The sequence below is a fragment of the Crocuta crocuta genome, unplaced genomic scaffold, assembly GCF_008692635.1.
Source record: "Crocuta crocuta isolate KB4526 unplaced genomic scaffold, BGI_CrCroc_1.0 scaffold180, whole genome shotgun sequence".
NCBI lineage: Eukaryota > Metazoa > Chordata > Mammalia > Carnivora > Hyaenidae > Crocuta > Crocuta crocuta.
This window is the reverse complement of record NW_027527549.1, coordinates 5925454-6068252: the sequence shown is the minus strand read 5'-3', so window position 1 is coordinate 6068252 and position 142799 is coordinate 5925454. Positions and strand designations below refer to the sequence as shown.

The window sequence follows — 142799 nt, the reverse complement described above, 5'->3', positions numbered from 1 at the left end:
TGCCGTCCTCATCCGTTCACCAATCTCAACAGGGCTTCTCCGGGGCACGATGCCAGAGCAGCTGTGGACACGTGAAGTGCCGGAGGGGGGAGCAGTGCGTGCACACGGCCTCGGGTCCCCGCTGCTTCTGCCCCCACCCCCAGGACTGCGAGTCAGGCTGTGCCAGTAGCCCCTGCCAGCATGGGGGCAGCTGCTACCCTCAGCGCCAGCCCCCCTATTACTTCTGCCAGTGCCCTCCACCATTCTGGGGCAGCCACTGTGAGCTTCACATGGCCCCCACCAGCACCCCTCCCGCCACCTGTCTGAGCCAGTACTGTGCCGACAAAGCTCGGGATGGCGTCTGCGATGAGGCCTGCAACAGCCACGCCTGCCAGTGGGATGGGGGCGACTGTTCCCTGACCATGGAGGACCCCTGGGCCAACTGCTCTTCCCCACTCCCCTGCTGGGATTACATCAACAACCAGTGTGATGAGCTGTGCAACACGGCCGAGTGCCTTTTTGACAACTTTGAATGCCAGGGGAACAGCAAGACGTGCAAGTAAGGGTCCAGGGGCCCCAGAAGCTAAGGGAGACTGTCACTAACATGCTTCGGTTCCTCGTTCTTGCTCCTAACCACTCCAGGGCTTCAGCCCAAGCTGCCTCTGCTTCTCAGACTGGCGCCCCAAGGCCCTCTTCCGGGTGTCAGCCTTGCCCCGTCGCACGCTGCCCTGTGCTCTCCCTTGCTGACAGAGGTCCAGGAATGCTCGTGCACAGCCACCCCTCTCTGCCTCTCTCTGCCTTCTCACCTGCTGCTCTCACGACCTCCTAGGGGAAATAACTTTTGGAAGTGGTGGTACTCACTCTCAGGCAGCCTCTCACATAACCTGCCTGCAGGATGGATGGAAAGGTCTGTACTTCTGTCTCTTCACCCCATTCCTTGCCCTCTGACAGAGTTTCCCCATCTAGATTTATGAGGAGGCCTAAGCCAGACCAGGCCACATAACCCTCCTGGTCATCACTGCGGTGGTTACAAGGCGCTCTCTAGTTTATAGAGCAGCCGTCACATTTAATCAATCCCAGTGAATGCTCTACAGCCTTGTGAGGTGCAGGTGCTGGTAGCAGGTCTTCCACAGGTGAGGAAACTGAGACCTGGGAGGTTAGAGAACGTGCCAGAGCACAGACAGCTGTTGCTGACTCCCAGGCTCTTTGTTGAGCCAGTGTGGCAGGTGACACCAGTGACATAACTGCTGTCAAGGGGTGAGAGTGGGGAGGAGAGTGGAGATGAAATAGTGTGTGCCTCATTTAGGTTTGGGGACTTGATTTCCTTTTCCCAGTATTTGAAAGAGGCTGTACAGTTTAAATCTGGTATCTTGTCTGGGACACACCTCTCCCCACTTGCCTTCCAGAGCTAGGATTCAGTCTTTTTTGGGAAGGAAATGGGCCATATGGACATGGTCCTCTCTGGAGCCCAGTTGGCTCAGGGCTCTGTACCCAGTTCCTGGGGGCACCTTTCATTTCCAAAAGCTCATTGTTACCTCACCAGGGACAGTGGATAAAAAAAAAAGAGAGAGAGGAAACATTTACCTGGTTAATTTGTGTTTTAGGTATGCAGCTTTGCTTACAAATCTGACTACACAAGATTACCAGCTGCCTGGGCGGCTCTAAGGCCATGCAGCCTAGGGACCACAGTGCTGTTTCTCCTTTGGGGGGCGCTCACTGGTGTTGAATAGGATAGATGATATGTACTCTGTGCTGTTGGGACAGGACATTCAGTGAGGGCACCTGATCTGGACCACAGAAGATAGATGAGAAAAGTCCCAGTAGTTCCAGGCAGAAAACCAAATAGCTCTGCCATCTGTTCTGAGCCCTTCCCTTGTTCTCTCCCTCTTCCACCTCCCCCTGCCTAGGTATGACAAATACTGTGCAGACCACTTCAAGGACAACCACTGTGACCAGGGATGCAACAGCGAGGAGTGTGGCTGGGATGGGTTGGACTGTGCTGCTGACCGGCCAGAGAACCTGGCGGAGGGCACTCTGGTTATAGTGGTGCTCATGCCCCCAGAGCAGCTGCTCCAGGATGCCCGCAGCTTTTTGCGGGCACTGGGCACCCTGCTCCGTACCAACCTGCAGATTAAACGGGATTCCCAGGGGGCACTCATGGTCTACCCCTACTACGGTGAGAAGTCCGCTGCCATGAAGAAGCAGAGGGTGACACGCAGGTCCCTTCCTGGTGATCAAGAACAGGAGGTGGTTGGGTAGGTTTTTGGTCTGAACTTCTTAAAGCTTAATTCTTAACCTTTTAAAGCTTATAAAGCTAAGTACTTTGACACACAGAAGTCATAACCGAACATATAAAAATGCAGAGCTCAGACAAGTAGAACAGCCACCCAGTACAGTAAACCCATTATGGCAGTACGCATGTGTAAGGCAAGGTTTTCCTTGGTCTCGGTACCCTGAAAGGTGGGCTGGAGCAAGCAGAAGGCAGGATGTCAGGAAGGCCTCCTCAAAGGCCAGAATCTGTAACCTTTCACCAGTGTTGCCTCAGATCCCTTTAGTATGACTCTTCTTTTATATTAATCCTTGCCTTCTGTTCAAGGCCATGCATTTGTAACAGAAGGCTCTCTGTAAGAAACATGAATTGTACAGTCACTGCACCCCACTATTTGTTGGTGTTTCCCACAAGTTTCAGCTGTATGGCTACCTCAGATACAGGTGCAGAGACCCCAGAGAATGGGGACCAGCTTTACCCGGGGTCCTCCCTTTGTCTTGCGTTGCCTGAGTCAGAGGCGCAGACTCAGCCAGACCAAGGAAGGAGAGACGTAGTCCAAGTGGGAATTCATGTTTAGCATCCAAAGGGACAGGACCCTAATTTCTGAGGTCTTTTGGATGCACCATCACAGAGATGATGAGCCCAGTGCTGAAGGTGAGGAAGGAAGGCCCATGCAGTCCTTTCTAACTCGACTTCCTTGACTGGCACCCTCTGTGTTGCTCACCATTTCCCCTTTTCCTCTCTTCCCTTGGCGTCCTACAGCTCTAAGGTGTTTCTGGAAATTGACAACCGCCAGTGTGTTCAAGATTCAGACCAGTGTTTCAAGAACACAGATGCAGCAGCAGCTCTTCTGGCTTCTCACGCCATCCAGGGGACCTTGTCCTACCCTCTTGTGTCTGTCGTCAGTGAGTAGCACTGGTGTTGAGGGAAGAGTTTGCGGCAGGGGAGACATCACTTGGGGCAGTGAGAAAAGGGCACACTTTTCAGTGTGCAGCTCTGTTTTTCAGTGCCAGTGAGGTCAGTCAGTCCGTGCCCTCTAAATGAATTTTATGCTAACATTGAAACATTTATTGAGCATTCTGCCTGTCCCTCTGCACTTCCAGGTGAATCTCTGACTCCAAAAGGTACTCAGCTACTCTATCTACTTGCTGTTGCTGTTGTCATTATCCTGTTTATTATCTTACTGGGCGTTATCATGGCAAAACGAAAGCGCAAGCACGGCTCCCTCTGGCTGCCTGAAGGGTTCACACTGCGCCGAGACTCCAGCAATCACAAGCGTCGTGAGCCTGTGGGACAAGATGCCGTGGGGCTGAAGTAAGACAGTTTGCCAGCGAGCTACTGTTCCCAGTAGTAATGGCAGGGGTAGATCTGAAAGGAGATCTCATTGAATTATGAATTTTGAGCTCTGGCCACACCACATTATCACACTTGACCACAATTCAGAGTGGATGCTTCTATTCTGTACATATTAAAACAGTGGTGCTCGGCTTGCATGTTGAGGCACCTTTTGTTGTAAGCTCTTGATCCACGGAAAGGAAAGGTGTTCACTCATGCAATGGGTTGGAAAATACTGCCCATACTCTCGGGGCCAGGGCCCCTGGAAGTCTTTGAGAATAGTCAGGGAAAAAGTATTGAAAACCACTATATCAGTTTATGACATAACCTCTGCTCTTGTTTTTCCCCTTCATAATCTTGTCCTATCAGAAATCTCTCAGTGCAAGTCTCAGAGGCTAACCTGATTGGTTCAGGAACAAGTGAACATTGGGTTGATGATGAAGGGCCCCAGCCAAAGAAAGCCAAGGTAAGCTGCATGGTAGAGCCATCATCTGGTCACATTTCAAATTTCTGTCCTTTGCTATGTAGAGTGTCCTGAATGGGTGAAAAGGGTGATAGTCTTTATATGCTGTCCAGGCAGTGGCTACCCAGGTTGTCATGAAAGGCAGGAATCATGAAAGGCCCTTACCCCATTTGCACTTGCTCGCTCTCCCTCTCTCAAAATAAGTAAGTAAACTGGAAAAAAAAAAAAAAAGAGCTCTTTAAAAATAATAAAACAAACATACCTCCTTCCTTAAGAATCATGCTGATGGTAGCTGAATAAGGACTAATGTGTGTAAATAGGAGTTTCCTTTATGGCTAAATCTCCCCCTGTCTTCTCTGGATACTCCCCCTATAGGAAAGAAGAAAGCCAGTGACCGTTGAGTTTAGAGGTTTTGCATCTTGAACCCAGGATGCTAGAAAAGATACTGATGAGAAAAGGGAGACAGTTGTCCATAGCTATACATGGCTGGGATATGCATATATCCGTGGATATTCTAAAGCAGCTTGAGGGTATGAGGCTTGAGGAATATAGGCATGCAGTACACCATGATGGTTAAGAACATTGCTTAGTTACAGTCAGAACTAGATTCAAGTCCAAAACTCTGGTACTTAACCTCTTTGTACCTAATTATCTTCATATGTAAAATAGGGGGTTGTTTCACAGATTAAGTATGGTAATACGTGTAAAGCATCTTACCCATTTTCTGTCATGTAGTGAATATTTAATAAAAGGTAGCTGCCTTTTAAATTATAATAGTTATTGCCCAACAAATATTTTCTTGGGTGTTCGCTATGCACTGGGCGTTGTATTAAGTACAGGGAGGTGATATTGAACAAAGCTTGTTTCCTGTTCTCATGAACCTTACCATCTAGGGGTAGAGACTATTGTATAGTGCCTTGTGAGCACTTAACACATAGTCAGTTAAGTAGAGGTAAGCAGAGGGTATTTTGGAACCCACAAGAAGAATTAAAGTCCAGTTCAGTTTGAAGGTAGGTAGGAGTTAGACAAAGAATTGGGAAAAGACATGGCAGGCAGAGAGGACAACGAGGCAAAAGTCCAGAAGCAAGGAAATGGTGTTTGGGGATCTGTATCTAGATAGCATATTTGGTAGGTGAACCAGATGGTATGTTAAGACTGAAGCCTGGAGCTTGGAATGGGGAGGTTGGGAGAATTCTTCAGATGGCACAGGAGAAGGTGATAAGAATCCCTTCCGGCAGCAGCAGGAAGGCGGTGTGGATGATGCCCTGGAAGGTAGAGTCAGAAGAGACTACACCTACTTCCTTGTCTGCAACTCCTAATGATAGGCCAGGTCAACACAAAGCATTGTTTTGCCTTGTCAGGCTGAAGACGAGGCTTTGCTCTCAGAAGAAGATGATGCCATTGACCGACGTCCATGGACACAACAGCACCTTGAGGCTGCAGATATCCGCAGGACGCCATCACTGGCGCTCACTCCTCCACAGGCAGAGCAGGAGGTGGACGTGTTGGACGTGAATGTCCGTGGCCCAGGTCAGCACACACAAGCTACCCACTTTCCAAACTTGCCCTGCCTGCCTTTGGTTCTGTGTTGTGCCTGTGTTTACCGCACTTGGTGATCTGCCCCCTGCCAATGGCACAGACTAAATTAGCATGAGGAAATGAATACGTAAGGAATACAGACATGCAGAAAATATAAATTTTTGTAAGAGGGAAGGATTTATTTTGCCTCACCTACAGCATGCTTGGGAACAGAAGGCTGATTACATGGGAAAGATTTTAGTAGGATAGAGAAATAATATCCCAAAGCAGAGGGTTAAAAATTTAGTTTACTTGATACCTTAGTGCATATCATTCTACTAATACTGGGTGTTTATTTTTATAAAGAGTTTATTGTTGCGTTGGTTTCCAACNGTTTTTCGGGTGTGGAGTTTGGTGAGTTCCTTATAGATTTTGGATATTAACCCTTTATCTGATACATCATTTGCAACGATTTTTTCCCATTCCAGTGGTTGCCAGTTAGTTTTATGGCTTGTTTCCTTTGCTGTGCAGAAGGTTTTAATCTTGATGTGGTCCCAGTAGTTCATTTTTGCTCTTGATTCCCTTGCTTTTGGGGATGTGTCAAGTAAGAAGTTGTTGCTGTAGAGGTCAAGGAGGTTGTTTCCTGCTTCCTCCTCTAGGGTTTTGATGGCTTCCTGTCTCACGTCTGGTCCTTTATCCATTTTGAGTTTATTTTTGTGTATGGTGTGAGAAAATGATCTAGTTTCATTCTTCTGCATGTTGCTGTCCAGTTCTCCCAACACCATCTGTTAAAGAGGCTGTCTTTTTTCCATTGGATATTCTTTCCTGCTTTGTCAAAGATCAGTTGGCTGTATACTTTTGGGTCCACTTCTGAGTTCTCAATTCTGTTCCATTGGTCTATGTGTCTGTTTTTGTGCCAATACCATACTGTCTTGATGATGACAGCTTTGTAGTAGAGGCTAAAGTCTGGGATGGTGATACCTCCCGTTTTGGTTTTATTTTTCAGTATTACTTTGGCTATTCGGGGTCTTTTGTGGTTCCATACAAATTTTTGGATAGTTTGTTCTAGTTTTGAGAAGTATGCTGGTGCAATTTTGATTGGAATTGCATTGAATGTGTAGAGTGCTTTAGGTAGTAATGACATCTTAACTATATTTATTCTTCCTATCCATGAGCATGGAATGTTTTTCCATTTCTTTGTGTCTTCTTCAATTTCCTTCATAAGTTTTCTATAGTTTTCATCATACAGATCTCTTGTATCCTTGGTTAGGTTTATTCCGAGGTATTTTATGGTTTTTTGTGCAATTGTGAATGGGATCAGTTTCTTGATTTCTCTTTCTGTTGCTTCATTGTTGGTGTATAAAAATGCAGCCGATTTCTGTACGTTGATTTTGTACCCTGCAAGTTGGCTGAATTCTTGGATCAGTTCTAGCAGGTGTCTGGTGGAGTCTGCCGGGTTTTCATGTAGATTATCATGTCGTCTGCGAAAAGTGAAAGTTTGACTTCTTCTTTGCCACTTCTGATGCCTTTGATTTCCTTTTGTTGTCTGATGGCTGATGCTANTGCTGACAGCCAGCTCAGAGCCTGGAGCCTGTTTCGGATTCTGTATCTCCCTCTCTCTCTGACCCTCCCCTGCTCACGCTCTCTCTCTCTCTCTCTCTCTCTCAGAAATAAATAAAACATTAAAAAAAATTTTAAATCACTTTTTCTCTTTTCTGCCTCTTCAATCCGTGCATTGGACACCTCCAGTTTATTATGTATCTCATTTATCGCATTTTTAAATTCATCATAACTATTTTTAAGCTCTATGGTGTTTGTAGCCATAGTTTTTGATGTCCTCCATGCTTTTTTCAAGCCCAGCGTATAATTTTATGATTATTGTTCTAAATTCTTATTCAGTTATGTTGCTTATGTCTGTTTTGAGCAGTTCTTTAGCTGTCAATTCTTCCTAGAATTTCTTTGGAGGAGAGCTCTTTCGTTTCGTCATTTTGGTTAGCTTTCTATCCCTTGTTAGTTTTAAAAGCTTGTTATGCACTCTGTACCTATGGGCACTGCTGTATCAAAGAAGGCTCTTTGACTGTCCAGGGCCTGTCCGTTCAGAAAGTGTTCTTTGAATGGTTTCTCTTGGTCTCTCTTGTTGAGTCCTTCGTTATTTTATTTTCCTACTCGTAGTGGTATTTGGGACTCTCCACCGTGTGTACTTAAGCTTGTTTCTTGAGGTAGCCCTGGAAAAGAAAACAGACAGACAAGTATAGGGAACAATGGCACACAAACACACTGACAAATCCAACAAACACGCAAACCGAAAGGGAAGACGAAAAAGAAAAGAGGAAGGAGGGATGGCGAATGATAAGAAATAAAAGTACATAAAAAAGAAAAAAAAATAAAAGGAAAAAAGAAGAAACCCAATAGACAAAGAACAGTTTAAAGCATATAACCAGATTTTCCAGCTACCAGTAAATAGCCAGGTGTATGCAGTGCTGGTGGAAGAGCATAGAGAAAGTGAGAAATGACAGGGTGGGAATGAGGCGAAATTGGAAATGAAATGAGCAGGCAGAAGGAAGAAGAGGCTTTTTTCAAAGAGCGAAAGAGTGGAATGTGGTCGGAGAAGAGGCGAAAGAAATGACGATGATGCTAACCAAAGAAACTATATATAGTCTGATTACTCCGGAGAGAAAGAGATGAAAAGGTAGGTAGGTGTGGATTAAATGTGACTATTTAAGCAAGCCAGTGACCAGAATTAATTGGGGCAGTGCTTCGGTTAAAAAAAAAAGGAAGTCGGCAGCTCTCTAGCAGTGATGGGCGTGGTTTGATCCAGTGCGTGAGGCGTGAGGCGGGAGTCCTTGGCGGTTGTGGGGAGAAGAGTGGTGGCGCTCCAGTCCCCTCTTGAACCAAGTGCTGCAACTCACTTTTTTGGGTGTGTAAACTCCTTGTGCCGGGGGCACAGCCAAGGTGGGCAGTGCTCTATATCCCAGGTCAGGCCTCGTTTCCAGATTCCAGTCTGTGCACCCCCACTGAATTTGCCGGAAACACAAACCCGCAGGCGATCCCCTCAGGGCAGTCCCAAGCCTTTAGCCTCCCCCCTGGGGATTGAGCCAGAAGCTGCTGCTCCTGTCTCCTCCAGGTCGGGTTGACGAGCGAGGAGCAGTTTCATCCGGGGGTCGCCTGGGACGAGTGTGTCCTGCCTAGGGTCAGCTGGAAAGCAGGAAACCAGATCCCTCTGTGTCTCCTCACCCGAAACACGAACTCACAGGCAAATCTCCCAGTTTTAAGCCCTTCGTCTCCCCTCTAGGGATCCAGCCAAGCCAGAAGCACAAAGGCGCAGCCACCGCTCCTCCCGTCCAAGTCGAGCTGGCGAACGGGGAGCAGTTTCCCCGGGGTTTGCCTGGGACGAGTGCGTCCTGCATAGGGTCAGCTGGAGAGCAGGAAACCAGGTCCCTCTGTGTCCCGAGCAGAGGTTTTACTCTTTTCCAACGACAGGGACAGTGTCCTGAGCAGTTTCAGCCACTCTCTTTCCCCTCTAACTCCCCGCAGAGGGATATCGCCCCCTTCCTCTGTGTCTCTGGTCCTTGCCCGATTTTATCTTCACCAGTTTGCACTCACTGTAGGTTTTCTCAGCGGACTCTGTCTCCTTTTCCTCCCAAACTCCTGGATTCTGTAAAGGTTCCTGTGGCTTCAGGACTTCTCTGTGCGAGATATGGGGGCGAGTGCAATGTATGGAGTTCCCTGCTTCTCTGCCATCTTGCCCCCTCCAATACTGGGTATTTTAAAATGTTGCTCAATTTAAAATAACAGCACTTAGGAATTCAAACAGAAAGTCTTATTTAACTTAGAGAAGAGCCCCAGCTTACAAAGGCTCTTACTTTCCCATTACTCTTTACAAAAAGACATTATCAGAGGAAAAAGTCTGTCGCAAATGTAAAACAAATTGCCAGTTACCACAGAAACTCAGAGATATTTTTTCCCCATAAGAATAACTTTATTCAAACAGAACTATTCCAATAGCTGGATTAATTGAATAGTAATGTCCTTCTCCTCCTTGAATGTTTTTTGGAAAATTACTTTCTTATAGATGGGTGCACCCCACTGATGCTGGCTTCTCTCCGAGGAGGCAGCTCAGATATGAGTGATGAAGATGAAGATGGAGAGGACTCTTCTGCCAACATCATCACAGACTTGGTCTACCAGGGTGCCAGCCTGCAGGCCCAGACAGACCGGACTGGCGAGATGGCCCTGCACCTTGCAGCACGCTACTCAAGGGCTGATGCCGCTAAGCGTCTCCTGGATGCAGGTGCAGATGCCAACGCCCAGGACAACATGGGCCGCTGCCCTCTCCATGCTGCCGTGGCAGCTGATGCCCAGGGGGTCTTCCAGGTAAAGAACAGGAGCAGAGCTGATTGCCTATCGATCTATAATGGTTTCTCTTTGCTAAGGCACTTACTATCCAATTATACTCATTCAGTAATTCTCTGAGAGAATAGGGCAGATGGAATCATGCTTGCTGGATGGGAAAACAGGAAAAGAGTGGCAGCAGACTGACCTAACCAGAACATCCAGATAGCAGTAGAGCTCACAGCAGATCTCACCAGTTTTCTGATTCTTAATCACTGTTCTTTTTGATGTGCCAAAATGCCTCCCAAATGAATAGATCAGATGGGAGTGATACCTGTTATGAAGTTTTCGACTAGTATCAGCTTCTCCCTGTAGATTTACCTGGCCATATGGGCTTCCAGATGCTTCTTGGTGGGTTTTTTTTGACATGAATTCACAGTGTTCCTTGATGCCCTTTTATTTTACCCTTGTGAAGAAACATGCATTCTAATTAATCCTAAACTATATATATACCATAACTGAGGTTGTGATATTTCCCCATTTCCTCCTTACATCACTTTCCATGAGACATTGTGTCCTGAACACCCTTTGTTCCTTCATTCATTCATGCATCCATTCAGTATTTATTGATTGAGGTTGAGCACCCATTTGTTCATTCATGCATGCATTCATTCAGTATTTATTGATTGAGGGTGATAGAATCATGGACACAAAGCCAACAAGCATTCCCCGCCCTCCAGGAACTTACAGTGTAACTCAATTCTAATGTTCTTGTTTCTTCTCTTAACTTCTTTATTTTCTTTTATCTAGTTGACTGTCTTCTCTGTACTTTCTCATCTTGTAGATTCTGATCCGCAATCGAGTAACTGATCTGGACGCCAGGATGAATGACGGCACTACACCACTGATCCTGGCCGCCCGCCTGGCTGTGGAGGGAATGGTGGCAGAACTGATCAACTGCCAAGCAGATGTGAATGCAGTGGACGACCATGGTAGGGCCGAGAGGCAGGGAGCCAGATTCTCACCTGCAAAGCATGCCTTTAGGGGGGAAAATCATTATGTGATCTTTAAAGAATTGTCTCAGATTTAAATCTAGTGAAGAGTCTGTCATTCATTTATTCTTCCTTTCAACATTTTAAGTTCAGAGAACTAAGCCACTGGGAAGTCCATAGGCGAATATAGGAAGGGATTTTTAGTGAGGGTTTTTGGAACCCAAAGCCAGTCTGTGAAAGGCTTGCCTCTGTAGGTTCCCAAGAACACCACTCTGGATATGAGGACTAGTGAGCTGACTTCACTAAGGGATTGTGAGCAACATCTTAAATCGACATTCTGATGTGTGATAGATAGGTTATCGTCCTTAGTTTGGGATTCTACCATGTAGAAGACGTGGGAATCCTTCCTTTTACCTACCTGTCTTTCCAATGCTAAGCAGCCTGTATTAAAGTATTTCTAGGACAGAGGGAAAGGAAGCTAATACTTTGGTTTCTTTTCTGCAGGCAGTCACTCTCAACCGGCTTGCTTCTCTCTGGGAAGTTCATGGTTTCCTTATATAAGTCATGATGCTTCCTTATACTGGGAGTAGGACATGTTCCTCTACTCTGTCTGCTTATAACAGTGTTTTTCCCTGCAGGAAAATCTGCTCTTCACTGGGCAGCTGCTGTCAATAATGTGGAGGCAACTCTTTTGCTGTTGAAAAACGGGGCCAACCGAGACATGCAGGACAACAAGGTACAGTCTGGGCAGACTTGGCAGTGCGTCAGATATGGACCCTTCCCTAGGGTGCCTGGGTGGCTTAGTCGGTTAAGTGTCCGACTTTCGCTTAGGTCATGATCTCGCGGTTCGTGGGTTCGAGCCCCGCGTCGGGCTCTGTGCTGACTGCCAGCTCAGAGCCTGGAGCCTATTTCGGTTTGTGTCTCCCTCTCTCTCTGACCCTCCCCTGCTCACACTGTCTCTCTCTCTCTCTCCTAGAAATAAATAAAACATTAAAAAAAAAAAAAGATATGGACCCTTCCCTTTTCTCCCCTAGCTCCTCTTGTGAGGGGTATAGACAGAGGAAGGCTCTGCATGGACAGCAGCTGGATCCAGAGTTTGAGGGGAAGGTATTGGGCTCACGCAGGGAAGTGTCCAGAGCCAGTCGTCTGGCTCTGCAGTACTCCATCTGGATCAGGCTGCCCTGTAAACAACTCCATTGTAGCCTTTTCCGCCTTTCTCTTCTTTTACATCGACATGTTCTCTGTTCTCTTCATGCCCACTTGTTTTTCTCTCGTTCTTTTTCATTTTCCTTCCCATGGCTCTTGTTTTCCGTTCTTGGACACCATGGTATTTTCCTGATCACTTTTCTTCCTCTGAGTTTCAGGTCATGCTTCCCTCCTCTTGCTCATCTTCTCTTCTCATGTGTATTTACTCTTTTCTCTCATTTTACTTCTTTCTTAAACATGTTTTGTTTCCTTTTGCTTCTGCTTCCCCTTATTTTCCTCCTTTAGGTTCTTGCCCTCCTACTTCTCTTATTTTTAACTCCTTTTCTTCTTAGAACCCTATTTTGATAAGCTCCGTGCTCTTCCAAGCAAACCTCTGGCTCAGGGGAATGCTTTATTTCACACATTTCCAACAAAGGAGACATCACCCTCAATGGGGCAAAATTGATTGTTGAGAAAGAGTAGAATGATCTTACTCTTTTTACGCATAAAGCTACAGATACACGGGGTACCTGGGTGACTCAGTCAGGTAGGTGTCCAGTTCTTGGTTTCAGCTCAGGTCATGAACTCACTGTTCATGAGTTCGAGCCCCATGTTGGGCTCTGCGCTGACAGCACACAGCCTGCTTGGGATTCTCTGTCTCCCTCTCTCTCTGCCCGTCCCCCTTGCTCTCTCTGTCTCTCTCTCTCTAAATAAATAAACTGTAAAAAAAAAATTTAAGCTACAGATATACATTCAGTGAATAGGTAGATAGATGTTTTATCAGTGTTACTAAAATTTCATATGGGGAGGCAGTTAGGGAAAAAATGTCTGAGGGGTTGATAATAACAAAAAGTTTGAGAAACACTGACCTATTGTCAGGAGTGTTACTGATTTTAATGTGCTGTATGGGCCTTTTCTGTAGGAAGAGACACCTCTGTTTCTTGCTGCCCGGGAGGGAAGTTATGAAGCAGCCAAGATCCTGTTAGACCATTTTGCCAATCGGGACATCACAGACCACATGGATCGTCTTCCCAGGGATGTGGCTCGGGACCGCATGCACCATGACATTGTGCGCCTCCTAGACGAGTACAATGTGACACCAAGCCCTCCAGGCACTGTGCTGACCTCTGCCCTCTCACCAGTCATCTGTGGGCCCAACAGATCTTTCCTCAGCCTAAAGCACACCCCGATGGGCAAGAAGCCTAGACGGCCCAATACCAAGAATGCCATGCCCACTAGCCTCCCTAACCTTGCCAAGGAGGCCAAGGATGCCAAGGGTAGTAGAAGGAAGAAGTCTCTGAGTGACAAGGGTCAGCTGTCTGAGAGTTCAGTGACTTTATCCCCAGTTGATTCCTTAGAGTCTCCTCACACATATGTTTCTGACACCACATCCTCTCCAATGATTACATCCCCTGGGATCCTACAGGCTTCCCCCAACCCTGTGCTGGCCACGGCTGCACCCGCTGCCCCAGTCCATGCACAGCATGCACTGTCTTTCTCTAACCTGCCTGAAATGCAGCCTTTGGCTCATGGGGCCAACCCTGTGCTTCCCTCAGTGAGCCAGCTGCTGTCCCACCACCATATCGTTCCCCCAGGCAGTGGCAGTACGGGAAGCTTGGGTAGACTCCACCCAGTCACTGTTCCAGCAGATTGGATGAACCGCATGGAGATGAATGAGAGCCAGTACAATGAGATGTTCAGTATGGTTCTGGCCCCAGCTGAGGGCACACCCCCTGGCATCCCTCCCCAGAGCAGGCCACCTGAAGGGAAGCATATAGCTACCCCTCGGGAGCCCTTGCCCCCCATTGTGACTTTCCAGCTAATCCCTAAAGGCAGTATTGCCCAGCCAGCAGGGACTCCCCAGCCTCAGTCCAACTGCCCCCCACCTGTTGCAGGCCCTGTGCCCACCATGTACCAGATTCCAGAAATGGCTCGTTTACCTAATATGGCTTTTCCCACTGCCATGATGCCCCAGCAGGATGGGCAGGTTGCTCAGACCATTCTCCCGGCCTATCATCCTTTTCCAGCCTCTGTGGGCAAGTATCCCACACCACCTTCACAGCATAGTTATGCTTCCTCAAATGCTGCTGAGCGAACACCCAGTCATAGTGGTCACCTCCAGGGTGAGCATCCCTACCTGACACCATCCCCAGAGTCTCCCGACCAGTGGTCAAGTTCATCACCCCACTCTGCTTCTGACTGGTCAGATGTGACCACCAGCCCTACCCCTGGAGGTGCTGGAGGAGGTCAGCGGGGACCTGGGACACACATGTCTGAGCCGCCACGCAGCAACATGCAGGTTTATGCCTGAAGGAGTCTGCCTCCAATGTAGGGACAGAACTGCCTATCATACATGCTGCTGAGGAACAAATGAAGGTCATCCAGGAGAGAAATGAAGAAATCTCTGGAAGCAGGAGGAAGAAGATGCTTTTATCTTTTATATAATTCAAGAAGCAGTTTTGTCAGCTTCACTGGGTATCTCCAGGATTTGGGGTGGGAGGAACATGGTTCCTTTTAATCTCTTACCCATCAAGCCAAGTTTGTGGAAATGTAAGACGAATAGAAGACTTGGGGCCGTGTTTACTCTTTTCTGTTTGGAGAAAAGAATGGATGCCTGTTGTAGCCCAGACATTCTTGCAGATTGGACTGCATTTTAAGCCCTGGGGGCTTTGCCTTATCCGTGCGAAGATTTTACTGTACAGTCCTGTTGGGAATTGTACGCTGGAATTCTGCCCAAGTTGACCTGTCTCCTCCTCTCTTCCTTGGAAATTCTTTTGACTTCATTTGGTGCTTTAATTTTTGCACCTCGTTGTGGTTGTACTCCCCCCACACCTCTGGCATGGTATAGGGCAACGTGCTTTTAATCATTCTTGCTCTGGAAAGTAACTTCAGCCTCTTTGCCCTCTTCTCCCAGTGTCCCAAGGAGTATCACAGGGTTTGCTTCGGTTATGGTTCTCAGCATACACCTTTCAAGTATGTTCCTTTAGAAAATGGAGTCATTGCAGTCTCCTACATAATGGCATTCCTAGAAGAGGAAGGGGAGCAAGATAACTTTCCTTTGAACCCATTCTGGGGACAGAAGACCTTTTCAAGAGACGGCACCTTCATTCTCTTGCCTGCATGAAGGGCTTTACATAACCTTACCAGGAAGAAGGATAAGAGTTGGTTGTTTTTCCATTTGTGGGCCTAGTCAGTGTGAAGTTTTATCATTGGCAGTGCAGGTACTATGACCCCCTTCAAACAAACAAAAAACAAAGATGTAGAATGTTGGGATGACCAAGAGATAAGCTAACTCGTGTGAGAAGTGGTTACCCGTGAACAAGTCCCTTTCCTTCCCGCCCAGCATTCCATTGATGGCCTGTGCAAAACACATTTGTTCCCAGATCTCAGAGCCCCCGGCCTCCTTCACTTGCTCATCCTTAGCCGTTGAGCCTTTCCTTCCATCTGTCTCCACGGAAGAAAGTGTCTCAAACGATACTTCCTTGCCACTGAGAACTGAACTCTGCTCGGCTCAAGGGACCCCATGCCGGCCATGTTCCCATTGCAGAGGGATCGCAGTCTCTGCTTCCTGATACTGTTTCTGCCCACAGGCTTGCTCACCAGCCCTTCCTTCACACTGTGCGTGTAGTCCGAGTTATCAGTGCACCCAAGTAGATTCTCACCCAGCGCATGGAGTTTTCTGTGTTCAAGTACAGGAAATAAAAAGCTAACCTAGTTCTCTAGGGTCCAAGCCAGCCCTGTACAAAGGTTGGAACTATGAGGCAGCCTCTGCTATTTTTTGCTACCATACCTTTTCCTTTGAGGCAGCCGTGACATTCCCTTCTAGGCAACTAACATAGACACTTACTGGGGACACTTTCCTTTCCCAGAGTTGCCTTGTAGATAATGATGGACAATTAAAGACTTAACTGTCTTTGTCATTCTCATGCTCAGATTATGATTAGAGTTTACTTGAGTCTGCTGTCTGTATTTGTGGTCTCGGCACCTTCTGTGACACCCTATCAAGGGCAGAAGCATTCTAGTCAACACTAGAAATAGGAGGAATATCGTTTTCTTGCTCTTGTCCCTGAGTCGGCTGATAGTTGGTCCTGTGGCCACACTGTGATCTCTACCCGGTGCTATGATGTCATGACACCTGGGAAATTAGTTATGCTGGGGCATTTTGTAGATAATAACAGGTGAATTGCCCACTCTGTTTTGGTTTGAATGATAGTCTTCCTTCCTGCCTCAGCTAGGAGTGCCCATCAGAGCATTCCACTTAACCTGATTTATCTGGCTGTGGCCCCTTATGGAACCCCTGTGTGTGTGTTAGCATCACAATCTACAAATTGTTTTTTCAGTCCTGCCCAAGTTCCTCAAACCAACAGAAATAACTGGTTCTGCCCCAAGGTAAGCAGACTGTACATTTTATATTTTCTCATGTGGCAACTCTACCAGCCCTTTCATACCACGTAAGATTTTATCTTCTGAACGGTGACTCTCTGTCCTTGGGCCCATTTGTTAATTCACAGATGGGGAGACCCTTTCTGTCATTCTGTTTCTTCTCCGCTTCCTGAAAGTATCAGCCTCTGACCCAACAGCTTGCATCCTCTATTACCTCCTTCCCCAACCACAATATAGGCCTAACTTGCTTATTTCTCCTTCTTGGGATCCTTTGGGTTTCGAGAAAACGGAATGTGAAAGCTGCCATTACAGACCACGGGCCTCAGTGATGAGGAAGACACTGCCTTTCAAGCATTTATCAATCCCTTAGATTCTAAGAACCCTTCAGTTGTATAGTACCTAATAAAAGAGAAGGTGAGACAAAGAATCACTTTCTCATTTGGGTTCTGAATTAGAGACTAAGTTTTATAGGACACGTCTCTTATGCCATGTATAGGTCACCCTCTCCCCAGTTTTGGTTTGTTTTTATAAGTTTTTCCTTTGACTTTTCTTCTGTCTGCCTTTGGGGATAGATTTTTCTGTTCGTTTCTTCTGTTTTGTTTTAAGCATCATTTTCTGACTTACATGATGGTGAGGGCGGGAAAGGTGTAAAAGACTTTGGTGACATGAGCAATAAGCCTTGTTGCTCAAGCCCATTATACCATCTCATTATTACATTTGCTGGGACACAGTTCTAGCAGAGAAAAGAACCAAAGGTATAATGTTTTGTGGGCAGGTGGCTTGGAGAGTTTGGTTTTAACCAACACGTTGAATGTATGATGACTATTTGAGAAGACACAATGATATGACCTGACGCTCCCACTTGTAACTGTTTGGTACTATGGCTCCTTCCTTGTATACATTTCTCTTAAAAGTGATACTATATCTGTTTGTATGAGAAACCCAGTAACCAGAAAAAATGACTGCATGTTCCTAACTATACATAGTAAGGAAAATGCAAATTGTTTTTACTTTTCAAAGTTTCCTTCTAAAGTAGTTAAGATGAAATTTATATGAAAGCATTTTTATCACAAAATAAAAAAGATTACATGTCAACCTCTGTGACATTGCAGTTTTTATTTTCCATTCCTTCATTCCTGGTCTTGCAGTGGTCTGTCTACCTCATGATGTCATGATACCCTGAGAGCGAAATAATTTTCTCTTCATTCTGAATCCCACAAAGCCCAGTACTAGGCTTCTTTTTTTCATTCTCCAATCAGATTGTAAATAAATGCTTTTGAGGAAAAAACTTCTGTCAAATAGGAAACATCACAGGACAGTCACTTTTCTGTACACTAGTTAGTGGCAAACAGACACTTGCTTAGGACAAGGTACCTTCCAGTGGGAATGGAGAGTGTTTGTCAACTCAGAATTGAAAAGTGGGTTATAACTGATAATAATGAAAATGCTGTTATCTAAACTATTTTCAATATTATTCCCCAAATTAAATGTTGTATAGAACTTAATATATACAATTCTAAAATAGTATTTTGCCTATAAATATGTTACCAAGTTTCTTTATACATTTATTTGTGAAGTCAATCAGGGAGACCAAAATTTGAGCACAGATACTTGACATTGGTGATGTTTATGGCATGAGCAGTCTTGTGTCAACTTCATCATTGAGTTTGTTTCCATATTCTGTTAGTTTTGCAGAAACTTCTTTTTTTAAAAGTTTATTTTTGAGAGAGAAGAGTGAGAGGGAGACACAGAACTCGAAGCAGTCTCTAGGCTCTTAGCTGTCAGCACAGAGCCCAAGGTGAGGTCAACCTCCTGAACCGTGAGATCATGACCTGAGCCGACATCAGATGCTTAATGGACAGCTGCCCAGGTGCCCTGCTTTGCAGAAACTTTTGAATCACACATGTAATTCTAAATAGTAGAAATACTTGCTTAAATGACTAGAAATCTTAGAATATGCTTCCATTGAGTAGATGAAGGAGCTTTATTCAAGATCTGCACACATATACTTTAACACAACTGATAGCACATACTGGTTCTCCCGACAGCATTGTAATTTCATATAAAACATACTTGAGTCTTCATGTTAGGTTTTGCAATGGCATAAAAGGAAAATGAATTTGAGAGCTAGAGAATGATTTGCCTAAGCTGGTCATCTGCAGGCTGCCATCTCAGAGCTGGACTGGCCCCTTCAGACTATTTAGGAGCTAAGACTTTCTGGAAACCTGCTTTCTGGATCTGAGCTGCAGGCCACTCACTTGCTCACTGCATCCTACCGCTGCAATCGCAAGCCTAGAAACCTCGCCCTTGATTGTGGTGTAGAGTACCAGGGCTCTCCCAACTATGAACTCCAAAGGTGAGAGTAGGGCTGGAGGCCAAGGGCTGCCACATCGCACAGCTGGGACAGCAGACTTGGACACCAGGCCATAGGCAGGCCAGGGGTGGGGCTGGTGCTTCCCTCAGTCCCACAGCTAAGGAGCCTCCCAGCCCAAGGAGAGGAGGCTGAGTTCCTCTTTAGAGCATGATGAATACAACAGCCATCCTTGATGCCTGCACGCAGCCCAGGATGTAATGGGCAAGGGGGTCCTGAGCTCAGTTACTGCCTCTGCTGCTGCAAGCTCTCCCGGTACACACTGGTCCGGGCCAGCTGTGTGTGTGGCTGGTTTGATCCTCCTAATCTGCCTGGCAGTATTTTGAAAATGAAATGACCCCTTTCATGAAAATGGTGCCAAAGGCAAAGAAGGAAGGCCCTGCCCCTCCCAGAGCCAAAGCCAAAGCCAAAGCAAAGGCTTTGAAAGCCAAGAAAGGCGTCCACAGTCAAATAAAAAGAAAAAAAAAAGAAGAAGATCCACATATCCCTTACATTCCAATGGCCCAAGACACTGAATCTTGAAGGCAGCCCAAATATTTTTGAAAGAGAACCCCCCCAGAGAAACAAGCCTGACCACTGTGCCATCACAGGTTCCCCCAGACTACCGAGTCAGCCAGGAAGAAAACAGAAGATAACAACACCCTTGAGTTCATTGTGGATGTCAAGGCCAACAGGTACGAGATTAAACAGGCTATGAAGAAGCTCTGTGACATTGACGTGGCCAAGGTCAACACTAGGATCAGGCCCGATGGAGAAAGCATATGTTTGATAGGCTCCAGACTATGATGCTTTGGATGTTGCCTTTCCCTGCCACCTATGTTCTCATTAAAGTAATAATAATTTTTAACTAGAAAAAAGAAAAATGTAACCAACAGCCCTATGTGTATGCAGGATTAATACAAATATAAGTTAGAAGATATTTAGAAACTGTACAAAAATACTTATCAAATAGTACCACTACTTTTGAAACACCAGTTAATAAAACTTATAGAAAGGAACTATAAAGCTTTAAATAGAGAAACTTTAGCCTAAATACTTATATGACAGCAGAAAGACTGAATCAGTAATCTAAGCATTTTATTCAAGAAATAAGACAAAGAACTCCATAATCTAAATCTAAAGAAGTAAAAGGTAGGAAATAATCAAGGTAAACAGAAGTTAATAAGCTAACTGGAAAAAAAAAGTAATAGAGGTAATTAAATTAAAAGCTGGTTATTTGAAAGGCATAAGATAGAATACTCTGGCAAGAGTCAATAATAAAATTATAAAGAAGGCACAATTAACAGTACTAGGGACATAAAGGATTTGGGGCAGACACAGGAGATTAAACATCATGAATATAAACAAATTTATTCTAATATATTTGGGGAAAAATAAGCCATAGCTTTTATACTGGGTAATTTCTACTAAACTTTAAAAGATAGTCCTTATCGTAAACCTTCCAGAAAATTAAAAATAAAATATTCCTGAACTCATTTTGTGAACCTATTACTTTGATAGCAAAACCCTACAAAGACAATGTAAGTAAGGAAAATTATAGATCTATCTTACCTATAAGCATAAGTGCAAAAATCAAATCAATTATTACCAAACCAAAACAAGCAATAAATAATATATAAATCCATCATGACTAAGAATTTTTTTCCCTTAGGAAAGAAAGGATGGTAAACATTAGTTAATAGATGTCACCACATCAAAAAGTCAACCCATGCAAACATTTCAATAGACTCAACAAAGTATTCGGAAAATTAAATCTTCATGACAAAAATTACAAAAACATCAAATTAGAAACCAAGAGGAACTTCCTAAAACTAACAAAAGGTATCTACTATAACCTACAGCTATCATACTTAATGATGAACTTACAAATTTGTTTCCTTTGAGGTTAGGTATCCCACAGATGCCAGCTCTCACATGTTTTTTTTATATATGTATATAATTTATTGTCAAGTTGGCTTCCGTACAACACCTAGTGCTCATCCCAACAAGTGCCCTCCTCAATACCCATCACCCATTTCCCCCTCTCCCTCATGCCCATCCACCCTCAGTTTGTTCTCTGTATTTGAGTCTCTTTTTTTAAAAAATATTTTTTTTACAAATNTGGAGTTTGGTGAGTTCCTTATAGATTTTGGATACTAGCCCTTTATCTGATATGTCATTTGCAACTATCTTTTCCCATTCTATCGGTTGCCTATTAGTTTTATGGATTGTTTCCTTTGCCGTGCAGAAGCTTTTGATCTTGAAGAGGTTCCAGTAGTTCATTTTTGCTCCTGATTCCCTTGCTTNCAACCAATTTCTGTACGTTGATTTTGTACACTGCAACTTTGCTGAATTCTCGGATCAGTTCTAGTAGGCTTCTGGTGGAGTCTGCCGAGTTTTCTATGTAGAGTATCATGTCATCTTCAAAAAGTGAAAGTTTGACTTCTTCTTTGCCANAGTTTGAGAAGAATGGGTATTAATTCTGTTTTAAATGTCTGATAGAATTCCCCAGGGAAGCCATCTGGCCCAGGGCTCTTATTTGTTGGGAGATTTTTGATAACTGATTCAATTTCCTCACTCGTTACGGGTCTGTTCAGGTTTTCTATCTCTTCTCGTGTGAATTTTGGTATTGAGTGTGTGTTTAGGAATTTTTCCATTTCCTCTAAGTTGTTCAGCTTGTTTGCATATAGTACATTGCACTCCATGCCTATTTCAAGAAATTAGAAAAAGTGCAAGTGCAAAATCTAACAGCGCACCTAAAACAACTAGAGAGAGAAACAAGAACACCCCAAACCCAGTAGAAGAAGGGAAATAATAAAAATCAGGGCAGAAATAACCAATATAGAAACCAAAGAAACAATTGAACAGATCAATGAAAGCAAGAGCTGGTTTGTTGAAAAAATAAACAAAACTGACAAACCTCTAGCCAGGCTTCTCAAAAAGAAAAGAGAGAGCACTCAAATAGACAAAATCATGAATGAAAATGGACTGATTACAGCCAACCCCTCAGAAATACAAGCAATTATCAGGGAATACTATGAATTTAAGAGTCTCTTTTGGTTTGCCTCCCTCTCTCTCTGTTTTTTCCCCTTTATTATTTCCCCTTCCCTTTCCCCATGGACTTCTATTAACTTTCTCAAGATCCGCATGTGAGTGTAAACCAAAACCAATAATATCTGTCCTTCTCTGACTTATTTTATTCAGCACAATACCTTCCAGTTCCATCCACATTGCTGCAAATGGCATGAGTTCATCCTTTCTTATTGCCAAGTAGTATGCCATTGTGTATATAAAACACATCTTTTTTATCCATTCATCAATTGATGGACATTTAGGCTCTTTCCATGTTTTGGCTCTTGTTGAGAGTGCTGCCNTGCCAAGTAGTATGCCATTGTGTATATAAAACACATCTTTTTTATCCATTCATCAATTGATGGACATTTAGGCTCTTTCCATGTTTTGGCTCTTGTTGAGAGTGCTGCCATAAACATTGGGGTACATGTGCCCTATGCATCAGCACTCCTGTATTTTTTTTTTTTTTTTTTTTTTTTTAGGAATCTCCACACTGTTTTCCAGAGCAGCTGCACAACTCTCACATGTTTTATTCAACTTGATCTGGGAGTCCGTGTTTCTGGCCAGGAAAAATGGAAAGTCATTACTTATAGACCACTTCATAAAAAATCCAGGAAGAAATATAAACTATTAGAACCTGAGCCATTAAACAGGACAAGAGGAAGTTGATTTTTAAAAAAATAAAAAACAGAATCTTTCCTATTAGTGATTATTGGCTCCAACCAAATGGTAAAAGAAATCAGATGCCTCTGGCTGTGGGATATAGGAGCCTAGGAAGCCATGTCAGCTGAAAAAAGCTGAGGTGTTGGGGGCTAGGGATTTAGAGGCCTCTGTATCATCCCAGAAGCATGTAGTCCTCATTCCTTGTCCCAGCCTCAAATATCTGTGTGAAAGCAAAGCGAGCGCTAACTAGAATTCTGTAATCTTGCCTCTCCTGACTGAGATCTAATTCCTAAGAGCAGACTTGTCGATTTTCAATTCATTGCCTCTTAGCTCTGAAGTCATCCTCACTGTCAACTCGATGAAAATGGGTCTTGGTCCTTTAACTATGTTTGCTTTGCTAGCTGGCACTGTTGAGCTTTATCAGTAGAGGGTGCTGGAGAGATCCTGTAAGAGTAAGGCTTTCCTTCCCAGTTCTAGGCTTCATTCCGACATCCCCTCCCCAACCCCCTGCCCCCCTGCAGCCTTAGTGTAAGTAGCTTCCCAACTGCCAGGCTCCTAAAGTGCAGGCAGCTTCTCCAGCATCCAGTGTCTGCAGGGTACAGTAGTCAGCAGCCCGTGGCGATTCCAGGCAGCCCCTTTTCCCAGACGGTTGTAGCAGAGTGTATTAGTGTCCCAGGGAGATGTGTTTTCGTGAACAACCTTCCCCAGTGCCCTAGGCGCCTTGGTGAGACACCTTCCTGATTGTCCTGATGTACAATCAGGACAATACTAGGACCTGTCCTAGTATAACAAGCTTCCCCAGTACATTAGGGGTCGGACTTCTGACAAGATCCACCAGAGTGGATCACTCTGACACCTCACTGACTTCTCTGCCATTCAGTGTCCAAGGCTGTGGCATCTAACAAGATCTGAACTCAGCCCTAGGAGGCTAGCTCTTCCTGGGTGGCCTATTTTACCCCTAGGGTTGCTAGGTATACTACATATATATCATATTTTATTTATATTATATTATACCATATCTTATTATATTATTGCATATCTGCCATATTAAGTATTATAGCCACAATTTCAGTATTCTTTATTCTTTTTTTTTTTTTTTTCTGAGAGCAAGAGACAGCATGAGCAGGGGAGGGTCAGAGAGAGGGGGAGACACAGAATCCGAAACAGGCTCCACGCTCTGAGCTAGCTGTCAGCACAGAGCCCAATGCAGGGCTCAACACACAAACCGTGAGATCACGACCTGAGCCAAAGTCGGCCACCCAACCAACTGAGCCACACAGGCGCCCCACAATTCCAGTATTCTTTAGAATTCTCCTTACAATTTATCAGCAAATCTCTTATTCCTCCTCTTCCCTATTCAGATTAATAATTCTCTATATTACATTTCCCTCTTCAACTCTGATGTGGATTCTTTCTTCTGACTGAACCCAGACTGATACAGAAAGTAACTTTTGTAGAGAAATAAACATCGCTCTGTACTGTGCTTAGTTTTATCTTAATATCAAGTCAGAGGCTTTTTATCTATAAAGTTTTAATAATTCTTGTCCAAAAGGGACATTATGAATGAATGATGGACCTCTCACAAACTTGTAAATATTCTTTAAAAAAAAAAAAGATAGGAAGGGACAAAATACAATGGTGATATAAAGTCTTACAATGTAAGTTTAAAAAATTGCTCATATTTAATCTACTGGCACTATCCTTTCAAGAGTATCTTTATGACAACAAGCTAATCTGTCAGCCTCAAGATTAATGATTCCAAAGCCTATTTGTTTCATCTCCGAAACAAATGTTTACATGATTAAAACATTTTTCCATTGTGAAATATACACAAAAATGAGTATAAATGTTTAGGCACAGTTTAACAAATATGTACAGCAAACCCCAGTGGTCAAGACATACACTACCAACAGGCTAGCACTCTAGAAGCTACCTGAACCATTACCTGCCCCTCCCCCATACACTCCTGATTACAGCCCCTTCTGTTCACTCGAATTAGGATGACAGGTCATCCTCACGGCTCTGGTAATTATTTCCCTGATTTATTTTACCAACAGGGCATGCATCCCTAAAAATAAAGTTTCATTTTTTTCCCCCGATTTTGACCTTGACGTTTATTTGTGTTCTGTTCTTACCTGTAACATTCATTCATGCGGTGCATAACTCTGATCCATCATCTCTGTTGCTGCAGTCACCCCTGATGGAATTTGGGGAATTTTGCTGCTTCCAAATGCCCTGGTGAATTTATGCACACATTACTGTAGGGCATGTCTCTAGGCGTGGAATTGCTGGGTCATATGGTCTGCATCTTCCTGCTAATCGGCTTTCTAACGTGGTTTACCCAGTTAGATGACTTATGTAGAGTTGTCATTCTACACCCGCATCAAAATTTGGTACCGTCAGTCGTTTCGGAATCCTCTTGAACCGCAGCCCTTTGTGGTCTTCCGCCCCCACCCACCATTCATACTACAACATAACCACCCATTTGCCTTTCTNCACACACACACACACACACACACACACACACACACACACACACCAAGGACACACGACAAAAAGAGCCACGTGACCAAATGAGCTGGAAACTTCCTCTTGCCCGCAGCCTGGAGCTCCGTGCCTCGCGTCGGGTCGAGGATTAGACCCCACCTTGGTACTCTCCGGCTCTGCGGCGCAGGCGACCCCAGCGGAAAAACTGGGAATGGTGTGACTGCGAGGCGCGCACGCTGGCCTAGGAAACATCAGATTCCCTCCGATGGAAAATACCAGATGTGTCCTAGGGCGTCTAGAGACAGACGAGATGGCCCAGGACGCAGCGACCCTTTAGCAAGATCTCCTTTGTTCCTGTTTCTCTAGTCCTTCTTTCCCCAGGCTGCTCTCTGCCCAACAGCCCCTCTTCCGTTTTCTTCTCGCTCAACTTTCCCTCAGTCCTCCCTCGTGCGGCCAACGGCACGGCGCGGAAAACGGAAGTAGATACGTTCTCGGAAGGTCAACAGACCAGATGGCACCGCGGAGGCTGGGGTTCCCGCAGCCCCTGCCGTGCGGGCCCTGCGGCCGTGAGCTCCCACGCCCCTAGCGGCCGCCCCTGGAACCTGACTCGCAGGTTGGCTGCGGGGACTGACTCGCCGGGGCTGCTATGAGGTCAGGGAGGACCTTACTCTCTCCAGGCTGCGTGTTCCCGGTGCTATTCCTCGCGGGGCTCCTGGCTGATGCTCTTGGCGAGGATTTAATTTTTCACCCTGAGTGGGGATTTGAGTCCTATGAAATCATCATTCCCAAGCAGCTGAGCTTCCGGGAGGGGCAGCAGGGCTCAGTCAAGCAAATGTCCTACCTCCTGCAGGTTAAAGGCAAGAAGTACGTCCTCCACTTGCGGCCCAGAAGGCTTCTAATGCCCCGAAATCTGAAGGTTTTCTCCTTCACAGAACAGGGGAAACTCCTGGAGGATCACCCTTACGTGCCCAGGGATTGCTACTATATAGGCTTGGTTGAAGGAACTCAGGATTCCGAAGCGACTTTCAGTACATGCACTGGGAGTCTCCGGGGCATACTGAAAATTTATGATGAACATTACCAAATCGAGCCCCTCAAAGCCTCTTCCAGTTTTGAACATGTGATGTATCTCCTGAAGAAAGAGGACAGATTTCAGAATCAGTCCTGTGGCTTAACTAATGACAAACTAGAGAAACAGATGGCCCAAGGTGAGGATGTGGCTAGGCTTAGGGACTTTGCTGAATCCTATTCACATCAGAGGTACGTGGAAACAGTCATGGTCTTTGATCACAGTAGATATATCTTCTTGAAGTCCAATGCTACTAAAATCATACATGATGCCGTTCTTTTGGCTGGGATTTTGGATGCCTTCTTTACGGAAATCAATGTGAGGGTACATCTAAAAGGTATTGAAATATGGACAAGTGGAGACAGGATAAATATTCGCCAAATGAACACAAGCAAAATTCTAGAAGCATTTTTGAAATATCTTAGAACACACCTCTCTCCTCAAATTCCAGCAGATTGGACACATTTGTATGTTACAACTGCCTTTATTCATTGTCTTGGATGGGCCTATGTCGGAGGTGCATGTTCACAGAACTTTAGTGGATCAGTCAGTAGTTTTACAAGTCTAAATATCCTTGAAGCCAGCCGATGGTCTGCTCACGAACTGGGCCATGGTATTGGAATGCAACATGATACGAAAGACTGTTGTTGCAAGGGTAAGAGAACTTGTATCATGGGCACTGGGATTGATGGGTTTAGTAATTGTAGTTATATCAATTATCATAGTTACATACATTCAAATGGAGACTGTCTAAATGATATCCCAGGACTGGGTTATGTGATTAGCAGATGTGGGAACAGAATTGTGGAAGAGGGTGAAGAATGTGATTGTGGTTCAGTAGAGGACTGCAGAAGTGATAGGTGTTGCAAATCGGATTGTAAACTCATGCCTGGTACCAGCTGTAGCACCGGACTTTGCTGTCATAACTGTCAATTTCGTCCACTTGGGCACACGTGTCGGAAGGAAGAAAATGAATGTGACCTTCCAGAACACTGCGTTGGAAACTCCGCTTTCTGCCCAGAAGACACGTATAAACAGGACGGAACCCCTTGCAAGCATGATTCCTATTGTTACAGAAAAGGTTGCCATTCCAGATATAGGCAGTGCCAAAGCATTTTTGGACCTGATGCCAGGGAGGCCCCCAGTCAGTGCTATGAAGCAGTTAACATAATGGGTGACCAATATGGGAACTGTGGGATTGTGGGAGTCCATGCCTATAAAACATGTACCGCGCAAAATGCAGTATGCGGCAGGCTACAGTGTATAAACGTCCACACCATCCCTGATCTGCCAGATCATACTACCATCATCTCTACTTATCTGCGAGATGAAAACCTCATTTGCTGGGGGACAGGCTACCATAAATCCATGATACCCATGGGCATACCTGACATAGGTGTAGTAAATGATGGTACCCCCTGCGGTGTGGACCGGGTGTGTATTAACGGTACTTGTATGCCTAGCTCAGTCCTTGAGTTTGACTGTGAGCCTAAGAAGTGCAACCACCGAGGCATTTGCAACAATAAAAAAAACTGCCACTGCATTTATGGCTGGGCGCCTCCCTACTGTGAGGAGACAGGGTATGGAGGAAGCATGAACAGTGGACCAGCGAGAATCCTGACAGAAGAGGTGCCTGCCTCAGTTCAGATTGTGTCCATTATGTTAATACGCCTTCTCTTCTTAGCCCTCTCCGTGATCATTGTGCTTTTTCAGGAGATTGATAGGAGAACAATTAATCCCCAAACAGGGAGAAATAGCACCAGCTACCGCTAGAGCTCAATAATCCAAGGCAAAAAGTGTCAAGAACTCAAACAAGTAATCGGGCAGTCCACAGTCATTTAACAACACAGAGCCATACGCTGAACAAACATTCCTTTAGCCAAACAGCACTTTGTTCTTCTTCCAGTCCCTTTTATACATAATGTTCCTTCAAGTTTGGATCAGCAAATAAACAATATCCTTGATTGGGAAGCAAAGCAGTGCATTTCACTTTTTTGGTATTCACTTGCCCCTTAATTTGTGATCAAGTCTTGGATAGCCTGAAAAGTATGCCCCAGTGGTTTTTCTGAACACCAGAGCTCTGAATATTGTTTTCACGGGTCACTGTGGTTTTCACAGTGGAGTCTCATCACTCAGAATCACAGTAAACAAAGTGGTCATCTGCCATTCCCTATGCCTCTCTCAACGTGATCAGTGAGAACTCTGTCCTAGCGCCCTGTGCTGACAGATACACGTTGACTACCACATTTTAGAAATAGAAAGTGATACTTTATAAGGGGTGTCCCTCAGGTCATTCTTTTCCCCTGTGATGGTCATCTTATGGGTCACTGCAGCTCTGTAGATGTGTGGTCTCTGACGGGCTTTTGGGGATTAGTGCTGGGTGAAGGGCACTAATCTACCATAACTCTTGCATTTCACCCCAGTCTATAAATGATGAGAAGCCCTGGCACCGTCCCGGGGGCAAGACTTTTAACAGAGTTCTGTGCTTTGGGCTTTTTCTTACAGGAGCAGATCTTTTATGAATGTGTGCTGAGGGACATGTGGCCCTAGGTTGGTCACACTCTTAAGTAGAGCAGAAGAGAGTGAGGAACGCCTTCCACCATGTACCCCCATATCTGCTTCCCTCCAAATATTCTCTCCCCTTTGCCCAGTGCTGAGGGTGGGAGGAGAGGAGGACTCAGTGGCACCTTTGGAAGAGTCAGTGCCCACCTCTCAGCCCCAGGGAGGGTCTCGCGCCTCCCAGACTTGTGTCAGCCTGAGTTCACAGGCTAGGTTGAGCCATCCTGCTATTGCCTCACCTTGCCCCTAGGCTCCCCCCTCCCCTAGAGCCACTGCAGGCTCACTATCCCCACCCCAGTCTCCTCTTTTTGTAGCGACATTGTTTTTCTTTTTCTTTTTCTTTCTTTTTTTCTTTTGCTTTTTTTGGATTTCTTTTTTTGTTGCTTTTTTTTTTAATAGTTTATTGTCAAGTTGGTTTCCATATAACACCCAGTGCTCATCCCCACAAGTGTCTTCCTCCATGCCCATCTCCCCCCTCCCCCCATACCCATCAGTCCTCAATTTGTTCTCAGCATTCAAGAGTCTCTCATGGTTTGCCTCCCTCAATCTCCCCCCTACTTCCCCCCTTCTTCTCCCCCACAACCACATTGTTTTTCTAATTGAGGACCTTGTAGAAGGCTCACAGTAAAGAGTTGTCCCCTTATACTTTCAGGGGACTGTTTTCACTCAGAGGAGAACAAGACTTTGCAATTATCATAATTCTAACATTTTTCAGGCTCGGCCATCAACATTTCAGTTGTAGCTGCAATACTGTTAATGTTAATACTACCATATCGAGAGCTCACTCTGTGCGAGGCATTGTTCTAAATGCTTCAAGTGCATTTATGTATTTTCACTCCTGAAAACAACTCTGTGTGATATGTGTTATTATTATCCCACTCTCCAATAGAGAAATTGAAGCAGAGTGAGGTTAAATAATCTGTTCCAGGGTACATAACTAAGAAATAATGGCAGTATCACAAGAGGCATTATATATGTGTGCTCTCAAGAAGACTGTGCTATTGCTTGGTGGAGTACTCTATAAAGGTTAATCAAGTAAAGTTTGTTGATGGTGTAGTTCGAGCCTACGGTATCCTTGCTGTATTCAGTCTACTTGTTCTACAGTGTGAATTTATCTATTCCTCTTTGCAGTTCTATCAGTTTGCATCATGTGCTTTGGAGCCGCCTTAGGTGTGGACACTTGTGGGATTATTATGTCCTCTTGATGAACTCACGTCTTTGTTATCTTATTCTGGGAACAGATCTTGCCCTGAAATCTATTATAGCTGATGTTAATACAGCTACTCCAACTTCCTTCTGACTATTGTTCATATAGCATACATATCTTTCTTCATCTTTTTATTTTAATATATTAGTATCTCCATGTTCTCCTTGTAGGCAACATACAGTTGTATATTTTTATTTTATTTTATTTTATTTTATTTTATTTTATTTTTTTGCTGTCCCACCATCTTGTCACCTCCTTTTTTCCCCCTTTTTTAATAGTTTACTGTCAAGTTGGTTTCCATATAACACCCATTGCTCATCCCCACAAGTGCCCTCCTCCATTCCCATCACCCCCCATCCCTTCCCCCCGATACCCATCAGTCCTCAGTTTGTTCTCAACATTCAAGAGTCTCTCATGGTTTGCCTCCCTCCCTCTCCCCCCGTTTCTCCCCTTCTTCTCCTCCACGGTCCTACGTTAAGTTCCTCCTAATCCTCCTATACGTGCAAACATATGGTAGCTGTCCNTGTCCTCTTTGGAGAAGTGTCTGTACATATCTTCTGCTCATTTCTTCACTGGATTGTTTGTTTCTCAGGTGTGGAGTTTGATGAGTTCCTTATAAATTTTGGATACTGGCCCTTTATCTGATATGTCATTTGCAACTATCTTTTCCCATTCCGGCAGTTGCCTATTAGTTTTATGGATTGTTTCCTTTGCCGTGCAGAAGCTTTTAATCTTGATGAGGTCCCAATAGTCTACTTTTGCTCTTGATTCCCTTGCTTTTGGGGATGTGTCAAGAGAGTAATTGCTGTGGTGGAGGTCAAGGAGGTGTTTCCTGCTTTCTCCTCTAGGGTTTTGTCCGCATCTGTATTATAATACCCCTAACATGGTGAAACATGAAATTAGTTGATTCATGCATTCACCAGTTTTTACTCTCAGAGTTGAGTACAAAACACTTAGCTTATACTTCCATGCATGTGTTTTCACACATTACTAACTTAGTGAAACATCCTGAAAACCGAGTGCTGCATCCTGCACAGTGTTGTTTCAGAGAGTTGAGCGCACTGCACTTCCCTCAAATGTCTCTGCACTCGTATTCTGACACTTCTAACATAGGGAAATATGACGTTAGCTGAGTGATGCTTTCCCCACAGAGTGTTCATGAACAGAGTTGATTATATAACATGTAGCGAATACGTCCATGCGTGTGTTTTCAAAGAGGACCAACGTAGTGAAACAACCTGGTAACTGAGTGCTGCATTCCGCCTAGTGTTGTTTCTCGGAGTTAAGCACCGTGCCTTTCCATCATTTGTCTCTCTATCTGTGTTTTCAAACACAGTAACATAGTGAAAGAAGTTATTTGAACAATGGTTTCCCCACAGTGTTCCTCCACAGACTTGAGTACATACCACTATGCATGTGTTTTCAAACTTTACCAACGTAGGGAACCAACCTGGTAACTGAATGCTGCCTTCTGCACCGTGTTGTTTCACAGAGTTGGCCACTCTGCATTTCCCTCATTGGTCTCTGCCTCTGCATTCTAACACTACTAACATAGCGAAACATGACATTAGCTGAATGACGCACACCGCACAGTGTTCTTGCACAGAGTACAGTATATCACACTTAGTTTAAACTTCCATGCTTGTGTTTTCAAACATTACTAAGTCAGTGAAACAACATGGTAACGGAATGCTGCATTGCGCACCGTCTTTTCACCGAGTTGAGCATGCTGCGCTTCCTTCACTGGTCTCCGCATCTGTATTCTAATGCTGCTAACATAGTGAAACATGATGTTCGTTGAACAATATGTTCCCCACAGTGTTCTTCCATAGAGTAGCGTCTATAACACTTAGTTTATACTTCCTTCCATGCTTGTTTTCAAAGATAACTAACTTATTGAAACAACATGGTAAGTAAATGCTGCATTGCACACCGTGTTTGTTCACAGAGGGGAGCATGCTGCATTTCCTTCCTTTGTCCCCGCATCTGTATTCTAACACTACTAACAAAGTGAAACATGACGTTAGTGGAATGAGGTGTTTCCCACATGGTTCATGCCCGGAGCTGAGTATCTAACACTTACGTTATGCTCTCATGCATGTTTCTCCAGACATTACTAACTTAGTGAAACATGATTGTGATTAAAGGCTGTATTCCGCACAGTTTGGTTCATAGAGTTGAGCGTACGGCACTTCCCTCATTGGTCTCCGCATCTGTATTCTAACATTACTAACATAGTGAACATGACATTACTTGAATGATGGGTTCCCCGTAGTGTTCATTCACAGAGTTGAGTATATAACACTTATACTTCCATGCCTGTTGTTATCAAACACTAGTAAACATAAGGAAACAAGACTGTCACTGAATGATGCATTCCACACACTGTGGTTCCAGAGTTGAGCGAAATGCACTTTCATCAAGGTCTCCGCACTTGTATTCTGACACTTCTTACATAGGGAAAGATTACGTTAGTTGAGAGATGCTTTCCCCACAGTGTTTTTTTTTTTAAGTAATTTTTTTTTAAATATTTTTATTTATTTCTAGGAGAGAGAGAGAGAGAGACAGCTGAGCAGGGGAGGGTCAGAGAGAGAGGGAGACACAGACTGAAACAGGCTCCGGGCTCTGAGCTGGCAGTCAGCACAGAGCCCGACGCGGGGCTCGAACCCACGAACCGCGAGATCATGGCCTAAGCGAAAGTCGGACGCTTAACCGACTAAGCCACCCAGGCGCCCCATCCCCACAGTGTTTCTGCACAGAGTTGAGTATGTAACAGTGGCCTTATGCTTCCATGCGTGTATTTTCAAGCATTACCAATATCGTGAAACAACCTGATAACTAAACGCTGCAGTCCACATACTGTTGTTTCTCAGAGTTAATCACAATGCACTTCCCACATTGGTCTCAAGTGTATTCTAACAGATTTACTTTACAACAGTAAATCGTGATGTTAGTTGAATGAAGCGTTACCCACAGTATTCAGAGAGTTAAGTACATACTACTAAGCTTCTACGTCAACACATGTGTTTTCAAACTTGATGAACTTAGTGAAACAACACAGTAACTGAATGCTGCATATCACACAGTGTTCTTTCACAGAGTTGAGCATTCTGCATTTCCCTCATAGGTCTCTAAATCTGTATTCTAACACTATTAACATAGTGAATCATGAAGTTAGTTGAACCATGCGTTCACCACACTATTACTCTCACAGTTGAGTACAAAACACCTAGCTTATACTTCCACGCATGAGTTTTCAAACATTACCAACGTCGTGAAACAACCAGGTCACTGTGCTCTATTCCGCACAGTGTTGTTTCACAGAGTTGAGACTTCTGCACTTCCCTCATAGGTCTCTGCATCTCTATTCCGACACTACTAACATAGTGAAACAAGACCTTAGTTGAATGTGGCGTTCCCCACAGTGTTCATGTACCGAGGTGAGTATGTAACACTTCACTGAAGCTTCCATGCATGTGTTTTCAAAGAGTACCAATGTAGTGAAACAACCTGGTAATGGAATGCTGCAATCTGCATAGTGCTGTTACACAGATTAAGCATATGTACTTCCCGCATTGGTTTCCACAACTGTATTCTAACCTACGAACACAGTGAATCATGACGTGAGTTGAATGAGGCCTGCCCCCCAGTGTTCCTTCTCAGAGCTGAGTATATAACACTTAACGTGTTCTTCTACGCATGAGTCTTCAAACACCGCTAACTTAGTGAAACAACAAGGTCACTGAATGCTGCATTCCACAGAGTGTTGTTGCACAGAGTTGAGCCTTCTGTACTCCCATCATAGGTCTCCGCAAGGGTATTCTAACACTACTAGCATAGTGAAACAAGACCTTGGTTTAATGAGGCATTCCTCACAGTGTTCATGCAGAGTTGAGTATGTAACACTTCACTGAAGCTTCCGTGCATGTGGTTTCGAAGTGTACCGAAACACTTCGAAGTAGTGAAACAAACTGGTAATGGAATGCTGCATTCCCCATAGTGTGGTTTCTCAGTTTGAGCACAGTGCACTTCCCAATTGGGCTCCACAACTGTATTCTAACACTATGGACACTGAATTATGACGTTAGCTGAATGAGGCCTGCCCCACAGTGTTCATGCACTAAGGTGAGTATGTAACACTTCACAGAAGGTTCCATGCATGTGTTTTCAAAGAGTAACAACGTAGTGAAAACGACCTGGTAATTGAATGCTGCATTCCACAAGTGCGGTTTCTCAGATTGAGCGCAGGGCACTTCCCACATTGGTCTCCACAACTGTATTCCAACACTATGCACACAGTGAATCATGACTTTAGTTGAATGAGGCCTGCCCCCCAGTGTTCCTTCATAGAACTGAGTATATAACACTTAGCTTATTCTTCCATGCATGAGTCTTCAAGCATCGCTAACTTAGTGAAACAACCAGGTCACTGAATGCTGCATTCCGTACAGTGTTGTTTCTCAGAGTTTAGACTTCTATGCTTTCCTCAGTGGTCTCTGCATTTGTATTCTAACACTACTAGCATAGTGTAACAAGACCTTAGTTGAATGAGGCGTCCCCCAGAGTGTTCATTCACAGAGTTGACTACACAACACTGACCTTATACATCCATGCGTGTGTCTTCAAACCTTACTAACTTAATGAAGCAAGACTGTACCTGAATGCTGCTTTCTGTACAGTGTTGTGTCATATTGTGGAGTATTCTGCACTTCCCTCAAAGGTCACCGCTGTGATAGTGACACTTCTAACATGACGTAAGCTGAATGATGCATTCCCCACAGTTGTCTTGCACAGAGTAAGTATATAACTGCAGGGAGCCACACTGGCTTCACTGGATGACAGTCACAACAAGGAAATGGTAGCATTTGCACAGCTCCTGCCATGAGAAATAAAAACTGGTATCTCCTGCTACTACTGGCTCATGTTGGAAATGAGGCTGCTGGTATTGACAAGGCCTCAAATATTCCAGATCAGACCAATATTCCCCACACAGATTCCTCATAAGGAAAAGCATATTCCTGCCTTTTCCAAAGAGACTTCAGATGAAAACATTGTGGATGATTGTCAAAAGGCTCTTCCTATAGGCCTTGCAGATCCATGACTTACATAATAAAGGGGGCTAAGAACACGAGTTACAATTGAGTCTGGCCCTGAGACAAAGAGCCTAATTTAGAGTTAAGGGCAGATACCCACCCACACCGTGTTTCTGCTTGGAGCACGCCCCCCCCCCAAGGCATATTGTATTTGGAGTGACTTATTCTGACCTTGAATATTCTGATTTCTCCCTGTGAAGGAACCTATTGAGAAACTTCTTCTTTTGTGATTATGGGAGCAGAGGTATTTCCTGAAAGACCTGTTTGACCCCTGCTCACAAAGAAGTAACTTCACCCTTTTTATGCTAAAAACACTGTCTTATATGCTAAAGATGTCTTCCTTCCCCATAGGATAAGCATCTAAATCACCGACCTCAATCACTATTGATAAAGGTTATGCAAGAGTCTTCTACAAATCTATGTTCTGGGAAATTCTTACATATCAAAGTTTGTCATTGTCTAAGGCAAATGCCACTTCTGTGCCGTGCCCCAAACACTTAATTATAAAATAAAGTTGAGCCCTAGTCAGAGCAGAGATGCCTGCCTGGTGATCAGAAAGATTCTTGCGGCTCTCTCGTCCCTCCCTCGCCGACTCCGTCCATCCTTCAGGGACCCCTGGACCCCGGCCGGAGCCGGTCTCCGACATATAACACTTACTTTATGCACAGAGTAAGTATATAACACTTTATACTTCCATGCTTGTGTTTTCAAAGATGACTAACTTAGTGAAACAACATCGTAACTGAACGCTGCATTCCGTACCGTGTTGTTTCTCAGAGTTTAGCACAGTTCAATTCCCTCATTGGTCTCTGCAACTGTATTCTTACAATATTAGCATAGTGAAACATGACGTTAGTTGAATGATGCGCTCCCTACAGTGGTCATGTACTTGGTTGAGTATATACCACTTAGCTTATGCATCCATCCATGTGTTTTCAAACTCATTACCAACTTAGTGAAACAACATGGTAACTCAGTGATGATGCATTCCGCAGAGTGTTGTTTCACAGATGAGCCCAATTGTACTTCCTCCATTGGTCTCTATATGTGTTTTCAAACACTACGAACATAGAGAAGCAAGAAGTTAGTTGAATTATACTTTCCCCATAGTGTTCATTCAGAGTTTAGTATATAACACTTAGCTTATATTTACAAACCTTAGCATGTATTTACAAACATTGCCAACTTAGTAACCACACAGTAACTGAATGAGGCATGCCGCACAGTGTTCTTTCAGAGGTGAGCATTCTGCATCTGTCATCTAACACTACTGACATAGTGAAACGAGAGGTTCGTGGAATGATGCGTTCCCCGTGGTGTTCTTTCACAAAGCTGAGAATGCAACACTTGTCTTATACTTCCATGCATGTGTTTACAAACATTACTGAGTGAAGCAAGCCTATAACCGAATGCTACATTCCGCACAGTGTTGTTTTACAGAGTTGAGCAGTCTGCACTTCTCTCATAGGTCTCCGCATCTGTATTCTTTTGTTTTTAATTTTTTACATGTTTTATTTATTTCAGAGAGAGAGAGAGAGAGGGAGAGCGTGAGGAAGTGCAGGTAAGAGAGGGAGACACAGAATCCGAAAGACGCTCCAGGCTCTAAGATAGCTGTTAGCACAGAGCCCAACGCGGGGCTCCTACCCACACACTGTGATATCATGACCTGAGCCAAAGCCAGACGCTTCACCTACTGAGCCACCCAGGGGGCCCTCTGCATCTGTATTCTAATACCCCTAACATGGTGAAATGTGAAGGTAGTTGATTCATGCATTCACCACAGTTTTTACTCTCAGAGTTGAGTACAAAACACTTAGCTTCTACTTCCATGCATGTGTTTTCACACATTACTAACTTAGTGAAACATCCTGATAACTGAGTGCTGCTTTCTGCACAGTGTTGTTTCAGAGAGTTGAGCGCTCTGCACTTCCCTCAAATGTCTCCCCACTTGTATTCTGACACATTTAACATAGGGAAACATGATGTTAGCTGAGTGATGCTTTCCTCACAGAGTGTTCATGCACAGAGTTGATTATACAACATGTAGCGAATACGTCCATGCATGTGTTTTCAAACATTACCAATGTAGTGAAACAACCTGGTAACTGAGTGCTGCATTCCGCCTAGTGTTGTTTCTCAGAGTAAAGCACAGTGCATTTCCATCATTCATCTCTATCTGTGTTTTCAAACACAGGTAACATAGTGAAAGAAGTTAGTTGAATAATGGATTCCCCACAGTGTTCTTTCACAGACTTGAGCACATACCACTACACTTATAGTTCCATGCATGTGTTTTCAAACTTTACCAACATAGTGAACCAACCTGGTAACTGAATGCTGCCTTCTGCACCGTGTTGTTTCACAGAGTTGGCCACCCTGCATTTCCCTCATTGATCTCTGCTTCTGTATTCTAATGCTACTAACATCGTGAACATGACATTAGCTGAATGACGCGTACCCCACAATGTTCTTGCACACAGTACGGTATATCATACTTAGTTTATACGTCCATGCTTGTGTTTTCAAACATTACTAAGTCAGTGAAACAACATGGTAACGGAATGTTGCATTGCACACCATCTTTGTTCACAGAGTTGAGCATGCTGTGCTTCCTTCACTGGTCTTCGCATCTGTATTCTAATGCTACTAACACTGTGAACCATGACTTTAGTTGAATGATGCAGCATTCAGTTACCGTGTTGTTTCGCCACTTTAACAATGTTGAAAACACATGCATGGAAGTATAGGCTAAGTGTTATATCCTCAACTCTGTGAATAAACACTGTGGGGAACACATCATTCAACTAACTTTTTGTTTCACTCAGTAGTATTTGAAAACACCTATAGAGACCAAAGGAGGAAGTACAATTGTACTCATTTGTGAAATAACACTCTGTGCGATGCATCATTCAGTTACCAGGTTGTTTCACTAAGTTGATAATGTTTGCAAACATATATGTGGATGCATAAGCTAAGTGTTATATACTCAGCTAAGTGCATGAACACGGTGGGGAAAGCATCAGGCCCATACGTCTCATTTCACTATGTTTGTAGTGTTAGAATACAGTGGCAGAGACCAATGAGGGAAATGCAGTGTAATCAACTCTGTGAAACAACTGTACAGAATGCAGCATTCCGTTACCAGGTTGGTTCACTAAGTTGGTAAATTTTGAAAACACATGCATGGGACTATAAGCCTTAGTGGTATGTACTCAACTCTGTGAAAAAAAATTGGTGGTGAATGCCTCATACAACTAACGTCATGATTCACTATGATAATAATGTTAGAACACAGATGCGGAGACCAATGATGGAAGTGCACTGTGCTCAACTCTGAGAAACAACACTGTGCAGAAGGAAGCATTCAGTTACCAGGTTGTTTCACTATGTTGGCAATGTTTGAAAACACATGCATGGAAGTAAAAGTTAAGAGTTGTATAAGCAATAAATAAAAAAGAATTGAGATCATACCATGCACACTTTCATATCACAATGCTATGAAACTCGAAATTAATCACAGGAAGAAGTCTGGAAAACCCCCAAAAACATGGAAGCTAAAGAACACCCTACTAAAAAACGAATGGGCCAATTAGGCAATTAGAGAAGAAATTAAAAAATATATGGAAACAAATGAAAATGAAAATACAACAATCCAAAATCTATGGGATGTGGTGAAAGCAGTCGGAAGAGGAAAGTACATTGCACTCCAGGCCTATTCAAGAAATGAGAAAAAGCAAAAGTGCAAAATCTAACAGCGCACCTAAAGCAACTAGAGGGAGAGCAACAAGAGCACCCCAAACCCAGTAGAAGAAGAGAAATAAATAAAATCAGGGCAGATATAAATAGTATAGAAAGCAAAGAAACAGTTGAACAGATCAATGAAACCAAGAATTGGCTTTATGAAAAAATAAACAAAATTGACAAACCTCTAGCCAGGTTTCTCAAAAAGAAAAGAGAGAGCACTCAAATAGACAAAATCATCAATGAATTAAAAAAAAAAATCATCAATGAAAATGGACTGATTACAATCAACCCCTCAGGAATAAAAGCAATTATCAGGGAATACTATGAAAAACTATATGCCAACAAATTGGACAACTTAGAAGAAATGGACAAATTCCAAAATACACATTCACTACCAAAATTCACACCAAAAGAGATAGAAAACCTGAACAAACCCATAACAAGTGAGGAAATCGAATCAGTTATCAAAAATCTCCCAACAAATAAGAGCTCTGGGCCACATGGCTTCCCTGGGGAATTCTACCAGACATTTAAAACAGAGTTAATACCTATTCTTCTCAAACTATTCCAAAAAATAGAAATCAAAGGAAAACTTCCAGACTCATTTTATGAAGCCAGCATCACTTTGATTCCCAAGCCAGACAAAGACCCAGCATAAAAGGAGAACTACAGGCCAATAGCCTTGATGAATATGTATGCAAAAATCCTCAACAAGATACTTGCAAATCGAATGCAACAGCACATAAAAAGAATTATCCACCAAGATCAAGTGGGATTCATTCCTGGGTTACAGGGCTGGTTCAATATTTGCAAATCAATCAATGTGATACATCACATCAACAAAAGAAAAGATAAAAATCATATGATCTTGTCGATAAATGCAGAAAAAGCATTTGACAAAATACAGCATCCCTTCTTAAAAAAAACCCTCGAGAAAGTCGGGATAGAAGGAACTTACTTAAACATCACAAAAGCCATCTGTGAGAAGCCCTCAGCTAACATCATCCTCAACAGGGAAAAACTGAGAGCTTTCCCCCTGAGATCAGAAACACGACAGGGATGTCCACTGTTGTTTAAGATAGTGCTGGAAGTCCCAGCATCAGCCATCAGACAACAAAAGGAAATCAAAGGCATCAGAAGTGGCAAAGAAGAAGTCAAACTTTCACTTTTAGCAGACGACATAATAATCTACATAGAAAACCCAGCAGACTCCACCAGACACCTGCTAGAACTGATCCAAGAATTCAGCAAAGTTGCAGGGTACAAAATCAACGTACAGAAATCGGCTGCATTTTTATACACCAACAATGAAGCAACAGAAAGAGAAATCAAGAAACTGATCCCATTCACAATTGCACACACACAAAAAAAACATAGAATACCTAGAAATAAACCTAACCAAGGATATAAGAGATCTGTGTGATGAAAACTATAGAAAACTTATGAAGGAAATTGAAGAAGACACAAAGAAATGGAAAAACATTCCATGCTCATGGATAGGAAGAATAAATATAGTTAAGGTGTCATTACTACCCAAAGCAATCTACACATTCAATGCAATCCCAATCAAAATTGCACCAGCATACGTCTCAAAACTAGAACAAACTATCCCTAAGCTTTGTATGGAACCACAAAAGACCCCGAAGAGCCAAAGTAATACTAAAGAATAAAACCAAAACGGGAGGTATCACCATCCCAGACTTTAGCCTCTACTACAAAGGTGTCCTCATCAAGACAGTATGGTATTGGCACAAAAACAGACACATTGACCAATGGAACAGAATTGAGAACTCAGAAGTGGACCCAAAAGTGGTCAGCCAACTAATCTTTGACAAAGCGGGAAAGAGCATCCAATGGAAAAAAGACAGCCTCTTTCACAGATGGTGCTGGGAGAAGTGGACAGCAACATGCAGAAGGATGAAACTAGATCGTTTTCTCACACCATACACAACAATAAACGCAAAATGGATCCAGGACGTTCCTGGACGTGAGACAGGAAGCCATCAAAACCCTAGAGGAGAAAGCAGGAAACAACCTCCTTGACCTCTACCGCAGCAATTTCTTACTTGACACATCCCCAAAAGCAAGGGAATCAAGAGCAAAAATGAACTATTGGGACCTCATCAAGATTATAAGCTTCCGCATGGCAAAGGAAACAATCCATAAAATTANGGCCATGAGAAAGAATGAAATCTGGGCAACATGGATGGACCTTGAGGGTGTTATGCTGAGCGAAATAAGTCAGGCAGAGAAGGACAGCTACCATATGTTTGCATGTATAGGAGGATTAGGAGGAACCTAACAGAGGATCATGGAGGAGAAAAAAGGGGGAAATAGTGGGGGAGAGGGAGGGAGGCAAATCATGAGAGACTCTTGAATGCTGAGAACAAACTGAGGACTGATGGGTATGGGAGGGAGGGGGGCATGATCGTCATGGAGGAAGGCACTTATGGGGATGAACACTGGGTGTTGTATGGAAACCAACTTGACAATAAACTATTTTTAAAAAAGAGTTATATACTCAACTCTGTGCATGAACACTGTGGGAAAGCAGCACTCAACTGATGTTATGTTTCCTTCCCTGTGTTAGAAGTGTCAGAATGCACGTGAGTAGACCTTTGAAGGAAGTGCAGTGAACTCATCTCTGCGAATCAACACTGTGCAGAATACAGCATTCAGTTAATATCGTGCTTCACCTAAGTTAGTAATATGTGAAAACACATGCATGGAAGTATAAGGTAAGTGTAATATTCTCCACTCTGTGTAAGAACCCTGTGGGGAATGTCTCATTGAACTAATGTCATGATTCACTATGTTAGTAGTGTTAGAAAACACCTGTAAAGGTCAACTAAGGAAGTGCACTGTGCTCAACTCTGAGAAACAACACTGTGTGGAATGAAGCATTCTTAGTTACCAAGTTGTTTCACTACATTGGTAATGGTTGAAAACGCATGCATGGATGGACATATAAGGAAAGTGTTATATACTCTACTCTGTGCAAGAACACTGGGGAACACGTCATTCAGCTAACGTCATGTTCACTACATTAGTAGCACTAGAGTACAGTGGCAGAGACCAATGAGGGAAATGCAATGTTGTCAACTCTATGAAACAACACTGTGCAGAAGGCAGTATTCAATTACCAGGTTGGCTTACTAAGTTGGCAAAGTGTGAAAACCCATGCATGGAAATATAAGCTTAATGGAATGTGTTCGACTCTGTGAAAGAACACTGCGGGGAACCCATCGTCTAATTTCTTGTTTCACTATGTTACTACTAGTGTCTGAAAACACAGATAGAGATGAATGATGGAAGTGCACTGTGCTCAACTCTGAGAAAGAACAAACGCTATGTGGAATGCAGCATGTAGTTACCAGGTTATTTCACTACGTTGGTAATGTTTGAGTACACAAGCGTGAAAATAGAAGTTAAGTGTTATATACTCAACTCGGTGCATGAACACTGTGGGGAACGCCTCGTTCAACGAAGGTCTTATTTCACTATGTCAGTAGTGTTAGAATACAGATGTCGAGACCTATGAGGGAAGTGCAGAATGCTCAACTCTGTGAAACAACACTGTACGGAAAGCAGAATTCAGTTACCTGATTGTTTCCCTACGTTGGTAATGTTTGAAAACAAATGCATGGAAGTATAAGTTAAGTGTTATATACTCAACCCTATGCATGAACACTGTGGGGAAAGCATCACTCACCAAAGTCGTGTTTCCCTATGTTAGAAGTGTCAGAATACAACTGCGGAGAACATTGAGGTAAGTGCAGTGCGCTCAACTCTGAAAGAACACGGTGCGGAACGCACAACTCAGTTACCAGGATGTTCACCAAGTTGGTAACTGTGGAAAACACATGCATAGAAGCTAGGTAAGTGTTGTACTAAACTCAGAATAAAAACTGTGGTGAGCGCATGATTCAACTAACTTCATGATTATATACTCAACTCGGTGCACGAACACTGTGGTGAACGCCTCATTCAACCAAGGTTTTGCTTTTCCATGTTACTAGTGTTAGAATATAGATGCGGAGACCAATGATGGAAGTGCAGAATGCTGAACTCTGTGAAGCAACACTGTGCTGAATGCAGCAGTCAGTCACAATCTTGTGTCACTAAGTTAGTGATGTTTAAAAACACATGCATGGAAGCTTAAGTATATAACATTTACCTTAGATGAGTGTACAGCATTTACCTTATGCTTCCATGCATATGTTTTCAAACATTACTTACTTAGTGAAAGAAGATGGTACCTGAATTCAGCATTGCGCACAGTGTTCTTTCACGAAGTGAAATATAATACCCATACTTTACACTTCAAAGAACGTGTTTGCAAACATTACATACTTAGTGAAACAAGATGATAACTGAATAGTGCTTTCCGCACAGTGTTCTTTCACATAGTTGAGTATAGAACCCTTACCTTTTACTTCAAAGCATGTGTTTTCAAACCTTACCGAGTGATTTTTTAAAAATAGTTTATTTCAAGTTCGTTTCCATACACACCTAGTGCTCATCCCCACAAGTGCCCTACTCCATGCCGATCGCCCCCCGACGAACTTAGTGAAACAAGACAAGAAATGAATAATGCTTTCTGCACTGTGTTCTTTCACAGAATTGAGTATATAAGCCTTACCTTTTACTTCTAAGCATGTGTTTTCAAAGCTTACTGAGTGAAACAAGATCGTAACAGAATGCCGTATTCAGCACAGTGTTCTTTCATTGAGTTAAGTTTATAACACTTCACTTATACTTCTATACATGTTTCTCAAACACTACTAACTTCGTGAGACAAGGTGTTCACCGAAACCTGACTCTTCTGCACAGTGTTCTTTCAGGTACTGAAAATAATGCACTTCACTCATTGGTCTCTGCATCTGTTTTCTAAAACTACTAGCATATTGAAACAAGATATTACTTGAATCATCAGGTCTCCACTGTGTTCTTTCAGGAAGTTCGGTATACAACACTTTCCTCATAGTTCCATACATGTGTTTTCAAAACATTACTATGGTAGTGTAACAGGATGATAAGTGCATTCTGCATTCCCCACTCTGTTGTTTCCCAGATCCCAAGCACTTCCCTCTTTGGTCTTGGCATCTGTTTTCTGACACTGCTAACATAGTGAAACAAGTTGTTATTTGAATTACGGTTTCCCACTGTGTTTTTTTTTTACTGAGTTGAGTTTGTGTCACTTCCCTTATACTTCCATCCATGTGTTATTAAACATGATTAATGTAGCAAACAAGATGTTAACTGAATGCTGCATTCCACACAGTGTTGTTCCAGAGAGCTGAAGTTACTGGCCTTCCTCATGAAGAGCCTAAGTAACGTCATTTTGAGAGTAAGGCCTCCATTAAGGGCAACCTCGGGCTGCACGTAGCCCAAGTTCCTCAGATTGCTCAAGGCTAAAGCCATCCTCGGACCACCCTCAGATCAGCTAATCAAAAAACATTCCTGTGGTCTGGGTCAAGGCTGGGAACTGTAGACGGTTACTTTATACAAACTAGCCAATCACTCACCGCTTGCCTGAACCCCACGTGGGCCCTTTGAACTCACCTCATAATTGGTCATTTTCAAAGGATTCTCAAAAGTCATGATTGGGTCCCACCAAAAGTAATGAACACCTCACAGATACTGAATGGTCAAAGCTGTTACCATGGGTGCTGTACAATTGTAATTGGTGCGTATGTGATGATGCTATACATACAACGTGTGCACTGTAACACCCCCGTCCCTTACCCCATAAAAATCCTACTCACTATTGTTCGGGGCTTCACCTTGCTGCCACTACACTGATCAGCGGGTGAGCCCCTGCTCGAGCTTGTAATAAAGACCCTTTTGTACTTGCATCGGTGTCGGCTCCTTGGTGGTCTCTGGGGACTCGCGAATCGGGCACAACACTCATTGTTCTCCGCATCTGTTTTGTAACATTACTAAATAGGGAAACATGATGTTAGTGGAAAGACGGCTTCCCCAATGTGTTCTTTCACTTAGTTGAGTTTATATCACTTCTATCACACTTCAACCTATGTGTTTATAAGCATTATTTAATTCATAAAACAAGATGTTAACTGAATGCTGCATTCCACACAGTGCTGTTTCAGAGAGTTTAGGAAATAGGACTTCCCTCTTTGTTCTACGCATCTGTTTTTCACTATCACTAAGCAAAACAAGGTGTTAGTTGAAAGATGGGTTCTTCACAGTGTTATTTCACAGAGTCCAGTATATAATGCTTCCCTTATACCTCTAACAACGTGTTTTCAAATATTACTAACTTAGCGAAACCTGATGGTTACTGAATACTGCTTTGTGCACTGTGTCGTTCACAAAGTCGAGTATATAACACTTCGCCTTATACTTTTATACATGTGTTTTCAAACATTCCTAACCTTGTGAAACAAGATGGTAACTGAATGCTGCATTCCGCACAGTGTTGTTGCAGAGGGCCGAGGATTCTACACTTCACCCATTGGTCTCCGCATTTGCTTTCTTACACTACTAACATAGTGAAAGAATACATTAGTTGAATGACAACTTCCCCACTGTGTTCTTTCCCTGAGTTGAGTTTATATCACTTTCCTTATACTTCCATCCAGGTGTTTTTACACGGTATTAACTTAGTAAAACAAGATGTTAACTGGATGCTGCATTCCACACAGTGTTGTTTCAGTGAGATGAGGATACTGCATTTCCCTCATTGGTCTCCGCATCTGTTTCGTAACATTACTAACATAGGGAAACACGATGTTAGTGGAAATACAGGTTCTCCGCAGTGTTCTTTCATAGAACATTTCCCCAACGTGAAAGAACACTGTGGGGAACACATCATTCAGCTAACTTCTTCTTTTGCAATGTTAATAGTGTTTGAAAACACAAATAGAAACCAATGATGGAGTGCTCTGTGTTCAACTTTGTGGAAGAACACTATGCAGAATGTAGCATTCAAACAAACCAGGTTGTTTCACTATGTTTTTAGTGTTTTAAAACACATGCATGCAAGTAAGTTAAGTGTTATATACACAACTCTGTGCATGAACACTGCGGGGGAAGTCATCACTCAACTAATGTCAGGTTTCTCTATGTTAGAAGTGTCAGAATACAAGTGCAGAGACTTTTGAGGAAAGTGCACTGTGCTCACCTCTGTGAAATAACACTGTTTAGAATGCAGCACTCAGTTACAAGGATATTTCACTAAGTTGTTAATGTTTGAAAACACATGCATAGAAATATAAGCGAAGAGTTTTGTATTAAACTCTGAGAATAAAAACTGTGGTGAACGCATGATTAAAGTAACTTCATGATTCACTATGTTAGTAGTGTTAAAATACAGATGCAGAGACTTATGAGGGAAGTGCAGAATGCTCAACTCTGGGAAACAACACTTAGTGGAGTGGAGCATTCAGTTACCATTTTGTTTCACTAAGTTGATAATATTTGAAAATACATGCATGGAAGTATAAGCTAAATGTTATATACTAAGCACTGTGAATGAACACTGTGGGAAATGCATCATTCAACTAACTTCTTTTTTTTATATATTTTTATTTATTTCTAGGAGAGAGAGAGAGAGAGAGAGAGACAACGTGAGCAGGGGAGGGTCAGAGAGAGAGGGAGATACAGGCTCTGAAATAGGCTCCAGGCTCTGAGCTGGCAGTCAGCACAGAGCCCGACACGGGGCTCGAACCCACGAACCGCGAGATCATGACCTAAGCGAAAGTCGGACGCTTAACCGACTAAGCCACCCAGGCGCCCCTCAACTAACTTCTTATTACACTATATTAGTAGTGTTTGAAAACAAATGTAGAGACCAAAGAAGAAGGACAATTGTGCTCATCTGTGAAAAAATATTCTGCGGAATGCATCATCATTCAGTTACCAGACTGTTTCACTAACTTGGTAATGTTGAAAACACATGCATGGATGCATAAGCTAAGTGGTATATACTCAACTAAGTGCATGAACACTGTGGGAAATGCATCATTCAAATAACGTAATCTTTCACTGTTAGTAGTGTTAGAATACAGTTGTGGAGACCAATGAGGGAAGTGCATTGTGCTCAACTCCAAGAAACAACACAGTGCGGAATGCAGCATTTAGTTACCTGATTATTTCATCTTGTTGGTAATGTTTGAAAACACATGCATGGAAGTATAAGTTGTGTTATATACTCAACTCTGTACATGAACACTCCATGGAAAACATCACTCAACTAACATCATGTTTCTCTATGTTAGAACTGTCAGAATACAAGTGTGGAGACATTTGAAGGAAGTGCAGTGTGCTCAACTGTGTGTAACAACACTGTGCGGAATGCAGCACTCAGTTATCAGGATGTTTCACTAAGTAATGTGTGAAAATACATGCATAGAAGTATAAGCTAAGTTGTTTGTACTCAACTCTGAGAATAAAAACTGTGGTGAATGCATGAATCAACTAACTTCATGTTTCACCATGTTAGGGGTATTAGAATACAGATGCGGAGGGTGGCATCTGGGTGGCTCAGTCGGTGAAGCGTCCGACTTCGGCTCAGGTCATGATCTCACAGTGTGTGGGTTAGAGCCCCACGTCGGGCTCTGTGCTAACAGCTAGCTCAGAGCCTGGAGCCTCTTTTGGTATCTGTGTCTCCCTGTCTCTCTGACCCCCCCTTGCTCACACAGTCTCTCTCTCTCTCTCTCTCTCTCTCTCTCTCTCTCTCTCTCTCTCACACATAAAACAAATATATAAAANCTCTCTGACCCCCCCTTGCTCACACAGTCTCTCTCTCTCTCTCTCTCTCTCTCTCTCTCTCTGTCTCTCTCAGAAATAAATAAAACATTTAAAAAATTAAAAACAAAAGGATACAGATGCGGAGACCTATGAGAGAAGTGCAGACCTCTCAACTCTAAAACAACACTGTGCAGAATGCATCATTCAGTTACAACCTTGCTTCACTAAGTTAGTAATGTTTGTAAATACATGCATGGAAGTATACGTTAAGTGTTATATACTCAGCTCTGTGAAAGAACACTGTGGGGAATGCATCATTCCACTAACCTCTTGGTTCACTATGTTAGTGCTGTTAGAATACAGATGTGGAGACCTATGAGGGAAGGGCAGAAATGCTCACCAGTGTGAAAGAACACTGGAATGCAGCATTCAGTTACTGTGTTGTTTCACTAAGTTGGCAATGTTTGTAATTACATGCATGAAAGATAAGCTAAGTGTTATATATACTAAACTCTGAATGAATACTGTGGGAAATTCGTTATTCAACTAATTTCTTGTTTCTCTATGTTAGTAGTGTTTGAAAACATATAGAGACCAATGGAGGAAGTACAGTTGTGCTCATTTGTGAAACAATATTCTGCAGAATGCATCATCATTCAGTTACCAGCTTGTTTCACTAAGTTGGTAATGTTTGAAAACACATGTGTGGATGCATAAGCTAAGTGGTATATACTCAACTAAGTGCATGAACACTGTAGGGAGCACATCATTCAACTAACGTCATGTCACTATGCTAGTATTGTTAGAATACAGTTACAGAAACCAATGAGGGACATGTACTGTGCTGAACTCTGAGAAACAACACCTTGCAGAATGCAGCATTCAGTTACCATGTTGTTTCACTAAGTTAGTCATCTTTGAAAACACAAGCATGGAAGTATAAATATGTGTTATATACTCTATGCAAGAACACTGTGGGGAACGCATCGTTCAGCTAACGTCATGTTTCACTATGTTACTAGTGTTAGAATACAGTTGCGGAGACCAGTGAGGGAAATGCAGTGTGGTTAACTGAAACAACACTGTGCAGAAGGCAGCATTCATTTACCGGGTTGGTTCACTAATTTGGTAAAGTTTGAAAACACATGTATGGAAGTATAAGCTTAGTGGTCTATACTCAACTCTGTGAACGAACACTGTGGGGAACCCATTGTTCAACTAACTTCTTCTTTCACTATGTTACTTGTGTTTGAAAACACAGAGACGAATGATGGAAGTGCACTGTGTTCAACTCTGAAACAACACCAGGCAAAATGCAGCATTTAGTTACCAGGTTGTTTCACTACGTTGGTAATGTTTGAAAACACATGCATGGAAGTATTAGTTAAGTGTTATATACTCTGTGGGAAATGCATCACTCAACTAAAGTCATGTTTCCCTATGTTAGAAGTGTCAGAATACAAGTGCGGAGACCAGTGAGGGAAGTGCAGTGTGCTCAACTCTCTGAAACAACACTGTGTGGAAGGCATCATTCAGTTACAATCTTGCTTCACTAAGTTAGTAATATTTGAAAACACATTCATGGAAGTATAAGGTCAGTGTTATATAAGGAGTGTGGGAACGGATTGTTTCTGCCATCATAATGCGTAACTGCCTGCTGTGTTTGTGTAGACATCATCATGAGGCCTAACTGTGCTGGTGGATGATTTTACTACAAGTCCAATTGCTATGAATACTTCCGGAAGCTGAAGACCTGGTCTCAGGCCTAGGTAAGGAATCTGGCTCAAGGTTGGACAGGTATCTCCAAAGCTACCCAGAAGTGTCTCTAATGCCCCCCCTCCCCCCGCCCCGAGCTGCAGGTCTCATTTAACTCAGAATTCAGGCATTCTGAGGAGTCAGAGGCTGCTGAAATGGAGAGAATTGTTTTGTGTTCACCTCTTCCAGTTCCATTGGCATGGATGGAGCATGTGCTATCTGCCCAAGCCCTTGATGGGCTGTGGAGATGTACGAACAGACAAGAAATGACCATTACCCTCCAGGATTTCACTGTCTGTAAGAAAGACAGCAATAAGTAAATAGAAGGAGAATATGAAGACAAAGACCTTCCAGAAAGAATAATTGAATTGCTGTACCAGACTTACCAAAAAAAGCAGAGCACAGTCTTCAGAACCACCTGACAGTGAAGCAGTCCAAACAAATGGAAGGCTTCATTGTCCACACAACCCAACAAATGTACTGGCTTTACCTCACTGAGGCTTTGTCTGGAAGATACCCAAATAGCCACTTCGCCTCAGAGGAGCGTGGGGGGCCAGTGCTACTGTTTCTCAGGGTTGTGGCTATTTAATTGACATTACTGGTTGGAGGCACCGTTGGGGAAATGTGTTGTGATCTGGGCCTAGAATGACGTGAGAATTTTGTATATAAATAACTCACTGAGGATGGAGCACCTACCAAGTGATAGCTATTGAGGACACGAAGTCCTCTCTGATCTTAAAAGTGTGGGATTAGTGCAAGTTTGTGACCATTAAACAGAAAATCCCAATGCAGTGTGAGCATAAGTGACTTTCCAAGATTACACCCAGAGTAACTAGCAGATAACCAAGGGAAGTCAGCCTTAATGCGATGCTTCCTGAGCTGATGTGAATGAGAGAGAGAGAGGTAGAAGGAGAGAAAGAGGTGGGGGTGGGGGAGAGAGAGAGAATGAACTAAATGAAGAAAGGATTTCTCAGACACTCTTCACTGAAAAAAAAAAAAAAACAAAGCTGATGGAGAGCAATGGGCTTCTCCTCAATTCTTGAGAAGCAACTTGAAGAAACCTTGAAAGACCACCTGTATCCAGGGGTTCCAAAACTAATTCTGCCCAAACAAAGAGGAAGGTACGTGGGTGACTTGGGAGTAATATAGACCTCAGTTTATTTATTTTTTAAAAGTAATTTATTGTCAAGTTAGCTAACATAAAGTGTATACAGTGTGTTCTTGGTTTTAGAAGTAGATTCACATGATTCATCATTTACACACAACACCCAGAGTTCATCCCAACAAGTGCCCTCAATGTCCATCACGCATTTCCCCCTCCCCTCCATCTCTCCCTTCCACCCTCAGATTATTCTCTGCATTCATGGGTCTCTTATGATTTGCTTCCTTCTCTGTTTGAAACTATTTTTTCCCCTTCCCTTCCCCTATGGTCTTCTGTTAAGTTTCTCAAATTCCACATATGAGTGAAAACATAAGATATCTGTCTTTCTCTAACTGCTTTATTTCACTTAGCATAATACCCTCCAGTTCCATCCACATTGTTGCAAATGGCAAGATTTCATTCTTTCTCATTGCCAAGTAGTATTCTTTTGTATATATAAACCACACAAAAAATAAAAAATGGAATTATCCTATGACCCAGCAACAGACCTGAATTTAAGTCATGACTCTGCCATTCACTGGTTATAGTTGTACCTCACTTTACCAGTTTTCTTGCTTTAAAATGGGGATGAGACTTTTACACCATGGGCTTGTCAGAAGAATTCATTAAAACAACTTACAAAGATAGGGCGCCTAGGTGGCTCAGTCGGTTGAGCGTCTGACTTCGGCTCAGGTCATGATCTCACAGCTCATGAGTTCAAGCCCCACGTTGGGCTCTGTGCTGACACCTCAGAGCATGGAGCTACTTAGGGTTCTGTGTCTCCTTCTCTCTCTGCCCCTCCCCTGCTGAGACTCTGTCTCTCAAAAATGAATAAATGTTAAAAAATATTTTTAAATCCTGCTGATGGAAAGAACTCAGGAAAATCATCCCCTCTAACTTTCCCAGTGGCTTTGCGGAACTGTTCTCCTTGTGCATTCCTCTTTGTTCTCTACTCTCTCTTGTCTTTCTCTGTGACCATGGCTCTCTTCCCTCCCTAGGACTCATCAGTTTATCCTCTAAACCATGTCTCTGCACTTCCTACCTTCTTCAATGTGCTTCTTCTCGCCTTTTAATTTTGTTAAATAGTTTATTGTCAAGTTGGTTTCCATATAACACCCAGTGCTCATCCCCACAAGTGCCCTCCTCCATGCCCATCATCCCTCTTCCCCTCATCCTCACCCCCATCAGCCCTCAATTTGTTCTCAGCATTCAAAAGTCTTTTGTGGTTTGCCTCCCTCCCTCTCCCCCACTATTTTTCTCCTTCTCCCCCATGGTTCTCTGTTAAGTTCCTCCTAATACTCCTGTACATGCAAACATATGGTATCTATCCTTCTCTGTCTGACTTATTTGGCAGACTTTCCAGCAGATATTCTGCAGCTTTGGTGGAAGTAGTATTAGGTCTCATTAAACAAGAAGACAAGAGCACAGCTAGTTAAAACTTTAAACAAAGTTGAAGCCAACAACAAAAGTATTCGAAAACACCACAAATACATGGAGGTTAAACACCACGCTATTAAATAATGGCAGGGTCAACCAGGAAATCAAAGTAATAAAGATGTAAGTGCAGGGAAACAGATACAATTGAAAAAATTTTTTTTTAACTTGCAAAGAGCTTATTACACATGCTGGGTGTTCATTTGAGGTTCTCAAGGCAAAAACTGTCCAGGATTGATACAAAACCTTAGCAGAGTTAGTCACTCCTGGACAAAGTGCAGAGAAGGTGCTGGAAAAGGACCAAACAAATGAATACCTTGGGCACTGCTGCTTCTTGACTAGTTGCCAATATTGAGGGTCAATCTAGTTCTTGAGACTCGTGGTGTGGAGGGGACAATGAGCATGACAGGTAGATCTGATCTTGGACACAGGAGACAGAAATCTGGGTTCCAGGTCCTCTTGTGCTTTACCAGGAGTGTGAGCTTGGAGGAAAAATCCTACCTAACCACAGAGACTCTTTCCTCTTCTGTCCCAGGAACCTTTGTGATGGGTCCTCTCACTAAACGTTGATTGGTAATCTGGCTTCCCAGCCTCACAAATTTGACATGCAAATGAAGTTCTGGGTATGAAAACATGCTGGTGTTGGGAAGTGGTCGGCAGGGGTGAGGAATGCATCAACATTCAACACCAGCCCTGTCTAATCATGAGCAAGATACAAAAAGGAGGCATTGGAATAGCAACTGTAGCCAAAACCATGTTTTCAGTATATTAGTTTAAGTTGTACCTTGGAGGCAGATCCTGTAACACAACACAAAAGAGTGTAAAATAAGCATACATCTCTAGAAGATATAGATATATAAAATGTTTGCCTTGTTTAATGGGACAGTACGTTTCCAGTTAGAGAATGGTTAGGCCACAAGTTCCATCCAGTCCCTAAAACAAAAGGTGATTATTATTCAGGAATCGAGAAGAAAAATCCAGATTGCCTTCTCTTGACTAGGCATGAAGGTAGTAGGTTTGAAGAGCAAGAATTTGGGATCAAGAGAAGACATATAGGGTCGCCTAGGTGACTCAGTCAGTTAAGCATCTGACTCTGAATTTCAGCTCAAGTCATGACGTCACAGTTCGTGGGATCGAACCCTGCGTCTGGCTCTGTGCTGAGAGTGCGGAGCCTGCTTGAGATTCTCTCTCCTGTCTCTCTCTGCCCCCTCCCTGCTCTAAACAAACAAACAAACAAACAAACAACAAACATTAAAAAGAAAGACATACAGGAGTAAAACAAGTTTGTGTTTGGTGCTGAGAGTTTTCAAAGTAGCCGCAGAGAAGATAGTTATGTACCTACTAGGATTGTGAGGTGAGGACGATGCTTTTAAACCTCAAGGGATGATTAATTAGCACAACTTCTTGCCCGCAGTGTGAGTGTCAGTCATGTGGAAACGGAGCCCACCTGGCATCTCTCCAGAGTGCAAAGGAAGCCAACATCATCGCAAAGTACATAAGTGGTTACCGAAGAAACAAGCCTGTATGGATTGGCCTGCATGACCCACAAAAGGTAACCTCAGACTTGGGCCAGAGATGTCCCCTTGGTAAAGCTAGATAGATGGTCCCTGTGTGGGAAATGGCTTCCAGGTCTACTGACGGAGGCACAGGGAGTAGACTTCTTCAGTTACTGCCTCCAACTGACAGAGGCCTAAGCCTCAAGGTCTGGGTCTCAGTTCTGGCCCTCAAGGGAGGCAATTATTTCAGTGGCATCACTTAGTAGAACTTCTATCTAATTAAAGTCCTCCCAAATCTTAGAACACAAAATGGCCAGCTTTCCAGAGCCTAAAAATAAGTTATGGAGCTCCTGAGTGTCTCAGTCAGTTGAGCATCTGACTCTTGACTTCAGCTCAGGTTACGATCTCATGGTTCCAGAGATGGACCCACACATCAGGCTCTGCACTGAGAGCATGGAGCCTGCTTGGGATTCTCTTCCCCACCCCCCACCTGCCCTTCCCCTGCACCTGTTCTCTCTCTCTTTCAGAATAAATAAGTAAACAATTTTTTAAAAGTTGTGTGAGCATATATATATATATATATATGTATGAAAACATATACATACACGTACATACATGCACATACATCTGTTATGGGACCTAGCTTAATTAAATTCCCATTAGATCTTGAGTTAGAGTTGAGAACTTTCAGCCAAGCTTTGTCCTAGGTGCTATCATGTTTTTTTATGTTCTCCATAACTTTTTTTCACTAGACCTTCATCTTCCTCTCCATCAATACCTCATCATAAAGAATGGCATGTGAGGTCTGGTACCCCGAGGCCTTTATGTGGGATCTGCAGTTTACAGATTCTTTGTGGGAATCTTCTATAGTTAACCCAAGCAAACATGAAGAACACAAGAAGAGAACCCCCAGACTTTCCCTTTCTTGGTAAAAGTTTGCCATAGGTGTTGCAAATAATTAATACAATTAATTACACATGTTTATGTATTTACATTGCTACCAACCAAGTCTCTTCTTCAGAGTTAGGACAAATATTTACATCTATTTATACAATTTTTGGGTAATTTAATTGTCTACATTCATAACCAAAGAAAGTAAATAGCTAATAAAAGCCCTTAAAAATGTGTCATGGCTCTAATTATCAAAGAAATGCAAATTCAAATAGAAATATAATTTGACTTATCGGATTATCAAACTTTTGCTTTGTCTTAATGAGTAATATTTTTAAGGATATAAATAAATTTTCCCATAGATGGAAAGCAGTTTGGCAATGCATAGCAGTGCCAACTCAGAGCCTGGAGCCTATTTCAGAGTCTGTGTCTCCCTCTCTCTCTGACCCTCCCCTGCTCACGCTGTCTCTCTCTCTCTCTCCTAGAAATAAATAAAAATATATAAAAAAAAAAAGAAAATAAGTGTCAGTACAGAAACAGCATCAGGAACAAAGTAGTTTATATTCTTTTTACTAATTATTATGCATAAATATATATATAATATAATGATTATAATAATTATAATATTTGTAAACATCAGTAGAATTAAGGTAAGTTATAGTACACCATTTAAAAATGTTTCGAAGGCAAAATACACGTTGAGTATGTATTTTAAAGACCGTCACCTATTTTAGTTCATAAAAATGTTCACACCAGAAGTAAATATGCTAAAATCAATAGTAATGTTTTCCTCTTTAAATGGGGTGAGCTTTCTCTTTCATTCTGTGCACATTTCTGGGCTTCTTGCGATGAAAGATTTTTACGGGCTGTCTAGGGACTTGAGAGGACCACCTGACTGTGAGTCAAGAAGGCTGAATTTCTGTCTTCCATCTGTGGTCACCTGTAGAGACAGAGTGGCAGTGGATCGATGGGGCCTTCTATTTATACAGTAAGTGGTCTGCAGGCAGGAATTCTATTTATACAGAAGTTCGCAGGCGGGAATAAGTACTGTGCAGAGATGAGCTCCAGTAAGGATAAATTCTGACGCCCCGCCCCTCGCCCCTTCCCAGTTCACAGCTCCTCCCCTTTACCTGTAGGAGCAGAAAGGGACATCCGCTCCCCGCCTCCAACCCCATTTCGCACCAGCAACTCTGTTTGCCACAAGACGGTGGCCTTGCCACAGACATTATTTACCAACCTGCCGTCATTTGTGACCGTCTTACAATCTTTGCTGTATCCATAGACCAGCTGTTCAGTTATTTACTTAATATTTTCTTTAAATCCACTCACTTTTTTCCTTAAATACACTTATCTTTATATTTACTTAAGTTTTATTTATTTTGAGAGAGAGTGAGCAGGGGAGGGGCAGAGAGAAGGGGAGAGAGAGAAGCTCAAGCAAGCTCTGCACTGTCAGCATGCAGCTTGATGCAGGGCTCAAGCCCATGAACTGTGAGATCATGACCAGAGCCGAAACCAAGAGTCAGGCTTAACCAACTGAGCCACCCAGCAGCCCCAAATACACTTATTTTTAAATCCTATTGTATACATATGAAGGTAAAAGATGTCACATTTTGGGAGAACCAGGCTACAGGAAACAAATATGTATGACTTCTTTCTGGATTCCTTCTAGTTCGGGTTCCCCATACATCCTAGGAACCTCATCTTTGCCTGCCTGCTGCCCTCTTGTTTGTTTCCCTGAGTTTTGTCGCCAAACTTCAGGCCCCAGAACCTCAGCTCTAGGCTGCATACAATCACTTGAGTCTCCTTGCTTATCTTGTCTTTCATTCTTTGCTTTTTATGCTCATAAGTTACAGTTTTCGACCTTTGACACGTGGGGCTGGATAACTGTTCGTTGTGGGAGCCATCCTGTTCACTGTAGATTTAGGATATCCTGGTCTCAAATCTTCGTTAGATGTCAGTAGAACCACTCTTCCCCACCCCGATTGTGGCTGAATGCCCCCTGGGGGCAGAATTGCTGGCATTTGAGAACCACAGAGATTAAGTGATATGGAAGACATCCACTGTAAAACAAGAAAACAGAATAGCAAAGATAAAGAAGCTATTTGGTGCTGAAGACAACATCCTAGTGGGTTTAAAAGGCCATCATGGTGTCACCAGGGAACCCCTCCCAGGCAGGAAGTGGGTCTGGGAAAGGCCTGGACTGAGGACTCAGGAACTTGAGGCAGGGTGGGACTATCCAAAAATAGAATGGGCAGGAAGCAGTGAGAACCCCATCACTAGAGTTAAACAAGCAAAAGTGGGCATTGTAGTTGCAATTGTAGTTGCAGCATCAAAAGTGTTAGAAGGGGAGCACTACGGCACATGGAGAATACATTGAGGGTCACTTTTAAAATATAAATTCTGGGAATCACTTTGGACCTACAACATCAGAATCTCTAGGGCTGGAGGCCAGACCAGCTTTGGGGGAAGCAATGGACTAGATGCCTTCCAGAGCCCTTCCTAAGATTTTGAGATTTCAATTGGACCAAGTTCTCAAACACAAGTCTTTCCCATCAGTCCATGTTCACATGGGCAAAGTTCCAAGAACGAAGCCACTTGGGTGGCAACCAGGAACCCGATGTCCTCCTGAGGACTCTGGACCTTTCAGACTCTCCTCCTTTCCTGGGTTCACTCAGCCCAGCTCTTAGCTCCCAGAGTCCAGGTGCTCAAGCCAGAAAAGCACAAAGAGTAGAACAAGGATTAGCAAGAAGCTGGTGGAAGGTAGAATGTTAGAGAGCCTTCCCCTGGCCCCGTCAGTGTCATTTTATATTTATGTAACAGATTTAGCCCCCCAACTCAGTAGCTGAGTCATTTCCTTAAGAGCCAAAAGGTATGGTATTCATGTCCCCAAACACCAGCACACACACATTCTGTGTGTGACTAGACTTACTCCTTTTTTATGTCTATTTAGGAAGACCCCCAAAAGTCATTTTGTCTGGTTGGTTCTTTTACCCCCTCTGACTCCTTTTCTGCACCACAGTGGAACTTGCTTGTGACGCTCTGTCAAATGGCACTAACAGAGCTTTCTGACGTCTCTCCCTGTTCACTCTGACACATTTAAAAATGTGGTGCTACAACTTTAACAGGAATTTCAGGGGCTCTTGGAGGATTCAGTTGGTTAACCATCTGACTCTTGATTTTGGCTCAGGTCATGATCTCACCATCATGAGACTGAGCCCTGAGGTGGGCTCCACACTGGGCATGGAGCCTGCTTAAGATTCTCTCTCCCTCTCTCTCTGCTCCTCCCCTGTGCACATGCTCTCTCTCCCCCCCTTTTCTCTCAAAAATAAATAAACAGAAATTTCATGTTCAGTGAAATTGTAGTCAAGACCATGGGAGCAGCATTTGGAATGCCTAGGATGGGATTCTAGTTCCTCCAGTTAGCTGTGTGACCTTGAGCAGATTTCCCACTTCTCTGTGCTTCAGTTGCCTCTCCACACAAAAGGAAAACCGAGAGTCTTGATCACTTGAAGACAGATAAGTGAAGTGCCTATCCCAGTCAGGGAAGACTCATGGTTCTCTGACCTGGAGGGGAGGGGAATGGCCTCTGTCTCCATATCAGTTACTTTCCATGGCCCAGCTCTGGTGGCCATGGATGTGGGCATGCACAGGACCCATCCTCTCCCTCGGAAGGGGAGGCTGCACACCTTTTCCCACTTTGCCTGGCAGTGCCCTCTGTCCCCAGGGCTCTCATCCGACCCACCAACACACACTGGCCCCAGGGCAGGACCTGCAGGTCAGAGCCAGACAGACAGATGTCTAACCACTGGATACTCTGCTGCCCACACCACAGGGTGATAAGCGAATCTGTGGACGGCCATGGTGGGACCTCTCCACAAAAGCACTTCCGTTTTCAAGACCACCTGCTCCCTGCTGTCAGTCTTTCTTTATGAAGGGATGGCCCAGGGGACGTGACTGGCTCAGTGGCTTCCAACTCTTTGAACATCTCAGAGCCTCAGCTGCAGACTTTGGAAAAACCACCTCCACATCCGCAGCATCCTGTCTCAGACACAAAAGACCCCCACTTTCTGTTGATTTATGTCCAGCTCTGTTTTTCCCTCAGAAGTTTCGCTGGTGTGGGGCTTCTGCAATTGTGTGTGTGTGACATTTAAATTATTTTTCTTTCCATGAACAAAGTTAGTGCTGGTGTTAGTGTCTGGTTCTTCAGAGAAACAGAAGTAATAGGGTGTATATAGAGAGAGATCGATTTCTTTTAAAGAACTGGCTCACGGGAGCCTGGGTGGCTCTGTCGGTTGAGCATCTGACTGGCTCAGGTCATGATCTCAGGTTGGTGCGTTCCAGTTCCACATCCGGTGAGCTCGAGTCCCGCTTCAAGTGAGCCCTACTTCTCTCCCTCTCCCTCTCTCTCTGCCCCTAACTCACTTGCACCCACTTTCTCTCTCTCTTTCTCTCTTGGTCTTTTCATTGATTGCATGAGTACCCACATTATGGAGGGAGGTCTGCTTTACTCCAGTAATTTACTCATTACTAATTTAAAAACTAATCACATCCAAAACAAATCACCTCCGCAGCAATACATAGATGGGTGTTTGACCCAACATGTGGGCACCCATCTCAGCCCAGTCGACGGATAAAACGAAGCCTGTCAGGGTCCTTCCGGGGCCCCAAGCAAAACCCCCAGGGAGTGCTGGCATGTGCAACCCAGACCCAGATGGATCAGAAAGCCTGCTTATTTTCTTGCAGACTTCTTAACTTGGAGGAACAACACACGCGGCACCTGCCAGCACTTCCTGTGCAAATACCAAGTGTAGACCCGGATCAAGGTCATGTCCGCCCCACACATGCCCCTGCCCTCCTTCCTCTGCACATGCTGGCCGCATCCGATTCCCTCAAAGCGAACAGAGCACCAGAGGCTGGTCAGGCCCTATCGCACTCACTCTTTTAGGCTTATTAGCCTCAATGGCCTCAGCACTGGGGTGACAGTGGCTTCTAGCCTGGGATCCATTTCCATGGCACTCTTCTTTTTTCCTTCCCACCTCCAGCTGTCTCGAGGAGATTGGTGAAATGGCCAGGTCTTGGGCCATCAGGCATAAAGGTCTGGACACAGGAGGAGACTCGGGACCGAGCCCCCAGCTCTTTCAGCCTCGGCACCCCTCCACCCTTTCTCTGTTGCCCACACCCTCCCGTTCTGACACCTACTTAGTTTTCCTTTTGCCATGAGGAAGGTTAACCAGCAGGTCCCTATTAGGCTGACGTGGACCAGGGGCATCTTTTAATAAACAGCTGTGTGCATGGAAGAGCATTCTGTTCCAGCTCAGTGGTGACGGGAATGCAAAAGTGAAATAAGACTCAGAAACATAACCACGTGTCTCTTCATCTCCTTCCTCCTCATCACTGCCTTTCCTCAGAAAAGCTCCTCCAGCTGCGGCCCTGGTTTGACTACATGAGAGGGGAGGCAACGGGCCTGGCCAACCTCTGTGTAGGGGTGAGGGGCTGCGGGTTGTTTTAGCGTGAGTCCAGCAGCTCAGAAGGGCAGACCATAGCCACGGCGGGCACCCTGGAACTGCCTGGGGCCTGGACGCTCCTCTCTCCCCAGCCGCTAACGCCGTTGCCTTGCTCCAGTCTCTGTCTGGTGAAGTCTGAGACCCCTTATGAGGATCATTTCCCCCCCTTATGGATTTGTGACATCTTAGATCAGGAATCTACTCAGGCACATAAGATGGAATAATATGGACCTGACAAGGACGGGAAATGTGGCTTCGGTGTGACCATGTTTGCATTCCTTAGAAGCACCACCAGAGAGGAGAGGACGTGTGACTGGACCGTGTGGTTCAGGATGTGTGGATGGCCATGGGCTTCCCCCACGCTGCTCTGCCAACCAGTCAACACAGAGTCTTATACCCGAACCTGAGGACACCCTCGTGCACCCCTGTGACCTTAGCAGGCCAAGACCAGGCTCAGACGCTGACTCACGGAAGGGTGCAGTGAAGAGAGAGGAAGTGAACAGACAGCACCCTGGACCTCCTGCTCCCTCCCCCACTTCTCCCTTCCTCCCCTCACACCCCTTTCACTTTTTTGGAAGCCAAAGAGAAAGACATCAGAGATAACGTATTGCTTCCTCTAAGCACCAAAACGCTTGTTAACCCGAAGGATGAATGTCTTAAAGGTGGAAGCTCAGACAAGATGACAGACAGATGGTGAAGGGTCACTGTTTCGAAGCTGATAGTTAGCTTCAGCAAAAAGCAAACACCAATGCCTTCCAGGGTTCTGGGCAAGTCACCGTTGGAGAAACAAGCAAAGGTATCAAATTCTCTGGCAGAGATGGTAAGATAAATCAGGAATGCTGGACTGCCAGGGGCCATGTAAGAACCTCTTTGAGGTAAATGCCAGATTCCATGGTATTTCCTGTAAGAACTAACAGAATGTAAAGGAAACGTGGATCACAATATCCCCAAAAGGTAGAGGTTCCCAGTGTCTTCCGACCATGGCACACTTGTGAGGTAGGCCCACTTACTTCTAATTCATTCATACTCTCTGGAGAAAAAGGAGCACACGATGGCAGAGAAAAAAATACAAATCCAAGATGGGATAAATAACAGATGTACCAACACAAAACAAAATAAAATCTAATAGTTATTCTGTAAATACATTAAAAATATGTATCAGTTCCAGATGAATAGCATCACCAACCTAAAACACTCTTTTAAAAAAATTTCTTTTAATGTCTATTTTTGAGAGAAAGACAGAGATAGAGTGCAAGCAGGGTAGTGGAAGAGAGAGAGGGAGATACAGAATCTGAAGCAGGTTCCAGGCCCTGAGCTGTCAGCACAGAGTCCGACACGGGGCTCAAACCCACGAACCATGAGATCATGACCTGCGCTGAAGTCAGATGCTCAACCAACTGAGCCACCCAGGTGCCCCCCACCTGAAACACTCTTGGTGATGTAGTGATAACGAAGCACCCTCTCTGAAATTGCTGAAATGCCAGCAAACTGTGTGTACCTGTGCACAGCGTGGGCTTCCCTACTTTTGCAAACAAGGACAGGCTGCCACTTGTCTTATTAGAAGACCAGTCCTTGATTAACTTTGGACAATACGTGTGTGCTGATTTTCATTTGTGCATGTGGCATTTTAGTAATCTTTAATTATTCGTTGAGTAACTGTATCATTCGACAAAATTTTATCAAACACATTCTCTGTGGTAAGAACTCATTTCAGGGACTGCAAATCCATCAATCAACAAACCATATACATTCCTTGCCGTTAGAGAGCATACACCTCGGCAGGGGTGAGGAGTGGAGGTAGAAACACAATTAACTAAGTAAGTAAATAATGTCATATGAGAAGGTGGCAGGGCTATGATGGGAGTACAAAGCCAGGAAGGGGGGCTGGGGAGCGGGCCTGTGGACTGTGTATGGAATAATTAGTGTGTTTTTGGTCACAACTGATAGCCAGACTGTCTAAGCAAGACAGAATTTATCAGCATATGTGACTCCATGGTCCATGAGTAGATTTGGGCTTCGGGCATAGCTTGATCAAGGGTTCATCAAAGTCACCAGCATAGGGTTTTCTCTCTGCATTAGTTTTGACCTTCTTGCTGAGAATTAACCCCATTATCAAGCCCCATTTAACTGTGAGCATGGCTGTAGCAGCTCTCATCCTCACCTTATGAAAGAAGAGACCCCTGGCCCTCAAACAGAAGCCTCTAACCTAAGCCTCGTTGGCCAAAAATCTCCTGACATCGGTTACATGCTCAGTCCTCAACTAATCACTACGGCCAGGAGGGTGGGACGTGGTGATTCACTCAGCCAAGTGATAGCACTTGGGCTTAGCCAAGCTTATCCTGAAGGACAGGGCCACCACCAGCAGACACAGTGTCGTTGTGGCACCTAAGAAAGGATCCTCAGGGAAGACACAGCCCCGTGGACCCACAGGACAAAAGCAGGCTGGAATTCAGCCCCTACTTGCCCCCTTAGTCGTGTACTTTTGTGCAGTGCACCAACTACACCCTCCTCTGTGGCCCTGTTGACACATGACACACGTGGACAAGGTGGGTCTCCACCTGGCTAAGGGGCTAAGTTTCCCTTTGGGAAACTCTGTCCAAATGCCCCACTGCAAGGGTCTGAACTGAGCCTGGAAAAACATCTGATTCACTAAAGAAAACCATCAGGGAGATATTGTTTCCCAAGATGTGCTCAGTCACATAAACCTCCAGCCACAGCCTGTGGTGATTTATTACCGTGGGAAGAGCAAAACGCTTGGAATTAAGCTGCCCAGCATCTGACCAACCGGGCTTCCAAATGGCTGTATTATTTGGAGCCTAACGTCTCTAAGCCTTCGCTTTCTTCCTCAGGGATTTGAGGCTTAAGTTAAAATATGTAAAGAGTTTGGAATGAGAGCTTAGCAAATGTCATTGTCCTCTGTGAAAGTCACACGAGATGTCCTATGAGCTGCTGGACTGTCGCGATGCAAACTAGAGCCCTCTACTGGAGCATGAGAGGACAGCTATAGAGGAGAGACCTTGGATCCCAGAAGATTCTGTGGATGTGTCTGCCTGGCTGTGCACAAACACATAGGAGGCAATACAGACACAGGATACTGAAGGAGGGACCCGCCAAGCACTAATTTAAAAATTTAATACTCATTTCCATCAGACTTACTATAACGGGTGAAGTCTTTGTATTCACTACATGAATAAAGGCAGAGGAGAGTAATCTGAGTGCATGAAGATTAAGTAAGAAACAATTTATTTTAAGGGTAAATAGAGGTAGCAATCTTTCTTTGGGATCTTGGGTTAGATGTGTTAGGACACAGAAAGCAAACACCAAAAAAGAAAGAAAAACAATTGAGAAACTAACTACTTCAAAATATAATCCAAAACAACAACAAAACAAAATGTGATACCACTATACATCCTCTTGAATGGCTAAAATTAAAACAAAATTGTGATATTTATTTATTTTTGAAGGAGAAGAGAAAAAGAGTGCAAGTGGAGAAGGGGCAGAGAGAGAAGAAGACACAGAATCCAAAGCAGGCTCCAGGCTCTAAGCTGTCAGCACAGAGCCAGATGTGGGGCTTGAATTCGGGAACCATGAGATCATGACCTGAGCCAAAGTCAGATGCTTAACCGGCTGAGCCACACAGGTGCCCCTAGAATGATTAAAACTTAAAAGACTGACAATACTGGGGCGCCTGAGTGGCTCAGTTTGTTAAGTGTATGACCTGGGCTCAGGTCATGATCTCATGGTTCCCGAATTCAAGCCCCACATCTGGCTCTGTGCTGACAGCTTAGAGCCTGGAGCCTGCTTCGGATTCTGTGTCTCCCTCTCTCTCTGTCCCTCCCTCACTCATGCTCTGTGTTTTCTCTCTTTCAAAAATAAATAANAGCCCGACGCGGGGCTCGAACCCACGAACCGCGAGATCATGACCTAAGCGAAAGTTGGACGCTTAACCGACTAAGCCACCCAGGCGCCCCTAAATAAATATTTTTTAAAAGTGTTTAAACTTATTTATTTACAAAAACCCCTCACATTCAAGTTCCTCACCTCAGTCTCCTCTCCCAACCTCGTCCTTATCAAAATTACTTATTTCTCTTCCCTCCCTTCCCTTATCATTGCAACTACCTTCTTAATCTAGTACCAAGCCACTTAACCCCATTATCTGTTAGCACTTCAAAGGCCCCAGTAAAACGAGAGACTAGTGGGCTTAACCACTCTCCCTCCCTTGAGACGCATCAGCACCTCTGTCAGGAATACCCTAGAGCCCTTCATCAGCTAATGTCCGCACTACACGTACTTCCCATCACGTGCCCCCCACCNTTTGCTAAGCCTGTTTCAGAAGTCTTTTTCCTCCTAACTGCTAGGGCACATGGCCTGTCTTTCAGTTTTGTTGCCATTTTAAGTAATTGGGATTCGGGGCACATGTCTCTTTCAAACTTCAGTTTATCTATAAAATAAGGGTCTTCAGTTGAACTCAAATGCTTATAGCGTCTGGTGAGATGTAAATAAGTGAAGTGGCCTGGTGCAAAGCAAGTTGGACTGGGAAACGTGTTAAATAAGTTTCTTTCAAATTGCGTGTGAGCCAAACAGAGCAGGTCCACTGACCTTTGCCCATGGAGGCCAGTAGGCAGCCCTGGAATGCACAGTCCCTTCTAGCTCCGACGTTCTCTTTCTGTACTTCTACCTGGATCACATAGTTCCCTGAGTTGGGGGTCGTCTCTAATGTCACAGAGAACTTACAAAAGTTGATAATGGATGTAAAATATAAGAACACACATGATGATGAGGGCTCAGATATGTGTCCTACTTGAGGACTGTCATTCAGGACTATGTTGCAAACAAGACACCGAGGATATAGAAATAGGCTGTGAAAGTACAAGTAACTTTATGAGCGACATTGAGGCCCTGCCCTGCAGCCCAGTGGCCCCGGGAAGGTGGCCGGAAAGGCAGGTTCAGGGACAAAGCTGGGGCAAAAAGGAGTGTCCGGGGGAAGCCTTGATTTGTACTATAATTTAAGCCCTTTTAAGGTTCTAGAATAAAATACCATCCATAATACATACATAGGAAGTAGTAAATATCTGATAAAGTCATCACATCTATTTTTTTATTTTTATAAATGTTTGTTTATTTTTGAGAGAGAGACAGAGTGTGAGCAGAGGATGGGCAGAGAGAGAGGGAGACCCAGAATCCAAAGCAGGTTCCAGGCTCCGAGCTGTCAGCACAGAGCCTGACACGGGGCTCGAACCCACAAACTGTGTGATCATGACCTGAGCTGAAGTCAGATGTTCAACCTACCGAGCCACCCAGGTGCCCCATCACATCTACTTTAAAACTACAGTATTTTTGTTCCCCCTCCCCACCAAAACTCTTGAGGATGTAATTAAAGCCATGAAGTTTCTCTATGGAAATTTCTTAGAAACGATGGCTGGGGAAACCATAGGCCTCCTCCTGAGAGAGTTCTATGTAGGTGGTTTCCTATATAAAACCCACCATTATTTGGATACTTACTAAATGCTGAACATAATGCTGATTTACATACATCTCGCTTAATCCTCAAACACATAACACCTGACAGATACAGTCTCTGAGACAGTGAGCAGCCTGTCCTTGACAATAAGAGCCAGGGGCACCTGGGTGGCTCAGTCGGTTAAGCATCCATCTTTGGCTCAGGTTATGATATCATGGTTTGTGAGTTCGAGCCCCATGTGGGACTCTGTACTGACAGCTCAGAGCCTGGAGCCTGCTTTGGATTCTGTGTCTCCCTCTCTCTGCCCCACCCCGCCTGCTTGCACTCTTTCTCTCTCTCAAAAAATACATAAACATTAAAAAAAAAAAAAAAAGAGCCAGAGCTAGAGTTCAAACACAGGAATGTCTGACTCTGAAATCCACGCTTTCAAACCCTGTGCTGCAGACTAAGCAAGTCCACGACCGCTTCCTGTGTAGTGACAGAGTCCACTGTCAGGCCTGCAGGGCCAGCCACCAGCGGAGAGAAACAGTGCACCCGCGCTACAGTGTCATCTCGCTCAGAGTGACAAGGATCTGCTCCTGGCAGTGCTAGTGCTCAAGTGAAGCTGCATGGGTGGTTACGGGCAGGAGGGACGAGAATAACCAGAATGGCCTCTGCAATGCAGGCACACTCAGGGATCAGGACATTCTATGTGGGCGTATCTGGTTGAGTTATTTTCAACAGGCAGAAGTCAGAGTGACAGATGATGCAGAATATGGAGCCCAAGTCTGGACTGACCAGGGATGATTCCCGAGGGAGGCTGACTCCCACACAGGACGGTGTAAAACCCTGCTCGTCTTTCACACGAGCAGTCTTTCACACGAGAAAGTGCAGTTCTTCCTTTCCTCTCCCCAACCCTTGAAGCCTTCCTTGAAGAGTTAGGTAAGAGTGATTTGAGCTATTTCCTGCTTTGACCTGCCAAAAATATAAAAAAGGAATAAAAAATAATTCGGGTTAAAAAATAGGGGAACATAAGCCTTACAGAGAAAAAGCTTCAGATAGAACCTACAATGTTATTGACGTAATAGCACACGAATATACCAAGCATGTAGTAAGAATATACCAAGCGTATCTCAATACCTAAAATGAAGAGGCTTTTTGCTAGATACTAAAAAACAAATAAGTATTTTCAAAGCTAGGCTTCCTACACATGGTTTTTCATCTTTAAAAAAATATTTATTTATTTGTTAGAGAGAGAGAGAGCATGAACGGGAGAGGGGCATTGAGAGAGAGAGAGAGAGAGAGGGAGACACAGAAGCCAAAGCAGGCTCAAGGCTGAGCTGTCAGCACAGAGCCCGATGCGGGGCTCGAACCCACGGACCATGAGATCATAACCTGAGCCGAAGTCAGACACTTAACTGACTGAGCCACCCAGGCTCCCCTGCTTGTTTGTTTTTAAAATATGACTTCCAATAACCTTGTGTTGGATTTTACCTTGATACTTTCCTGTTGCTCTTTTCTTCTTTTTTAAGTTTTTATGTAAATTTCAGTTAGTTAACGTATAGTGGATTATTAGTTTCAGGTGTAGAATTCAGGGATTCATCACTCACATACAACACCCAGTGCTCAGCATAACAAAGGCCCCCTCCTTAATAGCCATCACCTATCCAGCCCAGCCCCCTGCCCACTGTCCTCCATCACCCTTCAGTTTGTTCTCTATCATTAAGAACCTATTTTATGGTTTGTCTCTCTTCCCTCCACTATGTTCATCTGTTTTGTTTCTTAAGTTCCACATATGAGTGAAATCATATGAATTTGTCTTTCTCCAACTGACTTATTTTGCTAAGCAGAATACACTCTAGCTCCACTCACTTCACTTTTAATGGCAAGATTTCATTCTTTTTCATAGCTGAGTGATAATTCCATTGTGTGTGTGTGTGTGTGTATGTAACCACACCTTTTTTTTTTTTAATGTTTTATTTATTTCTAGGAGAGAGAGAGAGACAGCGTAAGCAGGGGAGGGTCAGAGAGAGAGGGAGTGACAGACTCTGAAACAGGCTCCAGGCTCTGAGCTGGCAGTCAGCACAGAGCCCGACGCGGGGCTCGAACCCACGAACCGCGAGATCATGACCTAAGCGAAAGTCGGACGCTTAACCGACTAAGCCACCCAGGTGCCCCACACCACACCTTCTTTATCCATTCATCAGTCAATGGACAGTTGGGCTCTTTCCATAATTTGGCTATTGTTGATATCTCATAGCTCATTGTTATGCAATGTTAGTTTTCCTGAATGTTTAGAAGGTGGCGTGGTTCAGAGTAGCTTTTCTAACCTTGCAGAGCTCTCTCTTCTCCTATTTTCCTGCAGTGTTCAGAAACATGGCAGCTTGTTCTCTGAGATTCTCTGGCTTCATGCTATTCCCCAATTTCTACCTTTGCCTCTCTTCCTTGTGTTGCTGTGGTCCTTATCTTTCTGAATTGTGAGTCTACTCCCACTAGGCCACCAGCCCTGGGAAAGGGCTCTGGTGATTCTCACTGTTCACAGTTGGCCCCCACCTTGCAAGAATGGGTTGTTCGCCTGTCTTCCCAACTTTGTATCCATGTTGGTAGCATGCAGTGAGCTGTGATGGGAGTATTGCCACCATGGAAACCAGTAAACAAGGCAAATGGAGTTTTTAAATACACAGCACACCACTGATTATTCTCAGCCCCTCCAATGCACTCACTGCATTGAGGCAGGCAAAACCACTCCTATTTTGAGCTGTTTTGAGCTACTACTCTCTGACTGGTTGGCCTAGCCTGCTCTCCAGTGATTTCTCATGGGCTCTTAGGAATTCTGTTCTCAGATTCCTCCAGCAGATGGCTGCTGCCTTCTGCTTCCTCAGATGCCACCACAGCTTCTATGACTGTTGGTTTATCTCATTTGCTTTTTGGGGGCGGGGCCCGTGGGGACACAACATCACCGAGTTTCATTGCAAATGTTCGTGAGATTTTGGTTTTGACGGATTGCTGTCATCTAGTTTGTTGTTTCCTTTATAGAGCATCGGTAGAGTAGATTTAGCATACTTACTAAGGACCCTAGGATTTTCGGAAGAGTAAATAAACATTGGCTTTAACTTAAAGTCATCAGCTGCATTAGCCTTTGACAAGAGAGTCAGCCTATCCTTTGAAGCTTTGAAGCCAGGCATTGACTTCTGTCTAACTAAGAAAGTTCTAGATGGCATCTTATTCTGATGTAGGCTGTTTCATCTGCATTGAGAATCTGTTTTCAGTGTAACAACCTTCATTAATTATCTTAGCTCAATCTTCTGGATGCCTTGCTGCAGCTTCTACATCAACACCTGCTGTTTCCTCTTGCACTTTTACCTTATGACTTATTTCCATAAACCTCATGAAGCAACCTCTGCTAGCTTCGGACTTGTCTTCTGCAGCTTTCTTGCCTCTCTCAGCCTTCATGGAATTGAAGAAGGTTAGGGCCTTGCTTTGGATTAGGCTTTGGCTTCAGGGAATGTCATGGCTGGCTTGACCCTTCATCCAGACCACTAAAACTTTCTCTATAGTGGTGATGTCTGTTTCTCTCTCTTATCGTTCAGAGTTTCACTGGAGTAGCACTTTTCATTTCCTTCAAGAACTTGAAGCAAGTTGCATTTGCAACGTTCCTTTGGCTAAACTTCTTGGCACAAGAGGCCTAGTTTCCAGTCTGTCTCAGCTTTCAGCCTGCCTTCCTCATGAAGCGGAGTTATTCTAGCTTTCTATGTAAAGGAAGAGACATGAAATTCTTCCTTTCACTTGAACACTTAGAAGTCATTGCAGGGTTATTAATTTTCTAATTTTGAAATTGTTGTGTCTCAGGATATCAGGTGGCCTGAGGAGAGGGAGAAAAATGGTGGCACAGCCAGCCAGTCAGTGGTGCAGTCAGAACACACATGACATTTATAAATTAAGTTCTCCATCTGATATAGGCATGGTTTGTGGTGCCACAAAACAATGACAATAGCAATATCAGAGATCACTGATTGCAAATGACCATAGCAAATATAATATTAAAGAATATGTTTGAAATAATTCAAGAATTTCCAAAATGTGACATACAGACACAAAGTGAGAAAATCGTGTTGGAAAAATGGCACCCATAGACTCGCTCAGCCCAGGGTTACCACAAACCTTCAATATATAAAAAGTGCAGTATCTGCAAAGTGCAATAAAGGAAAGCACAGTAAAATGAGGTATGCCTGTATTTAACAATAAACTGCAGGCACCAGGATTTTAATAGAAGGAGGAGTCCAATGTCCTCAGCCACCACCACTTGAGGAAAACATTTCATTTTTCTCAGCCTGTTTACTCTGTCAAATGGCATTAATACTTGACTTTTCCTCTAGATCTTGCCTCCCTGTAACTAAACACAAATTTCAAAAAAAGAAAGGATGAAAGTTTTCAATAGGCACAAGAGGAAATTTATTCTGCATCTTATTGTGGGCTTGCAGGTCAACCAAAAGGAAGACTAACCTAATACAGAGAAAATCCTTTTTCTCATCAAGTTAGAATCAAAGATGAGCCACAGGTATAATGCTTGTGCTTTGATGTTCTAGATCTTGGAGTTAGCAAAGTTGCAGGCTTCCAAGTTCCTTCCTTCACAGCCAAAGGATTCTTAATTAACCATTAACCATTTTGTTGCACACCGCTTTGTACCTCCGATCACACCATTCTCTCTCCAACAATGGACACCCATATGATGTCCCACTCATTTGAATCCAGTTTTGTTTTTGTCCACAAAGTACCTCCTCTATTAATTAGATTGTGATGCAAAACATATCATAAAAATGTCCACGTATACATGAATCTGCAGCTGAGTCCTTTATTTTACCCCAGGGGTCTCTTTTTGTACCAAAGCCACACTGATTTTATTACTAAGGCTTTGTATCACTGGAAGAAGTCTACCTCGTTACTTCTACTTTTCAAATTTAACTTGGTTATTTCTGGATCTTTATAGATTCAGAAAAATATGTCAAGTTTCTAAAAAAATTCAATTGAAATTTTTATTAAGTCGCATTGAATTTGTGGATTAATTTGGGAAGAATAAATATCATTATAACATTAAGTTGTACCATCCAAGAGCATAGACTATATCTCTATTTTTTCAAATGATCTTCCATGTGATTTATTCAAGTTAAAAATTTTTTTTCCCATAAAGGTCCTGTAGAGTCTTGATTAAATTAATTTCTAGGCCTTATATTGCTTGTGTTGCTGTCATTACTTAGATTCATTTTTTGTTTTTGTCGTAGCTCCTAGTTGGTTAATGCTAATGTAGGAAACCCCTGCTGATTTTTTTAATTGATGTTTTCTCCAACTTTGTTGAATCCTTTTTTAGTTTACATATTTCAATGATTTTAATTTTTTAACTAATCTACAAATGATAATTATTTATATCTTCTCTTCAGTCTTTTCAACTATTATTTCTTTCTCTTTTTTAATAGCATGAGCCAGAATCTCTAGTACAGTGTAGTGAACAATAGTGGTCATCATTGTCTTGTTTCTGGTCTTAAATTAATGTTTCTCCTTTAAGTATGTATATATGTATAGGTTTTTGGAAAATAGCATTTTTGAGGAGTTTTACTCAATTTGTCTGTGTATCTTCTGTGTATACAGGTGGTATACCTGTTATTAAACTTGTTTATTTTTCTCTTGTTAATCTGTCTTTTATTATAAAAGTGGGAGGCTCTCAGCCAAGAACCTAGATAAAGGGAAAAATCAATCTTCCTCCTCTACAACTTCTTACTAATGCCTTGTAATACAAAACCTTCCCTTCCCTTCTTAAGTACACAGGATGATTATTTTTTAAAAAGTTGTTTAATGTTTATTTATTTTTGACAGAGAGAGAGACAAAGAGTTCGAGCAGGGGAGGAGCAGAAAGAGGGAGACACAGAATCCGAAGCAGCTCTAGGCTCCAAGCTGTCAGCACAGAGCCCGATGCAGGGCTCAAACTCATGAACTGTGAGATCATGACCTGAGCCGAAGCCAGACACTTAACCGACTGAGCCACCCAAGTGCCCCCACAGGATGATTATTTTAAATTCTTGGTCTGTCTGTTTCAAAAATTCTGTTTTGGATGATATGCATCATTCAGTGTGTTGTCTTTTTTTATAGTCCTCAGCGTCTTGTTATTTTGAGTTCATGTACCTTGGGGGCAATAGCTGCTCTCTGGTTCTGTGTGTTGGGGAAGCTCTGAGGGCCTGGCCCAGTCCATGTTCCTCAAGGCATATTTCAAGTGAGAGTGGGAATACGCCCAAGGTGGAGAGCCCCAGACATCACACAACCACTGGGTGACCATTCCTGTTTGCTGCCACTTCACCAGGAGCCTCCCTTGACTAGAGTTCCACATTTAAACTGCTTGGAAACAATGGCACCAGGAGAAAATACTGCTGGACCACCAGTTTCGGGGGTTGAGAATGGAGGCTTGTTAGACCGTGAGAACATGATTGGTCCACCTGCAACTCTTTTCTCAAAGTGGGTGCCACGGTGGGGCTTTTGTGATGTCCCTCCTCCCACTGCTGCCTCCAGCCACCCTTCACCCCAGGCTTCAGCCTGCTTCCAATCTCATCCCTGCCCCAACCCCTAACCCCCACCCCATCCAGGCATCCCCCAGACTCCTCAGGAATTGCTCACAGCTTTTTAAAAAGTTATTCTTCAGATTCATACTTTTACTCATTTTGTTAGTGCTTTCTGGGTTGATTTGGGAAGAGGCATTCAACAGCCTGTGACAGTCTTGCCATGTCACCAAGTAGAAAAAGTGTGACATAAAATGCTATGCAAATACAAACCGTGCTAATTATGACAAATACCTACTTGCTAATGATCAAAATTCTGAGAGCTCAAAAAAGGAAAAGCTTTCTTTTTTTTTTTTTTTAATGTTTTATTTCTGAGAGAGAGAGACAGCATGAGCAGGGGAGGGTCAGAGAGAGAGGAAGATATAGAATCTGAAACAGGCTCCAGGCTCTGAGCTAGCTGTCAGCACAGAGCCCGACACGGGGCTCAAACCCATGAACCATGAGACCATGATCTGAGCTGAAGTTGGACGCTTAACTGACTGAGCCACCCAGGCGCCCCAGAAAAAGCTTTCTTATAATAATTGGTTGTTTTGTGACATGTTGTTATTAACATAAAATGACTGTGAGAACATAATTTATGTTAAGGTGCTTAAATGTCTGTGAAGATAGAGGTTTGACAATAAGCACCAAAGAGGTGACGACAGATGATGCTAGGGTTTGCTCATCGAGAATCCTGGGCAACCGTACCATCACTGCACTTTGTCTCCCTCATGCAAATACTGAATCTCCCCCACTTGAAACTCCACACCAGCTTGCTAGCTTTGCTCCCTTAATGATACAACAAAAGTAATTCCTGGAATGATAAAACTCGAAAACAACAAAACCCTAGGGCGCGATGTTTTTCTGAGAGATCGCATCAGACTCCATGCCCTTTCCCCTACTTTTCTCAAGACCTCTCACCTAATTAGGTAGGAATCTATACACACTGACTTTGAGCCTCAGGGCCCCTCCTTCACAAAACTCTGGAAGCTTTGGAATCAAAGTCTGAACTTCACTGCCAGCAATCACAAAAGACAAAACCTGACAAATGAGAGATTGGCTAACCAGTAACAAATCACAAGCAGCATTGGCCCCTCCCCTTTGACAACAGAACTTACATGTTGATGCAGGGAGACAGCCCTAGAATTGGAGGTATAGCACTGATTTCTATTCCTAGCCATTCCTTCAAACGAATCATATCCCCACAAGCCAGGTCACTTCATCTCTCCAAGTCCCAATGTCCAAGTCCATTTTGTAGAATCTTTGCGAGCACAGATCACATGAGAAAGCATTTCAGGACTGCTGGCTTACCAGATATGTTTGTATCGTATTACTATTAGCATGAAACAAACATGATTAATTTCCCAAAACATAAAAGCATTTCTGTAGGTCTAGACTGTCCGTAGAAATAACCTGCCTAGAATCCTGAAAACATCTTCCCTTTAGTTTGAGATATAAAGCGCAAATCTACATGGGAGGGGGGTCCACTTCAACGTATCAGTCACCAGGACCCAGGGTAAATGCATTTTCCACACATTTGTTGAAATGAGGAGTTGCAGAGGTGGAAGACAGGCAAATGTGGCTAGATGTGGGTAAATCTACCAGTGAATCTTGTTTATAATTTTGCTCTCCTAAGCCACCACTCTTGGCAGAATTACTAAAAGAACAAACAGGGTTTTTGCAAGACTTCCCCTTGGATGTCTAAACTTTTTAATTCGTAATAATCAATTTCTCTGAATCCTAATATTTATCTAGTTCATGACGCATATTTTTGACCAATCGACACTCAGCTGAGAAGCTGAAGCCCAGGAGCTGAAAATCTCAAAGCAAAACTCAAAATCTCTGTTTTCACTTAGGAAGTATCAGATTGTGAGTTCATTTAAGTGTTTGAGAGGCATCTTCTTTAAACAAAACAGCCAGATGTTCTCCTCTATTTCCTCCAAAAACTTGGGGCGCTGAATAGATTTGCATAAGATTACTTGATGAGGTAAACTAAACTCCCTTCAGGATGGAAAGCTATCACCTTGGTGGTGCTACTAATTTCCCCAGTTTGTACTTTACTGTACTCCTGGCCTTTCTTCAACTTATAGGTTTCTCTTAATCCAAAGGAAGAACTTAAATATTTAGTTGAACCACACGAATGGCCACTTTTTCAGGTCAAAAATGATGGAAGATTGGCCCAGATTATGTGTAGGTCTAGACAGACAGCATAGATTCAAAACCCATTTCAGCCACTTCCTAGGCTTAAAACCACAAGTGGTTATATGATTTTTCTAAACCTCAGTTTTCCCATCTGTGTAATAGATGTGATCTCAGTTGTGAAAATTAAATGAGACAATGCACAAAAGTACCTAGCACAGTACCTTGTACACAGTGATTTCTTAGCATGTTTCCTTAACCGCCAGAAAATAATTCCACCTACCTGTATGCCCAATACTTATAATAGTGCTTTTTTTGTTGTGTGTAACAAATAAAGTTTATACTAGATTGACTGATTTTGGTCTTCCATGTAATTACAATGGTCAATTATGGGTCCATAATCTTGTGTGAATATTTGTATATTTTGGTCTAAATGTTCCTATTTAGTTTCAACTATTTTCTCTGAGAAATGAGGAGTGTATGGAAACCCCCTGGAACAGCCTAACATTTAGAGGAAGAGCAGCAGGGAGGAATGGGTGATGATTTGGAGGGAAAACATGGGGATGTCTGGTCCTAGAAGGCCAATGAAAAGAGTATTTCAAGGAGGAGGGAGTGAGAAGCCTTGCTGTGTGCTCCTGAGAAGTCTAGTAAGCTGAAGGTTCAGGACCAACCATTGGATTTGGCAATAACAAAGTCATTGATGACCTTGACAAAAGGAACTTCAGTGGAATGCTGGAGACAAAAGCCTAAATGGATTGATTAAGGTAGAATGAGAGTATGGATGTGAAACATTGAAAATAGACAATATTTTTAATGGCTTTTGTTATAGAGTAGAGCATAGATTTGGTGGCACACTCAAGTAAGACATCTGGGGTCAAGATGGAGTTTTTAAAGATAGAATTATACATGTGTAAGAAAGGGAAATTGATCAGAAGGAAGAAAGGGGACAACTGCAGACCACAGTCCTCACATAGACCAAAAGTGATACCATCAGTGCACGAGCGGATACTTCAGCCTTAAGCCAGAGCAGGGACTGTCCCTCCACATAGGAACAGAGAGAAGGTGGAGTATGGGGTATAAAGGCAGGTGATTTGCTGACATTGCTGATGGCAGTCAGGTAGTTCTCCTGGCTGTTTCTGTTTTCTTAGTGAAATAGGAGTCAAAGTAATCATCTGAGAATGAGCAGAGGATAGGGGCTGCAGACAGAAGAGGAAGTGTGACTGGCTGTGTGGGCAGTGGGGGTGCCAATGGACTAGGAAACTGTCGTAGAATTGCCAGGCCATCTGCGATGTGTGGTTGTAAAGGTAAAGCTAATGAGTCAGTAGAATATTGAGTTTTTTCTTCAGCCGTGGTTAGCTACTCAGATACAGGCATAGTGTAGACCGAGTGTGGGTTTCACCAAAGTCAGTGGTTTGCTTGGCCAGTCTGACAGACAGAGCACATGGCAGGGTGTGTGCAAGAGACTATGGTGATGCACCACAGGTAATCTGAGCCTCATAAAGAGAGAAAAGAGGTCATTTAGAGGTATGATAAATGCCAAAATGGTAGAGGAGCCAATGGTGGTCCCAGTGGGAGAAAAATGTGGGGTTCTTTCAAAGTGAGCTGGGAAGATACAGGTTACTAGAAATTAAGCTGCATGAAATTAAAATTTAGGAAGTAATATAGATAGTGTACCAATATGGTCAAGAGTATGAGTGTACAGTTGGAGGCTAAAGGAATGTGGAGGACAAGATCAGGGAAGTGGGAACTTGCGTGAAAAGTTGGAGTGCATGAATTAGACTGACATCTTCGCAAATGTTGAGAGAATTGATATGGATAGGCAGGCGGTGATCCATGTGCTTCCATCGTCATGAACGAGGGGAGTGGAGCAAGATTGTCAGTTGACTTCAAGAAGGAAGGGTGTGGGCTTGAAGAAAGTGGGGCTTTTGAGAGGAGGGAGAGGAAAAATTCTCTGGAAGTATCAATGCAAAGAGGACATGTGCCTTATTCTGAGCCCTGTAGTACCTTGGGTAATGGTGGTCAAGGGGTGGATATGGTCGGGCAGGCAGAGCCCAACCACCATTTGAAAGCTGTAGGTTGAGACAGAGCAAGAAACAAAGGTCATTTTCAGAAAAGATATTGGAAATATAGAATTTTTTTTAATGTTTTATTTATTTCTAGGAGAGAGAGAGAGAGAGACAGCGTGAGCAGGGGAGGGTCAGAGAGAGAGGGAGTCACAGACTGAAACAGGCTCCAGGCTCTGAGGTGGCAGTCAGCACAGAGCCCGATGCGGGGCCCGAACCCACGAACGGCGAGATCATGACCTAAGCGAAAGTCGGACGCTTAACCGACGAAGCCACCCAGGCGCCCCCAAGGAAATAAAGAATTTTAACTGATGACAGAACTTTGCCAAAGGCTGAGTTGCTAGGGCACGGGTAACAGAACGAGCTGGGAGATTGGGTTAGAGCAGTAATGCATGCAGGTGTGTGGAAGCAAGAATTTAGATATGATGGGAGATCCAGGAGACTTAGATGGCTGGAAGGTCTCCGTCTGTAGAAAAATGAAGTCACCTCTGATTCCCCTACAAGAACCACTCTGGCTTTTCTCCATGCCTTCCTTAAGTCAAGTTGGGGGAGTTTACTAAATAAGCCAATGAATAAATACATGACCTTTGCAAAAGACCGGGAGAGAGGGGTGGAGGGAACAATTCACTGGAAGATCAGATGGCGGGAGCCATTATTTATTTTATTGAGAAGGAGAAGAGCAGAGTGGAAAGACCAGAATCTGGAGTCCAAAGGCACAGTGGAGTCCCTAATCTGTCACTTAGGTCTTCGGGAAAGTCATGTCATCTGACTACACATCACTGGCCTCATCTGTAAAATGGGCCTTTCCTTCCCGGGAAAGCTCTGGTCACCCCTCTGGGGCTCCTGTGCTTCTATGGCAGCACCCTCGAAGTTCACTTGGAAATTGTGTAGAACTATACACATGCAAGAGTGACAGTAAATACAGGAGAGGTAGAGTGGACTCCACATCCTCTCTACCCCCCAGCTCTTTGCCTGTGTGCCAATATCCACTCCCAACTACCTTTGAAACGTTCATCCTTTTGGTTTTGAAAGATGTTCCTTATTATGCATAACACATTAAAATAATAACTGCCAACTCCACAGAGAGCATTCTGGAACAGCAAGCAAGAGTCGCTCAGATGAGGAGCCAGGGGCAACGACAGGCCAAGTGGTGTTACCTGAGGATGTGTGACAAGGGCCATCACAGCCCCATGAAGTGGCTGGCTATAAATAAGGCTGAAAAAGGAGGGATCAGAGCCATCCACCCCCGCACATGCCAGGATCCGAGCCGCTGCGTACAAGTTGGAGAGACAATGTTTTTCTTTGACTCGCCCATGTTCCGAGTGAGAACTTTGGCCCAGTTTGAGAAGACAAATGAGCCTTGATAAGCAGGGGTGGGACTTCCTCTGGAATTCTATAAAGCCTGACGAGGCCCTGCTGAGCGATTCTCCCAAGGACTGAATTGCTGGCAGTCTACTTATTCCTCTGGAAATGCAACGGCTGTTGACATCCGTGAAGCGGGTCCTGCGAATGAAGAAAGCAATGCAGGAAGTGTCCCTCTCAACTGCTAGACTTCTTCCCGCGGCCCACCAAAGGTGAGTCCCATTGTTCCCAGGCACTGTGCAGGCCACTCTTCGAAAAGTATCGTGGAGCCAGTAAAAGATGCAGAGGGCCTGCCTTGAGGAAAAGCTCGTTAGAATCCCAGTGAAAAGGCTTAGACAGACAAATTAACCCCTTAGGGTCCCAGCTACCTTCTCTCTAAACAGATGGTCTGTCAGCTGCAGAGCTCCGGGGTCCCAAACCTCTGTTACCTGTGGTTCACAGATGATGACATCTTTCACTCCCAGCTGCACAAAGCAGTGGGAATAGCAGTACCAGGGCCCCTGTCATTCTCCTCTCCCCCACCGTTTCCACCTTGACCCTGCCAAACCCACAGCATTCGGTGCCAACTGCAATGTTCCTGACACCAGCTGTCTCAATCACTGCAGGAAGATTCCAAATGGACTGGGGATTGGAAGCATGTTTCTCTGCCCTCTGATTTCATGAAAGGGGGAAATGGGATGTAAAGATAAAAGTGTGTGTGTGTGTGTGTGTGTGTGCGCGCGCACGTGCATGCGAGTGCGCAAGCAATATGTTGTGCACAGAAGTACACGTGCATACCTTTTATTTGTAAACATGCCTCCAGATTGGCCCACACGCTTGGAGCCTGCCAGCATTGATGGCAAAATAACTACAGCCAGCACCACAGGATCCTCTGCACTGTGGGACTAGTCCTTTCCTCACGTTTCCATGCTGCATCCCATGAATACTTAGAAAAATGACTTTGATCTAGTGTCTTCCCTTGCCTGGGACCCAGGGAACCTGGCTGTATGAATGTGTAGCATAGGGGCTGATGCCCCTTGGGCTTCTTATTTTCTTCCTGACTCTCTGCCATTGTCCACACTGTTCCCCACCCTTTTTAGACCGGTTTAATATCCCAGCTCAGCATTTAACCTGTTTTTGTATTTGTGAGGAAGGGATTGACATGAGTATGCTTGTTTCAATAAGCAACCGTGGGCTTCCCAGAAAGAGACAGAACTCAGAGCTCCACCAACCTGCCTCTCCTTCTGGCGTCCTTGGCTCACACTTGGAATCTTTGTTCGCATTTCCTTTTTCCGATATACTCATAGCTCATCCCATTTTCCGTGGCTTGGATGAGCATTAAGAATCTTCTTTAGGGGTGCCTGTATGGTTCAGTCGGTTAAGCAAGTTAAGCATCCAACTCTTAATCTCAGCCCAGGTCTGGATCTCAGTGTCTAGACTTCAAGTCTAGTGTTGGGTTCTGCACTGGTGTGAAGTCTACTTTAAAAAAAAAAAAAAGAATCTTCTTTATGGGTCCCTCTTTCTGTATTTCTGTCCCTTCTACAACCTGCACCAGCTCTCACTCCAACCCAAGAATCGCTCCCATTTTAGCTTATGCTTCACCACCTGTTAAGGAAGAATCGTGCTTTCCCCTTGATGGTCCCCACCTGCTTTTCTCCTGTGCTGTGTCCCTAATCCCCTTCACTCTCTACCCCACAAGGTGTCCGTACTTGTTCAATCACCTTCCACTGTGGCTGCTGTCCCACATACCCCCCTCCAGTTCTTCATCAGCAGAAGCTCTACTCATCCATCAAAGTTGATCTCCAATGTAGCCTCTTCCACAGAGCAATTCCTGAGCCTTCCACCAATAGGAAATCTTTGCTTCCTCCAAACTCCTGTAAGATTTTGCCTATATCTCTCTTGAGGCCCTTATCACATTCTGACTCTGTTGGGGTCTGCATGTATGTATGTATGTGCTCGTCTATTCCTCCCACTGGTCAAGGAAGTCCTCAAGAACCTTGACCTCCTCTTTTTTTTTTTTTTGCCCCCCTCTCCTCCTCTACAGCCTCTCCTTAACACAATGCCTTACACATAATAGTGAATTTTGAGGGGCGCCTGGGTGGCTTAGTCGGTTAAGCGTCCGACTTTCGCTTAGGTCATGATCTCGCGGTTCGTGGGTTCGAGCCCCGCATCGGGCTCTGTGCTGACTGCCAGCTCAGAGCCTGGAGCCTGTTTCAGAGTCTGTGACTCCCTCTCTCTCTGACCCTCCCCTGCTCATGCTGTCTCTCTCTCTCTCTCTCCTAGAAATAAATAAAAAAAAAACATTAAATTTTTTTTTTAATTGAAAAAGCATAAATAATATAGTCTNGGTTCGAGCCCCGCATCGGGCTCTGTGCTGACTGCCAGCTCAGAGCCTGGAGCCTGTTTCAGAGTCTGTGACTCCCTCTCTCTCTGACCCTCCCCTGCTCATGCTGTCTCTCTCTCTCTCTCTCCTAGAAATAAATAAAAAAAAACATTAAATTTTTTTTTTAAAATAGTGAATTTTGAAACACAAATGAAGGAGGAGAGATGGAATAAAGAAATAAAAGCTTAATGCATATTCTTGAACCAAGTAACCTCAGAACTGAACCAGTTTTAAAGAAAGTGATTACTCTCTAGAGAAAATGCAAGATTAGAAGGGCCCTCTTAGCTCCAGTGGTCTGATGTTTCTGGAAGCCTCTACATGTTAACTTTTCTTCAAGGCTCTGGAATCCATTTCCAGAAATAGCCTTTTACTAAGATAATTACAAAAGGTACCAAGTGGCTGATTCTTGGAACCTCTGCTTGAAAGCTTAGATTTCTAATGGGAAAGAGAGGGAAGGAGGGAACTCAGAGAAGCAGAATGCGAACAAGGCTGAGGGGAAGGCCAAGCACAGGACCAGTGCTGGCTAACCATTAGCTCATACGTACTAGGGAAGAACTCCACAAATATTTGAGAGTACAAAGTCCAATTATTTGGGGGCACACCAAATAAATAGAGCAGATAACTAAATTCCAAACCTCTCTTGTCAGAAATGGATGAACATTTATACTTTGCCTCACGGGCTTGTAATCCTGTGATGCACTTTGCCTCATAGTACCTCAAAGTGATCCTTCTGATGGGAGAATTGGGATTTAACAGAAGCCCAGAATCCTCCAGATGATTGACAGATACACTCAATCTGAGCTACAGGTCCTGTGGCATACAGCTAGATGTATAAGCCTGTGAACTGGTCCTGTCCCTCAAAATGGTCAGGAATTCTGTTGCCAGATATGAGTCAAACGACCCTGGTGGCACTCATGAGTGCCTTGGTGACATCCAAGGTGTTGAAAGGACAAGATATTTCTAACATATGAGTAACTATAAAGGTACTCTGAACACATTACTTCACCAATTTATGCCTTGATTTGACCATAAAATGAAGAATATCACTAAAGTTACCAGATTTCAGGTACTTTCATGTGTGAACAGATGGAGGTGGACCTGGTGATCTCTGTACTTGTAGCCGGAAGGAGAAACTCCAGAATTTCACCAGAGATATTAGGAATCAGGATTGAAGAAATGCGGGTAGGTCCAGGAGAGAAACAGATGATCTCTTCCCCCTTCCACTAACCCTTTCCCCCAATTTCTCTCTGATCCCATTTAGAATTGTTCTCTCTGTCTTCTGTATTCTAACAACATCTCCTTGTTATACCATGTATTTGGCTGTAAAATACTTGCCTCTTCCATTAGACCATGCTCCCTTGGTGGGCACAAAGAATCTATTCTTCACTACCATGCATCAGGAACATTGTTTTGGATGTGCTCAGTAAATATTGGGAGGCCCAATCAGGAAGAGCAGAGAGGATGAAATCAAGCAGAAAAGTCTCTTAAAAAGTAGAAAAACAATAGGTATGTTCTTGTGTAGTAAAAAGAAAGAAGAAAGAGAAAGGGGGATGATGAGAAGGGCACTTTAAAAATGAATGAGAATTAAAAAATTATATCCTATGGGGTTATAACATGTGTAGAAGTAAATTGTATGACAATAATAGCTCAAAGGGATGGAGAGGATAATGAAGTTAAAGTATGGTTTTTCACTGTTCAAAAAGTAGTAATAGTAGTAGAAGTAGTAGTAGTAGTAGTAGTAATTTAAGTTAGAGTACAATAAACCAAGCATGTATATTGTAATCTCTCTGAGGTCATTACTAAAAGAAACAGAGGGGATAAAATGATATAATAAATATGTGCTTTCTCATTGCCATGTAGTATTCCATTGTATATATAAACCACATCTTCTTGATCCATTCGTCAGTTAATGGACACTTAGGCTCTTTCCATGTTTTGTCTATTGTTGAGAGTGCTGCCATAAACATTGGGGTACATGTGCCCCTGTGCATCAGCACTCCTGTATCCCTTGGGTAAATTCCTAGCAGTGCTATTGCTGGGTCATAGGGGAGTTCTGGTGTTAATTTTTTGAGGAACCTCCATACTGTTTTCCAGAGGGGATGTATCAGTTTACATTCCCACCAACAGTGTAGGAGGGTGCCCGTTTCTCCACATCCTCACCAGCATCTATAGTCTCCTGATTTGTTCATTTTAGCCATTCTGACCAGTGTGAGGTGGCATCTTAGTGTGGTTTTGATTTGTATTTCCCTGATGATGGACAATGAGCATCATTTCATGTGTCTATTGGCCATCTGGATGTCCTCTTTGGAAAAGTGTCTGTTCATGTCTTCTGCCCATTTCTTCACTGGATTATTAGTTTTTCAGGTGTGGAGTTTGGTGAGTTCCTTATAGATTTTGGATACTAGCCCTTTATCTGATATGTCATTTGCAACTATCTTTTCCCATTCTGTCAGTTGCCTATTAGTTTTATTGATTGTTTGTTTTATTGATTGTTTATTGATTGTGAAGAAGCTTTTTATCTTGATGAGGTCCCAGTAGTTCATTTTTGCTCTTGATTCCCTTGCCTTTGGGGGTGTGTCAAGTAAGGAATTGCTGCGGTTGAGGTCAAGGAAGTTCCTTCCTGCTTTCTCTTCGAGGGTTTTGATGGTTTCCTGTCTCACATTCAGGTCCTTTATCCATTTTGAGTTTATTTTTGTGTGTGGTGTGAGGAAATGATCTAGTTTCATTCTTCTGCATGTTGCTGTCCAGTTCTCCCAGCACCATCTGTTCAAGAGGCTGTCTTCTTTCCATTGGATGCTCTTTCCTGCTTTGTCAGAGATTAGTTGGCCGTACATTTGTGGGTCCAATTCTGAGTTCTCCATTCTATTCCGTTTTGAGGAGACTGGCTGGAGACCACTAGGAGGATTTTGATTATTATCTCCACTACAGGTTTTCTACAGTTCCTGCTGTCCCCTTGGCCAGAACAGATACGTGGCCACAGGACGTGGGCATCCTTGCCCTGGAGGTCTATTTCCCAGCCCAATATGTGGACCAAACAGACCTGGAGAAGTATAACAATGTGGAAGCAGGGAGGTACACTGTGGGCTTGGGCCAAACCCATATGGGCTTCTGCTCAGTCCAGGAGGACATCAACTCCCTGTGCCTGACGGTGGTGCAGAAGCTGATGGAGCGCACGCAGCTCCCATGGGACTCTGTGGGCAGGCTGGAAGTGGGCACCGAGACCATCATCGACAAGTCCAAGGCTGTCAAAACAGTGCTCATGGAGCTCTTCCAAGATTCGGGCAACACCGACATTGAGGGCATAGATACCACCAATGCCTGCTACGGTGGCACTGCCTCCCTCTTCAATGCTGCCAACTGGATGGAGTCCAGCTCCTGGGATGGTATGTGCCACCTGAGACCTTGTGTAAGAAAGGAATTGGGTTAGAGGCTCGATCCTCAGTTCTGTTTCTCCATTTCCCCAGTGATTTCGTCAGGGAATGAAGGGCAACTCATTTATGCAGCTGCCCCTATCATCAACAACTACAATGAAGACAACCTCTTAGACTTGTATCGCTTTATACTGTTCATTAGGCAGCATGTTCACATAGCCATTCAATTAGTCCTTCTGACAGCCTAGGAAGTGGTCGTGATGCCTAATTTATAGGTGAAAAAAATGGAGGATCCGACGTCTTACACATAGTGCATGGCAGGGGTGAGACACCAAACCAAATCCAATATATTCCTCTTTCTTGTTAGCTTCTCCTAAGCCTCTGAGAGACAAAGATGCACAAGTTTAGGTGTTAAGGGGAAAACACTCTGGTAGAAATAGACCCCGCGAATCACAGGATACACTATTATACAGAGTATTTCTTCTCTTTCTCCCTTGCCTGGTTACTAGGAAATTGTCTTTTGCTTAACATATAAATGTTATCCTGTATCTTACTTATATTTTCCTCTGATGCTATATTGGAGGAAGAACCTCTGTGTGATAGCAAGAAAAGGTCCAAAAGAAACAGAACAAGTTGAGAGTTTGAAACCTAGTTCTGTCGATAATTGTTGACAAGTCCCTTAACCGCTTTGAGCCTCGGAGTTCTTATTTGGTGACCTGCCTTGCAGGGCTAGTAAAAGGACTGTACACAGAGATGTGAAAGAACACTTCAGTCAAGGCACTTAGTACATTTACTAAGTTGGAAACTGGAACTTAAAACTGTAGAAACCATAATCAACATTAATTATAAAGTCTGAGTGTTGGCAGGGAACTTCTAGATTACCTAATCCAATATTCTTTATTTAAAGAGGGGCCAACAAGGTTTGAACCCTTTGCCTCTGTTCACACAGTATGGCAGTGAAATTCACACGTCCATTCAGTATTGTTTCTGACTGTTCTGCATAGCCTCGCCATCAAAGGTTCCATTGACTTGGGATGTTCCAGCCTCTACATCATCAAATCTGTTCTTACAGTGCTTCTCCTACTTGGCACTTATATTATTGCCTCTCCAGCAACCCCTACTACCGTCATCACCAATATGTCCAGCCAAGCATTTAGTTGGAGAATAGAAATGAAGGGCAAGGGACACTCACCAACCCAAAACTCAGAACCTTGTTTGGGAAGTTCATCAGCTTCAAGCATGTCATTTCAAATGAATAGATTCCGCTGAGTGGTAGGCTTCTCCACAGGAGGGCATTCCTTTTTTAACCTGATGTCTTGGACAGAGGGAGGAAGAAAAGCTATTGAGATGTGAATCATTAGTTTGTATCAAAACAAAAGCATATTTAAACTTTAACCTAATGGCAACCACCAAGACTAGACCAAATCAGTGTGGATGAGATTTCAGCTTTGATCTGGCCAGCCATCCACCTGGGGTCCCTCAAATAGATGGAGATGGTTCTGGGACTTACCAGGAAGTTCAGAATCACCCCAGAGAGATAGCAGGGTATGAGGGAAAGAAAAAGTCATACAGCCTCAGATTGTCCAGCAGATTCCATTTTTTGTTCTTTTCTTGTGAAAGTAATTGAAATTTATTTATAAATATACACATACACAAGAGTATACAGTGAAGAAAAAATTCCCTTTTGACACCTCATTAGCACTTTCCAGTATTTCATGCTAACAGTTTCTATATATTCTTCCAGAATTTTTCTTTGTACTTGTAAGCATACACATAACTATTCAATTTTAGTTTTTAAGATTATACATATTATTCCTTATCTCCATGATGTCTTTGAGGTCATTCTATATCAATATATATAAGATCTACCTCATCTTTGAGAAGGCTTACCATGTTCTATTGATGAATATGCCAAGCTTTATTTAATTAGTCCCATAGTGATAGATCTTTAGATTGTTGTGTGTTTTTATAATTATAAAAAAATGCTTTATTTTTTAATTTGAGAGAAAGAGAGAGAGAGCACGCAAGTGGGGGAGAGGGACCCGGGGAGAGATAGAGGGAATTTTAATCCAGCTCTACGCTCAGAGTGGACCCCAACATAGGGCTTGACTCCATAACCCTGGGATCATGACCTGAGCTGAAATCAAAGTCAGCTACTTAACCAATTGATTGAGCCACCCAGGTGCCCCTAAAAAATGTTTTAATGAACATTGTATAATAGCTTTGCATGCTTGTGATAATGTGGTAAGAATAGGTTCCTAGAAATGGAATTGCTTCATATGTTGATTTAAAAGTTTGATAGCCACCTGGGTGGCTCAGTCGGTTGAGCCANTTTAAGATTATACATATTATTCCTTATCTCCATGATGTCTTTGAGGTCATTCTATATCAATATATATAAGATCTACCTCATCTTTGAGAAGGCTTACCATGTTCTATTGATGAATATGCCAAGCTTTATTTAATTAGTCCCATAGTGATAGATCTTTAGATTGTTGTGTGTTTTTATAATTATAAAAAAATGTTTTATTTTTTAATTTGAGAGAAAGAGAGAGAGAGCACACAAGTGGGGGAGAGGGGCCCGGGGAGAGATAGAGGGAATTTTAAGCCAGCTCTACGCTCAGAGTGGACCCCAACATAGGGCTTGACTCCATAACCCTGGGATCATGACCTGAGCTGAAATCAAAGTCAGCTACTTAACCAATTGATTGAGCCACCCAGGTGCCCCTAAAAAATGTTTTAATGAACATTGTATAATAGCTTTGCATGCTTGTGATAATGTGGTAAGAATAGGTTCCTAGAAATGGAATTGCTTCATATGTTGATTTAAAAGTTTGATAGCCACCTGGGTGGCTCAGTCGGTTGAGCCAGACTCTTGATTTCAGCTCAGGTCATGATCTCACTGTTTGTGAGATTGAGCCCTGTATTGGGTTCTGCGCTGACAGAGCGGAGGCTGTTTGGGATTCTCTCTCTCCCTCTTTCTCTCTGTCCCTCTCCTGCATACACATGCACGCTTTCAAAATAAATAATAAACTTTTTAAAAAATAAACACAAGCTTGATAGAATGTACCAAATTGTTCTTCAATATGTTGTACTAAAGTACATTCCTACAATACATATAATCAAACTTTCTAATCTTTGTCAATTTAATAAGGAAAATTAAGAACTTGGGTTTTTTTTTTCATAATAATAGAACTTCAATATTTTTTAGGATGTTCATTGGCCATTTCCTATTACATACCTTGTTTTTTTTAATGAGACTTTTATAAATGAAAGAAAATAGCTTTTTGTTGGGTTTAAGTATTGTAAATATGTCCCCAGTTTGTCTGAGCTTGTTTCTGATAAGAAGTTTGAATTTTTAGATAGTCAAATTTACTAATCTTTTAACACCTTCTAAATACTTTTTTTATAGTTTCCAAACTATACATATATAAAACAATATTTTTGTTGTTGGAGATAGAGTTGGTGTTGCTCTAATTCTTAAAAGAAGATTCTTGGGTTTCAACGAATTTGTGTTGGAATCCTGACCCTAAATATTTACCATACTATTTATTAGCTGTGTGCCTTCGCCAAGTGACTTTAGTTCTTTGGGCCTCAATTTCTTTGTCTATAAAGAAGGAATAACTGTACCTGATATATAGGCTTATCATGGGAGCCAATATATATGTTTTTGTTCACTGGTCTATCTTCATTACCTAAAATTGTGCCTAGGTCAGAGAAAGTGCCTCATCTACTCAAGATTTGGTAGTGATGATAACTACTTCTTGTCTCTCATTGCAGGTCGTTATGCAATGGTGGTCTGTGGAGACATTGCAGTCTATCCCAGTGGTAACGCTCGCCCCACAGGTGGGGCCGGAGCGGTGGCCATGCTGGTTGGGCCTAAGGCCCCTCTGGCCCTCGAGAGAGGTCTGTGGTAAAATGTGGATATGTGGTACAAAGATGTGCATGGCCTGGTCAAATAACATAGTTCCCAATCCCAAGCTGGCATACTCACTATGCAGGGCTAAAGTATGGATTTGAGGATGGCATTGCTTGCCTGCAAAAGGCTGGACTGGGGAGCAAAGGGCAGGGTGAAAGGGAAGAGAGGGATCAGTGAGCTTTCCTCTTCAGCACCGTCACACACGGGGATAATGATGCATGGAATGCGTGGTATTGATGCTGCAGATGAGGACCCTTAATGAGCTAGACTGGCAATTGAAGATGAAAGAAGGTAATTGGGTATGAGGAGAAAAGTTCTCCTTTGAGACTTTTAGCATCTATTCCAGATTTTGTTAAACCCATATAGGTATGGAAAAGGAACTATAAATCTCATTTCTATAAGAGGAACCATCTGTTCAACTTCCTTTGAATGCGTGAGGGATGCTGAGGGGGCCCAGGCTTGAGCATGAGACAGAGAAAGACCAAGAAATTATTAGCACATGGTTCCCCTATCCTCTCTGCTTGATGGGGGTGTGTTGTGCAATCCCTGAATCCCTCTGTGTCCCTTGCCAGGGCTTAGGGGAACCCACATGGAGAATGCATATGACTTCTACAAGCCAGATGGGGCCACAGAGTACCCAATGGTGGATGGGAAGCTCTCCATCCAGTGTTACCTACGGGCCTTGGACAGATGTTACACATTATACCGTCAAAAAATCCAGAACCAGTGGAAGCAAGGTATGGGGCTCAGAAGAAAATGGGGACTCTATTTCCATGGGCCAAGGATTTGTCCTAAAAGCTTAAGACAAGCTTTCTTCTCTCCTCCAAAAACTATCTCGAGAATTGTTTCATGTACCCTTCCTTTGACACCCTTCCGTGGGTCTATGCTTAATCCATCTGGAGGCCATCCAAATTCAAGCATGAAGCTAAATGAAAGAAAGTAAACAATTCAGGACCAAAGCCACCAGTAGGAAACCAGGGGTTACCGGCCACCTGGGGAGGTACAGTGGTGAGTCAGAGCAACCACATCCTCCTGGGGCTAGGATTTGTTTCTGTTGAAGCCAGGAGTGATTTGACTCAAGATCTGTATTTTGCTATTTTTTAAAGTCTGGTTGAGGCTGAAAAATCTTACCTCCATTTTTGATGTACTAACGTATTAGTGATTTGTCTTTGGATGGTAATGTTACGAGTTAATTTTACTTTCACCTTTAGTTTATGAGTTTTCCTGCTAAGAAAATATGTACAGCTTTAGTAATCAGAAAAGAAACAAATGTTATTTTAAAAACATAGAGCAATCTACTTTAAAAAATAAAAGGGTTCTTACCTGCTTAAGCCTGCCCAGCCGGGCATCTGCAATAGGCAGTTTTCAGTGTGGGAAAAGCAAGTGCAGAAGTGTCAGAGCAAGAATGCTCTGGGGGTGGCCTAACCACTTCATGCCCCTTTCCATTGTGCTGAGAGGGATGCCAGCTGCCACCGGCCCCCACGGGTGAGCAGTCAACCTGCACTTCTCTACTTCCCATCCACTGTAAACTTGCTGTTGGCTAATTGCTCTCACCAACTCTGAATCCTTTTGGCATTCTACTTTTGCTCCTTAACCTCACATGGAATTTGACTGATGTTGCTTTGACTCCCAGTACTAAATTAGAAACTTTTCTAAGGGTACATTGCCCTCCTCTTTGGAAGGAGAGACAATCTGGGTTGTAAAATCAGAGACATCAAAACCGAAATCCAAAGGCAGCCATTTTCAAGCCAGGTAATCTTGGACACATGTCCTAGCTTCATATGTTACAGACTCAGTTTCCTCCTCTGAAAAACAGAGAAAGTAATACAACAGTAGTTTGATTGGGAGGAATGATCTGTCATAAAGGCTGGTAATAGTAGAGAGGAAGACACTATTTGTTTCTTTTGCTTCTTTCCTTATAAGTAGAGTGCTCAGTAGATGCTCATTAGGTGAATGAACAAACCCATGTGTGTTTGCTGGAAGTAGGAGCTGGTTCTCCAGAAGGCTGCGAGTCCCTCGGCACACTCAAGTGTGTGTCACGGGACACAAGTCTAAATGGCTTATCTGCCATGGCACATCCTTGCTTTCACATTTTCTCTTCCAGCTGGCGTTGATCGGCCCTTCACTCTTGATGACTTACAGTTTATGATTTTTCACACACCTTTCTGCAAGATGGTCCAGAAGTCTCTGGCTCGCTTGATGTTCAATGACTTCCTGTCAGGCAGCAGCAACACGAACACCAGCCTCTATAAGGGGCTGGAGGTCTTTAGGTGAGTCCTCTTTGGGGGAACCTAGAGGCTCATGAGGGCTGAGGAAGGAGGAGGTTTCCTCACATCTTGAGTCTATACCACCAGCCAAGCCAGGGGAGAGACAAGGACAATCCTCCAACACAATAGAGATGAAGGAGATGACGCCAAATCACACAAGAGTTATTGGGTAATGGTCTACATAGCGCCCTCTGCCTTTTATCTCAGGGAGCACAGGGTGTTTGCCAGCACCTCTAGATGGAGTGGCTATAAGAAGCTTCAGAGAATAAGAAATAAGGGAAAGGGAGTGTGGCTAAATCATTCAGTCAAGAAACATTTATTTATTTATTTATTTATTTATTTATTTATTTATTTATATTTTTTAATGTTTATTTATTTTTGAGAGAGAGTCAGAGTGAGAGCAGGGGAAGGGCAGAGAGAGAGGGAGACCCAGAATGCAAAGCAGACACCAGGCTCTGAGCTGTCAGCACAAAGCCCGATGCAGGGCTTGAACCCACAAACTGTGAGATCATGATCTGAGCTGTAGTTGGACATTCAACCGAATGAGCCACCCAGGATCCCCAAATCAATAAACATTTTATGAACATCAGCTCTGTGTCAGGAATCATACTAAACTCTAAGGACACCAAAACGAACGTGAGTCCATGATCCTTGCCTTGAGGATCTTACAGAAACACTTAGAAGCAGACAGTCATAGTATCAGATGGCAACTTGGGGAGCATCAGGTCTCATTCTCACTTGCCATTGATTTAATTAATGTCCCACTTGTTGCCTCAATTTCCCCCATCTATGAAATGGAGACAGTCTAGCTCACCCCCTTAGAAGAATACTGTTTATTGATGTAGCACTCCAACGCATTTAGAAAAGAAGAATCTTCAATATACAATTCCCACTGGGAAGAAAATACTCCTTTTTCTTCTTGGTAGCTGTTTTTTTCAAGTTTTGGTATATTCTACCAACACCTGCCCCTATTACTAACTACTACTAACCCCGCTACTAACTAAAATATCAAAATTAGCACAAGCACTACTTCTCAGACCCATGTCTTCGAAGTAGTGTTTCTGTCCCATGGAATAAAAATTCTGATATTATCAAAAATAAAAGCTTAATATCTTTAATATATGAGAGTCTCATCAACAATAAGATAAACACCCTAATAGAAAAATGGAGAAAAAGATATGGACCAGAAATTTCCTTGAAGAAATGCACATAATCATATTTTTCAATGGGAATGTTCCGTGGTAACAAATCTAAATGAGTTACGTTTTCCTGGCATAGCTCTGGGAAAACAGGCAACAGTGGACATGTACACTGATATAAGGACACTGGAGAGAAATAGGAAAACACAAAGCAAAGGCCTTAAAGAGACGTACAGCTCTTAGCTCAGTAAATCCATGTGTTCAAGGAACCTATAGCTTTTCACTATAGCATTTTAACTGGCGCGGACAGGAGTGGGGAGATTAGTTAAGGTAGGACATGTCCTATCATGACCCCTTCTGCTGCCTTTAAAAATAATGTTGTGGAAGATGATTTAACATCATAGGGAAAAATAGCTAGGGAAGCATGATGAGTAGAATGTATAGCGTGATTCTATTTTCCACGCAACCATCTGAAAGCAGGGACGGATTCCACAAGAACAATAGGATGGAAGTGCTCTCTCCGAATGGTAGGACTCTTGGTGACATTGTTTTTACTTTGTACTTGTCTGTATTTCCTAATACTTTATAATAAAAGCATATGCCCAAAAGTCTTCTCTCCAGAAGCTGTTCCTTCCCCCCTCGCTGTCTCCCTCCTCTCCTCTGCTGCCTCATCCGGCCTGTTTCTCTGGCTGCCTCCCAGGGGGCTGATACCAGAAGACACATACACCAACAAGGACTTGGATAAAGCACTTCAAAAGACTTCTCTGGACATGTTCAACAAGAAAACCAAGGCCTCCCTTTATCTCTCCACTCACAATGGGAATACGTACACCTCATCACTGTATGGTTGCTTGGCCTCCCTTCTGTCCCAGTAAGTACTATGTCTGGCCCCACCATCTCCCCCCAACCCCACGGTCGGAGGGGATGACGAAGTTTGGTTCTTCTTCCAGTTCAGAAACTTGTGAGGAAGGAAAGAAGGAAGGAGAGAAAATGAAAGGAACTTGGTTCCAAGGTGTACGTATAGGCAGATTTACTATTGTTGTTAAACAGTGGTCTCCAAAGTGATGATGTATGATGTCAAGGAGTGTGCGAGTCCTACCGGGATGCAGCGAGCAAACAGCGGCACTTTGGGGCATGATTTTATTCCATACGTTTAAGTCTCTGTGCTCAGTAAGAGAGTACAGAGCACTTCCCTGAGTAAGAGAGTACTTAACTGTTGGTTAAGAGAGTCTAGCTGTAGAACCCACAACCTAGGTTCAAATACCGCTTATCAGCTTTGACCTTGGAAAATACTTAACCTCTATGTGCCTCACGTTCCTCATCTATAAAATATGTACACTAGTAACACCTACTTTTTTGGATTTTGATGAGTGCTAAATATCTAAAAGAATTAAGGGGCATCTGGGTGGCTCAGTCGGTTAAGCATCTGACTTTGGCTTGAGTCACGATCTCATGGTCCATGAGTTTGAGCCCCACATTGGGCTCTGTTGCTATAGCTTAGAGCCTGGAGCCTGCTTCAGATTCTGTGTCTCCCTCTCTCTTTTCCCCGCCCCGCTTGCACTCTGCCTCTCTCTCTCTCTCTCCCTCAAAAATAAATAAACATTAAAAAATATTTTTAAAGAATTAAAACAGTAGTGTTCAGCAAGTGCTCAGATGTTACTTGTTATTTCTATTGATATTCTATTTTGTGGGTNCAAACTTCAGAGGTCACAGATATCATCTTGTCCTCATGGGTGAGGAGAAGCCCCTTTCATACCCCAAAATTCAGTTATGCTCACTCTGCCTTTGGTAGCTTGGAGTTTAGTTGCTCTCCTCCGGGCCTCTTTTCTTCTTTCTGGGCCTATTCCCAGGGTCTTCCAGAAGTCCCTATTTGCATAGAGACCCCGGAACCCATTTCTATTTGCAAGAGGTTGGCTACATTGGGCCGAAAGATTAGTGGCTTATTTGAAGCACAGAATCTAATGCCAATGTGTTTCTTGGGTTTTGATTTCTCTGCCTGCAGGCACTCTGCCCAAGACTTGGCTGGCTCCAGGATTGGGGCCTTCTCTTATGGCTCTGGCTTGGCAGCAAGTTTTTTTTCATTTCGAGTGTCCCAGGATACTTCTCCAGGTGAGTCCTGTCTTTCTATCAGGCACTTCTGGTAAGATCCATCTGGTAAAAGAAACCACGCTCTACCTCACCACTACTGAGGCTCCCATCTTGACAGAATGATGCTGTGATTAAAAGCAAAGGAACTCCCTAAAGGGGCTAAGCAATGGAGGAGTTTGTCTAACTTATGGAGTTGAAGCATTCGCCTGCTCCTACTTGGACTGGATTAAAGAGAAACAGAGGTGGAAATGGGGGGACCAGTCAGGTCATTCCTGCAAATAGACAAGTCAAGAGGTAACTAAAGGTCATATGTTGCAACCGGCTAAAGGGAAGTTGATGGGTTTGAGATATCTGATAAATACTTGCTGACTGTTTTATGTCAGATGTGATCAGGGGTGCACACGTAAGCACTATGTGGGACATATCTTGAGTGGATGAGTGTGTTTGCTTGTATGTTTTGCTAAGATTATGTTTGCTGAGCTTTATCATTTCTTGACATGCTAAGCCACACACAGCACTTTCCTTTAGGGTCTGAACTTTCACAGAACCTGACTCTCTATCGGACTTGTAATCAGTAGCAGTGAGACCAGTGAAGTAGATTTAACCATCTTGCCATTGTTTCCCAGGATCCCCGCTGGAGAAGCTGGTGTCTAGTATGTCAGACCTGCCAAAACGCCTCGCCTCCCGCAAGCGTATGTCTCCTGAGGAGTTCACAGAAATAATGGACCAAAGAGAACAATTCTACCATAAGGGTAAGAGAAAGGGCAGGAAGAGCTCAAGGTCATACTCCTTGAGTAAAAGTTCTAATAGCCAAACCAAGTACTAGATCTGAGATGGCAGCTTTTGGTTCTTGGGCTGGTCNGGCCTCACAGCCCCTTGCAGATTTTTTTCTCAGACTCCATGCCAGTGGCAGAGAGCTGGGGGTTCATTGGAAGTCTGGACTACAGTGGGCCAGGGCAAAGAGGTCTATGAGATGTGATGGGGAGAAAATCCATTATGTCCAAGGGCGCAAGACTTGAGTGGGGAAGCATTCGGCAGAGTGGAGAAGAGGTGGGAAGTAGCACGTAGCTTCCCAGGATAGACGGTAGCTACCCACTCAAAACAGGATACTGGACAGTGTGATCCCAAGGATACCAGATGCATGGGCTTGGAAGCTGTTATCTGTGTAATGGAGAAAAGAACCCAGACTTTAGAGCTGGATATTCTAGTCCAAACCAACTTGTGACAAACACCAGCTCTTCATCTTTGGGAAAACTACTGAAGTTTCACTCAGTTGTCTCATTTCTAAAGTCATACCAACTTTGTGGGATTGCCAACTGATTAAATGAATTAATACACACAAATAAGCTATCAACAGATATTACTGTCTCTGCTTACCTGCCCCCTTTCCCTAAGAAACATTAAAAAAAAAAAGTATTGCCCAAAAAAGCAACAGAGGAAAAAGAGACAAAAGCTAAAGTTATGACTGGAAAGACCAGATGGTGTTTAAAAAAATTTTTTTAATGTTTATTTATTTTTGAGAGAGAGAGAGAGTGTGTCAGAGCGAGAGCAGGGGAGGGGCAGAGAGAGAGGGAGACCCATAATCCGAAGCAGTTTCCAGGCTCTGAGCTGTCAGCACAGAGCCCCACACAGGGCTCGAATCATGAGCCGTGAGCTCATGACTTGAGCTAAAGTCAGACACTTCACCAACTGAGCCACCCATGCGCCCTCAGATGGTGGTTTTAAAACCAGTACCGAAACAAAACATATTTTCTCAAAGAAGACTTGGGTCACACAGATTGCAGTGTGCTCTGAAAAGGACACAGAATACACAGAAGTGGGAATATTCCACAAAACCTAGACCTAGTACTCATTGATCTTCTCTGCAACAGCGGCCATGTTAAAGAAGGAAAACAATTAAAATAAAAATAGGACTCAAGAAGGACCTTGATGGACAAAGAGCTGAAATACTACAATGAATCAGATTCAGAGAATTTAGAGCTAGGAAGGGTCTATTAGAAGACAGGAAGTTTAAAGGCACACATACCTCAAGCCAGAAACCACTGGCAAAAAGACATGATAAAGCCTTCAATAGAGGAAGGGCACGTTTACTCTAGGAAAAGGTCACACTCCTTGAGTAAAAGTTCGAATAGCCAAGCCAAGTACTAGATCCAAGATGGCAGCTTCTGGTTCTTGGGCTGGTCCAGTGCTCTGTTGGAGGGGTAATGGGTGGCCTCACAGCCCCTTGCTCGCAGCGTTACCTAAGCATTGCCTCTGCTCCTTCCATAGTGAACTTCTCACCACCTGGTGACATAAGCAGTCTGTTCCCAGGTACCTGGTACCTGGAGCGAGTGGACGAGCTATATCGTCGCAAGTACGCCCGGCGACCGGTCTAAAGGCGGTGAGTGACTTTGCAGGGTGTTTCCTCTTCATTTAAAAAAATTTTTTTTATTTAAAAATTTTTAAATGTTTTATTTATTTCTGAGAGAGAGAGAGAGAGAGCATGAGCAAGGGAGGGTCAGAGAGAGAGGGAGACACAGAATCTGAAACAGGCTCCAGGCTCTGAGCTGGCAGTCAGCACAGAGCCCGATGCGGGGCTCGAACCCATGAACCGCGAGATCATGACCTGAGCCGAAGTTTAACTGACTGAGTCACCCAGGCGCCCCAGGGTGTTTTCTCTTCAGATGCAGGCCAGACTGGATCAATAGCTCCGGAGTGGCCAGAGGTGGGGGGTGTGTACGAGGACCACATGAAACCGCTGGGGCTCTTTGTCTTGGAAATAGAGAGCTGGGGAAGGGCCGTGATTTACTTGGGAATGTGGGAAAAGAAAGGTCAACTAGTTTACCTGATCTGTGTACCATAGGGAGCTCCCCTAGACGCTTGCAAATTAGCACCCGTGAGCCTGAGCCTATGGGACTGGCTCCTCCAGTGGGGAGAGACCGGTAACAAGGATGAGTGGCTTCAGGAAAGGTGCGCGTTGGGGACAGGTTCATGAAGAAACAGGGTGCTGGGGGTTCAGCTGGAGACAGAAGCCTGGGCGGGAGAGAGCCTCACCGTGCAGTCCCTCCTGGGGAGCAAAGGGTGAGGTGTGGAACCTCAAAGGGGGTCAGGGTGGAGGGACAGAAGGGACTGCCTGAGAGGGGCACCAGAGACTTCTTAGGGCCCTTCTTTTTTTTTTTTAAAGTATTTTTTTTAAATATTTTTATTTATTTCTAGGAGAGAGAGAGAGACAGCGTGAGCAGGGGAGGGTCAGAGAGAGGGAGTCACAGACTGAAACAGGCTCCAGGCTCTGAGCTGGCTGTCAGCACAGAGCCCGACGCGGGGCTCGAACCCACGAACCGCGAGATCATGACCCAAGCGAAAGTCAGACGCTTAACCGACTAAGCCACCCAGGCGCCCCCTTAGGGCCCTTCTTAAAGGAAAATCCAGAATTCCGAATTCAAATCTTGTAGTTCATGGACCCAGACGTCTGCCTTCAGTTTATCTTCCAAGTTGGAAGATAAGAGAGAGGAGGAAGCCCGTGGGTAAAGGAGATACACGGATAAAGCAGGAAAACTGCAGGATGAAGGAGGCCCTCAGATCACACGGCTTGGCGTCCTCTGCTGGGATGTGAGGTGCCAGGCAAGGTAGACAAGGGCCTGACAGGCCAGGGCTGTGGGGTGCAGAGGACACACGAGCTCTGCAAGCAGGGTCCCAGTCTTTGGCACTGCAGGGGGGTTCATTCGTTTGCTGGCTTGTTCACAGTATGATTCTTAAGGGAAAGTCAATGGCAAAGAGGGGGCAATTACATGTGTCAAGCTGGTTCAGTCATCAGGAGAGAGGGGGGAGGCACGTGGGTGGCTCGGTCGGTTAAGCATGAGACTTTGGCTCAGGTCCTGATGTCACGGTTCATGAGTTCGAACCCGGCATCAGGCTCTGCATCGACAGTGTGGAGCCTGCTTGGGATTCTCTCCATCTCCCTCTCTCTCTGCCACCCCCCACTCGCTTTCATTTTCTCTCTCAAAACAAAACAAAAAACAAAAAGAACAAAAAACCCCAAAAACTTAAAAAAAAAAAAAAAAAGGAAAGAGACAAATGTGGGATTTTCAAAAGAGAGTTTCCGAATCAGGCTCCCTCCTCATCATGATCCACAAGCACTGTGCCTCTGAAAAGGGACATTGGGGTTCCTGTCCCATTTCGTGCTGGTAACTCATAGGAGCAAGGAACTTACCACCATGAAATTTTAGCCGAGTTAAAGATTTCATGTCAGTGTGGTGCTCTGCGGAGCTCTGTCTTGTCACCATCCAGCCTCACCAGCCTGCTCTTCTGTTTTCTTATTATTTTAATGTTTATTTATTTTTGAGAGAGACAGAGACAGAGACAGAGTGCAAGCAGGGAAGGGGGAGAGAGACACAGAATCCGGAGCGGGCTCCAGGCTCTGAGCTGTCAGCACAGCTGAGCCGCCCAGGGGCCCCCACCAGCCAGCTCTTCTATCAGGCAAAATGTGTCCCTTGGCTCCCATGGCATGGGTCGTAGGGGGCTCAGGCACCCAGGCTCAGAGCTGGGGGCGGGTGCAGCGAAGCTCCTCAGACCTCAGGACCGGGTAGGAGAGCCCCTCTGCCTAGCCTCACCTCAGACAAAAAACAGGTACCGGGAGCGAGAGGGGATGCCCAGGATGAGACTCACATTGACTGTCCTTCTTTTCTTTCTTTAAATTCTGCAGATCCATGGAGTGGTTCCTGAGAAATCTACACTCACAGAATTTCTGCCCATGGATCATATTTTTTAAAAGCCCACTCTTAGATGGAAATGAATTGGACTGGACACAGTAGTACCCAGAAGCACTGGCCCTGGAGAGTGAGGGGCCATCCTTAGCCCTCCTTTATACCTTTCTGTGCTGCAGTGACTGTCAAGGGCTTATGGTGCTGCAGGAGTCCTCTGGGGAAGTGGGGATGGAAAGATCTAGTCTGCAGTCGCTACCCTCCAGAACTGTGAAAGCATCCAGATAACTTACCTATCATGTTGCCTACCACAGCTTTGTGGCTGTTAATATCATTATTAAATTTCTGTGCTGTTAGAGCTTGATTCCTTTCTTAAGTTTTTCTGTCAATTTCTAAATTTTATAGCTGGTACTTAAAAAAAATTTTTTTTTACATTTATTTATTTTTGAGAGACAGAGCGCGAGCAGGGGAGGGGCAAGAGGAAGACACAGAATCCAAAGCAGGCTCCAGGCTCTGAGCTGTCAGTACAGAGACCGACGTGGGGCTCAAACCGGGGTATCATGACCTGAGCCAAAGTGAGACGCTCAACCGACTGAGCCACCCAGACGCCCCCATATAAACCTGTATATCCCAGTGCGAAAGTTAGAGGGAGGAAATTGCCCTTGCATTTCTTGAAAAGCAGAGCACAAAACCTGCACCAGCTGACGTGCAGAGGGGCTTGCTGGACCTCTGGGCTCCGAGGCCCCCAGTCTCTCTGACCCCCCACCCTCCCCAGCTGTAAAACTGCTGGCACTCACCTAACAACCTCCCTCTCTCCGTCCAGTTCCATTCTCTGAGCCGCACAGGGAAACACAGCTTCTGCACCCAGCTTCCTTCCCTGATCTAAAGATGCTGCCGTGCAGACCAGGCTAGAAATGACTTCAAGGGCAACCAAAGCCCCTTGTGCAGCCTTGCCAGTGTGATCTGGGCAATAAACACAGGGCAGAGGCTAATGCAGCGTGCTTTTGACTCTTCCAGCCAAAACAAAATTTTTTTTTTTGGTACCTACTAGGGAATGACTCCTACCCCCTTGGGTAGGGCACTGCTTTTTCCAGAATCTTCTTATAAAACAGCAGTGGTTCAGGGAGGTGGGATTGAGCTGGGAGAGGGGGTGAAAGAGGGAGGGAGAACATGGGGCCTTTTAGAAAGCTGCCTCAGCTGCTCCAACGAGAAAGGGTGCTTTGTGGGAGAGAAGATGGTTTCCGTTGTTGGCGAGCAGGGCCAGCTGGGAGGGGGTGCTAGGGACCGTGGGGCACTGGGCCTGTGGGAATGAGAGGCTGAGCCAGTCCACTTCAGTTTGCCCACGGCCGTTCACGTCACCACAGGCACCAAAAGCTCGGACATAAATCCTGATCTGAGCAGCTAATACAGTGTCAGCTGACTTCCCAGCCCTCCCCGGGTGCAAGCCGAACTCCTCCTGTTACACCAGCTGGCGCTACGGTTCATCAGCCCCTTTCCTGGCCCCTGATGCCTGCTCCCCCCCGGCAAGCTGTCTGGGGGCCCTGAGTCTAGCTGGCATTCCTGGCAGGACAACATATGCCTTTCCTAAGGTCCCCAGAGAGGCGTTATAGTCATGGGGAAAAACCCCTACTCACCGGAGATCTTGAGATCAGTCTCTGGGTCTGGACTTGTATCCAAGCGGAGCTCACTATGGGGTCTTGGTGCTGAAACAGCCTCCACTGGCCTCAGCAACCAGAACCTTCCAGATCACTCAATGCTGGTGCCAGGCCTGCCTCCAGTTAGGAGTCATGTGGGCACAGCAGGCGTGATATTAAAAAGACTATTAACAATGGGGATATTGGGGTGCTGACCAGTTGAATAGGCACTGCCCGTGCCCCTGGCACACCTGCCGCTTATCAGCCCTGGTTCAACCCACAGCATTCAGAATGCCATTGGGCATTGCACCCACTGCACACAGAGGTACCTGGCCCCACTCAAGTCCCCTCCTTTGCCAGCCTTGGTACTGAGCACTAGGCCTTCCTCTTGTAGCTCTGGGAGCACTTGATTGAAACTGACTCCTGCTGGCAGTGACCAGAACCCTCTCCCCTACGGAAGGTCGGCACGGGAGGGAAGGATTTTCAGTTGCCCTGTCCCATGTCCACCCTACAATCTGCTATCATTGGTTTATTTGTCCACAGTACACTGGCAGCCACGTTACAGGTGTCTAGAGCAGGACTGTATCCGAGCGTGGATCAAAACAGATGTGAAGAATGGCCAGCCCCGGGCTTCCACCACCAAGATGAAGGCACCCCTAGCTTCCCAGCCAAGATGCACGAGAATGCCATTGCTCTCCAAAGTGTGGTGCTACAGGGATGCCACCAGCCACAGAGGAATGCTGAGGAGTCCACAGCACCCTCTGGCGTGGCGCCAGCTGGATTTTCAAATATGGAATCTGGGACTTGTGCGGACAGGCACGGGACAAGATAATGCAAGGAAGCCGTCCCATGCCTTCTCCTGCCACCAAGGCTAGGAAGCTACTTTAGAGGTGCTCCAGTGGCTGGAGTTCCCAGAATTTGTTCTGACCACCTTTGAGAACCAAGTGTGGCACGTCCGGGGAGTTTTGAAGAAAGGCACCAAAAGACTGCATATTAAGCTCAGCTTTTAATGCAATTTTTAACTCGATCAGTTTCAGCCTGTTTTTCTAAGATCGGTGGCCTCCAGGGAAGGCCTCATTGGTGCATGGGGTTCTGTGAAAGAGACTGAGGGAGACCTGCCATCCACTCTCAAAGAAAGGGACGAAGAAACTGATGTTTACCAAGTGCACTTCCCACAAACCTCTTAACCCTCACTGGGGCGCTGCGGCACCCCATCCGTCTTCCTGATGAGGAAACAAAGGTTTAGGGGAATTAGACATTCCTCGAAGGCCCACCCCGTCCTCTGAGCACTGCAGACACAGCACAGCCACCCACCCCCAGTGGTTGCCCTGAGCCTTTCTTTCGCTCAATCACAGCAGGCTAGAGGCCAAAGTGGGAGGTTGGTCCCACCGGTGCCCACCAGCAGCCCTGGGCCTGTCCAGATGGGAACCTCAGAAACAGATGCAATTGGGTCCAAGGCAGGGCTGGGTCATCTCCTACTAATGGGGGGAATCATCAAAAGGTAAAACCCTTAGGGTCAGGGAGTGCTATTCTGTCATGTTTCATGAAAATCATTTTTTTTTTAAGTCAAGCAATATACTGTCCAACTCGTTCTGAGCTGGCTTTGTGAAATCGCAAGTATTCTCAATGCCTCATACTCCCACTTCTGTTCTTCCTCTTCTGAAACCCTCCACACCCCTCTGGGGTATCACCCTCAGCTCAAATCCGGCCTCTTCTGGACTCAACAGAATTCACACACACCTCACCACACCCAGGAGCCTCTGCGTGTTGTCCCTCCCACCGAATGGCAACTTCTTTGGAAACAGCCTGGGTTTTAAGCTTCCTCCTAGGCAAATCACCTGGGCTGGCGCCTGACACGGAATGTTGTACACGTTTGAGCAGTTCTGTTTCTTTGTGTGCATGTCTACTCCCAGATGGAAGGAACCTGAAACACCATCGGATTTGGAAACACTGAGTTTTGCACTTGCAAAAATGCACCTGAATGGCCTGAGAGACAGACAGGAGAGGGATCCCTCTTCTGAGCACACAGCCAAGCAAGGCAGGCACTTGGCTAACCCCCATCTTCCGCCACACCCCCTTCACTTCTGAAGCCGAGACTCGCGCATGGCGGCCTGCGGGCGCCCTCTGGCGGCTCTTCAGGGTAATGACAGAAGCGCATTGAAGGTTTGGAGTAGGCTTTTTATTGGGTGGTTATCGCTGCTCTAGGGATGTCAGCTGAGGTCCGCTGAGTAAGCAGTGGCAGCTCGAGAGACGTGGCTCTCCTCTCTCGGTTGATCACAGTGGGCAGGGTTTCTTAAAAAAATCCCCCAGAGCTCAGAAGTGGAACTGGAAAGCCTCTGTCGTATGCTGTTTCCACACATCCAGGCTGGGCAGCAGGGAGGAGACGGCCATGACGTGCCAGGTCTCCCCACCTGACGCCACCGAGGTCTGGTAGGACAGCAGCTGCACGCCTGCCTCTGCCAGAAGGCCTGGGAAGTAGACAGACAAACCCCTGGTGGGCACAGGGCATGGGGGAAGGAGAAGCAAGAGGCAGGGATCAAAGTTGCAATGGGTGTGTGTGTGTGTGTGTGTGTGTGTGTGTGTGTGTGTGTGTGTGTGACAGTCTCAGAATCAAAGCTAAGAGATAGAACAGTGGTGCACCTGCCCAGCTCCCCTCGCTGTTCAGAGACTCTTTAGAAACACCCTGACCATGAGGCAAGGTGGGGAAGGGAAGATCCAGCCACGGATTTCGAGAGCAATTGCCTGATTTGGTCACTGTTGTCGGTTTTAAGCGGACCAACAGCAAAGGAGAAAAGCAGGGGAAAGTTCCTCTGGTCAGCTGGCAAGGATGGTGAAATTAGGTTTTTGAGGTCTTGTGGACACCCTCTGCCAAAGCTGGAAGTGCTCCAAATCTCCCAGGGGCCCAGCGCCAGGGGCCTGGGGCAGGTCCAAGATACTCACAACCGCTGGAGTGGATGTCTGCACACGCTTGCTTGCAGTCAGGCCCGCGGGCAGGAGAGGGAACCCTAGACTTACAGGCTCAGAGTTCCTGGGACCCAGCTCTCCAGGCACAGCCACGCGGCGTGCTTAATTAATATGGTGAGCAGGCCATCAATAGGGGCGCCGGGGTTCTACCCCAGCCACACGGCTCTGTGAACCTGGGATAAGGCCCTTTCCCTCTGAACACGGTATCCACTTCCCAGATGTTCTGGAAACTGGCAGGACAGACCCTCCGTGCTGCAGAAATGCCATAAGGGACAGAGAGGGGCTACAGGAGACAAAGGTCCACGGAGGAGACTGCCCACCCCCGCGCGCCACACACACACACACACACACACACACACACACACACACACACTCGCGCCCACTTCAAGGGCACAGGCAAAGCCTACAAAAACCCCTCCTCACCAATCATGGTGGGCAGCATCGCAGGATTAGATGACTGAGCCCGGAACAAGAGCAGGGGCAGGCCCCTGCGGAGAGGCACTTCGGGCCGGAAGACGGCTCCGTTGAGCGCCTGCAGCACAGGAGTGGTACCCTGGACCAAGCCCACAGCTTGGTAGGGGGCACCTGCCAAGGCCACGGTCAAGAGGCATTCTCCACAGCCCTGCTCGCCTGTCCCAGCAGTGTTGTGGGAGGTGGTCACCTGCGGGGAGAAGGTAAGGGGCACCGTTACGCCTGCCAGCCCCACCATGTCCACCCTCTGTGTCCCCCTCACTGCCCGTCTGTGGCGCTTCGGCCTGGTCAACAGGCTCGGCACTTCGGGGCCGGAGGAGAGGGCACATGGGCTAAGTCTGGTGCCCCTGAGCATTAGCTTCCTGGGACAGGCAGCAGCCTCCCTCAAGGGAGGGCACAGAGAGGTCTGCCAGGTCCAGCTAAAGGCTAGGAGCCAGGGAGGAGGAGGAGGAAGGGGGCGGGCCCTGCCCCGGAGGCAGACCCAGTGTGGCACCCCCTGCCCACGGCTCCAGGCTGCAATCTAAAAAGGGAGCCAGTGGGGCGCCTGGGTGGCTTAGTCGGTTAAGCGTCCGACTTTCGCTTAGGTCATGATCTCGCGGTTCATGGGTTCGGGCCCCGCGTCGGGCTCTGTGCTGACTGCCAGCTCCGAGCCTGGAGCCTGTTTCAGTCTGTGACTCCCTCTCTCTCTGACCCTCCCCTGCTCACGCTGTCTCTCTCTCTCTCTCTCCTAGAAATAAAGAAAAATATTAAAAAAATTAAAAATAAAAAAATAAAAAAATAAATAAAAAGGGAGCCAGAGGGGAAGGCACCGAACGGGAGGCCTGAGGGCTGCGGAGGTGGCTTCCAGAGTCTGCAAGCTGATCAAGAAACTGGGTGCTAGGGTAAGAGGAGCACTGAGCGGAGTCAGAGACTAAGCGTGCTGGGCCAGATGCAGCCTGACTCCCCGTCTTTCTCAGCTGTAAAGCAGGGGTGCTGCTCCGGCCTCCCGTTCTCACGTGGCCCTTCTACACAAAGCACGATCAAGCGCACCGAGTTCCCTCGGCAACACTCAGAGGCGGGCGGATGGAGAAGCAATGACTGCCTGTCACAGGCGGACAGTGTCAGCTGTGTGACCTGCGCTGCGGGGGTGAGGCACTCGGCGAGCAGGGCTGCAAGCATGCTCGGGAAAGGTAGGGAGAGGAGGGCAGGGACCAGAGGGAAAGGAAAGGGTGGCGAGGGGCACGCACATTAAGACCAGTCTCTTTCACCAGCAGCTTGGCGTTCACCAAGTTCACATCCGCCTGAGCGGAAGTGTCTTTGAGGAGGCCGACGATGACTGCGGGGCTCAGGCAGTTCCCAGAATTCTTCAGGGAGCTTCCTAGGGACGGAGGAGCTACCGTCAGATCACTGTTCAGTGAACAACACAGGAGCGGGCAGGAGCGCACGGGCACCGGGCTTTGGGTCACCACCTCCTCACTGCCCCGGGGGCCCCCACTCCAGCCTGACCCGGCAGAGAGCCAGCAACAGCTGCCCAGTTCCCTGCCTTATTTCCTCCGGGGATCCCCTGGCGCTGACCTTGCCTATTACTGGCAGTGCGCAGGATCTAACCACCCCCAAGCTCTCCCAAGGGAGCCGGTGCACAGCAGGCCATGGACGGTGGGGGGCAAGCGTCTGCACGGTTGGTCTCCCTGTCTCTTGTCTGCACAGGCTGGACCCACTTAAAAATACTATATAAACGTGACTGGTGAAAATCACATGTATTTCCCGGTGATTTTCTGAGCCCCTCCCCTGTCCTCACTGGGTACTAAGTGAGCCATAGGCAGACATAACATGGGGCATGGGGTCAGTCACAAGGCTAGAATCAAAGCACTTCCTGGTCCCTCCCTGTCTCTGGCCTGCTGCAGATACAACCCTCTTCCCCTCCTTCTGCAGGGTCCCCAGCTCACCCTGTGTTACCACCTGGACAGTCCCTTTGGGGGACCCAGCCCAGGCTCGCATCAGAGCCCCCAGGGCTTCTGCCAGACCAATCCAAGGCTTGGTGTGCGGAGAGAAGGCACTGGTGAGGGCCTGGGCGTTCACCTGCACAGAAAGGGGAGCAGAGCTGAGGTCAGGAAAAGGCGGGGCAGGGCACACCTGCCCCACTCGGCCCCTAACCGCAGCTCCACGTGGACAGCAGAAGGCACAGACCCATCCTTGCTTCGGGTGCCCGGGGGTTGGGGGAAGAGAACTTCCATCAGTCACCAACAAGGCAGTAACTGGTGCCTTCAGCTCGGGACTGCTGTAGAACCAGAAGAGGGCGCAAAAGGCTAAGCCCGTTCCAAATTTCCAGAAGGGGGACAAAGGTGTGTCCCCCTCCCTGAACTGTGCCAGCCTCCACGGGCGACAGGTCTTTCCTGTGCTGGGGAAGGGTCTGGACAGCACAGTAGAAGGTGGGTCTTTGACGTGAGCTGTATGGCGAGTCACAGATCACTTGGACCCGCAGTGGTAAGTCGCTCTAGGATGCCTTCCTTTTTATTTTTTACCTCAATTAGGAAACAGTGAGTATTTACACTGTCATTACTCACTTTGACCAAGTATCACAATTTATAAAGTTGGATTCACATACTCTTGATCCTATCGCCTTTCAGATGTTGGCCCATGTGGAGGCCACTGCGAGGCAGCTGGGCAGCTAAAGGGGGGTGTAGGGTGTAGGGTCTGGAGGGCTGGACCCCCACACAAGGAGCTTGATAACAAAGCCAGCTTGTCCTGGGTCAGAATTTCGATTCCATTTGGTGGTTCAAGATGATCTGGCTCTATAAATAAACTCTACAGAAAAAAAAAGGGTGGGGCTCTTAGGTGGCTCAGTTGGTTAAGCATTGACTCTTAATTTCATCTCAGGTCATGATCTCACGGTTCATGAGTTTGAGCCCTGCTTAGGCTCTGTGCTGACAGCACAGAGCCTGCTTGGGGTGCTCTCTCTCCCTCTTGCTCTGTCCTTTCCCCACATATGCTCTCTCAAAATAAATAAATAAACTTAAAAAAAAAAGATGAGAGGTGCCTGGGTGGCTCAGTCAGCTGAGCATCCAGCTTCAGCTCAGGTCATGATCTCGCAGTCCGTGAGTTTGAGCCCCATGTCAGGCTCTGTGCTGACAGCTCAGAGCCTGGAGCCTGCTTCAGATTCTGTGCCTCCCTCTCTCCTTGCCCCTCCCCTGCTTGCACTCTGTCTCTCTCTCTCTCTCTCTCAAAAATAAATAAACATTAAAAAATTTTTTTTTAAATTTGCCCAAGTCTAACTGCTTTGACCAAGGGAGTTTACCTCCAATAGAAGACGGGAACAGCTTGTGGTGCCATTTGATGGAGCTGGTGGTCAGCAACCCCTGTCATGGAAAGGCCTGGAATGCCACCACTACCTAATGGCACCATAGGAACCCCTGAGGGCTATGACGAGAGGGCAGACAGCTGCCTGGCAAAGGGAAGAGCCCAGCCCCAGCTGGCGGACACTGGCCACTGCCCGGGGCCTCGGTCGGGATCCCAGAGCATCATCTGGGTGGGCGGGCTGCTCAGAAGCTAAATGTGCAAAGGGAGTGAGGAAGTGGCCCCCACTCTGAGGAGCCAAATGACGCCAAATAGAGAGGGACAGGCACACAGATGGGCAGGCCAAGTGTGGTCACTGACCACCGTCCTGTAGCTGCCACCAGGCTGGCCCTGGGGGGGGGGCGGGTCCCTCGGGGGAGCAGTTGGCTCCCTCACTCCCTCAGGGTATAGGAGGCAGGGTGGCCCAGACGGGCTGAACAAAGCACCCTGTGGCTCTCCTGCTACAGTCTGTCCCCGGCAGTCAGAACTGCCATGCTAGGGCTCAGCGGGGAAGGTTGGGGACTAGCCTTGGCTCTCCTAGAATAATGATTCAGAATTTAAAGACAGAAACTCATGAAATCTTAACAAGAGAGAATGTGGTTTCTCGCAAAAGGGTTGAAACTGGGCTAGAAAGGCCAAGCAAGTCTTTGGGAAGGGGTGGGGGTCCCCCTGAAAGAGAGCTATGCTTTCCTTATTCATCTGTGTCCCCCAAAGGACTAGGACAGATTCTGGTACCTTCTGCAGCTTAAAGAACATTCAAAGACCGAATGATTGAGACAGGACTGAAGGAGAAACGTGTCAGGAAGGGCCCAGCGTGAGCTAAGACAGGAAGTAGGGATAGCAGGCCATGATTTGGGAAAGGAGAGGAGGCGTGGGGGGTTCATTCTGGGGCTGNGGCCCCCCCAGCCGCCACTGCCCACAGTGTCCAGCATGACTCAGGCCGCACTCCTTCATTCCCGAGGCTTGTGGAGAACAAAGGGACCTTTCTCTGGAGCCCAGACCCTGGGAAGAGCCACAGTCTCAGCAGCAAGGATACAGTGTAGCAGCGCTGAGCCATCTCCCTGCCACCCCCCGCCCCCCACACCCGCAGCTATGGAGGCTGGGACAGGGCGGCCCCTGCCACCCCCCCCACAGGCCTGGCTCAGGGGGCGTCCTGATCTCCTGCTCCCAGGGTGGAACCCACTCAGCATAACTGCTCACCAGAGCGGTCACCCCCAACCCGCAACCAGATCCCCTCCTCCTGCTCCTTCCTCTGAACCCTGGGCCCCTGGCGGCCTGGCTGTACTTACCACCCCCGCCAGGGACTTCCCCTTCACCATGTCCACAAACTGGATGGCAATCTCCTCGCCGCAGCGGCTCTGGGCCTCCTTGGTGCTGGCGCCTAGATGGGGGCAGCTGATGACGCTCTCATGCTCCACCAGGGCGCGGTCTCTCGGCGGCTCCTACCCAGAAAGAGACACCTCTGGGTCGGCTGCCCGGGGAAACCAGAGAGGAGGGCAGGGGTGGCGGCGCCTTCTGCCTCAGTCTCGCCAGGGCTGCGGCTGGTCTCAAAGCCCAGTTTCCTCGTCACTGTCCCGCCATGGCATAGTGGACAGAAGGACGGATGGGATTTGCATCTCAGCTCCGCGGCTTATGCGTCTTCAGGTACATCTCCACCCATCTTTCTGAGCCTCAGTTTCCTCATCTATAAAATGGGCTAATACTAGCCACCTGGTAACACTGCTGTGCAGATTATGTAATTCAGGAGGCTGTCAGCCAGTGGGGGCTACTGTTGGGGTTACTGGTCTTTCTTTCCCTATGAATCCGTGCAGCACTGACTTCTCTTCACCAGGTAGGCCCTCTGCACACACCGTCACGTTCTGGCTCTCACCACAACAAGTGGTCCACCCTCTAGCATCCCGCCCATCCTTCTGCTGAGCCCAGCACGTTGCCTTTGGGAATGTCACTCAGGTCTCTTCTGTCCACACAGTGGCAGGTGCCATGAGAAGCCCAAAGACAGCAAGAGGGAGGTGCTGGGCTGGGGAAGGGCCAAGTGTGCCTCTGCCTTCAAGAAGCTTATCCTCTAGTTAGGGTGGTGGCCAGGAATACGAACCCAAAGTGCTGTGTCCCTGGACAGGGAAGACACAGTGAGCGCTACGGGGCTCAGAGATGGCTGCGGACCCGCCAAGGCCCTGCCGAAAGTAACCAGCAACCCCTCACTGCGTAGTCCCAAATTCCTGCTCTTTCCTCTGGACCTCTGATGCTGGTGCCGGGACTTTTGAGAGAGGCCAACAGGATTCGCAGGAAAATGCCCTGTCCATCATTCCATCTGGCATGATAGCAGACAGCTCCCCTGCAGAAAGACAGGGCAGCCTGGGCCCGGCACCAGGCCATTATCCTCAGGTTTCCTTTCCTTCCCCGACGAGAGGAAGGAAAGGGAGGAAAGGAGACGCCAACGGACCCTGGGTGGAAGGTCTTCTTGGCAAAGGGATTCATTTCATCAGAGACCTGCGTCAACCCATTATACACTCCGCCCCAAGTGATCCCTCCCTGCCTCAAATCCTCATAACTGATTTGCTGCACCGTCTTCCCAGAAGGCAGCAGTGGGGGGAAACTGAGGCCAGGAATTGGGTCCCATTTAAAATCTGAGTTTTGCAAAAGACAACAGGGCCGTCTCTGGAGCAAGCTCTGCAAAGGCTCCTCAGACCACAAGAGTGGGATTTTTGGCAGCACAATTTCTCCTGTTTACTGCGGATGCTAGGGACCTCAGGCCGAAGGCCTCTGTGCACGCTGGGCTTCCCTGCCCCAGGCCCCTCTGCTCACTGCTCCTCTCCTCTCCTGGGCACTCACCTCCGTAAACACGTCCAGCGCAGCACCAGCACACTGACCCGACTGCAGGGCCCGGAGGAGGGCTCCCTCGTCCACGATCCCTCCCCGAGCGCAATTCACCACACGCACCCCCTTCTTGCACCGGGCAAAGGTGCTGTCGTTCAGCAAGCCTGGAGGGAAGGAAGAGCTTTCCTGCAGCGCTGGTGCTTGGTATCCAGACTCCAGTCCCAGCCCCTCCCTTGCCCACAGCAGCTCCTCCCCCGCTGGCCTCCTTCCTGCAGGGCGACAGCCTCTCTGGTCTCCCCTCTCCCTGCTCAGACCCCAGGGCAAGAGTCTCCATTCCAAATTTAGACCAAACTCAGTTTAGAAACACCCTAGTACTGCCCGAGGCATTAATGCGCTGAGCAGGCCCCAGACTCAGAAAGGCCAGCAGTGGCTCCAGGAAAAAACCATGGGATGGACATGGTGACCCAGTGCATCCCGTGTATTCCCAGCTAGCTCACCCCTCCTCCACGTGGTGTGGGGCCAGCTAACAAAGCATCACCAGACGCCGCGCCCGAGGGACCTGGTCCCCGGCGTCTGCAGAAGGCCTGGATGGAGGGCCCGCCCTGATCTGCTCTGTGGCTTCTGAGGACAACCCATCAGCAGGGACACACGTACCCGTGGTGGAGGGCAGGAGAGGTGTGTGCACAGTGATAAAATCACAGAGAGGCCAGATCTCCTCCAGGGGAAGCTGCTGAACACCAAAGGAGGCCGAGACCTCCGGTGAAATGATGGGGTCGTACCCTATAGTCTGGTCAGAAGCGAGGGAGACACGGAGAGAGGAGTCAATGCCAATGTTAATTTTAGTGTTGGTGGCTGTTTACTGACTGTTTACCAAGCACTATTGCTAAACCTTTCCAAACGCCGGTTACCTCTCACAAGAATACAATAAAAGTTGGCACTATTCTACTTTAGAGCGGAGGAAAGTGGGGCTCACACATGAGGAGGAACGAATGCAAAGGGAGGCTCACACTCTTAACCATGAACAGTTGCAAGAGCAGCGCGCATGCGCGTGCGTGCGTTAAGGTGGAGCTCAGAAACTCTTGGCAAGCAGAAAGCCCAAGAGGGGTAGTACGACCACCTGGGGAGCAGTGACGCACTCGTGGGGTGCCACCAGGGAAGAGAGGATAGGCTGACCACAGCCCAGGACCCACAGGGTCAGAGAGCAGGCAGGAGCACTGACTACTTCAGTAGAGTGAGGAAGCAGGGGTGGGTGAGTGGGGTAGGGCAGCATGAGCAGAGATCAAGACTAGACACTGGGTAGACACATCAGCAGAGATTGTTTGGTCCCTTCTTGAAGTTTCCTTTAAGGCTTAAAGGGCATCTAGTCTTGGAAGGCATGACTTGGTGACTAATCACACAGACGTCTAACTGACTAGAGATGGATCCTTTCAACAAGACAGGCTTGATGGGGGTGAGGAACAAGGACGTAAAGAGTGGGGGAAAGGGAGACATAAAGGAACTGTGGATTGGGAGGGACCCAGAAGAAGGTTCTGGGCTGAAAGGGGAGGAGGAGATCCCCAAGACAGAGTGACCTCTCCGAGGCTGCTGAGAAGGAAGGGAGGCTGACTCCTGGGAGATCGGGGGACAGGCAGAAAACTCTGGGGGTACAAACTCCATCAGCCTCATATTTGCAAAGGTCATATATCGGTGAGGGGAAAGGCAGTTGGAGAAGAGAAAGCTCAGAAGAAAGGACGTGCCATCAGAGCTCATAATGGCAAACACTCCTTTTCCACTTCCTATGTCAGGTGCCCCCAACTTATATCCAATGGATCAGGCACTATGATTTCCCCATTTTACAGAGAAGGAAACTAAGGCAGAAAGGTGAAATGATTTAGTCAAGGTCATGCCCAGTGGCAAATGGTGGAGTGGGATTTCAGAGCCTGTGCCCCTAGTGCCCCCCCCTTTAATCAGGTAGGGAGGGTCACAGCACCTCCTGAGAAGATAAGGGTGTAGTAGATGGACACATGTCTCCTGCATCAGGAAGAGTGTTGCATGCCACTCACACATGTCTCGGCAAGGGCAATGCTTTGAAGATTACCAACCCAGCACAAGCAGCCAGGAAGCATCTACCTCTTTCAACAGCAAAGACTTAATCCACTTTTCTGTCTGGTCTACGCCGGCCTCCCTCCATCAGCCTGGTCCAAGTCAGCAGCACGGACTGGGGGAAGGAGGTGTCGCAGCCATAAAAATCTCAAAGGCATCCATGTCCTCAAGAATGCAGGACAGACAAGTGACCTAGGCACACCTGCAGGGCCAAGGTGTGGACACTACCCAGGAGGCCCGGACCTGGGTCTTCATCCTCAGGTGAGGAATTTCGTGGATGATTTCAAAGTCCTCCCCTGTTCCGATTTTCAAGAACTCAATATTCCTTGAAAAGGACGTTCCCTTAACCCGGAAACGTTAGAGGTGAACCCTACAATGTTCAGAGGTGGCCTGGGATTAAACAAAAATAAACAAGTAGAACGTAAAACATTGTACTCAGACACTTTAACGGTGGTCATTGCTGGGTGGTGGAAGCTTTTGCTCCGGTGTGCTTTTCTTGCTTTGTTGTGTTTCCCCCACAGATCATCAATTCTTTGGGGGAAACGTAAGTTATCTTAGAAAAATCACAGCAAAGAAGCTTTCTATATAAAATTCAGCCCTTCCAAAAGACATGAACAGACACTTCTCCAAAGAAGATATCCAGATGGCCAACAGACACATGAAAGGATGCTCGGTGTGCCTCGTCATCAGGGAAATACAAGTCAAAACCATGAGATACCACCTCACACCTGTCAGAATGGCTAAAATCAACAAGTCAAGCAACAGATGTTGGCGAGGATGCAGAGAAAGAGGAACCCTTTTGCACTGTTGGTGGGAATGTAAACTGGTGCAGCCACTCTGGAAAACAGTATGGAGGTTCCTCAAAAAATCAAAAATAGAACTACCCCGGGGAACCTGAGTGGCTCAGTTGGTTAAACGTCTGACTTCTGCTCAGGTCATGATCTCATGGTTCATGAGTTCAAGCCCCGCATCGGGCTCTGTGCTGACAGCTCAGAGCCTGGAGCCTGCTTCCGATTCTATCTCCCTCCCTCTCTCTGCCCCTTCCCTGCTCATTCTCTGTGTGTGCGTGTCTCTGAAAAATAAATAAACAGGCGCACCTGGGTGGCTCAGTCGGTTGAGCGTCCGACTTCAGCTCAGGACATGATCTCATGGTTTGTGGGTTTGAGGCCCGCGTCGGGCTCTGTGCTGACTGCCAGCTCAGAGCCTGGAGCCTGTTTCGGATTCTGTGCCTCCCTCACTCTCTGACCCTCCCCTGCTCCTGCTGTCTCTCTCTCTCAGAAATAAATAAAAAACATTTTTAAAAAATTAAAAAATAAAAAAACATTTTTAAAAATCTTAAAAAAAATAGAACTAGGAGGATTAGGAGGAACTTAAAGGACGACCATGGGGGAGAAGAAGGGGGGAAATGGTGGGGGTGAGGGAGAGAGGCAAACCATGAGAGACTTTTGAATGCGGAGAACAGGGGCGCCTGGGTNGTCTCTCTCTCTCCTAGAAATAAATTAAAAAAAAAAAACATTAAAAAAAAAATGAATGTGGAGAACAAACTGAGGACTCATGGGTGTGGGGGGGGAGAGGGGAGACAGGCATGGAGGGGGGCCACTTATGGGGATGAGCACTGGGTGTTATATGGAAACCAACTTGACAATAAACTATTTGTAAAAAAATAAAAATAAATAAATTAAAAAAAAAAGAACTACCTTACAGCCCAGCAATTGCACTACTAGGTATTTATCCAAGGGATACAAGTGTGCTGTTTCAAAGGGACAGAGGCACCCCAATGTTTATAGCAGGGCTATCAACAATAGCCAAAGTATGGAAAGAGCCCAAATGTCCATCGATGGATGAATGGATAAAGAAGATATGGTGTATATATACCATGAAATCTTGCCATTTGCAACTATGCAGATGGAACGAGAGAGTATTATGCTGAGTGAAATTAGCCAGTCAGAGAAAGACAAATACCATGTGACTTCAATCATATGAGGAAATTAAGATACAAAGCAGAGGAACATAAGGGAAGTGAAGCAAAAATAATATAAAAACAGGGAGGGGGACCAAAACATAAGAGACTCTTACATATGGAGAACAAACAGAGGGTTGCTGGAGGGGTTGTGGGAGGGGGATGGGCTACATGGGTGAGGGGCATTAAGGAATCCACTCCTGAAATCACTGTTGCACTATATGCTGACTTGGATGTAAATTTTTTAAAAAAAAACTAAACTAAAATAAAATTCAGCCCTTCCAGAGAAGAAACTGAAATGGTTATGAATCAGGTATAGCTTTCAGATCACAGTTTTCATCATCTGCCTCGTGGCACCAGGAAAGCCAAGGCGGAGAAGTTTTGGGGGGAGAGGCTGTAGGATCACAAGGTCATGACCGCCCCAGCCCAAGTGGTCATTCCTTTCAGATGGAACCTATTCATTTCTGTGGGGACAATGAGGTGTCCAGGGGAGGAGACAGGGTCTCTGCCCGTGTCCTTACAAGTCCTATTTGTCTGTCCTGAGCCATCCAGAACAATGGCCCCGTTCATCCTTAATCCAGATGTACTTTGTTCATGTGAGTGAGGAGAGGCCGGGAACACCAGCAGAGCCCACAAAGCCAGGCCACATGGAGACCAAGTTCATGCAACTCTAGGGCTTCTGGGCTCTCAGGAGCCAAGAACCAGGGTGGAGATGCTGGAAGGGTCCCGCGGGCAAAGCCTGGCCCAGTGTCCCCATGGGGGGGGGGCCTGCAGATGGGGAAGGTGGAGACGGGCGTCTTCCACCCGATGCAGCTCTCTCTCTCTCTCTCTCTCGTTCCACTGCAGACAATGCAGGGAAGAATTCGGCTGAGAAAACCCATCTTCATTTTTCACTCAAGATCCTCAGGGAAGCTGGGAGGTGAACTTGGCCAGGAGCTGGGGCTCTCACACCAGGAGTCCATGTGGGGGGAGCAGGGAAGGGTGACACTGGGCCCTGGAGACCTATGTCTGAGTGGGGTCCTGACATGTCCTGACAAGGGTCAGATGTGCTGCTGGACAGAAGCTGGAGCGATTCCAGGCACATGCCATCTGAAGACTGTTCTGAGAGGAGCCTCAGGGACACCCACAAGGGGCCCCCCGGTGAATCCCGGCCTCAGGACACACTCCTGTTGCTGGGTATGAGCAGAAGCCTAGCTTTTCATGCAAAGCCACCTCCTAGCGGGTGTCACAGAAGGCAGGAGAGGCTGCCTTGGCCTCCGCTGGGCCCTCTGGCTTAGCAGCGGATGCCGGAGAGCAAGGGGGTCTTCGAGGGAAAGAGCCTCCAACAAAGGGGCCTCCCCATCACACCCTCTTCCCACCCCACAGCCAGTTCTTCTGGCTTAAAATTAGAACTCTCTCCCCTTTGCACAATGAAATCTTACACAGAAGCGCGATATAAAAACCGATCAAGGCTGCAGAGGTGAAGGCCCAGAGCCCCATCACCTGTCTCCCGAGGGTCCCCTTCCTATGTCCCTAAGGCACCTTTCTGGAGCTTGAGGCTCTGGGAAGAACTGGAAAATCAGTACTCTAGGGGAGTAGGAAACGCAGTTCCCAGACTGAGATAGCAGCTGCTTGCCCCAGGGAGCCTTCGTCCTGAGGAAGCTGGAGCACAGTGACAGGGCACAGAGACCTTGTGGCCTGTATGGGTCAGGCCCGAAGACCGTGGTGGTGCAGGACAAAGGGCCCCAGACCTGAAGTCAGGAAACCTGGAGTTGAGGCTGGACTCTGCCATTTTCTAGTCCTGGTGTCTTGAACATTGTCATACAGCCTTCCCATGCCTCAGTTTCCTTATCTGTAAAACTGGGGTAACAATACCGACCTGGCAGGGTCACGGTGAGCACAGGCTCTGACACACAGCAGACCTCAGTAAACACTAGCTGGGTCTGAGAGAGATCAGTGATAAATGGTGCCTCGGGTTCAATGTCCATCCCTCGGGGCCAGCTTCAGCTTCATCACAACACCGGCCATGAAGTAACTGTTAAGAGATGCTTGTCCGCTCCTCAGAAAAAAAAAACTTTGGACAGGAGTACAAGGCTCAGCTCCTGGCGGGCTCGGGTCCGATCGCACATTCTAGGGGGCGTGCTGGCATGAAGGTCTCCGAGTGTACAGCGTGTTATGCACCAACAAGGTTGAGAAAAATATTCAGGCAGAAAGAATACTATAGAGCCCGAGACTCAGATAGGTGACTCAGACCACCAGCAGGCTACCGGCGGCCAGAATTCTCCAGAAACACACATGTGGCTCAGAGCAAGTCAGCAGCTGCTCTCAGGGGGCCTGGGAAGTCCCCTTCCGGGCCTGTGCTGGTTGGGAACAGCAGCAAAAGGGGGGGGGGCTCTCCCCTAACCAGCCCCAACACCCACTCAACCCGGGGCTGCTGGGAAGCCAGGCGGCTAAGCTCCCTAGCAGAGCCAATGTCCAGGATACCACCCCCCCCGGCCTTCCCTAAGTGACCAGAGGTGACAAAGAAAGGACAGGAAAGGGGGCAGTCTATCCCCAACATCTGAGCACGGGAGAGTCTCTGACAATCTCTCCTGTGACATGAAGGGGTCAACTCTTAAATCACAATACTCTGGAAGGGGCTGGAAGTTAGTCGTCCATTAACAACCTCATTAGTGATTAACAGCCTGGGTGACAGATTAAAGCACAGGGTAAGCCCCCAGGGCCAAGGAGAGGAGTGGGTGATAAAGATAATCTTCACATGCTTTGCTGTTGCCTAAACTGCCCGACGGGACTACTCAGGGCCCCCTCTGCTTCCTGGTCCACTCTGTCCTTAATCACGGCGTTCTCCCAAGTTCCTGTAACAAACCACAGTCCTTAATAATTTTATCCTGTTTCCAATTACCGCAGAGTGAACCTCCTGCTAAGTTATAAAGAAATGTGCAGCCCGTGGGTAACAGGTGCTTGGAGATATCAGAGCTTTGCAGGCCGTCTGCTTCTACCTCTCTGCCACTGCCTCCACCTCGTCCTCATGCTGGCCAGGCACTTAACCAGTCTCACAGGTGCCTCTGCATGAGTGGGAGGCTTAGCTCTCTCCCTTCCGTCTGGGGCCAGTTCTGGCCGTAGCTCTGTCCCCTTCGGCTTGAGCCTGTTGGTGCTCCCTGGATCCATGGCTTAGAGCACTACACTCTTCCACAGACTGGCTGTTAGCTATTTGGGAACCTCCTAGGTTGCTTCCCAAGTCACTATGGGGCTCAGTGACCCCAGTACCTTCAACCTTTGCTTAGGAAGTACAGACACGAGCCTCAAACCATCACCTTCCACCTCCAGAACTTTCAGTCTCAGAGCATGGGTTCACAAGACTTTGGCGTCTGACTGTACAGAGCATGAGGAATGTCACCTTCCTTGTTNGACACGAGCCTCAAACCATCACCTTCCACCTCCAGAACTTTCAGTCTCACAGAGCATGGGTTCACAAGACTTCGGCGTCTGACTGTACAGAGCATGAGGAATGTCACCTTCCTTGTGCTGGAAGCCGTACTTCTTTTAATGCTGCCAAAAGTCACATTACCTTTTCTATCAGCCATGCTACTTTTAACTATACTGCATTTATGTCCACCAAAGGTCTCCTCCCTTACAAAAGCTTTTTAACAACACCTCTACATCTAATATGTTTAGTTGCTTTGGGGACCCATATGTAGGGCACTGACAGGTATTCTAGCTAGACTTCCATTAGGATGCACAACTAGCATTCTAGCCTTTTTAACGTCTTGTAGGACCTAACTCCACACTCTTAAGAATTAACCATCTCTGGGACGCCTGGGTGACTTAGTTGGTTAAGTGTCTGACTTTGGCTCAGGTCATGATCTCACAGCTCGTGGGTTTGAGCGCCGTGTCGGGCTCTGTGCTGGCAGCTAGCCTGGAGCCTGCTTTAGATTCTGTGTCTTCGTCTCTCTCTGACCCTCCCCTGTTCATGCTGTCTCTCTCTCTCTCTCAGAAATAAATAAAACATTAAAAAATTTAAAAAAAAAAGAATTAACCATCTCTCCCTGCTTCCTGTCATACGGGCCACTGATGAAAAAGAAGGCAGAGCCTTTCACCATCGTGGACCAGCTCACTCCAGATGGAGACAGGGCTATCTTTGACCAAAGGCTTCAGCTAAAGCCTTAGCACCCAGCTCATACTTTCCGTCTTAACCCCAAGGGTATCATGAAAGACCTCACCAATGTCTTACTTAAGTCCACATTTCCAGGCCATCTAAACATCCATCCCTGAGGAAGTGGCCAAATAACAAGCAGTTTGCCTACACAATAGAATTCCACACAATAGTTTAAAAATATGGTACATGTATTTGTTACAAGACATACATTTTTATGTTAGCAGCATGTATAATAGTCTGTTCTCAATAGGCACAGAATCCCTCTATAGGCAAAGAATGGTGTGCATTCCATGTAAATGCATAGAAGAAAGTCCAAGGTGATCACACCAAACTGATGTTTCCTGTGAGACCAAGATTGGGGAGGTACTCAAGGAGATAAGGATCTAGATTTCAGCTTTCGTAAGAATACATTCACCTATTGATTAAAATAAAATTTTAGGGGCGCCTGGGTGTCTCAGTCGGTTAAGCGTCCAGCTTCAGATCAGGTCATGATCTCACAGTTCCTGAGTTCGAGCCCCACGTCGGGCTCTGTGCTGACAGTTCGAAGCCTGGAGCTGCTTTGGATTCTATGTCTCTCTCTCTCTGCTAGCTCCCCTGCTCATGCCCTGCCTCTCTCTCTCTCTCTCTCCAAAGTAAAAATAAACCTTAAAAAATTTTTTAAATAAAATTTTAAATCACCCAAATAAAAAAGACCTCTGGGGATTTCCATGATCAATCAGGCTATGATTGGTTTCCAAAGACAGAACAAGGCGCATGTAAAACAAGCTGTGTAGTGAACATTTTAAATAAAATTTTAAATCACCCAAATAAAAAAGACCTCTGGGGATTTCCATGATCAATCAGGCTATGATTGGTTTCCAAAGACAGAACAAGGCGCATGTAAAACAAGCTGTGTAGTGAACACCGATCATGGTTTCCTGCCCAGATGCTGACAAACCGGCTCTTTCACAGTCTGTTCAACCATCTCCCCTCTTTGCCCTTTAGAAAATCTTGCTCTTCACAACTGCTCACATCAATGAGGGTCTCTGCAACCCGCAGGCCAGCCATCTGTCTGCCCTGCGGCAAAATTCATGTGGACTCGGAATACGTTAGGAAGCTTGTCAAAGTGCACAGTGAGTATAAACAAGGGCCCCCTGGGCCACACGGAAGTGACCAGGGCTGCTCTCAAGGGCGGGGGCGGGGGGAGGCATTCCAAGGTATGTTTCAGGGGTTTACAAGGATCCTGTCCCAAAAGCAAGACAACCAACAGTGACCCTTCAGAGACCCCCCCCAAGTGAAGCAGCTACGTGTTACAATGTACAGAAGACGCACCCCCTCAGAGTGTGCAGGGAGTCCGGTGTGCCGGGGAAGGGGAGTGAGCCTAATGGATGGCCGCTGTCCCAACCTTCTCCAAGTCGCTGTGTCATCAGTGAAGTTCTTACTTCACTTGGCCCCCGGCTTCTAGAGCCAAGCCTTTACCTTAATCCCTCAAAAAAAGAGGAAGAGAAAGCATAGCTTTCAGCTTACAAGGTACCTCGCCGTCTCTGCACTGAAGGGACTACTTTGGTTATGTTCTCATGACCAGCAGATCCTGCCAGGCCAGGGATCTAGAACAATGTGCCGAGGCTTAGGGAAGACATCCGGCTGGCGTAAATAAATGTGGTGGGGAAGGGGGGCAGGAGGGAGAGGGGGACGTGGTATAACGGGATGCCCAGCTGGGTTCTTGTCTATCTTCTGTTTGCTGGAGGCCTTAGCAAATACTTACAAACTCCAGACATCCGTATAAAATTAAGGGTTAATCTATAAGGTCTNTCAAGACAGGGAGGAAGGAGGGGAGAAAGGGAGAATGCCACAGCGGCTCTATGTAAACTTTTCTAGAAAAGATCTGATTGTCGAAACTGTTTTTCCTTGATGTTTAACGACAGGCTTCCTGGCTACAGTTTGAACACACGATCCCCCCCAACAGCCCCTGCGAATAAGGAGGTGTCAGCCAGCACCCTGAGCTGCCTGAATGTGCCCTCCTCTGTGTGGCTCGGCAGCCTCCCCTTCTTGAGGTCTTCTGGACCGTCCTGAGGGGATGACACTGCTCTTGACTTTGACAGCTCTCCCTCACCCAGAACCAGAGTTCCCAGATACAATAAAGCGGGTCCTGGAGGGAGACGGCGCTCAGGGAGGATTTCTGAGAAATACGGGAGGTGCTCCAGCCACCGAAGGCTTGAACATCGCATCACGGCACATGCGGAAGCACTTGCTGTCTCTTCTGCACTTCGGAGGGAAGCCCACCGGTGGATGGAGAGCTGCTCTGTTCTACGGCTGCAAATATGCTCCTGTTTTTCTGAATTCTCACAGGGAATTCAGACACAGCAAAACAAGAAGCCCTCATGGCGGGGGAGGACACAGGCCCTCGGCTCCACTGGGACTCAGGGCAATCACTCCCCCCAGAGCTGAGCGGCCTCCACCAAGTTATTCCCAGATTTTGAGGCCAGGCATTCAGAATGGCAGGCCAACATCCCTCCCCTCCCCGGCTACACTACCTACTTAGGGGCTCTACAGGAGGGTCAGAGCCTCCTAGGAAAAAGCCGTGACTTTCTCTCAAGCAAAGCTGCCTCTCCCCTGAAACTGCTACAGAGAGCCCGACGTCCAAGGGGTTCGCCAACCTCTTACCTTCATCCCGAAAGACTGCATACGAGTGGCCACCTCTCTCCCAATCCTGCCCAGGCCAAGAATTCCCAGGATCTTTCCACTGAGTTCTGTTCCCATGAACTGCAACCGAATAAGCAAAAGGCAAAGAAGCCAAAGTGAGCGGCAGAGTGGACCCCGGGCACCAAGGCACGTGGGGCGGGGCGGGGCGGCTGCTCACCTTCTTCCGTTCCCATTTGCCGTCCTTCATGGAAGCTGTCGCCTGGGGAATCTGTCTGCAAGGACACAGACACAGGCTGAGGGGGGCGGGGAGGGGGCACGGGGAAGGGGAGGGCTGCACAGCCACAACCTCTGCCCATCATTCCCCTGGGGAACCAAGCTCAGGCTGGGTCTGGAGCTCAGGTGCAGAGACCCCGAGGAGGGTCAAGGGGAGGGTCAAGGGAGTGGAGCAGAGGGAAACCCCCAGCGAGGCCTGACGGGAGCCCTGGGATTTCTGTCTCTGGCCAGGACTCTGGGTAGAGGTTCTGATTCCACCTCAACACGGAGCGACTCTCGGCATGTAAGAAGCAAGAGCCAACCCTCTGGGGTTCCCGGGGATAACAAAATGGGGTATTGAGCAATTCTAATCACATCAAGTTCATCAAGGAAGTTCAAGGATTTTCTTTTTCCTTTTCCATCCAAGGCTGCAACCTACATCTTCCACCGTATCAACAGACAGCTGGTTATTTAATTGCTTGTTGAGAGTTTCTTAAGCCACAGCTGTCTCAGGTTACCCTGGGATGGGGGTGGGGGGGGTCCATATCGACCCCTGTCCCAACACCCAGCCTATGTCCTCCTGTTGGTTAACATGAAGGTCTGAGTTTCCACCTATCTTCTGGAAGGGACGAAGAAAGTTAGGGCAGAATCAGAAGTGAGAGGGTAAGATCATGTCATCCAGGCTTCTCTGGAAGTGAAAAAGACAGGAAACAATGTTTAAAATGTTTAAGGAGCGGGCACCTGGGTGGCTTAGTCAGTTAAGCGTCCAACGTCAGCTCAGATCATGATCTCGCAGTTCATGTGTTCGAGCCTGACATCAGGCTAGATCTATGCTGACAGCCCAGAGCCTGGAGCCTGCTTTGGATTCTGTGTCTCCCTCTCTCTCTGCCCCTTCCCGGCTCACACTCTGTCTCTTTCTCTCAAAAATAAATAAACATTAAAAAACTGTTTATTTTCTTTTTAGACACTCCATAAACACATAGACAAGGGGTTCCCAGGTGGCTCAGTTGGTTAAGCATCTGACTCTTGGTTTTGGCTCGGGTCATGATCTCATGGTTCATGGGTTCAAGCCCTACACTGGGCTTTGAGCTAACAGCATGGAGCCAGCTTGGGATTCTCCCCACCTCCCCCAAGAGCTCGCTTTCTCTCTCTCTCAAAATAAAAAAAAATAAACTTAAAGAAAAAAAAAAAGAAATACTTAGGTGCACCTTAGCCCCTGTAATGCTCACAACTGCCTGCAGAGAGACAACGGGAGCATTAAACACCCTGAACAGCCTCACCCCAATGGAAGTAGCTTCACTGACTCAAAGCCAAGGACATCCCCTCCACAGCTAGTCTCTGAAGTACTGAAATGCAGTCTTTCCCGCCAGCCACTAAACTCAGGGCGGGGTGTGTGTGTGTGTGTGTGTGTGTGTGTGTGTGTGTGTTGTGTGTGTGCATGCGCACAGGCACACGTGTGTAAAAAGAGATTCCAACATACTGTCCCTGTATCTCCATCTCCCTGAATTCTTATAAAAAATGTACTCCTGTCTACACGTTGCCGACACACTTCCATCTGAAGGTCAGCTTGCGGGGACATCTGTGTCCCTGGGATGTCACAGGTAAGCTCACAAAGCTTGAGTAACAGGCTTCTTGGGGAGAAACTCCCATCAGGCCCATGAGGGCTCAGTAGCGGGTCCTCATTTCAGGACTGTCCCAAGGACAACGACTTGCCTTGAGGAAGTGCTCCTTCTTGGCAAAGCTAGCCTGAGAACATGCCTCTGGCCTAGTGACACGGAGCCCACCCACCCCCTCTCAGGCCTGGCTCAGGCCCTACTCTGCCCTCCTGAGCCACCAGTGCTGTCGAAGAGAGGTGCGTGTAGCACCGGGGGGCACAAGACATTCCCAGACCCTCATGAATCCTCCCCAGGCTTTAACATTTCAGGGTCCTCTCAGGGCCAGTCCGGGGAGGACCATGATGGGGGCGAGGGGTCTCCGGAGAACCAAGTGGTAGCCGGGCTGACTCACGAAGGAGAAGGTAAAGCCGGGAAGATGAAATCTACATAGGTGGCGTTCTCCTCTCTTTCTGTGTCACTGTTTTCTCCTGCACCTCAGGAACTCCTGCCGCCTGTTCAAAGTCCCCACCGTGAGGCCCATTCCACCCACATTGCTCAATGCTCTCAACCTTACGTCCACGGCTCCCGTTGTGCGGTCGCTGCTCTGCCGGAAAAGCAGTCTGAGCAAACATATGAGAAGGTATGAGAGACTGGCTGTTCCACCTTCAGAGGGTGCATGCTTGCTTGCTTGCTTGCTTCCTTCCTTCCTTCCAAGAGGCATAGAAAGAGCGGAACAGAAGATCCGAAGCAGACTCTGAGCTGTCAGCACAGAGCCCAACATGGGGCTCGAACCCATGAACCGTGGGATCATGACCTGAGCCAAAGTTGGACGCTCAACCGACTGAGCCACTCAGGGGCCCCACAGGGTGCTCGTTTCTTAGTTTTGATGTATCCTTGATGAGTAAGGTTGTTGGATGAGAGGTTGGAAATGGGACACTTCCTTGAAATCCTTCTAATTTACCTGTTCCTTTCAATAAAGTTTGGTCCTAGAACAGGAGAAAAATTATTCCTGGCTTCCAAGCCTTTCCTTCCACTCCAGAAAAAGAGTAAGAGAATTAACTAGACCGAAAGCTGATAGAGACGTCTCTCACTCAAAAACCAAGAACACCACTGGATTTAACTGCACGAGTGAAACCAGGGCATGCGGCCATTGCACTTCTCCAGGGAGAAATACATCCAGCCCAGGGGTTCTACAAGTTGCAGACAGCCAGCTCAAGGACCCCTTCTAAGCTCTTTTCTCCAGTCTCCTCCCATCTTCACTGGCCAGTGAGTATCAGTGAACATCTAAGAGTTCAGGCGGAAATCTTGGGGAAGAGTTAGAACAAAGCTGAACCCCTCCAGACCCTGTCGCAGCAAGAAGGAGAGCAGGTCTAAGAGGGAGAGAGTTAATTTCTGAGCCAGAGAAGCTTCAGGCCCGAGTAGATTAAGTATGGAGCCCTGGCTCCCTGAGTTCCTCTGGTTTAGCATCTAAGAGTGTGTGAAGGGACCCAGCGAGCTTTCTGGCCTGTCTGCTGGCTCCTTGCCCTCCCCACTGACCACAGAAGTGCCTGAATGGCCTATTCAACAGTAGTGTTCAATACCTTCATTTTACTACATTATGTGTCATATCCATGAGTTCCTAGGCTGTCCCCTCTACTCAAGAGGCCCGTACTCCCAGAATTCCTGCTGGGAGAGCAAGGCATTTGACCATTTGAGTTCCCTTGTGTTAAGAATCCACAGGTAGGTACAAGGAGCCCAGAGCGGCTTTTGCTACATGCTGTTACAATAGAGAGCTGTAGGGACAGTGACACAGGACAGTGACTCCTGAAGGCCAGGGGAGTCAGAGAGGGACACAGCCTAGCTGGGGGATCTAGAGAGAGCTTCTTAGACAACTTAACACTCCTGCTTCATCTTGAGAAGAAGAGTTACCCAGAGAAAGATGATGGAGGAGACTTTAGTTAAAAATTGTGTATCAGGACCAAAAAACTAACTCCGAATAAAGTTTACCCTTTGTTTAAAAAAAAAAAATTGTATATCAGGGGCGCCTGAGTGGCTCAGTCAGTTAAGCGTTCGACTTTCCCTCAGGTCATGATCTCAGGGTTCATGAGTTCAAGCCCTGCATCGGGCTGTGTACTGAGAGCTTGGAGCCCGGAGCCTGCTTTGGATTCTATGTCTCTCTCTCTCTCTCTGCCCCTCCCCTAATTGTCTCTCTCGCTCAAAAATAAATACACATTAAAAAATTGTTTTAAATCTCAGTTTTGTCATTAAAAAATAAGTATCCATATTTCAATATTGGCTCATTGGTTGTGACCAATCCACCATACTAATGTAAGATATTAATAATAGGGGATACTAAGTATGAGGTATATGGGAACTCTACTATCTTTACAACTTTTCTGTATATCTAAAACTCCTGAAATAAAAAGTTTATTGGAACACCTGGGTGGCTCAGTTGGCTAAGCGTCTGACTCTTGATTTCAGTTCACATCACGATCACACGGGTCATAGGATCAGGTGTCATGATGGTGTGGAGCCTGCTTGGGATTCTCTCTCCTTCTCTCTGCTGCTACCCATTCCCCAAATAGATAAACTTAAAAAAAAAAAAGTTTATTAAAAAATCCCAATGCCAAGTTCCACTCCATGCCAATTAAATCAGAATTTGGGGTATGTAAGCCAGGCATTAATATTCTCATCTCAGATGATATCAATGTGCAGCAAAGTCTGGGAACCTCTGTTGAGTGAGAAGTCTCTCAGGCATGGAAGCTGTTACATTCTGGCATTAGTTCACTCAAAAATGTTCCCAAGTAAATAAAAATGTTGAGCGCTTCTTCTATTTTACATCTGTGTAAAGTTAATTGAATTTTTAAAAAATTTTTAATGTTTATTTATTTTTGAGAGACAGGCGCGAGTGGGGGAGAGGCAGAGAGAGAGGGAGACACAGAATCTAAAGCAGGCTCCAGGCTCTGAGCTGTCAGCACAGAGCCAGATGCGAGGTTCGAAACCACGAAACGTGAGAACATGACCTGAGCCAAAGTGGACCGACTGAGCCACCCAGGCGCCCCCATTTGAATTTTTAATAATGAGTGTGATAAAAAGAAAGTACTGGATGACTTAGGAAAAAAAGAGACAATGGGGAAGGATATTCCAGGGAGCAGAAACTGCATTTTTGAGGCTTAGAGTTTGAAAAGCCAGAGGATGATGTGGACAGTGGACAGCAGGAAATGACTAACGAGAAAAGGAAGAGAATACACAGTTATTTGCTCAATGAGCTTGCTCCCAGGTACTGAGCAGTCACGCCGAGCCCCCCTCCCACTTGCAAGAAGCCACCTGACCTTTGTGCACTAGAAGCAGTGCATCGAATGATCCCTAAAGGCCTGATGGCCTTGACGGTTCTTTGCAGTCTGCGTGTTGCCAAGTGTCTCCAGGTCACTTTGTTTAGGGAGGTCATAATAACGGACACACCCAAGAGATGGGCTCTGCTGAGGAGTCAGGGACTTACCTGGCCAGACACATGATCATCCCACAGGTGAGCTCTGCAGCGCTGAGGCTATTCCCATTGGGGGTGCTGAAGAGTAAAGGAGAGAGGAGACTTTAGTAGGTCCAGACCCCGTATTTCCACTCCTGTCCCAACGGAAAGCCTTGAGTGCAGTGTGCTCACTCTCCCTCACCTCACCGGCTCTTACCACTTCCAAACCCATGCCCCCACCCTAGGTTCTCTGATGGACCCCTCCCCTAATCCCAGGGCTAGAAGGAAACCCCCTTTGCCCTGGCTGTTTTCATGCAGAGGGACATCCCTTAGAGAAACACACCTGGCCTCTCTACCCAAACTCCCTTCTCCCCGCACAGAGAAGGGTCTCACTCGATTGGGAGACACAGGTGTGGCTCAGCCCTTTCCTTTGCTCTCCTTTCAGGAACTACCTGCCTACAGGAAGCCCAGATTCCCGCTGTTCTGTGCCATCCATCTTATGGGGGCCGTGCCTGAGATGGGTGAGCACGTCCATCAAATTCAAGTCAGTCCACTGGCCACACACCTTCATCAAGTGGCCCAGCCTGGCTTCTATCAATAACAAAGCTAGTATTTTTATCTCCACCTGGTTGACTTCTCCTATCTCTCAACAAGTTCTGAAGTGAGAAAGCTTCCTCACATCTTTATGCTGAGTCTTCCCATTTCACAAAGGAGAATAGAGCTGAAACCCATGTCAGGTACTAGTTTTCTTTTCTCAGAGGCTCTTTCTCCACCCCCCCTTTTTTTTTTTGGTTTTGGAATACTTTATTAACAGGCATGTTCAGCCTCCTTTTTCCTTTATTGGATCTTTGCATCTCTGGAAATGAAGATTATAAGGAGGAAAAAGTCAAGAGAGCCTATCAAAAAAAAAGGTCAAGATAAAAGGATTCTCAGAGTCTGTCTTTCCACTTAGCGAAAAGGCTAGACTGGGAGGCTGGAGGAGGGGCAGGACTGGGGGCATTGCCTCTGGGTCCAGGGCAAGAATGCAGGATGGGCTACCATCTAACATTGTTTCTGCTAGATACTGACCTCAGATGACCAATTAACCCCTAGGCTATAGGAGGAAGTGGAGGGAAGGGGGGCAAGATGTTGAGGACGCAGCTTCCCAAGGGAAGGGAAAGAGGCTCGGGGACAAAGAAGTGGGCTAGAATAACCCTGCTATGCCATCTATGTGTCAGATGGGAGCCGGAAACGAGTGGGGCCTCGCCCTGGCACGCAGTCCTGACCTCTGCTCTGAGTTTCTGCAAAAACAGCTCCAACAGGGACCCTTTCCCTCTTGGCCCTGGAGCGTGAAAGAGCACCTGGGTCCTGGCTGCAGAGGGTGTGGGGACGTGAGAAAAGGAAAGAACGGAGTCACTCAGCAGGCAAAGGCTGTGCTCTACCAAGCAGGGCTCAGGAAACCTGGCCCCAGACAAAACAACGGAGGGGCAGGGGCTGGGCAGGGAACGCAGATAAATTCACTAACGTCCTTCTGATTCCCGAACCAGGCTGCTGTTCAGACATCTGTGGGGTGGGTTCGGGAAGTGATCTGCGAGCTCAGACAGCCTCGCAGTCAAACACCCGGGGAACCACTACATGTGAGCGCGGAGCACCAGTCTGGACTCAGCCTGGACCAGCCATCGTTCCGGAAGCCCTTCCTCCTCTGCCCTGGCCTTCCCGGTTTCCCCTCCCCCTTCACGGGGAGCCTCCACACCCACTCCCAGGCCCCACGACTCACTTCATGACCAGAACGCCCTTCCTGGTGGCAGCCTCCAGGTCAACGTTGTCCACACCTGTGCCAGCTCTGCCCACCACCTGGAGCTTCTCCGCTGCGTTGATGACGTCAGCAGTCACCTTGGTGGCCGAGCGGACGATGAGTCCTTCACAGTCCTGAGGCAGAAGAAACATCTGGGTCTGCAGTTGATCTTCCAGACCTCCTAGCCCCTCTTTGCCCCTAGTGGGAGTTCTTGCCTGCTGGCTGATTTTGGATATATTCCAAGTAAGGAAGGCTTGGAGTCAGTCAGGCCTGGAGTCAAGTCCAAACTGCATCCCCCAGGAGCTAAGAATCTGATATCCGGCCTCCTCCAGTGCGTGAGGAGGAAATGAGTTAGGACAGGTAGCACCTGGCATGCTATCTGGCTCCACTCAACGGATATGACCTCCTCCATCGGACACTGCCCCGCTCAGTGGACATGACCTCCTCCATCAGACACTGCCCCGCTCAACGGACATGACCCCCTCCATCGGACACTGCCCCGCTCAACGGACATGACCTCCTCCATCGGACACTGCCCCGCTCAACGGACATGACCTCCTCCATCGGACACTGCCCCGCTCAACGGACATGACCTCCTCCATCGGACACTGCCCAGCTCAACGGACATGACCTCCTCCATCGGACACTGCCCCGCTCAACGGACATGACCCCCTCCATCGGACACTGCCCCGCTCAATGGACATGACCTCCTCCATCGGACACTGCTGCTGAATGGGAGAGGTGGCACTGAGTTCTACTTTGTAAGCCCCTAGGACTGGCACATGTGAAGCACTCGGTAAGCACTGGCTGGCTGAGTGACTAAAAAGTGAACAAAAGACAAACTGTTGAAAGGCATTTCCTAAAATACGATCCAAAGTAAGGGGACGAAGGGAGAACAATTAAACCAGTGTCTGTAGCTGGTCAGAAACACAGGCCGTTTTAGACTAAGAAAATACATATGCAAAAAATAAATACTTTCTGGATTCATTGAAGGCACTTTATTTGCGCTGTTAGACCTCAAGATAATCTTTCTTAGGCTCTTCCAGAGTCTCGTGATAATGCTCTCCTAATAAGGATATTGTTGCCCACGTGGATGGAACTAGAAGGTATTATGCTGAGTGAAATAAGTCAGTCAGAGAAGGACAGATACCATATGTTTTCACTCATATGTGAATCTTGAGAAACTTAACAGAAGACCATGGGGGGAGGAAAGGGGAAAAATAGTTACAAACAGAGAGGGAGGGAGGCAAACCACAAGAGGCTCTTAAATACAGAAAACAAAGTGAGGGTGGATGGAGGTGTTGGGGGGAGGGTAAAGTGGGTGATGGGCATGGAGGTGGGCACTTGTGGGGATGAGCACTGGGTGTTGTATGGAAGCCAACTTGATAATAAATTATATTCATAAANGAGCGTCCCCAGGAAATGGACCCCAAACTGGCTTTCCAGGGCTGCTGCGGAGGTGAGTGCTGTTGCAAAAGCAGGAAGCTGGGGGTCGGGAGGCTGGGGTTGCAGTTACAGGTCTGCCAAGGATAAGGCGGATCACGGTGCTAAGTCACCTGCCCCACCCCTGGTCTTCACCTGTAAAACAAGAGGGCGAGAACAGTAGCACCACATCTGATCTGACACCACCCCACCGACGTGAGCCTCTCCAGGAGAACCTTCTCCCTCCGCCACCCACCACAGGGACTGAGAGGACAGAGAAAGGCCACAACATCAGGCTCCTCAGGCTCCACACAGAGGAGCTCAGTACGGGGGCTTCCAAGCACTGCACTGACTATTCGACAAAGGTTGTGAAATTATTCCTCCGGGGGTGCCTATTATGCCTTGTGCATGCTCCCTGGTGGGGTCCATGCCTGACCACAGCCAGCCAGATGCAGGGCCCCTCCCAGGCAGCCCAAGCCCTTTCATGTCCGCAGTTCTGCAACAGAACCCCAAAATGTGAGACTCCAAGAAACACTTGATCAGCCTCTGGTCCAAGTGCATTTCACAGATGAGAAACAGAAGCCCAACAAAATTAAGGACGCCCGTGTCCCCTTTTCCTGCCCTTCTTATGCCTTCCTTCCATCCGTGGGGTGCCTGGTAGGTATGCACCTGGCATTATGCTAGATTCTTGTCCATACAAGAGGAGTAAGTCACAGGCACCCCCCACCCCAAGGACTCACAGCGACAGACGTGCAGAAACTCACCAGGACACACGTATGCGGTGAGCTCAGAGTGCACACGGCACACGCACACGGCAAAGTTAGAGGAACCACACGGGAGTCACCCCATCTGGCCTCACTGCCAGCACTGGCTAACGCCAGGGGGAATCTCGAGGGTGCCTGGAATGCCTCCCTATAAAGCAGCCTAGTTGAACATCAGCCAAGGCCTGGGCAGACGGGGACAACTGCTGACTGCCCCACATTCAAATCCACTGCACTTGGCTCCAAAGAAAAGGATCCCCCTGGCTGGCCAGCCACAACCAACTTTTCAAGGCACAGTGAACACCCCCTTCCATGAAGCCTTTGCCAACAACCCTGGATTCAATATCACTCCCTCCCCCTATTCTCTTAGCATCTGTTTTACATTCAGGTGTCCTCGGTCTGACCTGCAACGGGGTCCCTCATCCATAGGCTACATCTCTAAAGCAGGATTATTTTAATAGCTGATAACTTATTTTTGGATAATAAGTTATTATTTTAATAGCTAAAATACTCCATTGAATAAATGAACTCAGTGATTTGAAAGGCCATGGAAACCTAAACAAAGTCAAAGGCACCACTTAATAGGCGGAAAAACTCTTTGCACCAGGTATAACAGAGCAATGCCTCATCCCCAGAAATAATCAAGGCTTCCTACAAATCATTTTTTTGAATGATAAAAAAAAAAAGGCAAAGGTCTAAGCAGGCATTTCACAGGAGAAATACAAAGTGGCCAGGAATTTACAAAGACTCAAACATTAGATATCAAGAAAATGTAATTTTATTTTTTTATTTTTGAGAGACAGGGAGAGAGAACACGCGCGCGAGAAAGAATCTTAAGCAAGTTACACACTCAGCGAGGAGCCCCATGTGGGTCTTGATCTCAGAAACCGCAAGATCATGACCTGAGCCAAAATCAAGGGTCAGACGTTTAACTGACTGAGCCACCCAGGTGCCCCAAGAAAATGTAAATTTTAAAATGTGGTCTTTTCAGGGGCGCCTGGTTGGCTCAGTCGGTTAAGCGTCCGACTTCGGCTCAGGACATGATCTCACGGTTCCTGGGTTCGAGCCCCATGTTGGTCTCTGTGCTGACAGCTTGCAGCCTGGAGCCTGCTTCAGATTATGTGTCTCCCTCTCTCTCTGCCCCTCCCCAACTTGTACTCTGTCTCTCTCTCTCAAAAATAAATAAACATTAAAAAAATAACAATAAAATAAAATGTGGGATTTCCAGGCATCATATTGGCAAAATGAAAAGTGATAGTATTCAGTGTGGGTGAGAGCGGAGGGACACAGCATAAACCGCAGGAACTTTCCAGAGAGCAATCTGGCAGCGAGTAAGCACATTTCTACTGCGCATTCCTTTACCACCAGCCATGGCACCTCAGGTCATTGGTAACACAGTGCGGAGTAAAACCTCCTTTGAAGGGACCAGTCCAGGACTAAGGGTCAAGGTTCAGCTGACAAGAAGCAGGCCTGGGAGCAGGATCACCCAAAGCATCACAACCTTCTAGTATTAAGTTCTGAGGCCCAGTCCTGCTCCAGATGCTCGACCCCATCCCCAATCATGCCCTTGGGCCTCTAGAATCTGGCCTTCTCAAATGCTTTCTCCAAAGACACCGCCCTCCCCTAACCTTAGGAATCCGTTTCCCACTGGAAAATTTCCCTAATGGACTGTCACTGTCATCTCTCCATGCTTGTCGCCTCAAGGGTGATGCCCTCAAACCCTCAAACTAGCTTCCTCTGAAGCCAGAAGTCTCAAGAGTCTCCAGTCAGATTGGTACAGATGTTCATTCAGACCTCCCCGGTCCCAAGAAGAGAATGTGCTCTTAGAGACGCCCCTTCAGCTGACCCTGGTCCCACCAGAGCACCAAACCTTACATGGCCAGGCTTCGCTGGCTTTAAGGTCTCTTACCCCCTCAACTACCGCCAATTCATTCAGTTCTTCACTCAAGCGCATCATCGATTGACTGCTTCAATCAGCGTGTATTTCTTGAGGGCCTCCTGGTGCTTCGCTCCCTCAAAACCCCTGCACCCCTAGGTGCCATTCCCCTCCTCAGGTTACAGGTCATCCCTCCAAGACCCGGCTCCAAGCTGAGTGCTCCTCTGCTTAGGCAAACTGCAGCCCCTTGCCGGTCTGCTCACGTCCTTTGTGCAGGCTGTGGGGACACCTTTCTCCCCCAGTGTCCTGCTGTCCACCCTGGCACCTCTTGACACTGCACCCACTCTGCCGTCTCTTGCTCTCTGCAGCTGCCTTCGAGCTGGAGACCCGCCAGCGCTCTGCTGGGTTTCTAGCTGTTCCAGACAAACCATGCTAACTCAGCAGTGGAAAGCTGTTCGCATTTCTCAAGTTCAAACATGCTTCCTTTCCCAAAGAGGACAGGCTTGGCCTTGAGGGTGATTTTAGCATTGCTGGTACCTGTGACTTAAATCATGAGGGCAGCCTGAGTTTCCAGGTCATGCTCCCCAATACAGAGAATGCAGCGAGATGCTGTATATGCAGCCCTGATTAAGTAGAGGGTTACTTAACTTTTGCAAATCAAATCCCTGTGCAAAGGCTGGGAACTTGCTATTTTAACGGAGCCTTTCAAAAGATAGACTCTTGCATGGAAGTTCTTCCCCTTATTTTGTTTAAAATTCTGACACAAGGATGCAAATATGCTCAGTAAGTTAAATGCATTGCTACTAGCATGTGGTTTAGTGGCTTCTGACCAACAATGCTGTTCAATAAAACTGAACAAAAATATATGTATCACATATAGTAAAGGCATTATTTCACGAAAGTTTAGTGTATGTGTACACATACATATGTGTACACTGAGTGATGATAGAAAATGAATTTCTTCCTGTGGGTCATGGTCAAATTTTAAAACCCACTGATAGGTGGCAAGATTTTAATGTTCCCGCATACTAAGTTTATTTAAGATGCCATGTCTGCTGATGGAAGAGGGGTACACAGCCTAAGAGCTTTGTGAGTTCCGAACACGATGCCTTATTATTCCAAGCCAGTGTTTTCCAAACTTTTCTGACTAGGACTTAGAGTAAGAAACATTTGTTTAAGTTGGGATTTTTATGCTCACAAACCACACAGGCACCACAACTGCCCACATCGCTGAAACAAATTTCATGATACAATACTCAGCCTATCTGCCTTGCTCCCTGCTACTTCTTATTTTCTTTTTTAAAATGGTAATCATGCCCCATAAAACCAACTACCCACTACCCACAATGCGCCGGGAACTGCTTTGAGTCTGAAAAGCACCATTCTCGGGGGTCATTGTACTTCCTGACCACGGAGTGAGTGGAGAGCACACTGTGCCTGCCTTGAATACCAAGGAGTGGGACCAGAGGCCAGTTCCCACTTCCCTCGGCATGAGAAGGATTTAAATGGGAGAGGGCAGGGAGCACCAGCAGAGATCTCTCCACCCAGAGAAGACAGACACGCTGAGGATATGAGGCCCTTCCAGGGCGCTGCCTAAGTGGACTAACTGGCATTCTGAAGTGAATGTTCTACAAAGGCAGCCACGAAGGCTTGGCGGCTCCAACAGCCCAGCCAGCCGCCAGCGGGGAGCTGACAAACACCCCTCCTCTGCTGCCAGGAGCCGTCAGTGCCTTTAGGATGTCCTCCAAGTTGAGCTCCAGACTCCAGCAACACACCCAGCCAACTTCTCAAGTTCACAGAGCCCCTCCGGGACTGGTGAGGCCCCCGGTTCTTCTCAGTTCTGCCTGTACCCCACACTGCCCCTCCCTGGAAATTCTAGAAATTGGGACTTCTGATTTCCACAAGAAGGCTGCAAAGCCCCAGGGGAGGCCGCCCTTCCCAACCGAATGCTCTGGCGGAGGGGAGGGTCAGAAGCTGGTCTAGAGGCCACAGCACTGCCTTCTGGCCACTGCCTTGAGCCAAGGCCACTGACGGCACCCATATAAAAGAGCTGGCACAAGCTGAGGTGCCTTCCTCCCATCCCGCCTACCTTGGATCCGGTCCTGAGCCCCTGTCCCCCACCCCCATTCAAAGCGATCAAGCCCCCTGTCCCCACGTTTGCAGCAACAGATCGGGCAGAGGCTAGGCTGCTGTGTGGTCTCCCTTGGCACTCAAGTACTGTGTCATCTGGTCAATACTCTCGGGACTGATGGCCAGGCTCCCTAACTAGTCCCCACGCTCCTTGAAGGCACAGACCAGGCAGACACTTCTCTAAGAACAGGGCCGGGGCTGGATACACCACCGTGGCGGTGGCGGTGGGGGAGTGGGGGACACGCACCGGGAAACGCCGCCGCAGATCCGAGGGCAGACGGGGAGCGCAGGCAGTTTCCAGGACCATGTGGTTCCGGCACAACGAAAGCCACTGCAGCCGCCTCTGTGGTTTGAGTCAAGGCGCCCTCCGGGGAGAAAATGGAGGGGGTGGATGCGCGCTGGGGCTGAGCGAGGTTGGTGGGAGGCGGCACTGCGGGGCTGTCGGAGTTGGAGGGTGGGGGGAATGCATCGGCCAGTGGGGCACCGACCCCGGGGGGCTTGGGGGCAGGAACGAGAGTGAAGAGCTCACAAAATAAACGCACTAAGGCTGCACGAGGCCACCAAACTTCCCAGGACCCTTACAAACAAGGCGGAGGAAGACGTGAAGAGATGGCGCTAACTGTGCGCCAGGGCAAACTGATACATGCCTGAGAAAGATTTTCTAAGAAACAGAAAGGTCCTGGGGGCGTTTGCGACCGGATCCGAGCCCGGGCTGCTCATTCCTGACCAGCGAGGAGGCCAACAGCGAGGCAGGACGGCAGGGGCTTTACAGCCTGTAGCCCGGGGGCTGCGGCGGGGGCTGCGGCGGCGGCTGNAAGGATTGCCCGTCCCTAGGCTTCCCGCCGGGAAGCCACTTGGGCGCCCGTTCCCCCTGTGCCCCGGGGTCCCGGATAAGAGGCGGCGCAGGGCTGCCCGGGCCACAGCGCGCGAGGGCTCCGGGGAGCCGCGCTGGCAGCCCGCGGGCAGCCCGCAGGACCAACCCGGGCAGCCCGCACTTTCCCATGCAGGCGGAAGGCACGCCGGCGCGAAACACGCGGTTGCAAACTGGACGCAAAGTTTGCATCCTGCAGCTCGCGGCTGTTTTTTCCTCCCTCCTTCCCCTCCCTTCCCGAGTCTCCACTCTCAGGAGGCCCCAGGGCGGACCGGTACTGGGGACGGGAGGGGAGGGGGGGGCGCGCTGGCCCCGGCCCGTTTGGGCAGAGGATGCCACCGAGCCTTCATCTTTTTCCCGCTCGCCTCACCTGCAGCTCGGCTATGAGCTCCTCTTTGCTCAGGTTCTGCTTCTCCACCACCTGCAGCCCTCCATCTTGCAGGATCTTCCGGCAGCAAGGGTCCAGGCTATCACTGATGAGCACCTTCCGTAGATTTGCAAAGGCCATTGCGGGAGTCCGCTTCGGAATCGGCCGCTCGCGCGGGGGGAGAAGCACCTAAGCCGAGGAGCTGCTGTTCCGGCTGGCGGGCTGGTGTAACTGGGCAGGATTCTCGGGCTCCCGCCCCCCTTTTATCTCGCCCTTCTGCTTGTACCGCCACCTTCTGATTGGACAAAAGGACTCAAACTCTCGGTGACTCCGCCTCCTCCTCGCAGCTCCGAGCCTCCGCCCATTTTATTATTCTCCCGCGGTGAATTTCTCAATCTCGGCCAAGCCCTTCCCTGCACCTGGTGAGCATCTACAAGCACAAATTGACGCTGACTACCTGATTCATATCTGAAACAGAAATGTTTGTTTTCATCACGAGAGAAACGTTTCACGTTCACTTCTTTCTGCCTCAGAACAGATTCAATAGTTCTTTAACAAGAATTTATTGAACGCACCTAGTATGTGCAAGGCACCGTGCTGGATGCTGAAGAGACAAAGACATCCTCTGGTGGGCTAACGCCGAGGGTACCCAAGGCAGACACGGAAAGCCAAACAGTAAAAAGCAAAAGGAAACTCTGAGATCTCACAAAGCAGTACTTCGTTACAAATGAACGGAGGAATGAGAATTACAAGAATTTCAAGCCATAATTTGTGTTCAAATTCCCCATTTTCCTCTTCCCCCACTTCCTCTCTGATTAGGAAAAAGACAAAAGAATGGGAGGGGTCAGTATGGTCTAATTTCTATGCTGATCAAGGAGGCACTTCTCAGCTCTTAACTCCTTAATGTTTAAACCCCACAACAAATGTGCTATCCCATGCCCTTCTTTACAGAAATATTGGGGGAAAATCCGTTTTGGATTATTGAAGGCCATCTAGGACCAGAAGCAGAACTAGGCATGCGTCCAGGTAGATTAGAATTCAGTTCTGTTAACTTATCCAGCCATGAGCTGTTGTGTGCCCTGGTCCTGAGAACCATCCAGCACAGCCTAGAGGCACAAGGAAGGTGTCCAGCAAGGTTGCCTTTCCGCTGACACTGATGCTCTCTGAAGTCAACCATTCTGCGAGGCCTGAGCATGAGGAAATAAGACATTATCTGCCTTCAAGCCACTCTTAGTCAATTGCCTAATCTTGAGAGTTGAATAGAAAATAACCAGGCAGAAAAGAAGTGACATTTACAAAGCCCTGGGGTGTGAAGAATTGCTGAAGGAGATGCCTAGGGGTGCAGGAGACCAAACTTCGGAGAGCTCAGGGTTGCCCTTGCCCTTAAGAGGGGTTTGAATTCCACTCCAACGTAGGGCAGGGATGTCGAGTGATTTTTTGCGATGTGATACAATTACATTAGCTGAGCTGAGCCCTGACCCTGCTAATGTAGGTAAGATCCCTCTGTATCTACCTCATTCCCACCTTTCACCCCAACCTCCAACATCAACTACAAGTTGAGGATTTTTCTTTTATGATCAGCACAGGGACCAGAGGAAATGTTCTCCCCCCCACCCCCACCCCACGTTATTGCTTCCATTCATAAAGCAGGAACTTTGGCCTTCTTGGAAGTATTAGGAAAATAATTCTCCCATTCTCTCCAGACCCCTCACTCCCTCCTCTCCCTGAGCCCCAGCCCCTTGGGAAGAGAGACAGTCTGCTTAGTGAGTTTAGGGGAAAGGTCCTAGTGTTGGCCCAGGCCAGCCTCTGCTTGGCTCTCTCTTTTGGAGCTGAAGCCCACAAATAATGTGCCCTCCCCTGCTTCCTTGCGTGTGGTGAGCCCTCCAGGGCAAGCCCCACCCCATGCACCTAAGGGTGCAGAAGCCACAGCTGTCCGGGTCCTCTGCCTATAAGGTTAATGGGGGAGAGGGGAGGAGGAGAGGTAGGGATCTTATTTTTCTATTTGGAGCCCAGATGTGATCTCCAAAGTCACATTATGAGTAATGAAAACAGATCTTTTGAGCAATAGATGATGAATTGTCATCTGCAAACCAGGCACAGCTGAATTTGAATTCCAGCTTCTGAAATCACTGGTAATGTGACCTTGGGCAATGACATGCTTCTCTTAGATTCAGTTTTCTTCTCCGTAATATGGAGCTAATAGGGCAGTGCTTACTTCACAAGGATGTCATGACAATGAACTAACGTGAAGCACTCAAATGAGTGCGATTTGTAGTGCTTGGCTTTCATTCGTTCATTCATTCATTCATTCATTCGTTCAATCAGGCAGCCAACACATATTTATTGAGAGCCTATGATATGCTAGACAGTGCTGAGGGTGCTGGGAATGAAGCTTCAAAAAAGACAACCATGGGGGCGCCTGGGTGGCTTAGTCGGTTGAGCGTCTGACTCGCTTAGGTCATGATCTCGCGGTTCATGGTTTCGAGCCCCACGTCGGGCTCTGTGCTGACTGCCAGCTCAGAGCCTGGAGCCTGTTTCAGATTCTGTGTCTCCCTCTCTCTCTGACCCTCCCCTGCTCACGCTGTCTCTCTCTCTCTCCTAGAAATAAAAAAAAAAAAAAAAGACAACCATGGTCCCTGCTCTCACGGAGCTTATATTCTGTTTGGACCAGAAAATAACCAAATGTATGAAAAACGGAACAGGCAATCTCAGGCTGTGAAAGTATGATGAAGAATACAAAACTGAATGACATGATAGAGACAATGAGGAAGGGGGGATCTATTTTAGACTTCAGAGACAGGGAAGGCCTTTCCAAGAAGACGATAGTTGGGGTGACACTGAACTAAAAAGTCAACTTGCGAAGATAGAGGAAAGAGAGTTCTAGGCAGAGGGCACATTCAAGTCCGGCACATTCAAGGAATTTGCCCCCGAGATTCCTGTGGCATGTGCCAGGCACTGGGATAACAATGCGGAATGTGTCACACGTGGTCCCTGCTCTTCAGAGGACTCGCAGTCTAGCGTTCAAGTGCGTATGCAGTGTGTGGCCTGTGGCGGATAGTCAGGAAAATCTCTGAGAAGGCAGCACTGTAGCTGAGATCTGACGGTGGAGGAAGGGAGTGGAGAACATTCAGAAGAACATTCGAGGGAAACTAAGAACAAAGTCGCTTGGGTAGGAGACCATACAGAGAATGGGGGGAACATGGCACGACATGAGGTGGAGAGGTTGACAGAGGCCCGACCACTCAGGCCATGTGAATAGTCTGGACTTTTGTGGATGCAAATAATAAAAACTTGATTTCAACTGCCCCAGGGTGTCCGAAAAGATCAAACGTGGACAGAAATGAGCTCAAATGGGTATCGTTGGCAATCCGTCTCTCTCCTGTCTCTGCTTTCTCTGGATTTGTTTCATTTCCAGAAAGGCAAGATGTGGCAAGTATGTCACCAGCTAGTGAAGGATATAAAATTCAGTCATATATTCTAAGAAGTTTAGTCATCCCAGAGGGTTGTTCTCCTCTTCTAAGAATTGCAGCAATATTTTCATATCTGATCCTCACTGGGCCAACTGGGGTCATTTATCTGTGAACCAACCTATCACTGTGGCCAGGGAAATGAATATGCTGACTGGTCAGTCCCAAGGAAAGCACCCACTTCAGATATGAGGAAAGGATTAGTTCTATCTGGGATATACACTAAGAGTATGAGGAAACTTTAAGGTGTTCAGCCAAAAGAGGGATTGGAGGATAGACTGGCAACACCAACAGCTGACCACTCCACCATGCTAAGGAGTTTAGATTTTATTCTGAGTAAGATGGGAAATGATCGGAGGTATAAGGAGGGGAAAGTATTAGCTCAGTTTTAAAATGATCATTCCATATTGACACCAAAAAAACCCTCTTTTATCATTATGATGATGAAGACAATGAACATCATAATGATAATGACTGGCAGAGAGGTAGCTCGGTAAGGTATAGTCAGAACTTGAAAAGGCAAATCTCTGACAGTGGAACTAATAAGAACCAATGAATAATGGCTGAAGTTAACCATCCATGGAAGTAACTCATCTGAAAAAACAGTTTGAGGAACCACCAGATCAAATTGAGAGAATACTGTTTCATCCAAATACCACTAAATGTTAAAAAAGAAGAAGAAAGCCCCCTTAATATGGTCAATTGTATTATAATTTTTCTGCTTAAAGAATATGTTAATTGAAAGGCTGGTCTGCATGTTCAAAAAGATGATCCAAGGAGTGTCTTGGTGTTTACCCAGCGCTGTTCCAGAAGAAAGAGAACACTGAATGTGACAGACAGGGGTGCCGTGGTCAGTAGCAAGGTGTACTTCGATGTGGTACAGAGAGAATTCACCAGATTTTATCATAGTCTGTATAAAAATTTCCCTTCTGGGNGATAATAGGTTGTAAAGTTACAATTACAGCATTTCCTTAAATCTCTAGTCAAACTTTTTTTTTTTTTTTAAGTTTATTTATTTATTTTGAGAGACAGAGAGACAGAAAGAGAGGGAGAGGGAGAGAATCCTAAGCAGGCTCCATGCTTCCATCTTGGAGCCCAGCCTGGGGCTTGAACTCACAAATTGTGAGATCATGACCCGAGCAGAAACCAAGAATCAGACACTTAACCGACAGAGCCTACAGGCACCCCTCTAGTCAAACTTCTAATTGTGCTGTCCTTGCATCTTTCAAAATAAAATCAAAAGCCCTTCCTTCTCTAAAATATTATACTCAAGTTAGAAACAATACAACAGGCTTTCATGTTATAGCTACTTTTTTAAAAAGTAAACCTTATACCCAAAGTGGGGCTCAAACTCATGACTCCAAGATCAAGAGTTGCATGCTCTATAGACTGATCCACCCAGACCTATGGAGCACTGTGATTGGCTGGGAGGTCACCAAATGTGGGATGTCCCTATTGGGTAGGGGGCTGCTGGTGCAGGCAGCGTTCACCCAAGGTAGAACAAAAGACATAGAAGTTTACTGAATATGCCACAAGGGAGGGGTGGGCAGGATTGTAAAGAGATACCAGGTGGTAATGAGGGGCCACAGTCATAGGGTGAAGTGAGGGAGTATAGGGACCTATGGAATTCCCCTTTTTCTGGTTATCTTAGAAACTGTGCCTGGTTAAGGGGCACCTGGGTGGCTCAGTCGGTTAAGCCTCCGACTTCGGCTCAGGTCATGATCTCACAGCTTGTGGGTTAGAGCCCCGCATCGGGCCCTGTGCTGATAGCTCGGAGCCTGAAGCCTTCTTTTGATTCTGTGTGTGTGTGTGTGTGTGTGTCTCTCTCTCTCTCTCTCTCTCTCTCTCTCTCTCTCTGCCCCTCCCCCACTCACACTCTGTCTCTCTGTCTCTCGAAAATAAATAAACATTTAAAAAAATTTAAAAAAAAAGGAAACTGTGCCTGGTTGTAATTGGTCAGTGAGGGCCTATGGCTATTTCCAAATGGGTGGCTTAATGAGCCTGTTTGTATTCAGCTTGGTGGAGTGGTTGCTATGGGCCTCTTGGCCTTGCTCATTTCCACCGCTCAAGCCTGTTGCTTAAAAGCAGCCTCTACAAGGTGCCCCTTGAATGTGTTATAACTGATGATGACAAGCAGAAACCAGGATTCTATGTTGCCTGAGAAATTGTCCAAGGTATTGGCATTTACTGAGAAACCTTGGTCTGATAGGCAGAATTATGGCTCCCCAGACAGGTCCACATCCCAATGCCCACAACCTGGAATGACCTTATGTGGCCAAAGAGACTTTGCAGGTATGATTATGCTATGAAATTTGAGGTGGTGAGATGATCTTGGACTGTTTGAGTGGCATGATGTAATCACAAGGGTCCTCACAGAAGGACACAAGGGGGATTCAAAGGAGAAGGAGGCCACGTGGATGGAATCAGAGGCTGCAATGATGTGCTTTGAAAATGGAGGAAGGGCCACAAGCCAGGAGTACAGGTGACCTCTAGAAACTGGAGAAGGCAAGGACACAGCTTCTGCCCTAAGAGCTTCTGGGAGGAACCAGCCCTACTGACACCTTGACCTTAGGCCTGTGAAACTGATTTCTGTCTTTGGAACTCCAGAACTCCAAGAGAATAAGTGTGCGTCCTTTTAAGCCACCAATGTTGTGACGATGTGTTAAGCAGCAGTAGAAATCTAATACACCTGGAAACCACGCTAAATGAAAAGAACAAAATTTTATTCCGACAGAGAGATTAAGCATCGGTGAAGCAAAAAGAAATTTTAGAAGACAGGAAGGGTACAAGGAACATTAATGGGTCCCTCCCCACTTTGCCTCTTATTAGCCAAGGAATTTACACTAACACAAACAAATAAACAGAAATCCTGAGTACCCCCTACTTAGTGAAGCCTAAAATAAGACAGGGTCGATGGGACGGGAGGACTCTCTCACCTTCTCCTCTGCACTCCTCTTCAAGCATCTATTTCCAGGCTGGCTAGTTGATAAACGATGCCCGAGGCCAGAGACGAAAGAGACAGGAAATGAAGGACAAGGTGCTGCTCATCCCCCAACCAGTTCAAGGACTGGATTGTGAGCCATTGGAGAGCAGGGTGTGCCAAGCATCCCCCTAGTGCCTTGGGGACCTTTGGCTGCATCACCAGCAGAGATGCTGGTGTTATTACAAGGAACATCAACAGAGGAGGAGCAGAAGGAGGCAAGCACATACAGCAAGGCAAGGAGGCAAAAACCAGAGAATTCAGCCTCTCAATGTTAATGTAGCATAAGAACATGGAAGCCACATCTAAATAAAAGAATCTTCTGTGGCTTCAGGTGCAGTCCTCTGATGCACCTTGGAAGATCCAAGCGCTGTGGCCAATTTCTAGAGAAGGTGCAGTTTGATCCCTCAAGAGTCTTAGGCAGGACTGGTGGGGGTTGGGACCCTACTCCTTTAATGACTGCCATGAAGATAGGCGTGGCATCAAAGACAAAATGGGCATCTCTGAGTAGGCACCAGACAGCAAGTTTCACCCCATTTCATCTCTTGTCATCCCCAAAACAAATCCAAGACGTGTGGAGGACAAAACTACTTTCCTATCAATGCCACAGTCCACTAGGCTGCTGTAGCAAAGTACTCCAGACTGGGTGGCTGAAACAATATTTATTTCTTACAGTTCTGGAAGGTGAAAGTCCAAGATCAGGCTGTCAGTTTGGCTGAGTTCTTGGTGAAAGTCCTGTTCCTGGTTTGCTGATGGCTACTTCCTTGCTAGTCCTCACCTGGCAGAGAGAGAGAGAGAGAGAGCGAGCTCTGGTCCTTTTAACCCCATGTAAGCATGAGCGCTCTGTCTCCATGACATCATTAAAATCAAATTATCCCCCCCTTCCTCAAAGGCCCCATCTCCAAATGCCACCACTTTGGGGACTAGGGCTTCTATATATGGATTTTAGGAGCCCATAAACATTCAGTCTGTAGCACTCACCCAAACCTTAACATTTCCTCCCAGAAACACGAGCTTCAAAGTCAGGCTTTCTCGACATCGATCACGCCCAACGGTCCATACTTCTACAGCGCAGAGCACAGGGGATATGGGGGAGATGAGTTACAAATTCAAAGTGATTACAAGCCTATTCTGTACAACGTGCTATGCAGGCCTGGCAATCTGAGGAAACACAGGAGTAAGTAAAATACACGCTCTGTTCCCAAAGAAGTTTGTTTTCTATTTGAAGAATCTGACATGAGGGAAAAAGGCTAAATTTAGGGAAGGGCAAGGCAAGCTAGGCGTCTGAACTGAGAGTGGGGCCCTACCATCAAAATTGCTCATTTGGACACTGGTATCATGGGTCCACTTTTAAATCAAGAGCAAGGCCTCTTCATCCATTAAGTGCCTTAGGCTCAGGACCCAGGACCTGTGATTGGTGAAGGTGAAAGTGGGGAGAGAAGGGGACTGGCCAGCCTGTAGTGGATGCTTTTTGTGGAGAAGAAAGGAGATCAGTTTGGAAAAGGAGGTTATGGAAAAACCTTTCACATCACAGAGGGGTTTTCAGTTTAGAGACTGGCACGGGACTGAGGCTGTTGATGGGGAGGAAAAACAGGCGAACTGGTAAATTCTAGAGTCAAGTCCATGACTATATCCTCATTAGCAATTTTCTTCAGCCTTCTGTATAACAAGTTATTAGACCATGTATAATATATGCACATAAGCACTGTGTTTCTGTATTCTCCAGGCAAACCGAGACTCTTAGGACATGAGATAGGCAGAGAAGGTATAAATTGGCAATCCAATAATTAAAGTTGATAGATACTCAGTTTGGCCACATAGCAGCTATCGGATCTTTGATAAATTACTTCTCTGTAGCTCATTGTCCTCATCTGAAAACAGTTGTGCACATGTCCTGAAAAAATAAAGTGAACGTGTTTTGAAAATAAACATCCTAGGGACGCTTCGGTGGCTCCTGTCAGTTAAGCGACCGACCAGCTCAGGTCATGATTTCGCAGTTTGTGGGTTCTAGCCCTATGTCAGGCTCTGTGCTGACAGCTCAGCACCTGGAGCCTGCTTTAGATTCTGGTCTCCCCTTCTCTCTGCCCCTCCCCTGTTCATGCCCTGTCTCTCTCTGTTTCTCAATAATAAATAAATGTTATAAAAAATTTTTTAAAAAGAAAATAAACATCCTAAACAACTGTTGCTTGTTTTTACTGTTCAGTGATGAGAAAATAGAGTCACAACTTTTCTGAGGGTGTTTGAAGAGCCCGTATTTGATGAAAAAAAAAAAGACAGATATGTCCAAAGGTGACTTTTTATTTCTGTTATCCTATAACCATCTTCAGTGAACCTGTTTTTCTTATAGCCATTTAAAAAATTTTATGTTTATTTATTTTTGAGAGAGAGAAAGAGAGAGAGAGAGCTAGCAGAGGAGCAGTANCCTATGTCAGGCTCTGTGCTGACAGCTCAGCACCTGGAGCCTGCTTTAGATTCTGGTCTCCCCTTCTCTCTGCCCCTCCCCTGTTCATGCCCTGTCTCTCTCTGTTTCTCAATAATAAATAAATGTTATAAAAAATTTTTTAAAAAGAAAATAAACATCCTAAACAACTGTTGCTTGTTTTTACTGTTCAGTGATGAGAAAATAGAGTCACAACTTTTCTGGGGGTGTTTGAAGAGCCCGTATTTGATGAAAAAAAAAAAAGACAAATATGTCCAAAGGTGACTTTTTATTTCTGTTACCCTATAACCATCTTCAGTGAACCTGTTTTTCTTATAGCCATTTAAAAAATTTTATGTTTATTTATTTTTGAGAGAGAGAAAGAGAGAGAGAGAGCTAG

At 46.1% G+C, this 142799-nt stretch overlaps 5 protein-coding genes across 6 annotated transcripts in view; 4 read left to right on the top strand and 1 right to left on the bottom strand.

The window, feature by feature from the left end:
* NOTCH2 (notch receptor 2) overlaps nucleotides 1-17551 on the top strand; it is a 164965-nt gene extending 147414 nt beyond the window's left edge. The window contains exons 25-34 of the mRNA XM_077767584.1: nucleotides 33-538; nucleotides 1887-2234; nucleotides 3011-3153; nucleotides 3352-3562; nucleotides 3953-4049; nucleotides 5408-5576; nucleotides 9637-9938; nucleotides 10741-10888; nucleotides 11527-11624; nucleotides 12996-17551. Coding sequence (XP_077623710.1) covers nucleotides 33-538; nucleotides 1887-2234; nucleotides 3011-3153; nucleotides 3352-3562; nucleotides 3953-4049; nucleotides 5408-5576; nucleotides 9637-9938; nucleotides 10741-10888; nucleotides 11527-11624; nucleotides 12996-14384 — 3411 coding nt within the window. The 3' untranslated portion in view covers nucleotides 14385-17551. The remainder of the gene's footprint in view (nucleotides 1-32; nucleotides 539-1886; nucleotides 2235-3010; nucleotides 3154-3351; nucleotides 3563-3952; nucleotides 4050-5407; nucleotides 5577-9636; nucleotides 9939-10740; nucleotides 10889-11526; nucleotides 11625-12995) is intronic.
* Nucleotides 17552-25674: 8123 nt separating this feature from the next.
* Nucleotides 25675-28037, top strand: ADAM30 (ADAM metallopeptidase domain 30). Its single transcript, XM_077767871.1, is given in 2 exon segments — nucleotides 25675-27801; nucleotides 27803-28037. Coding segments are annotated over 2 exon segments (2205 nt in total). The 3' UTR covers nucleotides 27881-28037.
* Nucleotides 28038-31061: 3024 nt separating this feature from the next.
* REG4 (regenerating family member 4) lies at nucleotides 31062-58943 on the top strand. Its single transcript, XM_077767857.1, is given in 7 exon segments — nucleotides 31062-31104; nucleotides 49087-49184; nucleotides 53160-53297; nucleotides 54679-54685; nucleotides 55085-55135; nucleotides 55167-55199; nucleotides 58876-58943. Coding segments are annotated over 7 exon segments (438 nt in total).
* An 18353-nt stretch (nucleotides 58944-77296) lies between these two features.
* HMGCS2 (3-hydroxy-3-methylglutaryl-CoA synthase 2) lies at nucleotides 77297-97404 on the top strand. Of its 2 annotated transcripts, XM_077767573.1 has the most exons (10): nucleotides 77297-77433; nucleotides 82512-82966; nucleotides 86735-86860; nucleotides 87446-87610; nucleotides 88978-89143; nucleotides 90980-91150; nucleotides 92282-92388; nucleotides 92994-93119; nucleotides 94636-94747; nucleotides 97049-97404. In XM_077767573.1, the coding sequence occupies exons 1-9, from the start codon at nucleotides 77330-77332 to the stop codon at nucleotides 94740-94742; spliced, it is 1527 nt and encodes a 508-aa protein (XP_077623699.1). In that variant the 5' UTR covers nucleotides 77297-77329; the 3' UTR covers nucleotides 94743-94747; nucleotides 97049-97404. The 2 variants fall into 2 exon arrangements, with proteins under 2 accessions (XP_077623699.1, XP_077623703.1); XM_077767577.1 differs by lacking the exon at nucleotides 90980-91150.
* A 3433-nt stretch (nucleotides 97405-100837) lies between these two features.
* Nucleotides 100838-133756, bottom strand: PHGDH (phosphoglycerate dehydrogenase). Its single transcript, XM_077767569.1, has 12 exons — nucleotides 133537-133756; nucleotides 126089-126240; nucleotides 124366-124431; nucleotides 119258-119312; nucleotides 119062-119160; nucleotides 108896-109028; nucleotides 108257-108405; nucleotides 106717-106869; nucleotides 104041-104173; nucleotides 103342-103472; nucleotides 102068-102305; nucleotides 100838-101148 (listed from the first exon to the last, which is right to left on the bottom strand). Exons 1-12 carry the CDS (start codon nucleotides 133672-133674, stop codon nucleotides 100994-100996), a joined length of 1602 nt encoding a protein of 533 aa, XP_077623695.1. The 5' UTR covers nucleotides 133675-133756; the 3' UTR covers nucleotides 100838-100993.
* Nucleotides 133757-142799: the final 9043 nt, after the last annotated feature.

Excerpts from the sequence above, each read along its gene's own strand:
- HMGCS2 (XM_077767573.1), top strand. The coding sequence starts at position 77,330 with ATGCAACGGCTGTTGACATCCGTGAAGCGGGTCCTGCGAATGAAGAAA. Across the intron at positions 86,861-87,445 it reads CCCTCTGGCCCTCGAGAGAG|GGCTTAGGGGAACCCACATG; the intron begins GTCTGTGGTAAA and ends GTCCCTTGCCAG. Across the intron at positions 93,120-94,635 it reads AGAACAATTCTACCATAAGG|TGAACTTCTCACCACCTGGT; the intron begins GTAAGAGAAAGG and ends CTCCTTCCATAG.
- PHGDH (XM_077767569.1), bottom strand. The coding sequence starts at position 133,674 with ATGGCCTTTGCAAATCTACGGAAGGTGCTCATCAGTGATAGCCTGGAC. Across the intron at positions 106,870-108,256 it reads CGCTGGACGTGTTTACGGAG|GAGCCGCCGAGAGACCGCGC; the intron begins GTGAGTGCCCAG and ends CTTTCTGGGTAG. Across the intron at positions 104,174-106,716 it reads GGAAGTCCCTGGCGGGGGTG|GTGAACGCCCAGGCCCTCAC; the intron begins GTAAGTACAGCC and ends CTTTCTGTGCAG.